At 39.2% G+C, this 135,904-nt stretch overlaps 1 protein-coding gene across 8 annotated transcripts; it reads right to left on the bottom strand.

Annotated features, from left to right (window-relative positions):
* Positions 1-42,161: 42,161 nt before the first annotated feature.
* On the bottom strand, positions 42,162-111,784 carry SNCA (synuclein alpha). Of its 8 annotated transcripts, XR_014584484.1 has the most exons (7): positions 111,528-111,783; positions 109,638-109,783; positions 103,075-103,116; positions 97,085-97,230; positions 89,019-89,080; positions 87,336-87,453; positions 46,232-63,626 (listed from the first exon to the last, which is right to left on the bottom strand). XR_014584484.1 is itself a non-coding variant. In XM_083836387.1 (6 exons), the coding sequence occupies exons 2-6, from the start codon at positions 109,756-109,758 to the stop codon at positions 42,755-42,757; spliced, it is 432 nt and encodes a 143-aa protein (XP_083692513.1). In that variant the 5' UTR covers positions 109,759-109,783; positions 111,528-111,784; the 3' UTR covers positions 42,162-42,754. The 8 variants fall into 8 exon arrangements, 5 of the variants coding, with proteins under 5 accessions (XP_083692513.1, XP_083692514.1, XP_083692517.1 ...); XM_083836387.1 differs by lacking the exons at positions 87,336-87,453; positions 89,019-89,080 and adding an exon at positions 42,162-42,787 and having other exon boundaries at positions 46,191-46,280; positions 111,528-111,784; XM_083836388.1 differs by lacking the exons at positions 87,336-87,453; positions 89,019-89,080; positions 111,528-111,783 and adding exons at positions 42,162-42,787; positions 110,684-110,828 and having other exon boundaries at positions 46,191-46,280.
* Positions 111,785-135,904: the final 24,120 nt, after the last annotated feature.

The raw sequence follows: 135,904 nt of genomic DNA, 5'->3' as shown, positions 1-135,904 counted from the left end.
GTCCTTATGTATTCCAGAAAGAGAAATGCATAACAATTTCATGGCCTTGAGAGCCAGTTACCAATAGCAATTCACTGTATCATCCCTTTCCTATTTCTGTTGTGCTGGCTAGCACAGGTGAGCCAGATTTAAGGACCAGATTTCTCTGTGCATTGTTAAACTCACAATGACTTTAACTCAATCAACACTGTTCATTGTGTGTCGCTCAATTTCTTTGTTTTTCCCCAGACTTTACTCAAGGTTACCTCCCACAGTAAGTATCCAGATGAGGGGAAACTGTCCAAATTTGTAAATCCCCAACAGCATGAACAATCTGAGCTGTCTTTTCCAAAGGAAAGGGAATCAATCCAGGTTGTACAGTGACTCAGACATTTTCATATGACTATCCTTTGGCTATACTTCAAAAAACACTTTCAGCCTACATAAACAAGCACAGCCATTGAAAGAAGCAGTGCTGCCCTTTTCCCTGATCATTTATTTTCACTCATTTCCTTCCTTGTGCTAGCACAAAGTTTTCTGAGAATATACTGGGGAATTATCTAGCTGAAAAATAAACCTCTTTTTTCGTTTTGGTCAGGTTATATTTTAGTTCCTCGGGTCTTGCCTTGTCACTTGATGGCACAACTAATTTGTTCTAGCTCAAAGGCAAGGTAGGTTTGAGGCCGGAGTAAATGACTGGAGGTGGGTAGCTTCATTTCTTTCTGTGGAAGCACTGATTCAGCTTCAATACAAGGGGAAACTACAGCCTTCCTACCTACGGTAAACTGTGCAGCTACTCCACCAGTTGTCCCCTGACAGAAATGATGTCCCTCCAAGTGAGGGTCACAGTCCAAGCTCCAAGTGCTCTGATACATGATGGCACACTTGTTCAATGATGCACATATGGTCTTCGCAAAAGAAAATGGGACTTCAAACCACCACTAGAAAATGATCTTCCAACAGCAAAATAGCAAGTGTCATTGGTCTATAAATGGCTTGAATGACAGGTTCCCATCCCATTAATATATATATATATTATTTTTTTTTTTCCAGAATAGCCCTAATTGTATTTGGGCTGGCACTTTTTTTGCACTTGAAACTTTGCCTCATAGGAGCCATTGTTGGGAGACAATTGAAAAAAACAGAAACAGAAAAAGGACTTTCTAGTCTCACTCCTGAATGACAATTTGGTTCTGGCTTTGATATGTCTTTTCCATTCCTTGGCATTCCAGCAGAAAGAGAGCAAAATACAATTACTCTTAATCTAAAGTTGTGGAATGGAAAAAGCTGAGAAGGAAACACAGCACAGCAAGCCATTTAGGCGAGCACTTTTGGCTCTTCCTGAGAAACACGAGTCCATTTATCTGTTAGGCTCATGATGAACAGCCTCAAGACTGGGCAATTGAGCAGCCTGACCACCTGAAAACAACAAGTTGTGTCTACCATTAGGGGCAGAAAGAGACTTTTTTTGGTGAAATCATTGTATGGATTCTCCTGGATGAGGTGGGATGTATATTTGCATGCTTGCTTCAGTCACAATATAAATAACAGTAAAACCAAAAAACAGGGAGGGCAGTGATAAAGGGGGACCCCAGCAGATGCTTTCAGAGTGGAGAACCAGCTCTTAGATGTTTTAGAGACCTGTCCTATGTGCTGCCTTAATACAAATACAAGATAGTACTAGATAGTGTCCAAGGATTATAATTGCAGACAGTTGTACTCTTGTAAATTTAAGCTGAATTAAGGGGAAGCAATACTGTTTTGCTGAGTATAATGATCAGCTCTTTAAATATACTAACTTACTGAGCAAATTACATGCAGGAGGTTCTTTTCTTTATGACTGACCTCAGCTACTAAACCTCCATATCATTTAAAGACAGATCTTGACAAAAGAGCCACAGCACAAGACAAGCTATGATGTGCTGGTGACCTTCACCCAGCTCACTGGTGTGAAGTGAACTCCCTAGAGCCTCCCTGAGCCTGTGGTCATCCATTCACTTAGCAAATTCACTGTTCATCATAGACAGTGTTCATCCCACTCACCCTTAGTCATCAAGGTGTCTTACAAAAGCCATTTTTCTCTGCTTCTTCACTAGGGGAAACAATATAGTCTTCAATCAGTTATAAAAAACAGGTTTGCAAACAGAAATACAGAAAAGCATGTCTGCAAATAATTCAAGTTCTATTTTCTAAATTCTGTTTTGCAGTTTCTTTGAAATGCAATGTGCTGATTACCTATTATTGATCAAACCATGTGTACTTGTGTTCAGCATATTTTAAACGCTTTCTGTATTGTCTGTAAGATTTGCAAGTTATGGAGTTACATATAACTTTGCTTTCTTTTGTATTTATATAAAATGTTGAACTTACTAATTGCCATTAACAAAATGCAGGACTTGCAAAATTAAGCATTATGTGTAGGAATTACATACTACATAGATTTCCTCACAGATCCATATGTAATTATTTTTACTTATATAACCAGCTTTTAGTTCTCTAACATTACTTGCTTATGCATCGAGGCAGTGAACAGATGTATCTGTTTTTCAAGCCAGAATAAATAATATTATTCATAGATTATAGTTTCTTCCTAGTTCATTCAAAATTAGAACTAATCTGTTCCAAGTATATTTTTCTCTGCATTGTTTCTTCACAATAGAGCCTTCTGCTGTATCGGTCTTGTGTTTATACAGTTAGTTAAAATGCGGGGGGTTCTTTTGTTCTGATTTCCCAAAGAGTGTATGAAACATTGACCATTATTTTAAGCCTGTTCAGCAATGGGTACACTGAACGTTGTACTAATAGGTGCTTATGGGAACTTTAGACAAGTTAAAATAGAGAAGATTTGCTAAAGTTATACTTCAAGAAATAATTCCAGATAAACATTAGAGTCATGTTTAACTATATAATATACAAAATTTGCTGGGTCTCAGATCAGTGTTTCATTTTTTTTTTTTTATGACGATACACTAGTTTTTAATGACTCATTATTCTGACTCTCTAATTAGTGTAATGTATGTGCTCAAAATTAAGTGCAGTTAACATAGGGAACTTTCATTCTACTCTTTGCTTAGATAAAACCATTATTAAATGTATAGATACCTCTTACAGTTATAGCTGTACTTTTTCTAACAGGTAGTAGTAATTCTTCAACCCTCAAAGTATTTTCCTTTCATTCTCACAGGTGGAAAGATACTTTTAGCAAAAATAACCAGTATACTCAGTTACTGTATTGAGTTCTTAATCTGTTTTCTGAATCTCCACCATCTGAAGACTATTTGCTGGTTCTAGTGGTTCATATAAACACCCCAAAGATTGACTTGTTTCTTAATTTCACCATATTCATCACCCCTGGGTTGGCTTTGTTTGTTTGTTTGCTTTGTTTTGCTTTCCTGATTCTGCACAGATCACAGATATTCTGAGTCATTTTGGTAGTTAGAAGGAGCCACCTGTAGTAGTTAGAAGGAGCTAAAGACTGAGCATTTTGATGTTAGATTTTGAAGTTAGATTTGAAGTTAGATCATTATTTTTTATTTCAAGTTAGATTTTTCATAATTTACGTAGCCTTTGTCTCTCTGTTGATGAAGTTTGCCATTATCTGTGATGCATGAACTAAACTGTACACTTTTTTTTTTGTTATTCACGTAATTTCTCATTTTATTTACTTTATGCTTTTTTATACAAATGAAAACATCACATAAATAAAAGTAAAGGAATCATTTTTCCAGCTTCACCAAGTCCTTCAGTGATGATCTGCTTATGTATCAGCTCCTCTTTTCCCTAGTTTTTAGAGGATATGGTGGCACAGAAGGAACGTGGAGATGACCATATCCAAGGATGAACAAGAGTCTGAAAAAAAAAAAAATCCTGAAATTAGGCAGACAAGACAGCAACTACAGCACCAGTGTTGAGCCCAAGATCTTCTACACTCTCTAGTCCAAAACCAGTACTTTAAATCCGTTTTGGAAAGTGATTATCAGCATTTCAATGACATTTAATAATGGTAAACGTCGGGTTTAAGGGAGCTTCTCCCCATCAAGTCACCAGGTGGCGATGTAATGTCGGCAAAACCAGCCGCTCCTGGAAGCTTGGAGATGTTCCTTGGAGATGTTCCCTGGTTGACTGGCATTATGAACACCGCCTTTCTGCGAGCAGCTTTAGCGGTTAAATACCTGATAATGTCAGAAATTCCCTTCATTAGGTCTCCCTCTCCCCACAAGCCCTATTCGGTGGGTAATTCTCTACTTACTGGTGTATGAGCTTGTTGCAAATGCTGTTCTGAAAGGTGCAAGATTTCTTCTTGACTCTCGCCCCAGCTTTATTTTCCCATTTGTGTTCTAAAACCTAACCAGAACTAAAGCATCTATTTTTCCTACACACTGTCTGACTGAGTTCTTGTATTGACTAGGTAGTCTTTTGGGCCATTTAAAGATGTGGCAGTAAGAACATCCAAGAAGGTGACAACGTATTTTTCTGATATTTAAAAGGAAATATTCTGTAAATCAGTTGTAATACTTTTTAATACATTCTGTAAGGCAGCATGGCTCTGAAGTACCATCATAATCATGAACTCCCTTTAAACCCGTGTGACTTGTGAAATGTCAGTGTCTCAGAATGAAATATTTTTGTTAAATTCATCTCATTTTTGCTTGATAAAGCTCTGTTTTACCGCCAACTGCAAAACCAAATTCACAAAAGCTTCACAATTTCTAAAGCCACACTGAAGTGATTTAGTATTGAGCACAATTCTTTGCAAAAAAAAATTGCCTGCCTTTAGGACACAGTTGATTGAAACAACATATACAACTTTTCCTGTCTTCCTGGACTCTCTTGCTTCTCAAGCCCTTCACTAAGTACTTCCTAATGCCAAAAGAAGAGAAAAGAAATGAAAAGGCATGAATTGTTCAAAGAAAGAAAGTTGGAGAGTGTTTCGGGCCCTTCTCAGACTTAATAACAAGAAAAATGTAGGTAGGTTTATTTTGGCAGGAAGAAGCAGTGACTAACCACGCACAAAAGAAGCTTCTTTAGAGTGGGAGTTTGAGTTGCAAGTGGGGGAAGAAATAAAAGGACGTCACCAGGAGAAAGAACATTAACATTATCAGGACAGAGAATTTATATTTTCTGTGTGTGGCTGGGATTCCCTTCATGACGTCTCAATCTGTGCTGGTGGTACTCATTAAAACCAGAAGCTGCCACAAAATGGTTTCAGCCAAACTCTGACTTATCTTGAAATCTTACAAAGTTAAAAGTAAAATGAGCAAAGAGCATTACATTACGTGCTGTGAGAGAAGGGACAGAAAGGAAGGGGAGAACTGAGCCCAGAGCTGCAGAGATCATACAAGACTCTCAGAATACAAACATTAGCCATAAAATGTGAGCCCAGTGAGTTTGCAATCAGTTTAACTGTGTCATCACACTGATAGCTGAGAAAACAAAAGGCAAAACACATCCCTTTGGCTTTTGCCACCTGCAGCCTGTATAATGTACAGTTTTTATGCAGCTGAAGAGGAGGAGGAGGAAACAAGCCCATTATCTGCTAAATCTGCAAACAGAACTGCATTCCGGATTACAGTTCTATTTTAAAAGAAAGTACAAACTGGTTTTTAAGTCAAAGTCAGAATAAGCTGCAAGAATTCAGTAGTATTCCTGAACTCCTGAAGTCTATCTATGCAAACATCTGGGAAACCAGCACAGAAATCCAGCTTGTGGGCACTGAAGATGCCATCATGGAGCTGTTACGAAGACACAGACAACCATTTACCTCCTCAAGTTGTGTCCTCTCGTTAGGTCTTTAAATGAGTTAGTTTCTGATTTGGAAGAGGACTTTTGTTTGCCTAACACGCTATGCTGTTATATGCTATGCACAGCAGGATCGAAATTGCCAAGGTAATTTACCTTAAACAAATGAGTTTCATATGCCTAAACAAAGGCAGGAATCACTAGCAAGATGCTTCCAGGGCCTGGAAATTCCATACGAGTGTAAAGAGAGCTTATTCTGTGAGCCCCATCTGCAGAAAATAATAAACACACATCACAACCTGCTCTCAGTGCAATGCATGAGCTGCCCCCAGATTTCCAGCATTCCCTTATCTGAAATGTAACAGAAATGGAAAAAGCAGATGGGGGTGGGGGGGGGGGGGCGGAAAGGAAAAATCACAGAATAGTTGAGGTTGGAAGACACCTCTGGAGGTCTTCTCATCCAAAATAGAAATTCACAAGTGTCAAATAACTATTGGGAAGTAGCTGGGTAAGAATTTCTGCCTTTCTTTTCTTTTCTTTTCTTTTCTTTTCTTTTTTTTTTTTAAACTGAACTAAACTTTCATGAACTGCCTGCAGGGATTTCTGTTCAAAGAAGCAGCTCAAAAAAACAAAGAATGGGTAGAAGTGTCCCAGAAGAGAGAAGAAAATACTCTGCCTTTTCAGAGCAAATGAAAGCAATCAACCTGGCAGTTGTTCCAAAGACAAAACCAGGTACTATGTGATGACCAGCAGACAAGAACACATCACTGAAATGGTAAAATGTTTATAATGAGCATAAAAGGGGAGGGGGGATGTGAGGGCAGAGTGGAAGCACCAGTCCAAACCCTCTAGATTATTGGTTAGTTGCCTGGGGATGTCCATGCAGTGTTGATAGCTTAGGCTTGGTTCTTTTATATGCTGGGTGCTGATGTGAGCAAGCACGGGGTGCACACACAGGTGAGCACATGAATGTCAGTCAGGACTATATATATCTAAATCCCTGCTTAGACTGTGTCAGGCTGATTAGATTTTCTACTGTAAGATTGTTGCTTCATCTGGGTCTGGAACAGAAAAAAACAAACTATTACAATATGAAAATAACAAATACTAACTAAACCTTAGCTATGAAATATTAAAGCGTCATCCGAAGAACAGAATATCCAGTAATGTGGCATCCGTAATTTTTGCCCTTCGGAATATGATTTTGCCTTGAGATTTCTGAAACTATATGAACACCCCCAAAATTACTCAGAATATAGAGCTTTGGCATTTGCAGGACTCTTCTTCTTATAAGCAGAGATCATTAGTGTTGTGTCTCAGAGTCTTATTGTATAATGGAAACTCAGTTTGGCTCTGTGGGCAAAAAAAAAGTAAATCCAGACACATGAATGTCTCCTGAGGTTTACATGCACATTCCTCAGCTATTCAAAGAATAGAGAGAAACTGAAACTGCAGTTCTGCTCATGCATTTGTTATTTTCAACAGAAAATTTGAATGGGGTTCATCCATCCCTGCTGGGCAATTTCTAAGAACGAATTGTGTAATTGTGTGCTTCTTACACTCTATATTGTATGCATATAAATTAAAGTAGGAAAACCTCTAAGTCATAATCCAAGCCAACTATTAGCATAATCAGTCTATCATGCTTCTTGTAAGTCAGTAATGAGAGGCTGGAAGGACTTCTCTTAGATGTACAGGAAGGTCTGGAAAAGATCCAGTCATTTTATAAACCTGAGAATGCCATCAGTAAGAGAGAAATTAAATGTACAATGTTATAAACAAATGTTCCCAAATTTCAAGCCCAATTTAATACTGCCTTTGCAACGGACCAGAGCAAGGGGTGATATATGACTTTACTGCTCTGTCATGTTGAACATTTTCAACTTCCCATTTCTTTCACTCTTCCTCTCTGTACCAGCCCAGCCATGATGCTTGACATGCAGTGGAAAAGGGAGCAGAGACCACGCTTACATCCTGTTTGCCAACCCATCTCCAGCATACACAGCTCCATGAAGACTTTTGGTTGCCTAATTCTGTCTGTTATCAATGGCATAATCTGCTTCTGCATCTTCCTTTATATGAACATACAATCACACTTCCACTTTTCCTTTTTTTTTCCTTTGCACATACATTTGTAACCGAGGCTCCTAGGCCATTTGTACATAAAGGGCGTACTGCAATGTTTGTGCTGAAAATCTTTTATGAACCGGTATGAACTATGTCTTCTTGGGATGTCTGGAAACCACCACACTACATGAGTGTTGTGCCAGTCTCAGGCAAACATATCTTGCCTTTCTCATGGGTCAGTTTGTGACATGGCACAATTTAATATCCTGGCCCACGCTGGGCATCAGCTACAAGATGTTTAACAGTATCTTCACCAGACAATATGGATTTGCTCCTGATTTTTTTTTCCTATCACTTTCTCCAGTGAATATTTTGAAAAGGGAACCTAAGGACCATGAATAGCAACATTTACTTTGGGAAGACTTTTGTCAAGCACCTGCAGTTTGGACACTGCAAAAGAAAACCAAAATCAAAAAATTTTCCAGAATTATCTTTAAAATCAGTCATCCCTGATAGGGCTGAGTTGGAATTATTCAGAGAAGAGGAATTCCCCTGTGACATGTTTAGAGGTAACTGGTTTGTTTTGTAAACCTCATTGGAAATAAAAAGCTATGCCTGGTATATCTAAGACTGTATAAACATTCCCAGTTGATAACATGCATATTCTGTTCTGAAATAAATAATTTAAAACGCTCTCCACAGAAAGCCCACAGCAAGTAATTCAGAAACATAAAAGAGTCTGACATTTCACTCTTGTCCAGCTATTTTAAGATTCTGATATTTTGAAGACATCACAGCGTTTCTGGGTACTCTATTAATGAATTAAAGACGCTCCAAAAAAACAAGCAATTCAGCAAGCCCAAAATATGTTACTAGAAGCCCTATGTGTTTAGAAAGCCAGGCCTGGAGGATTTTGCTTGAAGACTTTATTGTTTGACCACCTCAGGGCTGGGGCCCAGTGCAGGCAATGCACTTCCCAACACCCTTGCAGCCCCTGGGCTTGCTGGGGCTCCCGTCTCACCTCAGAAGTCCTCAATCCCTTCCCCTGCACCATGCTTTTGGTGGGACAACAGTCACAAGGCTCTCATGCAGCACCTGTCTCCCATCATGTAGCCAGAATCTGCCAACACTCTGCTCCAGCATCTAGAGGAATACACCAAAATCCCTAAACCAGAGCCAGACATGTGAGCGTCAGCGTTCCTGTAGGAGAGCTGGGCTGGAGGAGCTGGAAGTTTTGGGCTGCTTGTAAACTGTGTCCAGCAGGGGTACCCTAGGGGCTCCCTCACTGCTTCGTGGACCTCATTGCTGACATCGAGAATATTGCTGTCCCCTGGAGCAGCTGCTGAGTGAATGAAATATTTTGGTTCAAATGCACTGTGCTCAAGTGCTTCTGAAATCAGATTTTCTTTGATTTCTGTTTCACAGATTTCTGCTTGAAATAGAACAAATCAAATTAAAAGAATCAAATAATGTCTCATAAATGGTGGATGCTGTCTGTGTGGCACCGTTCTGTAGAATAAAAGCTAATTTGTGGACATTTCCCCTTGATTTCCTGCTGGTAGATAAAATAATAACATGGATGCTGGATTTAGCTGTATTGCAGCTTTTTTATTTACACAAATACCATGAGAACCACAGCCTTAACACCTGTGCATGCAACAACTATGCACAGTTTTGCCAACACCAATCAAGGCACGAATCTTTAAAACAATTATGTGAAGTGGAAGTAGGAAGCATTGCAGCTATGATCCATCACTGTGTTCACTCAAATAATATACTCATTTTGAAAACATCACCTGAAGCAACCTCTTGCAGAGCAAAGAAGGAGGGAGAGCAATGAATTTACATCTGTGGCTGTTAGTTTCCCCTTATGAAGTGGCCAATTTGGTAAACCTCTACAGGGATCACCAACAGGCATTCTGCTTTCCTTGTCTTCTTCTGAATCATGTCACACCCCTAAAGGATTTCAGTTTCATGCTCAGTAACAACTCAGTGAAATGATTTCTATGCAAGCAAGGTGACTGTGAAATTGTGTTCCAGCCGCTCACCTTCCTGCATCTCCTGAGCAGCGTGCCGCAACCTGCTGCTGCTCTGGCAACCTGCTGGCATGCATCCTCTTTAGCCAAATGATGTTTAAGACAGATATGTTTAAGATAAAGTTTCGTTTGTTGTTTGAAGTGCAGAGGGGTCAATCAGGCAACAAGAGCATGTGCTGTTTTGTATGTAATAGGATTTGGTATGGGGTAAGGTGAGAACTCAGTAATGGCTTGTTTTCACATATTGGCTTCTTATTTTAACAGGTATTTCTGCTCTAAACAGGAATAGAACTGTGCTCAGTCTCTCCTTACTAGGTGTAAACACGTGTAACCTAAGAAAGGATAACATACTCTTGCTCTGTAGGAAGAGATTTCTACTGCTTATGACAGACAACAGCAGTCCTGCCTGCCTGCCTTAAGTGCCTGGCCAGAGTCTGCTCTCTAAAGAGGGAGACTTTTGTCCATACAGAAGTCTCACACAAATGCAATACCAGGTGCCTAGAGAAGGTGCACAGTGCAACATGCAACACCCATGTGTATTGCTCAGGTCAGAGATAGAGGTGTGAGCAAGCGCTGCTGAGTTGTAGCACCCTTGTGATCAGCACAGCCCCCTAAACAAGGTGTTGATCCCAGGGTGAAGTTCTCCACATTGCCTTTGGTGGTGGCTCCGTATTTCCCTGACAATTTGGAAACGTTATTTTGAGTACTGATACAATAAAATATTAAACAAAATATTTGGCTCTAATTGCTTTGGAAAATTAGTTCCATAAGCATTTTTAAGTTGAATTACTAGATTCAATAAAACTATAATAAACATTCATTAAGTTATATAAATTAGAGATAAGGACATAATTTGCAAATATATTTTTGCTTCACTTTGCCTCACTGTTGGCACAGATGTCTGGGGACTATGATTCATGAATACTGCTTTCAGGTCAGATTTACTTTTAAACCCCAAAGTACACTTACATTAAATGAACAACTTTGTGATGCTTTTTTTCCAGATTTTCTGAGAAAAATGAAGCCTGCTAGTTCCGGGCTGTTAGAAAGCCTGCAAAATATTTGTCTCAAAAGCCTTTGCACAGCTTAAAGTCGTCTTTGGGCTTGTATACTTCATTATGAAAGGCAGAGAGGAAAACCAGTAATACCACCCTAATATTAAAATGTTTCCTATAAACAGTTAATATAATTTAAAGAAGAGGAGGCTGAGGGGAGGTCTCATGGCAGCCTGCAGCTCCCTCACAAGGGAGGAGCTCTGCTCTCTGGGGACAGCGACAGGACCAGCAGGAACTGCATGGAGCTGTGACAGGGGAGGGTCAGGCTGGGGGTTAGGGAAAGGTTCTGCACCCAGAGGGTGGTCAGGCACTGGGACAGCCCACCCCCCCCAGGGCAGTGGTCATGGCACTGACCCTGATGGAGTCCAAGAAGCATTTGGACAATACTCTCAGACATATGAGCTGATTTTTGAGTGGTGCTGTGCTGACTCAGGAGTTAGACATGATGATCTTTGTGGGCTCCTTCCAACTCAGGATATATACTATGATTCTATGATTCAACGTTTCTTTGGTTCTATGGTTCTACGATACTATGATTCTAATTTAAAGAGAATAATTCAAAAAAGACATAGCTTTCATACACTAATCCTCAGGCAATAGCTGATAGGCTAGAATTTACAAAAGAACATAAGCATTCTGCCTTTGTTTCAACTTGCTTGCTAAATCTTCAGTTAATAACATTGTGGGATTCAGAATAGTTTTTATTTTTCTTTCTTTTTTTTTTTTTCCCCATTTAAAGAGAGTGAACAAATTTGATTAAGGGTTCTATTAATAATTTAATTGAACATCTGTCTCCAATTAAATTGTAATAGTCTGTGCTAAGAAGTTTGTGATTTGTGATGTTTTGATGATACTTAATTAGTTGAATTCACTAGGTTATGTGTGTACATTACCTTGAAGATGAACGCACCTATTTAAGTGCTACGTAGTACCATAAACAAATTTGTAATAGTTTGGGAGACTAATTTAGAAAGGTATTCTGAATAGTTTGTTTTTAGACTTGTAGTAGAGTTCTGTTTATGTCATGCCTAGGTCCCACACTTCCCAATACATTCCAATAAACCTTATTGTCCCTTTCCTCCCTCTGGCTGGAGGCAGGGCCCCTCTAATCCTGGTCATAATATTCATCACTCTCTGGGGGACTGCCTGCTGGAAACAGGAGCGAGTTTCTCAGAAAACCCCCCTTTTGTGATCGTTTTTCGTTGCAACTCTCATACCCATGCCTCTAGGGTTGAGGTAGGTTTTCCATCCCATTTTCTCATGTCCTCTCCATGGTCACGTAGGTAAAACCAGAGTGGCACAGGGTGTGTACCCACTATATCTTCCTTGAACAGAAGGACGCTTGCCCCTGATAGCTGAGACACTGGTTTGTACAGGTGGGAAAGAAGGTGAATTCTCTCTAAGTTGGTTGGAAACTTCAGAAAGTTTCTCCAAAGTATTCTCTTTTAGTTGGTGGAACTCTTGAGAAAGTTTTTCCACAGCCAAGATGCAGGCCTGTAGGGAAGAGAAACTTTCTTTGTACCACTGGAGTTGTTTAGCCAATTCATCCAACGTGGGTGGAGACCTCATGGTCTTTCCAGGTCTTTACTGCCAATGAATTGGCATATGATGATGGTGCAAACTCCATACAAACTTCCACCCCGTGGGTCATATACACTTGACTTCATCTGGATCTTTGGATAGCTGGTCATTATCTAGGTCATCATAAATCACCTCCCGTACAATTAATTCCTTCAGGTACTGGATTCCCTTCTCCATGGTGGTCCATTTGCCTGGTTGACATACAAGATCTTCCTTGAAGGGATACCTTTCCTTCACACCTGACAGGAGATGCCTCCAGAGGGTGAAGACTTGTGCTCCATTTCCAATTGCTTTGTCAGTGCCTGTGTCCCCAGCTGCTTGGCTTCCCTGCCCTCTAATACCAGACTATTGGCTCCAGTGTCCCAGCACCGGGGCAGCCAGGTGACAAGGTGTTCACCTGGACAACGACCGAAATCCTTTTGCATATCTCATAGCTCATGCTGGGACAGGCCTTGGGTAGTTATTGATGCTTTTATGGTATCTTCCTCTTCATCTTCCTCTTCGTGTGATGGCCCAGCCACTGCGGAGTAGCCCATCTCGTTGTCGTCTTCCTCCCCAGTCTGAGTAGGAGTTCCTCTGCGTTCTAAACGACCTGACTTTCTCATCCATTTTTTCGTCTTGGTTATAGGGGCAACTTGCACTGCTACAGTCTGTTTCCCTGACCCAGCCACAGGGACTGTCACAGGGGTTGGAATGACCGCAGGGCCTGTCATAGGGGTTGGAAAAACTGCAGGGCCTGTCACAGGGGTTGTGAAACCGGGTATTTGGCTACCAGGTAGCCGAAACCAGGACACTGGGACAGAATCAGCTTTGAAGGTCTAATATCACCTACAAATCTGAAGAATCCGGAGTGACTCTGATGACGTCAGGGATATCACATTATTTGTTAAAGTGAATTTCCAAGGAGAGTGAGGTATCAAAGTTCATACTGAGCCAATACAAAATATAAAATACATTGCGTTTGCAGATGAAAAAAATGGCGTTGTTGTCATTTCAGCATGCTGAAAGCAAAACAGTAAGAATTGCACTTATGTTTAATTCCTTTCTTGAAGCTATTTAAGCAGTGGAATTCAGAAGGTTTACTGAGGAAATCCGCTTATAAAGCCATAAAAATGTAACAGTTTTCTAAGTGCAGTGAAACCATTCTTCTGTGCTGGGAAAGTGAACAAATGTAAAAATGCTAGAACAGAGAAATATGTAAATAAACTATATTAATTTGATTATTTCATCCCTTACTAGTATTGATAATGCAAAATGTCTCATAAGATTTTAATTTAAATATACAGGAAAAAAAGTAAATCTAAAGCAATTTAGTCTCTCTAAGAATGTTTGATGGCATCACAGAAGAGCCCATGGAGGGTGAGAAAGTTAGAAGAGCAAATTGGAGATGCGATGCTTGGGGCACAGGTGCAGTGCCAGGTATTTGCAAGTGAGAGTGTAAAAAAAGAGACCATTCAGCCTCTTATAGAGGAGCATAGTTTACAAAGCCCTGTATGTGGTGAACTCACTCATAGGTAAGGAAACAAAGAGCAATTTCTTGAGGACAAAGGGCAGCATTGTGAGGGGAAGAGAAAAATGATACTTTTTTTCTAATAAAGTTTTAGATTATATCAAATGAAAAGAGTTATGAAATGCAAGGCTGAAGAAGATAACTCATAGATTACAATCACTGGACAGTATATGATATATATCAAAGAGTGCTATGTTGGTCCTGTGGTTTCTGGATGATCTAGACTACACCTCACAGAATATATCCTCATTCCAGAGATTTGATGTAATGTAGAACCCACTGTATCAGTGGAGATATCTTTTTACATTAACCTTTTTACTGAAACACATAATCAGTTGAAAAATAATGGTAAATCATTGTCCTCCTCACACCTATAATAATTTCTTTTCTTCCATCCCCCAAAATGTTCTATTTTGAAAATGCCACTATGGTATCCCAAGACAGTAGTGGTTTAGATACTTCCATGTCTCACTTTTCTTTGTAAGCTAAAAGCTAAATTAATTAACCAGAACATGTCTCACATGGTACTTCATGCATCTTCAAAAAGAGAAGGGAAACACCTAGAAAAACTCTGTAGGTGTTTCCGGTAGCTCCTAAAATGTACCAGAAGTGTAGGATTTAGTTGTTAGTGGGTTCAGCAAAACAACAGATTTTCACAATAAGAAAAATCTTCCTGTAATAAGTATACTGTAAGCCTATTTTGCCTTTAATTAAAAATTAAAAATAAAATTAAAAAACAAAGTGACCACAGTTTCCTTCCGACCAGCTCAAACTGAAACTGCCTTTATTTTGGCTTTGTCTTCCAGCCTGTGTATTAGATTACACCTTTGTCTGAGAAGACCCCACCACTACCAATGATCTGCAGGACATTGGTGCTATTGGGCTGCAGCAGAGTACCCCCTTGGCCATTCTCTTTGTTGCAGTAGCTGAAGTGAAAAATTACCAGAGTACTTTTATGAGATCTAACCAAAACCAGAATTTGTAAGGAAAACTAAGAAACCTTAATATGACACCGATCTTATCAACCAGAACAAGTCAAATATTGCAGAGAACGTTATCAACTTGAGAAGGAAAGCTCTTGATTGGGAAAAATATATATATAAGAAATTCAGTATAAAAGAGAATGAACAACACTGCAGCAGACTTGTCACTATGAAAAAAGAGGAGTTTAATTTAAAATTCTGCTTTTTGATGTAGGATCATGTAGTCTGGGCTGTGTCAACATGTTATCTGCCTAACAAGAGTATACAAAAAGCTGGTAGCAGTGAGATAAAGTACAAACCAAGGCAACATGATTTATTTTTTTTTAAATTGCCTCCCTACCTCATATTCTTTTTTGTTGTTGTTGTTACTCCCTGCATTAAGCAGCCTCACAGTCTTTCTCAGATTTGTAGCAAATTGGATCATTTATTCAGGAACTGTAAAACAATAGGAGGTGAATCTGGAGGACAGAGAGTTTCCTCATGGTTAGACGCAAAAAGGTTTTGCAGTGCTATTGGTTCAAAACTCCATGAACTTTTTCCAGTTTATTGAGTCTTGCTGAAATGAAATTAGGTAAATGGCGTGAAAACTAAGTAAGGCTTTTGCATTGTAGGAGGTACACTGAACTTTGTTCCTGACCTGCAGGGCAAGAAAGAGGGAGAACTTCTACACTATATATCTAAAACTCTTACAGACCTTTAAAGCCCTTTTGAGGAAAACAGGGTTTTCTCCAGTTTTTCCAGGTTTTTCAGGTGTTGGAATTGACTTTGACAGCTTTTAGCTAGTGGTAAGAAAGTCCTCACTGTACAGAGAGTATTCAAACACTGAATCAGTCAGACGAGGGAAAAAAAGAAAAAGAAAAAAAAAGAAAAAGAAAAAGGAAAAGGAAAAGGAAAAGGAAAAGGAAAAGGAAAAGGAAAAGGAAAAGGAAAAGGAAAAGGAAAAGGAAAAGGAAAAGGAAAAGGAAAAGAGAAAAAGAAAAAGAAAAAGAAAAAGAAAAAGAAAAAGAAAAAGAAAAAGAAAAAGAAAAAGAAAAAGAAAAAGAAAAAGAAAAAGAAAAAGAAAAAGAAAAAGAAAAAGAAAAAGAAAAAGAAAAAGAAAAAGAAAAAGAAAAAGAAAAAGAAAAAGAAAAAGAAAAAAGAAAAAAGAAAAAGAAAAAGAAAAAGAAAGAGAAAAGAAAGAAAAAAAAGGAAAAGGAAAAAAGGAAAAGGAAAAGGAAAAAAAAGGGAAAGGGAAAGGGAAAGGGAAAGGGAAAGGGAAAGGGAAAGGGAAAGGGAAAGGGAAAGGAAAAGGAAAAGGAAAAGGAAAAGGAAAAGGAAAAGGAAAAGGAAAAGGAAAAGGAAAAGGAAAAGGAAAAGGAAAAGGAAAAGGAAAAGGAAAAAAAAGGAAAAGGTGGGTTAAATTCCAGAACCCAAATCTGCATTTCCAGCATATTTCAGCATACTTTCCAATCACATTAAAATTGTCCAAGGAAATTGAAGAGCATAAAAATCAGTCAAGCTCTATTCCCTCATTTAGTATCTTTTCTATTTCTATAATTGGTCTATTTGTATGCCACTGATGCTGAAGCCCGTATGTTTGTAGTTTCCAAGTTATAGTTACTGTAAGGTAGTAAAGATTTAGATTGTTTGCTGACTTTGTTGTAAACTTTAGGCTATGCATTTAAAATTATGATCTGGTTTCTTTTCTGCATGTACCATCTTGTTGGGAATAAGAAACTAAAATGGAAAGACATAATAATGCAAATATGAGTGACTTTATTCTCAAACACAATTACATCAACTCAATGCTGAAAAGCTGGAGCAAAACAAATTAAATGGTTTTAGTACTAATGCTTTTTTACAATTTATACACAAGACTAGAGGGAAAGAAGCTTTCTGACCTCTGTTCAGTCACCAGGGAACTAGAATCTGGTTATCCTCTATTTTTGGTATATTATGTGACCCCAAATCTGCAGTTGTCCAATGACAACAAGGTTAAGAAACTTCTGAGGGCAACAGAATCAGTAGGCAGTATAAAGCTATGTGTGTATTTATGTTATTAGCTTTTAAATAAATAAATATATATATAATAAAATAAAACAATAAATTATAATATATAAAATAAATTATATTTATATATAATATATTGTGTACATTTATATATTATATATATTTATTATATTGAATAAATTATATAATAAAATAAAAATAAAATGAAAAAAATAATCTTTTTGGTAAACAGATGGCAGGAAAAAACTGCTAAAATGTATATACTTTCTATATATTATTTATATTACACTATTTTGCAAAATATCTTTAATTCTAAGTGAGCAGAATGTTTTGTTTATTTTTTTTTCTGCAAAGAACAGATATTGCTAACCCTACTGTGTCCCCTTTTATTTTCTGCCAATATTTTCTTCCTGCTAATTTCTGTCTAAGAATTACTGAGAAAAAGGAATGTGAACACAAGAAAATGTGCCAGAACCAGGTGTTTAGCTGACGAATTTAATTTTCTTTCTGCTCCTAAATAGAATGGAGTGCACTTTCTCAGACAGATGTAGTTTATATATATATATAGCTATATATATATATATATAAATATATACACATAGACATATGTATATAGTTGGTCAAGAAACAATGGTTATTTATTTCTGTTTTCAGGAGAAGTGAGTCAACAATCATCCACTGCCTGTAACACTCACATGAATACTGTAATGAGTTATTTCTGTGGATGCCACTGCATAGAATGAAATATCAAAAGGTATATATATACTAATTTCAGCTTGCTCAACTAGTGATTTTTTTCAGGCCAAAATTCAAAAAGCAGGAGGAAGATTATCTAGATAACAACAGACCAATTAATTCAGCATCAGTGCCAAATAAAGTCACAGGAGAACTGCTACAAGGTTCAACTAATAGGTAGTTAAGGATGCAATTAATAACATCAACACATCTTTATGGAGAACATCCTTGAGGATCTATGGCTTGTTTAATGGAAAAAATTGCATGTGTACAGTGTAGCCTACATAGACCTTGTTCAAGTGCTCAGTTTAGCTTTGCAGCAGAGTAGGTAAAATGGATAAGAACTAGCTCACTGGATCTGACATGACAGGCTGACAGATTTCAAGAACACAATTGTATGAAAGAATTTTAATTGAAGTCACATTGTTTCTCGTGATATTTTTGCATGGACTATATTAGGTCTGATATTTTTTTCCGCCAGTAATCCAGAAGTACTATCAAAAATTTTGATGATCAAATTTTCAGGTGACGAAGATGGGTAGAATGAAAATATTGTGACAGACAAGCAGTTTTAGAGAGCAGCAGAAACAATCTGTAAGTTGGGCCTAGCTATGAAATTTTCATCTTAATAGGCTTCAGTGCAAAACACCACATTTAGATGCACTGATGACAGGACAAGCTTATAGGATGGTGGTCTCCACTCTTTTGTAGAAGCTCAGGGAAGGCTCTGCATGACGCCCAGAAATTTCAACCTGAGGTCACAGTGTCATAGTATAGCCAAAAAAAACAAAACAAACAAACAAACAACAACAACAACAAAAAACACAAACCCAAACCGTCTTGCAATGGGAAAAGGAGTGTATGCTAGTAGCATTGAGCTAGATGTTACAAATTCCTTTCCAAATATTTGGAGAAGGTGCAGAAAAGTTTCCACATTGACTCAGGAGACAAGGAATACACCTTGCACTTGAAAGGCTTGAGGAAGACAAAGTCTACTGCATATCAAAATGAAGAGTGAAAGGTGATGTGATTACGATATGCCAGTACATCCCTCGAGGGGAACAAGAATTTCCTGAAGTGCTTTTTAATCTAGCAAGGAAAAGCATAACTTAGATCACTTGATGCAAGCTGATGCAGAGAAACTCAAACTGAGAGTAAAGTACAACTCTTCATCATGACAGTCATTAATCATTGAAGCAAATTATGAACAAAAGCAATCGATTTTGCAGTGCTGGATATCTTCATCAAGACCAGGTGCTCTTCGGGAGCATACATGAATGCAGCAGAACTCAGTGTCTAAAATGGCTTCAGGGACCTGAACACCCTGCTATGTTGCCAGTGCTTCATAAACACATAACAAATGGTAGCATCCCTTACCTCTGGAAATTAAAGAGCATAGACACAATAGATGCCTATATACAGACAAGTGGAAACAAGCATTCCCATTTTTCTACAGTATTCACATGGATCTGCTGTAGATGCCAATAGAAAACAGCACATCAGCTAACAAGTTAAATGTGTCAGAATAATAAGGATAAACATTTCACAGGAAAAGGGGTAGACACAGCAGTGTAAGCCCTACTGCATTTCTCAAGGTGAACAAGAAAAGAGAAACTACATGGACACAGGTATCTGAAACAAAGCCCTGTGATTTGAGCCAGCTGAGGCTGTGTGATTCATGGCATTAATGATCCTGGCTTCTGAGAAAATCTGGCATCTTGTGCAACAGCTGCAACAGCCAACAGGACAAGGATCAACTCAGAGAGAGACAACGGCACATGCTACAGATGGAAATGGTTAATGCTGAGAGGAGATTCGAGGATGAAATATTAACCTGCACGGCACTGTTCCAGATTTCTGCCTCTCCAGCCCCTTGGCTAATCCCTTCTTGACGTGGTTTCCCTGCATTGTTCTCCAGGGGCATATCCAAAGGCTAGATCTGATCTTGAATGGTGCCTTAGCAGATGGCAAGGCAGTGAGAGTCTCAGGGGTCAGCTTTCAGCCACAGCAGCTCCAGTTCTGGCCCTGGCAGTAAGTCAGAGCACACAACCAATTAGGACAACCAAGGGACCAATGACCAGCAGAGATTTGGCATCTATACAAAACCCTCCTCTATCCCACTCTCATTCATCCTCCCAACAACATGCCGTTTGCCTTGGAGTCCTACAGTAAGAGGGAGATGCTGATGATCCAAAACACAGAGGGATCAGGCATGAATGTATTTTACTTTTTCAGAAAGTCTGCCTAAAGAGTCAAAGGCAGCAATGGCCTCTTTCCTCTTCCACAGACAGATTGAGCTGTGAAGGTTTGCCTGCCGCACAGGAGGAGATTAGGAATGCTTCCATCTCTGAAACACATAGCAGAGTTTTGCTTCTACAAATGTGGGTTGTGGTCAGCTGTTCTTTGCTATAGCAAATATTCTTGCTCTTGTGCAATGTTGTGGTTTAACTCGGCTGGCAGCTAAACACCACACAGCCGTTCGCTCACCCTCCTCCCTCCCTCTCTGGGACGGGGGAGAGAAATGGGAAAATGAAGCCTGTGAGTTGAGATAAAGACAGTTTATTAAGACAGGAAAATAATAATAACAATAATAATAATAATGATAATAGTATTACTACTAATAATGTGTACGAAACAAGTGATGTACAATGCAATTGCTCACCACCTGCTGACCGATGCCCAGCCTATCCCCGAGCAGCCGGCCCCCCACCCCGGCCAGCCACCCCTATATATTGTTTGGCATGACGTCAGATGGTATGGAATACCCCTTTGGCCAGTTTGGGTCAGCTGCCCTGGGTCTGTCCCCTCCCAGCTCCTGCTGCACCCCCAGCCTGCTCGCTGGCAGGGCAGAGCGAGAAGCTGAAAAGTCCTTGGCCTGGTGTAAGCACTGCTCTGCAACAATTAAAACATCAGCATGTTATCAGCGCTCTTCTCATCCTAATCCAAAACATAGCACCCTACCAGCTACTAGGAGGAAAATTAACTCTGTCCTAGCTGAAACCAGGACATGCAAGAATAATAATGGGAGTTGGTAGCCTGTGTATGTGAGCTGGAGAACAGGAAAAAAAATTCTCTTACCATCTTATTCTGAAAAAGCAACTAAATATAAGGTGGCAGCCAAATCTTTACCCTGGGTAGTAAGGTTCTTTGTAAATTCATGTTTAATCACTGTGTCCTTTTGCTTCATCTCTACTCTTTTGTTTCTACTTTTTTCTTTCCTGGATGTTATCTACTTCAGGCACAAATCCATAGAAGATATTCTGCTGACAGCAGAAGATAGTTGTGGCAATGTAAAAGGATGCCATGTAATGCCTATTAAGCACTTAGCTCAAGCCTTCATCCATGTCACTGAAGTCATCAGGGACAGCATTATGTCAAGTTCACCTGGAATAACACTTGAAGATGCCTTATGCCATCTCTCCCATCTGTGAAAGACACGTAGGGCAAGCATAAAGTTGTACACACTCACTCCTGGGACAAAACACAGGCCATGCAAGGTTGAAGGGATGCTCATGGTTCAAGCTGAACCATGAGCTCACTGCTTCCAGATCTCTTCAGGTGAACATCCCTGCTCCACAGGTTATATTTGATTCCTCAAGAGCCCCCAGGTATGACAGGTTAAGAACAGTCATGAGTGATATGGATAGCAGTCATTTATGTTTCATAACTACTGAACTTCTAAGCAGGTGACAGATTTAAGGATATTAGTATTGACATCTGATGTTTGCCAGGTTCACCAGTGCTGTGCTAAAGCCAAATCCAGGTCTTCCCCAGTACTGAGATGAAAAGCTGGTTTGAGGCCTTTACACATATGTCATATTGTCCCGTTTTTCACAAACTGAAGCATGAAAAATACTGACTAGGTAACCATTATCAGAAGCGACAGTGTCAGCAACAGTTCTGTAGGCAGACAGAGCCAAGGAAGTTGCTCTGTGCTGCTCAGATGCAGTACCCAAGGACCACCCCTCTAACTTAGCACAGTGATGTTAGGACCAGACCACAAGATGCAAAAAAACATTCTTGTTAACCCCATCCTGATCGCAGGCAAACAGAGACTGGCTTAAGGCCTAAAGCCTACGGTTTAATATCCTTTCTAACCCCTACTGTCATGTTCAATTTCAGTTGTGGTTTGTCTGACTGCTTTACAGGCTAAATCACACAGTATAACTGCACGAACACAGCTTTTGTGGCTCACCGGGGCTCAGGAGAGCTGGGGCTGTGATGCGTTTCAAAGCAGGATATCTGTTGGAAAACATCAGCCCACAGCAGCAAAGGGTGGGCTGGGAAGCATTCAAAGAAAGGCTGTTGTAATGCAGCACAGGCAGGCAGATCAGTGAATGCTGAACTGCCCCCAAAGCAAATGAGCTCTTTAGACTTTTCCATGGACCTGCTGCCTACCTGTTGAGCACCTGTAAGGGTGTCCTGAAGGCACACATGTATGCCCTCTTGAACAGCAGCCCATAGCTGGGAATAGTATAAAGGAAAGTAGCCAAAAATTAGTTACAAAAATAAATAGGACTTCTTAAAAAAAAAAAAAAAAAAGCCTTGCTTGGTCAGGCAGCAGGAAGTATAACTGCTGTAGTACTTGCATTGATCTTTACCTTGACTAATAACTTTTCCTGTGTAACTGTGAACAGGATTGGAAGAAGAAACATGAAGTGAAAAAAAAACCAGAATGTGGGTGAATACACTTGCTAATTTTAAATCTTTTAAATGCATGAACCTACTGCCTTGAGACAAACCACATCCCTGTCATCATTTCTGGTTAGAAAATGAAAGCTGTATGCTACATGAAGATAAATGATTTAAGGTCCCCCCAAAAAGTGCTGCCATTCATTGAAAATTTATATACTATGAAGGCAGAGATGCATCTGGGAGAGCAAGATGATCTGTGGACTTCCTTTTGTCACCACAACACCATCTGGATCAGAGCATGTGGCACTGTTCCTGACTCTGCCTATGCTGTACTGTTACCTAGGGGAAGGTGGCAGCTTCTACTAGGGCACCAGGCTTGTGAAACTCGGTGGCCGTCTCCAGCTTACTGAGGCACCAGTTGACCCAGAGCCAGCTGAAATCTAGGGGATTCTCAGCCCTGATTTCAATTGATTTTGAAGGAAAACAAGAAAAAAATACAAAAACCTCCAAGTTAAAGCAGTTTTAATCAGTTTAACTCACAATTTTTTTTTTATTTTTTTTTTTTCCCCAGTGGAAGTATCCAGGTTAACTGGAATGATCATGTCTGTAATTTCCAGGAGTATTAGCAGCAAAAAATCCGGAGGAACTTGCTTTGTGACATATGTTATTTGTCAGGCAGTCTGACATCCATCAGTCAGTCTTGAGAAGTCACAGTGATATTTTTGTCTGTATTTAATACAAATAGCACCATAGCAGCTGAGTGCTTTCAAACCTCCATTACAGTCTACAAAAAAAAAAAAAAAGGACAGAATAGGGGTAAAAGGAAATACAGTTTTGTGCAAGGCAACAGTATAGAGTTCACAAAAGGATTTTGCTCTTGGACAAGTGTAACAGGGGATCAGGCCCAGTCAACATGGGTTCACGAAAGGCAAGTCCTGCCTGACCAACCTCATCTCCTTCTGTGACCGGGTGACCTGCCTGGTGGATGAGGGAAAGGCTGTTGATGTAGTCTACCTAGACTTCAGCAAGGCCTTTGACACAGTCTCTCACAGTATTCTCCTGGAGAATCTGGCAGACCGTGCTTTGGACAGGCACACTCTGCTGGGTTAAAAACTGGCTGGACGGCCAGGCCCAGAGAGTGGTGGTGAACAGACTGAAATCCAGCTGGCGACTGGTCACCAGTGGTGTTCCCCAGGGGTCAGTATTGGGGCCCATCCTCTTTAATATTTTTATTGATGATTTGGATGAGGGAATTGAGTGCACCTCAGTAAGTTTGCAGATGACACGAAGCTGAGGGGAAGTGTTGATCTGCAGGTGGGTAAGAAGGCCCTGCAGAGGGACCTGGATAGGATGGGTTGATGGGCAGAGATCTTGAACCTGCTCTTCGCTTACAGCAGGAGGGACTTTGATCCCCCATCCCTCTTCAGGTTCAGGAGTAATACTTTTAAACTAATAAAAGGTAGATTTTGATTACATATAAGGAAGAAATTCTTTATTATGAGGGTGGTGAGGCACTGGAACAGGTTGCCCAGAGAAGCTCCACCCCTGGAAGTGTTTAAGGCCTAGCTGGCTGTGGCTTTGGGCAACCTGGTCTATTGGTAGGTGCACCTGCCCACGGCAGGGGGGTTGGAATTAGATGATCTTTAAGGTCCCTTCCAACCCAAACCATTCTATGATTCAGTGATTCTGGGGACAGACTTCCTGGTGACCCACTCCAGCCCCATGTCTCGTGGCACCCACACCTTCTCTCAGCCTGCCACAAACACACGGGCTGCTCCACATATGTCAAGCGATGTCTGGAAGTCTTAAAAGATGTCAGAGCCCTGCTGCTGTACATACTGAATCCTGAATGACAATCCTGTGCACTGAACAAGGCAGGAATAAACTGCTGTTATCCCCACTTCACCAGCAGCATTACTGAGAGGGGAGCTGGTGAGCTGTTGTGGAGAAGATATTTGAAGTCCTGTGCTTCAAACTGCAAGCATTTGCCCTTTCTTTTAGTGTTTTCCTTCCTCTAGGTACTGGCAGAGTAGGATCAAAACTATATCAATCTGTAAGGCAGGAGAATGTGAAGGTTTCATAGGGACTATCTTTCTGAATGAGATGGAGATCAGGCAGAAAATAAGATGCACATTTAACTGAAATATGAATGACTATGCATTAATGCAAAGGGGTCAAAACAATGCCAAATATTTCATTGGTTTTGAATGTTTGGTTTTGAAATATTTTTTATCCAGTTTGGTACATAGTCATACTTTTTGTTAACAGGCTTTCTAAATGTTTTTTGTTTCTTTATTATTTTTTGTCCCCTCAGGATCTGTGACCATCACCTTCTCAGCAGTTCCTGAGGTTTTAATGTGACTTTTCTATTATACTCAACCTGTTGATTAATTGCAGAGTCTTTCACTAGTTGAGTTGGCAGGGTATTTGAAAGTAGTCTTAGATAGTCTGCCTCTGTGAACTGGAGAAGGAGCAGAATCGAGCAATTTGCAGAAAAACTTAATAGAATGATGCTGGAGAGGCCCAGGAAATGATGGTGTTAGTTCAGAAAGGAAATGAGCTGAAGGGAATAGAAATGTTTTTGCTTTCCTTTCCACACAGAGCAGTTCATCTCCAGAGAGGAGGCTTGCTTTCATCTTCTGACAGAAACCTGTATCAGCAATTTCTCATGGGATTGCCTTCCTGACAGTCCTTCAGTTGCACTTGTACCTAAGAGACCTTTGCTGATTTCTGTTTGTATTAGTCTTGCAGCTACTGGAAATTTCCTCATGCGTACCAGGAGCTATCATCCAGCAGAAGTGATTAATGTTTAATACAGGAAACATTCTGGTGGTTTTGAAGGCATTAATTTTTTGTGCTCACATGCTCCTGTGTTGATTTTCCCTCAGAATTATGGCTGGGACTCTCATTCTATCATTTTTTTTCTGTCCTAGTATGTCACATCTTTTCACCAGAGTCATCGCTACAGTATTTAACTCCTAGGCAGAACCCTTTCTTTTGAAATACTTTGTGATTCTTTAAAGACATGCTTTTACAACATTTACACACCAGCTCTCAGTCTTATGATGTGCTGAAGCACAGTGCACACAGCCAAGAGCTGTGCTGTCCCCCACATGAGCAGCTGGATTTCTAAAGCAGATGCTTAATGAATTGCATGTCTCTCCATTCCCATCCCAGTTAACGGCTTATACTTTTCTTTCCCTGTGGACAGTACAGAGAAATATGTTAATATTAATTTAAACCCTATAGGTTATGGAAACTTTTCGGAAGAATAAAGTCTTATATAGCCCCAAAACCTCAGACTATATATCTAGAAAACCTTTGCAAAACAGACAGGGAAAAAAAAAAGTTATTAAAAGCTACATGTAGTTTTCCATTTAAAAACACCACCATCAGTAAAATCAATTCTTCTCCCTGTCTGCGAGCTCCCCTCGACGGAGACTTCAACATTTCACCTTGGGCTTCGAGTTATGCCTGAAATGTGAAGAGAAGATTGTAAGAGTGTGAACATTTAGATACTGGTGGGTATCTAAACCCCATAGGCTCCTTTGAAAAATCCCATGCTATATTAGAACAGTAGCTAGCAAGTCTTCTTCTTTTATTACTCTGAATTTTAAATGTATTTAAGGGTCATTGACTAGGAATATTTTTCATCCAGGACTAAACAACCAAGTACCCCTTGGTGGCCATTATTTAACACACAGCAAAACATTATCCTTGGTAATGAGAATACACTGAATCTTAAGTTAACAAGCAGAGGACATGGATATACTAAAACTAGACCGAAGGAATATAAATGTATTTTCACATAGTAATTTGCAGCTGTTTCTCGGCATAAGAATACTTCAGTACATGGGAATTACAATGACTATTTTATTTTATTTCAAGTGCTATGGATTCTAAGTCTCTATATATTTCCTGTAGTTTCAGCAGTAGATTTGCAGCCCATGGATACATGACATTCTACATGTAATGTATATATTAATATCTATCTATCTGTCTTTCTAAGTCTTGTCCAACAGACATGGGAGTATAGTTGGATAAATGGGTAGAGAAGATTGTAATTTAAGTCATCTTTTAACTATCAGGTCAGTGTATAAGAGTCATGCCATAACTTAAAGTGGTGCTTAATAATCATAATAGACTTGTTTAACAGGGAAGACTCATGTATTTGCAATGTAACTGAAGCTGAGCATCATAAAGAAAGAGCTAATAAATGACTGAGTCTTGATAAAAAAATACAAGAAAAAAGAAATAATAAAGAAATTCGTGTTTTTAAGAAAGAGTGTGAGTGGAAAAGAATGAAGAGCTTGACAGTGCCTCTATTTCAGCCATTTTGGTTGACTAAAATGTCTCTCATTGTTTTCTGGAAAACGGCAGAGAAAAACAGATCTGGAAAGAAGGAATACCAGCGACCAAGACAGAATTCTAACTCAGCTGAAGACAGAAGTAGAAAAGTCATGCCAGTGCTTTGAGCAACAAGCTATACTCAATACAGGCTTTGTTTGGAAAGCTAATTTACTATTTATAGGTGGTGGGCAGCCTTCCAGTAGCCAGGCTAATCATGTAACATTTTCTTTCTAATATTTTCAGTATGCCACACAGAGAGATTTAAGTCAGTAAGCAAGGCTGCCAGCACAGAAGCATGTCCTGTCACCACAACCTCATGTTCTCCAGATTATTCTGGGGTTTGGGACTCCCAGCCCTCCATTCGACCGGCTTGGCACTGTGGCAGGTATTGCAGCCCAGAACTGACAGTAGTTTCTCCTTTGCCCGTGTGCAGTGATGGAGAAACCTTAGGAAGTCTGAATGTTCTGTCTGAACAAGTACCCGACATATTTTACTTATTTTTTACTCCTTTTGGGAATTAAAATTTTGGTACAACTGCCTTAATGCACCAGACCTTGAAGACGCACCTTAAAGAACCAGACCAGGCTGGAAATATAATACAGCAACAGGAACTTGTGAAAGGGCTTAAACCTGAACTGAAGTAAGAGAAGCCTTTTTTTTTTTCCCATCTTTTCTCAACTAAGTTCCAACAAAGATGCATATGGGCCCTGTGTAACAGGAGAAATCTGCATTATATTGACAAGCCAAAAGGCAGAATTGAGTTCTATTACTGACCTGGAGCACTATTTAGACCTGACAAATCAAACGCCACATCAGAAACTCATCAGTTGTGCTAGGATTAACCACCTCCAACCCCCACCCCCACCCCTTATATTTTTTTGCTTTTATTACAACCCTCCAGTCCTCTTCTCTCTCCAGATAGAAATAAACTCATTAGCCAAAATTGGAAATGGTAATAAAAATTTATAATGGGGGAGGAAAATAATGGCACTCCCTTTAACAAAGTCTGTCTTCAGAAAGCAGCCATAAAATGCTAGGGAAAAAAATAATGATTTTATGGCGGCAATGAGAAAACAAAGATAATTAAAAACAAAACCAAAATTCTTTACCATCATGATACCAATGTAATTGCTTCCCTACAGGAAAATAAAGGAACTATCATCCATGTATGGGGGACGAAATTTTTATTTCTCTCAGGAGCAGAAATAAGTGACAAGTGTTATCTGCACTTCTATCCACCAAAGAGATTTAATCCAAGGTACTGCAAGGCTAGAAACATTCTGGTAGCATCAATCTCCATTCACTAGGCAAATATTATGGTGACTAGGCCCTGTATGGTGCTTCAGTAGTTTTTTTCCTCATCAGACTGAAAAGCGTAAGGAAATCATGGGTCTGTGGAAAAGGATTATTGCAGTTCTGCAGAAACTGTTTTTACTGAGCTGGTTTCTTCCTGTGGCTTTTGCAGAATGAGCTGCACGTTTTACAGTGCCAAGATCAGATGTAAGCGTCTGGCCAACTAGAGGGAAACAACTTCTGTGCACAAGTAAATGGATAACAAAACCTGCTCGCTTTTAATGGGCAGGCCCCTGAGCATCACAGAAGACCTCCCTGCCACAGAGCTTGAGCCCACAAGCTCTCAACAAAATTCCTGGCGAAGGCAGGGTCATCGTCACCTCTGCTGCTCCAGCAGCTTCTCTCCCACTGAGCTGCACAGCTACTGTCTGGGACGGCATGCTGAGCTCTCCAGAGTGGGGAATATTTGACTTGTCTATCTACTGCACTGAGACACTAGCTGTACCATCTGACTTCTCTTTTATTAATCCTTCCTTACAGGTGCTTTTAACTGGAAGCATTGCCTGTCCAAAGCAACCATTTTCTGCTCATGCTGCACTTCTTCAGCTCTTCTATCATCCCAGCTCCAGTACTTATTACTGCCTCAAAATTTCCCCTCAAATGTCATAACTGTATATAGTATATAGTGCAGAGACTGAGCTGCTTATTTTGAGAGCTAAAATGGCGATAACTGCCATTTGCTACACCTTTCTTCTTGTCCTTTAAGAAGATTTCCCATTCTCCAGGTCTCACATGTTTTTTAGCAGCAGTTAAGAACAATTTTCAGGTTTGAGTGGAGTAATACCACTCCATAGCCAAAGTGCTGGCAGAATGAAGTCCTGTGCTGGCCCGGTGGGCAGTGATGAACCTGCGCCTCTCCATCTCCAGAAACTTGGAGTCAGAGAGATGCAGACAGGTTCAACTTGGTGCCCTGCCACCTTGCAGAGAAAAACAGAAACGCAGCCCAAAGCATGGGCTGTGGGCATAACCACTGCAGCAGGGATACAGACAACCACATTTCAAGGCTAATCTAAGAAAAACCCCACTGAGCTGTGTACAGAAATCTGCTGGTGCTGAAAGAGTAGGAGGCTTCCTGGGAGGTGACTGAGCACGAAAGGGCAATTTCACAGAATGGGTGTGCATGCCAGGGTGTATTTAAAGATTGTTTGATTTTCCTTTATATTCACTTATTCTTAACAGTGCACCTAAGATTTAAATGCTGTACACAAGGTCTCTGGTGAGAAGCAAAGTCTTTGCAGATAAAACAGTTTAAGCTAACAGCTTCCCTTTCTGCAAGCATCTTCGAACTACCAGCTGTGTCTGCCAGAATGAGTGTTGCCTTAAATAACTCCCTCTCAAGACAGTTAAGGTGAAGCTGGCAACAAGACAGATCTTTTGGATGAAGTTAAAAAAAAAATCAGTCCATCAACAGCTCTCTAGAAGCAGTAAGTCTCACACCTGCCTTTTTAATTTTATTAGGCTTTAATTAATAGCACTTTTGGAAGGTGGGGCTTTACAACAAAACATTTCAGCTCTGTCCCTGTGTTGTGTACAACTTTGTGCTGGGGCCATCCCCTGCCGCTGCTTCCCCACTGTCCTGTCTTCTTGGAGCCCACCAGGCATTTGTCTGAACTCTCCTTCCTCCTTTCTGCCATTGATTTTCCTTGGTCGAGCATCTGTCCTCCCTGTTCTGCCAAAAGAGCTCTCAAAGCCTCTGTCACACTGGCCCTTGGCTCCTGTTGTGCTCATTTCTTTAAATATTTGTGTCACTGAAGAGAAACACCCCAAGCCCACCTTTTGTAGGATCTTTGCCAGGCTTCACCTTTGCCCCTTTCTTTGGCTTCTCCAATCTCACCTATGACCAGATCCCTGGAGCTTTTTTTTTTTTTTTTTTTTTTTGTATGGCTAGATCTGTTTTTAAGAAGCAATTTCTATGAATTTAGCAATGCAACTCAGCTAAAGGTACATACTCAAAAATACAAACACATTCAAAAATTTCCCAAGTTTGTTTCTGTTCCCTAAATGCATATTGCAGACCAAGGTAAACATTTCTGTTAGCAGCTCCAGCAGTCCAATAAGGACATGGAAAACAGTTCACTCTGACAATTCAACAGTTGAATCTGTTCAACTCCAGTAACTCACCTTGGCCTTTATAAGGGGTTTCCATGGTGGCATCAAATTAGACAGCAAGCTTACCTCCCCCCAACAAGTTATTAAAGCTACCAGATGAACACTGAATTTAAACATAACTCATTCTTCCTCTCTTGGATAGACTTGATCAAGTCTCTCAACATTGTTTGCATCTATATGCAAAGTTGAATATGTACCATTTTTTGTGTACCTTTTCCTTTCATTTAAGGAACAATCCAAGGCTGAGGAAGTGTCAGCAATTAAAGCATTGTGGAGTCCTTGTCACTGTCGACACTCAAACATTATTTGTACTGTTGGTTTTTTTAGCAAGTCCTGCTGAGATTCAGAAATATTTGCGTTCGAGGATTACTAATTAACTCTCATTCATCAACCTCTTATCAGTCCACAATGTAAAATACAATTGAAGTCTGAGTAGAAGACTGACTGGTTGTGTAAAATACCTATCATTCATCTATGGAGGATGAAGCACCAAACTGCACTTTCTACAGGAGGATTCCTGTTTTTTGCCCCTTCACACAGCTCTGTCCCAAGATCAAAGAACTACTCTGTTGACAGGAAGATGAGCAGGGTTTCTAACTCGAGAAGTGCCAAATCACACAGGCATGAGTCCCAAAGAAAATCCCAGCAAGTTTCAATAGCCTGCTCAAGCCTACTCATTGGGATAAGTGCTTGCCATTGGGATGTAAGGGATGCTTGACCTATTTTTAATACATAGCTGGGAATAAAGACACCTCAAAGTGCTGCCTTAATCTAAGTTTTTATATCGTGGCACTGAGAAAATACCCAAAAGTCCAATGAAACTGATCATGACATGGAAAAACTTGGGTAGTATAAATGTCTTTTCACAGACTGGATAGTTATCAGCCTACGGGATGTATTTTACCGTCCCCAAATACCTACTGTTAACATTCGTCTTCTGCTAACAATATCAAAGTATCACAAGACAGAAGAAAAACTCTGCTACGCCTTCGCACATTTAACAATGTTCAGGTTTAGGGTGGTTTCTTTTTTTTTTTTTTTTTTTTCCCAAAGCTTTTGTAGATAAGAACAGACTGAGTGAATATTGGTCTGTTCAGACTTTAAGAAGAGCACATCTGGAGCAGAGAGGGAGACAACACTTGCAGAAAGGAAAACCTCTAATAGATTGGTTGCATGTCAGAATCTGTCAGCAGCATGACTCATTTGTACTGTAATAAATTACTGCTTTTCTAGGCTTGAATTTTCTAACTTGCTGTTTCACTACAGCACTGCATGAAATAACCCAGTGCTGATCACAGCACTGTGGGAATGCCACATGCAGTTAATCATTAGCAATATAATTTTAGAAAAGAATGGAGAAGGGTGGTGCAATGTATGAATAAAGAAATATTAAACAAATAAATACAAACAAGCAGCAGGAGGATTAGAAATGAACGGCATGGCATAATTGCAGTGTGCTATCTTATGCTGAGTCATCAGTTTGAGCCCAGCTTGGTTTTGTTAGAGTTATTGCCATAAAACAGACACCTGTTTTTTTCTGTCATGGTAGTGGCCATATATGTGGCCCCTGGCCATGTCTTTCTGAACTGGAAGGGGCAGATTTTCAAGCACACAGAGCATGATCACCAGCAACTAAGTACAGAAAAAGAAGTGGAGCATACCTCCATCCGCATTCTTTCTTTCTTCACAACAGACATTTCTCTTGCCTTTTTAAAATTATTTATTTTTATTTTTACCATCTTCTGTGCACGTTTCCTTTGTCCTAGTCTTTGGTCAGTTGGTGCCACATCTGACCAGTCATTTTTTAGAAGCCACAGCTGGATGCTGTGAAGGATCAGTGAATTCTGTCATAGCCCCAAACAACTAAGATAGTGTCGTGCTTCAGTGTGGGTAAGAAGAGAAAGCAGGAGTGTGTGAAAACGGATGAAAAAAATAAAGGGGCCTTCTTCTGTGAAAAGGACAGACTGGAAGACTTGTCTTGCTGGACATTTCTACAGTACTTTTCCCTGAAACTGGAGGAGGAAGAACAGAATTTTTTTTTTCACTTCCCTTGAGGGATTTGTCACTGCTTTTTTTCTCTTTGAAAGAAGAAATTCAAAACTCAGATTTAAAATTAAAATCAGCACCCACCACCACCCCACACCATGTGTCTCCTCTAACATGACACTTGAGAGTCAAGTATCCAATGTGAGCGTGACATGGAAGAGACTTTGCTGAAAGTTAAGAACTGATGCAAGAAATATGAATCCACTAATATGAAATAAAAGACTTCTGACACACTTAATGCTGAGTTAAATGAGTGTTTTTAGAGCTGCTTAAACAGCACCTGGCTGTCTTCTTCCATTTTAGTAGATGTTCCTTTCCATCTGAGTTGCAGATGACATGTGACAAAAGGATCATGACTTCTAATCAATGGTAATATAAAAAATCAAGCACAGGCTCTTTAATGTGACTGTTTTCCCACAAGTACTGAGCAGGCTTCAAAGAGAGTAACATCCTCCCAGAAAAAAAGGGAAAAACAAGAAATTGTACTAGTCATCTTCATCATACTGGCTTGTGTCAGAGACAAAAAGTCATGAGATAGATAAGGTTTTTAAAAGTATCCACAAAAATATGCTACTTAAGTACATGTGAAGTGTTTTAGGTGGCAGCACAATAATCCTGACTTCACAGGAACATTTGATAGATGATAGTATCTGTCTGTAACCCTGTTATTTTTATTTCTTTGTCCACCAGCAAATGATCTAAGGCTTTGACCTGGAAATGCCTTTTATCAGGCTTTTCAAGGCTTCATCAGCTGTTGTGTGTGCACATGTAGCAAAAACAACAGGAAATGTGGGGCAGGAGAAGCAGCAATGAGTCAGGGTGAGCAGGCACGGCAGTTCAGATGCAGTGCTTTACCTGACCTACTGGGAATTAAATGTATACCATTTTATCGCTAGATATCACTAAAAAAGTAAACAGTGCATGATCATTTGATGAATTATTCATTCAAAAAAAATCTTATATTTAATCAGATTCTCTGCTCCTCAGCTCCTTGTCTGATGGCCTGAGTGGTAATTGATGTTTAATAAAAGATAAATAGGCATGTTGGCGCTATGAGTCAGATGATTTTAAGTTCTTCTTAAGAAGAACCTATTCAAAAACTGTATGTCTGGAGTAGGTAAATTTTAAGGTATTTTCATACATACTGCTGAAAGATGACACTGGTCTTCAAGATATCTCATAAGAGAATTAGTCTTAGAAGTTGGGGGGTCTTTATCTAAAATAATAGCAATGATAAATATACAGAGCCAGAATCTGTTGAGGACTAGAGCGCTGAGGGCAGGCCTAAGATATTACGGTATTTCAGTAGAAATCATGGCAAGATATTTTTAAAGTATGTGGTGCTAGAATATGAAAAACCTTACAAATTTCCACCCAAATTTAAATCCGTCATGGGACTGAGTGACTTTGCCAAAATCTCACTGAGCAGAAAAAAAAAACCCACACCTGAATTGCTAAACATTTTTGGAAATATGTGTGAATTTTATTTCTGTTCTGAAACCCTCCAGCTTAATAAACTTAAACTGTATTGTAAAATGAAATGTTTCCTCAGCTCTTTTATTTTAGAGGGTTGGCAAGTAGTTTATTCAGAACCAGTAGAACCACACTAGTTTTTAGTAATTTGCTCATAGATAACTCATACTGGTAGCTTGGAATTCATGCAGTTTTCTGCCGTATTCTCGAGCACCTGTAGAGAGCATAACAAACCTTTAATTAACTATCAGAAGTAATAGGATAGTCTTTAAAGTCAATCTGATTATTCAGGTTGTTTATAGTCAAACACAGCTGATCGTTAGCAGTCATACTGCTCATGCACCAAGCGTTGGGATAACAGGTGGAGAGATTACTGGTTCTCAGTCAATGCATCTACACCACTGAGAGGCCTCTGGGTTGCATCCCAGTTTGCTGTCTGCAGTGCAGGGTGAGCGTATGTTTTCCAGCAGCACTGCTTGAACAGTGAAGCACAGGTACCCTGTAGAGCATTCTTATTCCAGCATTCAAGAGGTAAGGTGTGTTCACAAAGCTCAGGATTGGTAACTCTCAGCCCAGACCTTGCTGCGACATCCTAACAAAAAGAGGAGCGCTCCAAGTGCTGGCTTGTCCTGTTACTTGCTGCTCAGTCACAAAAATTCCTCTCCAGTTTACCTGTTCTTTCATCAGAAAACACAATATAGATGAACGTGTGTGTCATAAATAGAGATAACGCAGGGCTACAAGAGTATTTTATGGAGGGCCAGTACTCAATCCCCAACAGGTCAGTCTGCAATGTATTTTTTTTCTAATTGATTCTGAAAAAACATCTCCCTCACCCTCACATGTCAGTAATTTCAGGCAAATGGGGTTACTGATGACATTTGAAACTTAAATATTTTGCAGTCTTTCCCTGCAATGTTGTTGTTTGTTTGCATGACACTGGGGATGTGCCAGATGTTCTAAGAAGTCACCGAAACTTCCTCTCCTCTTCAGCTTTGCAAATCCATTTATACTCTGTCAGCTCTGTTTCTTCAATCTGGTATTTTAAAGCTCCTGGCCCAGTCATGTCTAGGGCCCATCTAAGCACCTGGGATTTCATGGATATGTAACTGCTACAAAAGTGAGATCTGAAATAAGCTGCAGGCCTGCCCAGACAATTTACAGTCTCATCAGAAAACAGTGAAATGGCACCAGTGAGTTAGCCAATAAACTGTACGTGACAGTCACAAATACTATTTTCCTTTAAAATAATGTTATTAAAAATGGCAGTGAAATGACATCACTGTGTGAGTGCCAACGGGAAAGTGATAAGTCTCTCTGTGCTTAGGAATCTTTTCTCAAGCAATAGATAAAGCCTTGCACATCCACAAAAACTGTAGCAAGCTCCTTTGGGAAAAGTTAGATCTCATTTCTACCTGAGAGAGTAAGAAATGTGAAGCCAGGATGCTCTTGGTGGCAGTAAGAAGAAATGGCTTCTTTTAGGATTTTTGGGCACTTTAGCAGTAGTATCTGCATGACACAGGAGAGCCTGCTATCTCTTTTTTTGGTAGTTCAGTTCACTTGTCTTCTTGATATTGTGATATGTATTTCCCAAGTCAAGATAGCAATTTGGCTCTGGTAAAAGACCTAAAAATGTGTGACAGAAGACAAAGGAAAAAAAAACCAAAAACCAACAACACCAAACTGTGGTACCTAGAAATTAATTTCCAGTTGTTTGTCTTTTCATATTAGTCAAGGGCATCAGATTAGCTTTAGAGCTGGCAATAATAACACCTCTCAGATCTGTGAGCATTTTAGAAGCAGAGCTATTTCTGTTTTACAGTTAGGGTTGTAAATGCAGCCAGGGTGACTTTCATACAATGACACAATAAGCAATTAGCAGAATTTGAATTAAGATCTGCCTCTATATCTTACAATACCAGAGGATGTCCTTGCTGTGCTACAGTGTTGTAGGATGTGCAGTTGCCCGTTTGTTTTTTTCTAGTGGCAGGCCTTCATGCCCATCACAGACAGAAGAGGAGAAGGTATAGCCCTATGTTAGATACACTTCAGGGACTGGTGGCAAAGCAGTATTCCTCACCTACCTAGACACTTCAATTTATGTGGGCATAGTTCTGCACTGTTTGAGCAGTTGGTTTGGACAGATGACTTTCAGAGACCCTCCAGCCTAAACCATTCTCTGAAAATGACATCCCTGTTGGCCAGGTGGAGGAAGAGCTGCCTTTAAATACTCGGCAATGGGAGCTGGGCAAACACAGGTCAATCACTTTGGACAACACCAAAATTCTTCGCTATTGAGTAAATCAAAACTTTATTTTCCGTGGCAGCGCTGGTGTTTTCTGTAATTAGAAGGCTGATGAGAAGTCTGGCAACAGTTTATGACGAGCTGGAGTACCCTGTAGGGGACGAGAGCTGAACTCTGATCCAATGCCACCCACACCATTCTCCAGCAGTTCTCAAAAGGGTCTCCAGAGGCAACAGCTCGTGAACCTCCAGTTTAACAGTATTATCCTCACGCTTCATCTTTGATTCAGAAATATCTAGGGTCCCGTTGCACTAGGCGGTGAACAGTCATAGAACAGGCAATGACCTTTTCTCCAGCAATCTTGTAGCAAGAAAGACAAGACAAAGTAATTAAAGAGAGAAAATAGATGGGTGATTTATCAACACATTAAATGTCGTTTCTCCCCAAAGTGCAATCTTCTGACAGCCCATTCTCCTCACTCCAGCCTTCAGCCAATTCCCTTCAGTGTTTTATTAACCCAGGTTTCTTTCAGAACTACCCATGCTCCTGAGGGAACATGCACTTTTGATTTCATTTCCTCTAGATGACTTGCATTAGCCAGCTAATATCTGCTTAGAGCTGCCTTGCAATCAAGCCAGTCATTTCATAGGTGCCACAAGCATCACGAGAGGAAATTCTGGGAGGATTTCATGTGAATTGGGCCAAAAGCTGACAAACAAACAAGCTACTCCACGTCAGAGCTGCTCTGCTAACAATCATTTATTCACTCTTAGGATGATTCCCTTTATTCAAGCAGCATAGATTATCTCTTCGTGAGACAGAAACAGATGACCCTGCATTTAGCATGCTAGTTTGAGCATGGGTTCACCAGAGAACACTTGACATGAAGAGCTTGCTCATGGTCACAGAGGAGCCATCATCCTACTGGCAGCCAGTGGTTCAGAAAAAACACCGCTCCTAGAAGCACTTCAGAAGGCCAACTCCACATTAATAAAGGTTTGCCAAGAAATCCCTTGTGTAATTAAGCAGTGCCAGGGTTTCTGGGTAGGGTGCTTTTATTATCACGCTCAGTCAAGTGGAACTGGCACCGTAACAAGCGCTTCAGGCTCTGAAAGAGCACTGTACACAACAGGGGAAGAATAAATGTGATTCTCTTCTGATGTAGATGTACTATCAAGAACACCTAGTCCAGAAGCACAGAGGCAACTATGCTTTCTTTTTTTTATAAATATGGCACATTTCACTGTAGTGGGTGTATGGAACAAACAATGTTGGTAATCCTGCTCTGCAGCAAAGAAACCAAAACTAGGTTTGTATGGCTATGTGGCTTCACCAGCAAAACTCTGTTAATGCAGACTTGGCCTGTTCACTGTGAGGCTATGATTTTGAAGCTTTCAAATATTTTACCTAGTATTTACAATAAATGACTTAAAAATACATTCCTTGAATTTGTCATAATCCTTCCATCCTGCCCATATCTCTCCCTCCCAAGGAAGATCATTATTAGAATTGTAGCGCGTTACAGTATGTAATGGTAATGCCCATACATATTTACCTATGTATGTGCATGCACACATAGAATATACATTTATATATCTGTGTGTGTATTTGTATATATATTTGTAAGACAAACTCATAGAACACTTTTCTAAGGCAAGATACTTTGTAAAGCTTCCAAAGCAACATGGGCAAGCGAGAAAAAAAGGACATACACAATGTGATCTAAGATGGTGGTGTCCTTGTGAACATGTGTAAAATCACGTTCTACAAACACATATTAAAATACAAATACATGAAAATTGAAAAAAAAAAGAAAAAAAAAGAGGAAAATCTGGCTTCCAGAGATTCCTTTCCTTCCTTCAAACATTTTCTGAATAGCAGGTCTCCATCAGATGAAGGCTTTAAATTTTCATTTATTTCACACCTAAGAACATCCAATTATTCAAATGAAACATATCACTGTTTTGCTGCAAATCTGGGCCAGGAATGGAACTAGATTTTGGAGTGAGGAGGCTGAATAAATGGTAGAAGCTTTTACGAATAGTGAATTTTGTTTTAAGTATTTCTTGGGAGCTGTCATCACCTTTTCGTGTCAATGAAAGTTGTCACGTAGTGACACTTGGTGGCCTGAGATAAGATTTCCTATCTTTTTGGTCATATTATTTGTAAATTATTGTCCTTTATGTTTTCACTGCTAACAGATTTGTTCTCTTTCACTCAAAAACAGTGTCCTCTCTTCTTGTTAAGGTGGATTTTTTTTTTTTTTTTTAAAGACAGGTCTCCTCAAGCACAGATGTAAATCTCACATTCCCCTTTTCCACAGAAACATGCCAGTTAGGTGTGTCAGATGCTGATAGACTCTGACCTATTCAGAGATGCAAATATTAACAGAAAATGTTGAAAAAACACTTTTAGGCCTCCACTGGAGGAAGCATTTTCAAAGCATTTCTTCTAACATGGAAGAAATCTCATCTGACCTAATTTTCTACCCTGTTTGTTACCTCTCGGCTGTCTCATCTGAGGTTCCACCTGCTGTTTCTCCATCTGCCAGCCTTTTTTAGATCAGATGAACCTTCTGAGTTACACATTAAATGTCAGGCAGGCTTGAGAAAAATTGTTTATGTCTGCTTTTAAACAGATAATATTTTCCATTAAAAATGCAACATAGAGACACTAAAGGCTAAGATCTCACTTGCTTTTGGTTACCTTTACTCTCAAGCGTCTGCTTTTGTGCAAACTGATGCTATTGGTTCAGACCCATGGTCATCCAAGCAGAATGATACCCTGTGAAGACTATTATTAGTGTCTTTTCCAGTAATATTCAAAGCTTTGAGCTGGGGGCTAAAAAGAATAAGATAACTCAGCCAATGCTACTGTAAGCCTTTTGTGGACTGAAATCAAACCCAAATCCAGCATCAAGCAACCATCTATCTTCTCCCACTTACCTTCTAAGCAATTCCAGAGCAGAAGACAAAGATTTAGTTTGCATTAATAGGTCATTAAGTATCAATTAGCTGAAGGATGTGCAACTTTCGAGGTTGCAATACCTCAGGACAACTACTCCATACAAACGCAACATTTGAGGTATGCTTTACCATGCATCATTTACAGAATTCTGCCAATGTGTAAGATCACATCTGAGAAAACCTTGTGAGGGCTTGGCTGTGGGATTTTATGGTGATCTTTGTTTTTCTGCTACTTTTGCCGATCTTACATATTCTGCCAAGGGACTTATGATCATCTGTTCTCTTCTAATTGCTCTGCAGACTTAAGAGAGGTACCAGGAATCATTCACACCCATGAAAATCAATGGAAAAACTCCGTTTGTTTTCAGTGAGTTGGAGATCAGAGTTCTGGATTATCAACTCCACTGTGCACCATCTATCTGACAAAAAAAAAAAAAGATGCTGTGCCGTCAGTGTTCTGGGAAACCCTAGAAGTAAAGATTTCAGGAGATTTCTGCCTTCTGAGCATAGGAAGAAGAATGGGAAATTCATCACATCAGTATGCGCTGCCAAACCTCATTTTTGTGAGACAAGCAAACATATATTGGAGATATGGGTGTCCTAAAACAGCCATGTGAAGACAGTAGGGATCTTTCAAGCAACATTGCATAAAATCTTAGAGGTAATTAAGTAGTTCTATGTGGTATGTTAAGATTTTATGTGTAGGTAGCCATTTTCTGCCTGCCTACTGTTTTGCTCTTGGATGAATTTCAGTCACTAAAGGCACAGTCCTGCATGTCCAAGCTGATTGATCCTCCGTCCATGTCACATGCTTCCATATGAGAACACAGAGACCAGAGTGCCCAAGATAGGAAAGCTAGGATGAGCTGAATAGGTACTTACTGAAGAGATGCAGGCGTGTTACTTCTCCTCAAGTTCAAGACGTAACTTACCTTAATTCACCTACAACTGTGTTAAGGGAATAAAGGAAAGTCTCATTAGGGGGAAGAGGGCATTTCTTGCCTTATGCCTCAGACAAATACAATAGCTTGAAAGTCATTCAACCAAGGGCATGTAACACAAGCATTAACACTATGATTTACAGTAATAAAACCAATATTACAATGTGTCTAATTAGAAGCCATTATAAGACCAATTAAGGCTGTCAAAATAGAAAAAAAGCAACATGTGTTTTTTTCCCTGGAGGACTGGGATATGGTGAGACTCATTATTAACTCATAATTTGAGGACAGAAGATTGCTTTCAGTTTGAGTTGAAATCTAGGCTCTTAAAGAAAAGAGACCTCTGAGGTATATTCCTCTCTGGCAGACATTGCTTAAGCAAAGATTATCGCAACGTGGTAGAAACATTTTTTAATACCCAGAACACTTTTAAAAATGTGAATATAGCAAAAGCTATTTAGTTCAACTTCAGCATCCAGCACAATTCTGACATTTGCAATCCACATTTCAGCATTCATTTCACTGCAGGAAATAAGACAAAATGGCATTTATTGTACCTGGAAAGGGTGGCTGGACAGCCTTTAAGGAATCTAATTAAAATGCAGCTTGTTACCAGAGCTGTGCATCACACTGTGCTGCCATAGAAACCAGGGGTCCCATGGACCTTCAGGGCCATCTGAGGGCATGTTTGCAAGAGGCACGAGAACCACACCGATCGCTTATGATACATTTTAAATGAATGACCCTAAAAGTCTGAATGACTTGCTGATGTTAACCTACAAAAGAAATTAATTAACCCTTATATGATCAGACAATGGGTCTGTCTCAGGAGCCAATTTATTCTTAGTGCTGCTTTTTATGACATAATACTCCCGCAGCTTATTTAAGAAGTGTGCAACTTATTTGCAACATCTGAGTAACAAAACAGTTTAATTTGAGTTCCTAATAGAGAAACAATACAGCAGTTGAGACTTGTGGAAGAGAAGATGAACAACAGAGATTTGTACTACACTTAGGCTGCTATTTCCAGTGTTTCCTGCAGCATCACGCATTTGGCTGGTCACTAGGGAAGCAACTCTCAGTTATTGCTTTTGGTGGCTAAGTCTCTGCTAGCACACTAGGTAAAAAAATCACACTACAGCACTGTGCTTTTCTTCCCAATTCCTTCTGTTAGAAAAGAAAGATCTTTAAACAACATTAACAATTATAAATGTGTGATCTTACATTATATGCTGTCCTGATACCAATTTTCCATGGAAGCAATCAATAGATTTGCCACTGAGGCATTAAGAATTTAACAGTATGTCCAGGTCAAGAGATTCTCTTGACACATCACCTGTGAAGGAGACTGCAAATTGATAATGGTTTGTTGCAGATTACCATAAAAGAATTCTTCAAAAGAGCACAGGGCTTTAAGCTTCATTAAGCAATTTAACTATTGATGAAAATATCCACAAGTTGTTTGAATGATCAAGGGGATTTTTAACTGCTTTTGAAAAAGAGTTTGATAGCAATTCTTCTGAAATAAATGAATTTCTCTAGAAATATGGGGTTGGGACTTGAAGGTGACATTGGAAATTGAAACACCAGTTCTCAAAGCACCATGAAACCGTCATGTTCATGTGATTTTGGCTGACAGTACAACACTGTCAGCTCCCACGGTATACAAATGAGATGAGCACATACCTGCACATAATCTGTTCCACATTGGGCATGTCCCAGAACACTGGAAAGACTTTAAGGGAAGTTAAAAAGACTGCTTAGAGAATGTTAAATGAAAAAAAAATTGTACCGTTCAGGTTTAGAGGCAACATTTGATTCAGAATAGCTATCCGATAACAAAACATGAGAGAAGTAAAAACATTTTATGTTTATATCTTTTTAATGTATGGAAAAGTATCCAGGCAACATAATAAATAAAATTACCACCTACAAAAACAGACACTAGACTATACTTTTACTAAATGAGACTTTATACAAGACAACTTGATTGCAACTAATCCATCACTCTTCTGTACTCTTGTAGCCCAGTGTGTTAAAAACCTTGGAACGGTAATTCTTTAAAGAGCCTCACAATACCCTGATAGCCTTCTGTAACCCATTATTAATGGTTTCATTCACTCTTAGTTTCTCCTTAGAGTGGAAAGTTCATTAGCACTACAAATAAATCTCTTTTGTCAAACAATTTACTCCAGCTGAGGAACCGGCCCTGATACTCTCATCCTTCATCCTGATTTTGGTATAAACCAGATATCTGTTTGCTTGTTTTGTTCCTCCAGTTCCTTCACAGGAAGCAACACAGCCTGAATTTTTCAACATGTGCTCTTGGAGAGAAAATAAGGTGTTACAAATCATCACTAACTTGTAAGTTCATTTTTAATGGGTTATATTTTATTTGCTTCAGTTGAACACTATTATTTACAGACAAAGTTAACAGAACACATCACAAAACAATAAAATTTCAACAGCTAATATTTATAAGTGCATAGTTCATGCTCAGTTACTTTTTTCTATATATAATACATACACATATATATAAAGCTCTCACAATAAGTCATCTCTGCACAGAAAGAATAGTCATTGGAAACAAATAAAAACTGTATCATAAACAATATCAAATTACTGACAGCCTATCAACAAAACATGTACAGAGTTAAAAATAAGCAGTAGACACTTAGGTGTTTTTATTTAGTATTTTCTTTTTAATTTTTAAACTTGAAGCCACAATATCCACAGCACAACAATGACCTTGCCAACCAGCTTTCATTTCAGCAGGAGGGAAATGCTGAAACAAGGTGGATGCAGTCACAGATACTCCAATCATTGCTGATGGAAGACTTCAAAATACACTGTAAAAACTGTAAAAAAATTTTACGACTGGGCACATTGGGACTCAGCACTTGTACAGGATGTGACGTCTTTGTTAGTAGGTTTCAGGAGATACAAAGGAAGGAAAGGTCTCTCATGCTTCGGGTTCATAGTCTTGATACTCTTCCTAATGAGAAGAGCAGACATCAGTGCTACTATTTCAGATAAATACAACATAACATATAACCTAACTTTTACTGCTTGTCCTAGTCATACTAGATAAAGTGAAAAAATATTATGGATTTTCATGTGATAAGGATATTGCCTTTTGTTATTATTTTGTCACATCTTCCAGATACTCTGTCTTACAAGCCGTGGTGTTTACAGAATAGGCTTTCACAGTGGTTAACGTAAAATTCAATTACCAGAAAGACTCACAGCAATGAACTTGTGAGTAATTCTCAGCAGGCATAATGATCTAGGGAAGAAGGGGAACATTGGCTTTCTGTGTGTGAAGTCTACATATATAACTCTTTGGTAATTTTTTTTTAAATCCTGTTCATCTGAGTGGAAGCAAGCTGCTACACTTTATCTGGGATCCAGCAAAACACTTGGATGTGTGCTTCAACAACAAAGACCATGAATATCTAAATACATGCAACTGGGCTCTTATGTCTGCTTACAGTGAGTTACATGAACCTGTCACTGAAGAATCAGGACTGCAGGCTGTCTTACAAAGGGCCATTGTGAAACACTTCATGCCTTAAATGGTTTACTTAAACACCAGAGGCAGGTAAACCTTATCTCTGGCTGAACTGTTAACAGACATATTTCAGGCATGTTATCTCTACTGATACAGGACTTGACCCAGCACAGTCAGAATTACAGACGGATCTCTTCTGGTCCCCACTGATATTGCCTTGAGCTCATGAGGCCACTCACAGCAATTCACTTGCCACAGATGGGAAGAGAAGAACCTTCAGGCTGAACAACAAACCAGGTGCTGCACATACTGATAAGAGCCAGGAAATCATTTAAACATGTTTAACACCAGGTACTTGAGCAGCACCCATATTTTCAGTGATATTCATGGTGTTAAAGATCAAGCATGCTTTTAAATTTTATTCCATCTTGACCTAGATGTTTTATATTCCTAATTTTCAGACAAATCATAGAATCATTTAGATTGGAAAAGACTTCTAGGACAATCTAGCCCAACCTTTAACCTAGTACTGACAAGTCCACCACTAAACCATGTAACTAAATTCAAAATCTACACGTTTCTTGTTGACCACCAGGGATGGTGACTCAGCTGCTTCCCTGAAAGCCCATTCCAATGCTTCACAACCCTTTCAGTGAAGACATTTCTCCTAATATCCAACCTAAACCTCCCCTGGCACAACTTGAAGCCATTTCCCCTCGTCTTATCATTTGATGCTTGGGAGAAGAAACCAAACCCCACCTCGCTACAACCTCCTTTAAAGTAATTGTATAAGGTCTCCCCTGAGCCTTCTCTTTGCCAAGCTAAACAACCCCAGCTCCCTCAGCTGTTCTTCATAAGACTTTTTCTCTAGACCCTTTACCAACTTGATTGCCCTTCTTTGAACACGCTCCAGCACATCGATGTCTTTGTTGTAGCAAGGGGTCCAAAACTGAATGCAGTATTCTATGTGCAGCCTCACCAGAGCCAAGTACAGGGGAACAATCACTCCTCTGGTCCTGCTGGCCACACTATTTCTGACACAAGCCAGGATGTTGTTGGCCTTCTTGGCCACCTGAGCACACAGATGGCTCTTAGTCAGATGGCTATCAACCAATATCCTCAGGTCCTTTCCGCCAGGCAGCTTTCCAGATACTCTTCCCCCAACCTGTAGCATTCCATGGGGTTTCTGTACCCCAAGTGCAGGACCCGGCACCTCATACAGTTGGCCTTGGCCCATCGGTCCAGCCGATCCAGATCCTCCTCAGAGCCTTCCTACTCTTGAGCAGATCAACACTTGTGCCTAACTTGGTATCATGTGCAAATTTACTGAGGGTGCACTCGATACTCTAGTCCAGATTACTGATAAAGACATTGAAGAGAAGTGGCCCCAATACTGAGCCCTGGGGGACTCCACTAGTGACCGGCCTCCAACTGGATTTAACTCCATTCACCACCACTCTTTGGGCCCGGCCACCCAGACAGCTTTTAACCCAACAAAGCATACACCTATCCAGGCCTTGAGCTGCCAGCTTCTTCAGGAGAATGCTGGGAATGGGAAACAGTGTCAAAAGCCTTACTAAAGTCTAGGTAGACAAGATCCACAGCCTTTTGCTCAGCCACTGAATGCTTCACCTTGTCGTAGAAGGAGATCGGGTTCCTCAAGCAGGACCTGCCTCTGATAAAATCATGCTGACTGGGCCTGATCGCCTGGCTGTCCTGTAAGTGCTGTGAGATGGCAGTCAAGAGAATCTGCTCCATGGGCTTCCCTGGCACTGAAATCAGACTGACAGGCCTGCAGTTTCCCAGATTCCCATTCTGGCCCTTCCTGTAGATGGGAGTCACATTTGCTAGCCTCCACTCAGCTGGGACCTCCCCTGGTAGCCAGGACCACTAATAAATGATGGAAACCAGCTTGGTGAGCACTCCCACCAGCTCCCTCAGTACCCTCAGGTGGCCCCATACACTTGCATACATCTAAGTGGAGTAGCAGGTTGCTAACCACTTACTTGTGGATTATGAGGGCTTCATTCTGCTCCGCATTCCTATCTACCAGCTCAGGGGGATGAATACCTGGAGAACAAGTGGTCTTGCTGCTAAAGACTGAGGCAAAGAAGGCATTAAGTACCTCAGCCTTTTCCTCATCTCGTCACTATGTTTCCCACCACATTCAACACAGGATGGAGATTCTCCTTAGTCCACCTTTTCTTGTTTATATATTTATAAAATCATTTTTATTGTCTTTAATAGCAACACCCAGATTGAGCTCAAATTGGGCTTTGGCTTTTCTAATTTTCTCCCTGCACAGACTCATGACATCTTTGTAGTCCTCCTGAGTGGCCTGTCCCTTCTTCCAGAGGTTATAATTATCTGCACTACTATAAAACTGCCACTCCAACTACTGATGCATCACAGTGCCAGATACCATAGTAATGTTTTAGATAGCAGGATGGGGATTAGCTCAAGAAAAACAATAATTTACTCCCATAATTGAATTAACCCAAGAGTGTAATAATTAAAAATCATGTTTTACAAAGCATGATGTCAAGAAATATATTGTACCATCAAGAGTCTATGAAGACATAGAAGTTTTTCCCACATTCCCTGACAAACATAATAAAAATATACAAATTTACTGTGGATTACTCAGAAAGTGAGGCACAAGTATTCCAAAACACAGACAATGTTTTCCCATTAAACTTTAAGGAACGGACTTTCCATTTCCCAGCACTATACCTTGGAGAGATTTTGGCCAAAGAAATTATGTTTCTTCTGTGGCCCTGCAGTTCACAGCACCAGTGTGTGCCACAGTAATGCCACTCAAGCATGTGGCTCCCCACCCTTGCTTTTCTCCTATGTGCATGCACAGCAAATACCACAACAGATTTACCTCTGGAGGCATTTCATAAGCCTCATTCTCAGGATCCACAGGAACATCTGTATTATTCACCATTCCTTCCTGCAGGAAACCTTCTTCATTCTACATTTAAAACAGAGAAGAAGAGTGTCAGACAAACTGCTTGCTTCGTCATTTATTCCAAAGCATGTCCTCCCCAAGCAGTGACTACTGACTGTAAAGGGATTTTACAAAGTATAGACAAAATCTCAAGAAATATGCACAACAATAAAAACCCATAATGGATTTTGGATCCTAAGTGACCCCTCTGCTTGAGTCTGGACCTCTGTTCTGTAGCTCTGTTGTAAATTTTGCCTGCTTAAGTACCATCCTGATTTCCATTTAACTGAGTCAGTGCAGCTACTGTGGCTCAAGGATGTTGCCAGGGGTTGTGAAGAACTAGAGAACATCAACTCCAGAGAGATCTCCTCCAGTTTCCATGTGGGTGTCCATGTGAATGACTACCATTATCTTATCATATAGCTGAAGTGCTGCTATCCCACTTCTCTCCTTCCACGGACAAGCCAAGAAGTCAATCTAAACAAAAGAATGATACTACCACTAAGTTAAACCCATTGCAAATGTGTTGGAGAAGTCATAAAGCAAAACAAAACAAGCTTTTGCTCCTTAAGGGTGAATACAGTCCCACATAACTTGTTCAAGTTGGTTATCCCATTTATATCTGTTGGGGGAATTATTATCTAATTACTACTAATCTAATAATCTCTTATCTAATATTATATAATAATAATAATTATTATTATCTAGTTGGGGGAATAAAGTCACAGGTGTGCAAAAGTAATTGTAAGAGCAGGCAAAAAGAATTGGGTGGTATCAAGACAGAATGACAGTAATTATATTAGATATTTTGTTATATTATAGACAGATCAATCACTCTCATAAATCATTGCTTATTTTCTAGTTTTACCATTATTTCAAAGTGGCTAAAGGAGGTAGAAGTATTATAATTCAGACTTCTGCATGCTGTGTTGTTTTTTTTTTTTTCTTACAGTTTTAGAGCCTAGCCATATTGGGAAAAGTTTTTTCTTTTTTTTTCCTTAATGAGTCACATTTTTATAGGCTTTCTTACGTCAATTAGCATGTTACACTATGCAGTATTAGTATATGATATGAGGCACCACGTGATGCAAGACTTGTTACACTCTTCTCTAGGCATCTGTTATTGACCATTATAGAAGTGCTTCTACTTTCAATGGTAATTTTTACCAAAGCCTCTCAGAATTAATGGGATTACACAGGTGTAAGGACTAAATTGCTGAATAAAACTGTGTTTTCCTAGAACTGTATATACTATTTAACATCTAAACCAAACACAAATTCTGAAGGAAAACAAAACAAAACCAAACAAAAAACATGCCAATTGGGCCAATTCCTGTAGTAGCTGTTAATGCAAAAGGTCATGGAGAAGAAACATGAGTTTTGCCTAGCATAAAGACTGCTGGAGTTAGTACTAAACTGTAAGAAAATTGATATGAAAACCAGAAGACTAGCTCAATGGCAGTTTTGTGACTACACTGAATTATTCCATTTGCTAGACTAGACAGAAATGTACTAAAGAAAAACTATGAAACTTAGGAAGAAATTCACTGAAAAAAAACCTGCAGATGAGTACCATGGAAAGGAATATAAAATTAATGATCTTTAAGGTCCCTTCCAACCCAAACCACTCTATGATTCTATGATATTTCTATAAATTACTTGAAATAAGGGGACACCTTCATAAAATGCTACATGAGACATCCTCAATGATATACTGAGATTTCACACAACTAAACCCAATAATTCAGACTGAAGTTGAAAATGCTTAACACATGAACAAAATTTCTCCAAAATCATAGCTGAGTTCAATCAATCCCTCTTTGCTGTTTTTAATTCTTCCTCATCTTTATCTTTTCTTTTAGTTTTCTTTCTTTTATTAGCTTCTTTGTGTAAGAATTTGTACATCCTAATAATAAGTGTTCAGTAGTAACACCAACCGTACAATACCAACATTTTGCAAACACAGGAAAAGGAGATAGCCCTTGCACATTTCCATTTCAGATACTTAGTACTGAACACATTTTATCCTGCACATTGTTCATACTTCAGATGTGACTTTAATGATTACCTCTCTTTCACCCCCCCATCTTTTCCTTGCCCCCCTATATAGCTTTTAGCAATGACTTTCATGCTTATTCTGATGTTCTGCTCCCTCCTTTATCTGTTACTCCTTTCACTATTTCTTCTCAGTCTCACACTTCTGCTGTTCACTGTTTGCCACATATCAGCTCTTTCTGTGGTCTAACCAGGTAACCACAGTCATATTCCATTCCTCACTTGCTGTATCCTTCCATGCACTGACTGTGACTTTATCTGCCAGATAGAAATCCTGTTCTTCCTTAGATCAGTCATATATTCACTTTGGCACTCGTGCATGTGCATGCACACACTACTTTCACCCTCATCATATAAGCCTATGATGTGCAGAATTTATTTCTATAGTGTGAATTCTTCTCTCTTGCTCTTACTACAGACTACTGTTGTAATAGTGACACAGTATCAGTCAGCAGCTCTGCTGGAGTCTTATTTTCTTATCTGAGAAAAATTTCAATTGGTCGTGCCTGTTTTTTGGGATAGAAGTATACAGTCTTTTGGTGAATTCCTCAAGTATACCTAAGTGAAAAAGATTACACATAGGACAAGTCACCAGTGTAATATAAAAGGTCCGGTATGAAGACATACATTACTCCTAAATGGGACCAGACATCCTTTTTCCTTTAGAGGTAAACAGAATAGTCTGTGTGGAGTCAATACCTGGTATTCTGCTGAGCTCCCTCCACACAATGCCTGCTAATTAGTATTCTGCACTGCTCTGTGGCACAGTTAACATAGACAAATTCCACAATCGATGGGACGCTGATGAATAGAGCTGCTACTATCTTTATTTAGCCTTGTGTTTTCCAGGAGAACTAATATTTTTGGATGTTCACCATGACATGCAATTTCTCAGGCATAAAAATATCAGCAAAAAGAGGCCTGTTTACAATTCTACCCTGGCTTATCAAAATGCTCAAACTCCTGAGATTATTTGATGTGCAATATTTAATTATCCTAGCTTTTAAGCGCATTTTTAGACGTGTTTTTGCCTGGTTACTTCTCTGAGAAGTAGAATTAATCCTTATCAGCTCTGACTGAATTAGCTACATCATGTATGTGATGCAAATTTTAAAGCTGTTACAGTGCACCTCACCTAATGTATCAACTCTAACAGCCTACAGCTCCTGTCTAGTGCTCACTCTTTTATTCCAAAATACTATTTCTGCTTCTCCCTATCATTAAAGAACAGCTTTGGCTAAAAATCGGTACATCAAGTAAAACTGTGCTCAAAAATCAGCCTGAAGGTTGCATGAGGAAGAAAGAGTGAAGCTTAACGTTATCTGCAGCAGGAAAACAGGCAGCAAGTAAAACCACCAGGACCATTAGTAATGATGAAACAAAAGATTTGACAACAGAATTTCAAAAAAGAGCTTCAAAGCTCATATGCTATGTTTTTATTTATTTATTTATTTATTTATTTATTTAATTTTTATTTTGTTGTTGTTAGGAACCCCTGAGCTGCCCATCAGGGTTACAGAGACACAATGCCTAAAAAAGACAGAATTTATCATCTTCCCAACTTCTTTTAGCAAGTACCAATGGCAAGTTCAGGATGGAGAATCCTTTAAGACCTCAAATAAAAGAACCAACAGCACTAGTAAAATACAGTGATCACAACATCAGTATTTCTTTGAAATGAAGCAACTCACAAACTGTACCAAACCACCATGCTTTGGTGGCACCACTCTTTGCTTTAGAGTGGCTTGTTACCTTTGTCTAGTTGTAAACAGTAGCCCAAACACTACCCTTCATCTTGATGTCACTGCAGATCACACGAGAATGCTGTTACTCAACGTCACATTTGTTACATATAAAGTATAGCACAGATCACCACATCACAGTTTTAATGGCTGTTCTCTCTGCTTCTAACGTACAATTCCTCTGAAGTTAGAATATCATGAAGGTAAACAGCCACCCCTAGTAACACAGACCTATTTAAGGTACACGTTATATCATTATTTACTTCCATTAAAACAAAGAAATGCAATTTTACTTTCTCATGATCAATAATTCCATATCTTAATTTAGTTACAGAAGAGGAAAACCACCTTAGAGAACAATTTTTTTCTTATTATGAAAGATATTTTTCCCTTCAAGCTGCCACATCTTTTATTTTTTTTAAACCATATAGAAGGGTAATTCCAGAGGGAAAGTTTTTATTAGAAGATCTGAAAAGCTAAACATTAAATTTCTGAGAGATTAAGTCAGTTTTTAAACGGCGAGTTTGAGCTCTTTGGCAGGCAAAACACTTAAAAACGGAAAATTGCAAATCATGCAATAATTAAGGTGTTAAAAGGTGAAGTGAAGAGAGATGCTCGTCTCCTGAGGCTTCCCTGAAGAACAAGCAAGTGCCTGCCTGTATCTTGGTTTAAAACAAGGTCGCTCTGGGTGAGACTAGTACTTTTGCATTCTCTAGCCTTGTGGTTTCAGACCCTAAATTACGGAATTAAGGATTCCTACCTTGACAAAGCTTTGTGATTATCAGACTTGGACAGCCCAAGACCTGCACGCCATCAGGCAACCTAACCAGCCCTGTTTAAATTATAGGAGTATTTGACAACACTTCAGGCTTATCCTTTTTACCAGGAAAAAGAAAACAAATGGGTTTCTCTTATTTCATTGTTTTCAGTGAAAAATAGCAACCCATTCCTTCCTTTCACTCACTTTTTCACCTTATAAAACTCTTGGTAGAAGGGAAGAGACTGTTTAAGATGCTCTACTCATGCAAAACTGACCAAGCGATCTGCTTGTACTACTACACTTCGGTCAGCACAGGGTACCAAAATGGTTCCCTACTGGAGTATGCATTTGATCTTCTCAGTGAAATGTCTTTGAATGCTGAATTATTTAAATCAGAAATAAATTATTTCACCTCAAGCCACAGACAAAAGCAACTTTAAAAGGAAGCAGTGTAATTGTAACCTAGCAGTAGTTCTATGCAGTGTAATTTACTATCTCTCTGGTTAGTAACACATTTTTTCTTTCCAATATGAATGCTAAAAAAGTCTTACAATCATAAATATTCTCATGATTACTGCAAAGTAATTCCTTCTGGAGTGGTTCCATATTCTGAGATAAGTAAAGCAGAGTATTTAAGTGTTAGGTCTCCAACTCTTTATACCGGCAAGAGGAGATCACCTTGGAAGTCAGTTCTACTAATCACCGAGGTGGGAAGGCACCCCTGGAGATCATCTAGTCCAGCCCTCTGCTCTGCTCACAGCAGGGTTCCTTACAGCAGGCTGCTCAGGAACATGTCCAGTCAGGTTTTGACCATCCTCCCCGCAATCTCACTGGGTATTGCGGTCCAGCATTTGACTACTCTTGCAGTGAAGCAGCTTTCCCCTATGCAGTTTCCTGCATTTCAGTTAGTGCTGACTGTGCCCCCTGTCATTTCACTGGGCATTGCCTAAGAGTCTGGTTCAATCATCTTTACCACCACCCCCATCAGGTATAAATATACACTGTAAGCTTCCCACCCCACAATGTTCACGTTCATGTTATTTAACACATGCTGGTTTTCTGTCTGTTCTTATGAAACAGACTGTTCTTATATTCTTATGAAACTTCCCATGCAGATAACGTGGGAGGATTATTTCTCTAGCAGAAAGCTCTACTGTCCACAAACCTTTATATACATAAAAATAAGGCAAACAATAAGGAGTCTTCCCCAAACACCTAACAAATTAAAGTAAAATAAGAAATCATAATTATTTTAAAGAAAATAGAATATTATAAACTCATTAGCTCTGGTCACATCACATCACTTGCCAGTCTGTTATTGAGTATTTTATAAATAATGGTTAGTTGTGAACTAAAAGGCTCTATGGAGAAGGCAGTGAACAAGAATAGATAAGAAACTGTTTTACAAGGTAATTTTGGTATGGCTCTTTTGTAAAGGCCTTTAAAGTCCATTATGTAAAGATCTTTGAAAACCTCACTGAAACATCCCACGCAGAGCATTGTTGATGCAGTCCAGACATTTGTGCATATGGATCAGGTGCAAACTGGGAGGCTCAAAATAAAAATAAGACTGTAAAAAAATAAATAAATTACATCCAGTAGCATTATTACATTGCAAATTTCCTTGTAGTGCTAAATTGGTGTAAGGCTAGTATTGCCCTGTACTGTATTTCCAGAGCCTGTGCACATCAAGGACAGAACTGTCACAGAGGTGGGGTGGGATGATACTTGGTGGGCAAGGTTAACAGCTGTTAACTTGGTTAACAACTAAAGCTGTTAGTCTCGTGTCTGTTACCATATCCCAAACCTATAAATAGGCAGGGCTGCCTAAAGTCCTTACCACTGGTAACTGAATATCCCTCCCACCTGACTAAGCCCATTTCATTTTGATATTACGCACTCTGCAAGAACTTCCCTCATATAACCATCAACATATGGCTGAGCTTGCAGAAAAGTTTGGGGATTCCTGATTAAAAGATTATCTTTTGTACACCCTCAGTGCAGCTATTTTGCCTGCTGTCCAATTTAATTTCTTACTACAAGCTGAACTGCAATTTGCTCTGCCAGTGGGATTAAAATTCCCCTTTGAAATGAAAAATCATGTGTGCTCTTTCTTCTCTCCAAATGTCAAGATACTTTTGGGGCTAGATACTGGAGCTAAGAGAACAAGTAAGTTCCTTTTCCATGTGGCAACTTATCTTTTACAGGTATTTTGAACGTAAAGCCCAACTTACCCAAAAGGGAGAAAAATCCTCGAACAAAACAGAAAATCCCAAACAAAGTGCAAAAGAAAGAGGTGCCAAAATGGCCTTGATTTATTTGGTTTCCTAGTCCTAATGTATTCATTATGTGGGGCTGTTTGGTTATAACTCAGTTGTCAGGTCAGTTTAGGATGCCCTCAAGCTCCTGCTCACTCACTGAAACAGCCAGTGCCTCCCCTCCTGCCTGTGGCTGGAAGCCTCAGCTGGGAATGAAAAAGCACTAGCAGCAGTCTACTGATTTTATTCCAGTGATAGGGAGACACAGAGAGCAAACATACCTGTGCACTGCCTAGAAAAAAAAATGCTTTTAATTATCCCCACACTAAACACCTATGTAAATAAATTTTCAAGAAAGCACTATAGCTTACATGCAGCCTGAGTGTGAAGGAATCTAGCTGTCCTCGTTTATGACTCAGAATGTTAATAGTGAAATGGGGCTACTGTTTTCTTCCTTAAATAGAGAGTGTAAGTGAAGAAGAGGCATTTAATTAAACAAATAAATGTCAGAGCAACAGCAGAAGTCCAAGAAAATGCTATCATAGTGCCTGCAAGTGCTACAGGCTGCATTTAGATTCATGTTCTTATGCCCTCCAGTTGCTAATGACAAAGAAGTGAAAAGGACAAAGACTGAGACCTATGGACAGAGGAAGAAATGTGATGACTGTCTAAATGCCTGCAGTTACATGTCCATTGTGGTGTCTGCAAGTGAGTACAAATAGTTTCTGTTTACAAAAATTTATGAACTGTTGTAAATTTCTAAAAATAAAAAATAAAAAAAAAATTATTAATACAATACAGAATGTGTATATTTTTGTTGCCTTAAAAATTCCCCATTTAGCGTTACTTGTAAAGATGAGATCGAATTCGGTTCAGAGTACTACACAAACATTTTTGTGAGCAATCAACTTTCCTAAAACCCATATTCATGTTTTGCATTAGCCAGGCCAGTAAAATTACCTAGTTAGAGCTGCTGTTACTTTTGTTATTCATTGATAAATGTATGTAGTTTACAGGTCATACTAGCAAGTGGCATACATTTGAAAGTCACGGACACATGCATTAATTATTGGTGATGTGAAATAATAAATTGCATATGGGCTGGGTCGATGTGCCATCCATACTGCATGTAAATGCATCCAGAACACACAATCCTCCTACCTTCATCCTTTTCAGCTTTGAAACATTGAAAACTCCACTGAAAACATTGAACATTGACACTGAAAAACCCACAGCCAGGGAAAGAAAAAGCTAGGGCTCATCCCATCTAATTGTGAAGTACCAGTAACGATACATGCTAGCTAAACATCAAGTCAGGGGGCAGGCTGCCAAAAAGCTCCGAACTCTCCCAGCTGCAAGGCAAAACCAAAGTCTTTACTGAAGAGGGATGAGAGAATGAGAGACTTGAATTTTGGAAAAGAGCCAACTTGTGTTCATCCTCACAATGAAAAGAAAAAAGTGTGGAGCAGGAACACAGACCAGTCAGCTAAGTGCCCAAATAAATAAAATACCCAAATAAACACAAAACTTTTTGAACCCAGCTAGAGAAAACAGGGAAATGGATTCAAGCCAAAATCAAAACAAACCATAACAAACTATTTTTTTTTTCTCCTGGGTCAGTGCAACTCTCCTCATGGATGTCAGATAACTTTAATTTACTACAGGCTTTGCTGTGTCACACTTGACATTCTTCTGAACAAGGTAGAGAAGCACAGGTCAATAAAAACATTTTAGGGTGACTGTAAGTAGCCTTGTTGATACTGGACATTATTCAAGCAGATCATTCCCAAAATGGAAGTCTCTATCAAGTAAAATTTCACAGACACCAGACACACAGTTCAGTAACACCAATAACTTCATTAAGGATTTGGAAGAAGGACCAAAGACGGTATGTTTGTCCTTCAGCATAATAGAGGGAAAATTAATAGCCTGAACTTATTTTTGTTATTCTTACTACAATTCAAAGTGAACAGAACAAAACTGAATAAGTGACTGAAATAAATGAGATGCAGCTCAATGGGAAAAAAGTGTTAAGATACTGCATTTAGGCACTCAACAAATTGAAGAAGATGGGCAAATAGTGCACAGAAATGAATTACAACATCAAATAATAACATGAGCCAGTGATGTCGTGCTATTAAAAGAAATGCAGACCATTCTTTTACGTTTTAACAAGGTCTGTGAGGAAATTGGCTTGGTCAATTGCAAGCATGCCTTCTCTTGAATCCAGACTTCAGTCTACACAATGCATGTTAAAAAGGATGTTGGGAGATCCTAAAGGAGAACAGCAGGAATTATTATGTCCTAGGATAGAGAGGAGAGATGAAGAGACCTGTCAGGAATGTGAACTTATAGGCTCATATAATCCTAAAGCAATCACCTTAATTAGAAGTCTTTAAGAACAGACTGCCCCTACATCTTGCAGGAGCTCCATGGGATTATCCAAACACATCTGACCTCTACTGCAGTGAAGGAGTGTCTGATTCGTATGAACCTATCATCAAGAACGACCTCCCAGTATGATACGTGAACTTTGCCTTCATTAAATAAAAACAGAACATAATGGTAAATAACATTGATTGATCATGTTAAGTAAACCAATGACTTTGCAGTCAGCATAGAAATAAGCAATCATGTTCAGATGTGGCTTCACTGTTGATGTTAATAAAGACGATTTAAAATAGCATGGTCCCACTCAATGCTTCAAAATTATTATATTTTATTTAAGGCCGCATGAAGATCATAATCACATTCCAAAATAATATAAATTTTTAGTGTTGATAAATTCCAAAAGTCATTGTACAGGCTACTTAAGTATACATTCTCCTTCCTAACAGAAAAATTTAGATGAGGAAAATAAGTTCACTCTAAAAAAGTTCTCACCTCATGTAAAGAGTTCATCCAGTGCTGTATTACCTGAAAGAACAATCTCTAAAACATAATAATTTATCTTATTAGAAAAAAATCCCCTATACAGAGCTGCAGGAACAGCAACGCTCCAGCATCATGAACAGCACTAGTTCTGACACCGTTAGATGTAGCCCCAGAGACAGCACACATTTCAGTTCTGTATCACATATTATGTGAATGTAATCACCAAGCAATAAAATAACATGTAATCTTTGTAGGTCCCTTCCAAATGAAACTGTTGTATTTTATTCTAACTTCACTTGTTTCCAAACTGCCTACTAAAAAATGCAATTTAAACAACAAAATATAAATAAGTAGAAATGTACACACATACAGGCACACGCATGCACATGTATGTGCTCATGAGTGCAGGCAGAGAGATTAATAAAATCCCATTTGCTTTTCATCTAATCGAACCTTTCCAAAAAGCAAAACATTGTAAATATAGGGTCAGATTCTGATGTGTTTATGCATGTCACACGGTACTTCATTCCAGGAGAGTAGGGTATGGGTGGATAAACTAATGCAACAAGCATGCACTCATTTGCTTTTACTCTCCAGCATATTGAGCTGTGGGTTGACAGGAGAGTTAGTGGCAGCACGGTCACATTCAGAGGCTGTAACTGATGGGCAGGACGTGCTGCTAGTGAAGTAGTTAACTCTCAGCTATTAGCAGTGAGCATCTCTCTTCAAAGTGTTCCTTCAATTCCAACATATTACAGCACTTTACTAGCTGGGGAATTTTAAAATGCTTTATCTAAGGAAGAAATAAGCAATTGCTCTGAAAAATAGCTGCAGCAATTATTTGAACTATAAAGATTTTGGGTGTATTTCCTGCAATTGTGATCTATTCAGCTGCAGATCAAACACTACAAATGACTAGAAAGTCAGGATGCATTTTAAAATTTAGATTCCTGAAGTATCCCTCTTCATGTGGAAGCAAGCATGTAACTATTCAGATCTCTCACTTGCAATGGGAAAGATTACTTCTTAGTTCACTGGCATGAAACACAAACTTAACCTAAACTCTTAATTTTTCTCCTGTAAAAGGGGTGTAATTCCTTTTAGCTAAGTGGAAAGAATTATTTAATAAAGCCACAGAAGGCAAGGAGAATATTACAGGACTAGTTCCTAAATATATGATACTTGAGTATCTGTGGTTTCTTTCCCTCCTCCCTGGAATTTGGTACTGTTACCATTGCTTTTCCTTTTGGCTTAGAAGGAAAAATCAGACTGAAGTCTCCTGTCCTCTAGACTGTGTGAGAATGGAGTTCAAGGCAAAATTATGACCCTGTTTTCAGACATCTGCTGTTCTGAAAGTGATACATACCACACAAATCTTTACTACTTCTTCATATATAGAAAATCACCAGAGTGCAAGTTTGGAAGGGCCTTGAGTCACCTAAGTCTCTGCTTTAGGCAGGTTCAGCTTTCCCTAAATCATTCCCAGCAGATGTTTGGGAAAAGCTGACTTAAAAGCCTCCTGTGACAAAAGTTCCACAGCGTGGCCAGGCAGTCTATTCCTGCACTTAATTGCTGTTAGCATTAGTGTCTTAACTGGTGCCCAACCTCAATCTCCTTCACAGCCATTTAGTGTTAGTATTTCTAGTCCTATTCCCACTGGGCACAATCCCCTTTCTCTCTATAGCAGCTGTCTGATACAGGACAGACCATTATCCTGACTCCTTTCAGTCTCCTTTTCCCTGGACTAAACAACCTGTTTCTGTTCATACAAAACAGTTTGCTGATCTGTTGAGTATCCACTGCGCTGTATTTCCGTTGCTTGTTTCAGAGTCACATGTAAGGTACCTCTTGCTATAGTAAGGATGTGGCTGCTTGGTGTTTGGAGTGGAGTCAAGTAGGTCAGAGAGGCAGTCATTGGGCTGCTACAGGAAAAGGAGGCCAAGACCCGGTGGGGTATAAAGCAGGAAAGACACCTTAACTAACGTGGGCTGATGATCTCCTCAGCCACAGATGTAGCTTCATAGGGGAATTGTTACTGCACCATTTTTACCGCAAAGAGTCTTCTATTGATAAACTGTCAAACCATTTGAATTTAAAATGCAGACCTGCTCTTAAGGGATCAAAACAAACAAACAAACAAACAAACAAACAAAAAAACCTACCAACAAACAAACAAACAAACATGGAAAATCAGTTGTCAGAATTGTTTTTTTCCCTCTGGTCCTTCTTTATTATTAACCACAGTAGTTCACCAAAATTTTGCCTGTTAGGCAGAGGTCTGCTGTCTGCACTGGGAAGGAACTGGAGTCACAGTGTTGTGACACAGCAAAATGATCACCATAAACTGCCACAATTCACAAGTATGAGTTAGTACCACAGCCACAAGGAGCATAACAAAAGCGAAATACCCTCTTCTTCACAGATGACTTTATGGCTTGAGAGAGAGGACTCTAACTATGTTAGAGGCACTGCCCCACTAATATTTAAGCATACGAGAGGAAAAAATTGTGCATATTCACCGTACAGGTAATATTCAAAAAGCAGTTGAGGTGAAGTATTCATTCTGACCACTACATCCAGAAAAACAGAAAATAAACAAACAAACATTTATGTCTGGAAATTCTGAATGAAATATTACTAGCATAGCAATTGCACTCATTTTACCCTCAACTTTTGACTATTCATATATAGAAAAAAAAAATAAACCAGACTACTTTTCTTCAAATTGTAAGTCATTTACCAGTTATTTACAGAAGTTCAGTTGAAGTAGAGAAAGAACAATTTTATGTATGTCATGCCAATGAGAATAATTATCAAAGTTTACTCCGTTTTAATGAAGGGATTCAGTTAAAACACCAAGGAGGAGCTGAAAGAACATACAGTTCACAAGCAGCAAATTATAGTTGCTACGGTTCTTTCTCCTACAATTCACATTTGCAGTTCCTGCAATCAACATTGATATGCTGCCCAGAGCAATACAACATTTTCAGCATTTAGGTTCTCACTGTCACAGAGCTCTTTCGTATTTTACAGCTTTACAGAGATTTTCAGCACTGAGGATGATACAAAAAGGCTGCCTGGACTGGTCCATGCTTCAGAAAAAGTTGGTGTGTTTCTGACATGGCTCCTTGCAGTTTGAAAACAACACAAGAACCTATCTGCTACCACTTATAGAGACACTCCTCTATGCACACTCTTTTTGGTGAGCATTTAGATATGAACAAGAGCCAGATCTTGAGAATCACTCATGCAGAACTCAACATGAACAATGCACTTGCATGATTACCACAGCTGGATGCTGAAGCGTTTGCAAATGCTCAAGCTATATCATCAGTTAGATGCCCAGCTGGTCAATTTATGCACAAATGCCATTTTAAAAATGAGCCAAGTTAGAAAATAATTAGGTGGAATACAAAGCTAAAAGTAAATGTAGTTTGCCATGAACGAAAAAACTAAATAACATTTGGCAGTACGTTATATCATCTTTTAATCATGAATTCCAAATTATTCATCTCTATTTTGTTCCAGTTGTCTATGAAAAATGTTTGAGCTCTCCCCTCACGGAGATACTTCAACAGCTGTCAATAAAGTATGGTAATTTTTGCAGAGGTTTAGCACGAAGCTAGTTGATATGTTTACTATTTCATAAAAAAAATGTTTTTCAACAAGCAGATTCAACAAGAAACCATACCACTGAAAATAATGATGAATGGCATCTTGGCCTGCATCAGAAATAGTGGGGCCAACAGGACCAGGGAAGTGATTGTCCCCCTGTACTTGCCTCTGGTGGGGCTGCACCTAGAACACCAAATTCAGTTTTGGGCCCCTCACCACAAGGATATTGAATTGCTGAAGTGTGTCCGGAGAAGGGCAACAAAGCTGGTGAAGGGTCTAGAGAAAAAAATCTTAAGAGGAGTGGTTGAGGGAGCTGAGGTTGTTTTATTATTCAGTGTACTCTTCGCAACAATGACAACAAATGTATATTGTATTTTAGCATTCTGGTAAGTGAAGCCTAAAATAACGTTGGCAGTTAAAGCTTAAAAGCTGATCTACTTGAACTTGAATTATTTTTACTCATTTAAGTTCATATAAGCCCTGATTTAGCAAAAGACTTTTAAGCATATACTTAAGCAAATAGTGAGCTTCCATGAGAGTGAAAGATTTTATGCAGGTTTAATGCCAAAATAACTCCATAGTAAATCAAGAACTCACTGAAGAAACCTGAAGTATTTCATGTGCCAAAAATCATACCGCTTAATATAAGCTATGATTTCTTTGAAATCTGATGCCTGTCACTTTTATCCAGTGAGACAGACAGGCTCAGCATTTATCCATCCATCTGTAATTCCATAATTAAATCAGTGATAAGAGCGCTTTTCTGCTGCATCCTCTATACAATAGAAGCTTAAAGATTCACACATAAAGGGGCAGCACTCAAATAAAGTGTGTTCCTAAGACATGTTCCAAGGCACTTTGGAAACAAGATTTATACAAGTCAAAGTCTTTCAGAACAGGATTTCAAGACAATATTCCTCCAATTGCAGAAACAGAAAGCCTTGATCACTGAAGTTGTTTTTTATACTGCTGCTGATTACCTCGGGCAAAAGAAAAATGCTCCAGAGCTGTGTGTTGTGTGGGTGATACTCCCATTTCCCAATTGAGTTAGACCCAACGTTTATAGCAGAGGTAAAGTGTTCTAAATTGGCTTGTATCAGTACAATGACTCAGTGATCACTGCGTAAGTGGGAGGACTTCAAGCATTTGACATTGCTTTTCATATTCTTGCTGTCACAAATGCAAATGTTAGAGAATTTAAACTCATTTTTATCATGTTATTTTAAAATTGTAAAAGGGACTTTGATCGTTCAACAATCTGTTAAATATTTAGCAGTCGGGAAGAGAGGATTTTTTTTTTTCCTTCTGCAAGTGTTTAAGTGCTTCTAAATGTAATATTCCTTCACATGAATACCATGTATTACTGTTTCTGCTTTTTTTCCAGCACAAAATAAATCCATAAAATCCTCAATTTAAAAATCAATGTTTCTTTTCAACTTAAATGAAAAGAGAAGACAAAGTTAATATAAACAGGCAGAATATGGGGTTGTGAACCCCATAAACTATGCAATCTGTATGCAGAGAACGTGTGCATCTTGGGGCTTCCATGAAATACATTTTAATTGTTGTGTCTCTGTTCAAAACTAAGTGCTTTGCAAATAGTGGCTGGAGACATGCTCATTGAATGCAGAATTAATGCTACCTCTTCAAAGATGTAGGTTGCTGGTCCTGCTGGCACCGATACACTAAAGCACTTAAACGTGTTAATCCCATTGAAGTGGATGTGATTGTGTTTCATCATAATATTAATCAATCACTATTAGGATATCTGTCTCTTTAACCAATGAGCTGAAATTAACACCTGGGGGGACTGTGACCGAACCCACCCCGTTGCTCAGCCTCTCCTTCTAGCAAGGTAAGGAGAGGTGGATCCTTCACCTGCCCACACAAGTGCTTTCCCCTGCTTGCTATGTGCCTGCCAGGTTAACAACTCATCTACATTGCAGAGCACCAGTTCAGACACTTCTTTAATCACCTTAAGCATGCTGGGTTTCACAGTTCGCTCAAAGCCTGTTGGAATCCCTACTAAATGAGTAATTCATGTTTGAGTCTTACACACACAGGGAAGATTTGGGTACCTCAAAGTACTTCAGAATAGTACTTCAGCAACGACTACGTAAGTTCACAAAACAAAACAAAACAAATAAACAAAACCCCACCACCTTTTGGTCATAGTCCTTTTTTCCATTCCACTACTGGGTACATTCCTGGATATTTGTTATCAGCCAAAATACTGCTTTCAGAATGTGATTGTTAAATTGGGTGAATGGCCAGGCCATTCACCTCTGGTGACATGATTGTGCAGAGAATTAGCATGAATCACTGCCTAGCCTAAGCTTCTTGGAGAAATGTAACTGACTATAGCTTGTTCAACAGTGTGAAAAACCTAGCGTAAATAATAAATTCACTGTACTGTAAATGGATGAGAAAGAAAAAAATCTCCATCCAAATATACTGCAAGAGGCATTGTATGTTTTATGTGAATGAGAAAGGAACAGAAAAACATTGCAAGATGGGGGGAGGAGTGTTTACTTTTAATGGACTCTTGCACCCTTCTCCCACAATTATCATGATGCTACCACAACTGTGAAAGAAACTGGGCAGCTGCTTTGAAGAGACATTTTTTTCTTTCTGTTAATGAGTAGGATAAGCAAGATAGCAAACATCACCCCCATAAGCAAGTTAAAAATGTGGTTTACATAGACCTAAGGGTTTCTAGAAACAAGGCTTACAAGGCTAAGGTCTCTCCCTTGCAGTAGGCAGACTACTCTTAGTTTCAGGCTGTTGGAAAACAGGGGGAAGAAAGCCAGCCCACACGGTCTGCAGCAATCTCAGTTTCACAAGGGAAGTGGAGATGGCTCTGGCAGCAGCCAGGACACAGCCTATGGAGTCAGATACTGTCAATTCCAAACCAGAGCCTCCGGGGTCACTGTGACACCATGCCAGCTCCTCCACTGCTTCCTTCTGCCTGGTATAGCTGTAGTCTTCCAAGCCTTAGTCTGGTGCTGGCAATCATCCATAAAGGAGAAATACAAATGCTACTATGAAGAGAAGTCACACATGTAATATGATCTTTCTCCACAGCAGACAGATAGATCATATTAGACTAGATTAGATTCACAGCTTCTTTACATCTCTTTCAATTACAAATAACTGTTTCTTAATTATTTCTGAAACAACTTCATTTTATTCCATTTGAAAAATGTCTTCTTTTTATTACTGCTAATGATAAAATAACTTGGCATCATACTGTAGACTCAAACAGGTTTCACAGAAATAAACACTAGGGCAAAGTGCAGTGTTAGCAAAACATACATATAACTGATGCAAATTTATGTCCACCCATGAGTTAGGCCATCAATTTGTTTTCTGCTGAAACTTCAAAACTACTGTCAGTCATTTCAACATCCCGAGAGGCTTTATCACTGAGACTAACAGAATAATTCTCCCTTCTAACTTCCTACACTGATCAATGCACCATCTGATGTACAGATTTGAGCCAAGAACACACAGTAGCACAAGAAATTTTATAGGTATTTAAGTGATACATCAAGGCTGTACAACAACTTGACATACAGAGTTCTTAAAATATGTATTTTCTAGGTACTGAGAAACACACAGTCAGCAGGTGTATATCAGGGCACTTGCACTGACTTGACCACTGTTTATCTACCGTGATCAATCACTGCTTACCTATCAAGACTGTATGTACCCCAAATCATTGCAACTCTAAATGCAAAATTCGTTAAGGCTACAAAATCCTTTCAGGTAAGTTTTTACATAGTCCTAACTGAACAGTTGGATGTAAGGTTTAGTTAACTGGAGCACTGATACATTTTCAGAGAAGGTCTGGTCAATCATACAGGTATCATAGAAGTTCATGACAGAACAGGAAGTATTTTCTTAGTATTTTAAAGCTGATGAATCTCTACAATGTTGAAGGAAAAGTAACTTGTATCATGTAAAAGTACAATGATGACAGTGATCCTAGGAGAGGAAATATGCTCATTCTGTCCATCTGTGAGGGCTCATAACTTCAACTGTTCATCACTTTCTTGGCTTTACTCTGTGAAACAAAGATAATAATAATGTGGAAATCTCATATCTCCCTTCTCAGTAACCATGGCTGAAACTGTTATTTGCATTTTAGGTTTTGGCTGGTGTGGCATAGTAACCTTTCCTTAATTTTATCTTCTCGTGTCATTCCATCATAACTGCTTTTCAACGAGACAGTTTAAAATCTTACTTAAAACAATGGTTGTATTTTTATTTTTTAAAAAATGATGAGAAATTTCGACCTCCAAATTATTAAACTGAGTGCTTACAGTCCCAGTGTTTGTCTTAGAAGTTTCAGTGCATAAATTCAGAGGAAAAAAAAAGTCTATAACTAGGTGTATCTGTTTGGGAGGGATGTAGATTTCATAACCGTGGGGCAGAAAAATATAGATGTCATTGAACATCTGGTCTAAAGTACTGCAGAAAATTTGTCTTGACCCCACCAAGATATTCTCAGATATTTTTGGCCTTAGCTAATACTCAACACTTTTGCTTCCTTCATGCAGTCAAGCCAGAATGTTTGCAGCTTTATCTGAAAGTTTTACAACACCAACCAGTAACTCACTTGTCACTCTGCAACGAGCAACTAGCAAAGTTTAATTTCAGGAATATTTCCCAGTGGTGTGGCAAGCTTGGCAGATGGAAATAAATGACCTTCTGAGTATAAAATTACATGTATATTGACAAAGTAATGTGGACATAAGTGAAGAAGCTTGTTTGCATCTTTATGGGCACTAGCTCTCACAGAGTTTAGTTAACTTCAGCTCAAGCAGTTTGCTTCAGCCAAGTCAAAGGTATGGCTCCCTCTGCAAAGGAAAGGGGAATGCCTGTCTCCAGAATGTGGCTACTGGAATCAAGCCACAAAAACAGAATTAAGATTGGACGTATTAGGCTAAATGGGCAATTCCCTAACACTTGCATCTTTGAAACACTGCTCAGTTTCCTTCTAGAGAACAAGCACCTGCAGCTTTCCCAAAGGAAGCGTTCGTTCTTCCTCTTGTCTGCCTAAATAAATACCTTTCTGGCACAGAGGCGTCTGAGCACAGAAAACAACCTACTTTTACTAGTGTTGCATACAGATGATACACCTCACTGTCAGACGGTAGCCTCAGACCTGAGCTCATCACAGAGAGAGGCTGCCCACAGTTGACAAAACTCCCAGCCCATCTGCTGGACTCACTTCTCAAGGGGGTTTGTTTTTCTGCCTAAAATACATTTTGTTTTCCCTTCTGCATTTTTTTTTTTTTAGGACTGCAGACCACAAATCCAGCATCTATTTGTTGCCTGCCCCTCAAAGTCACGTCTCTTTTGGTGGGTGGCCCCTCAGTCCCAGTCCCAGTCCGCTCTTCAGTTTGGGTAACTGCTGTCCTCTAAGGCCAGTTCTCACTCCATGAGAACAGTGAAAACTACAACACTGACTGATACAATGAATGGTCCTGGTCCCATGCCATTACACAAGAAGATGTCCTGGCCCAAGGGGCAAGACCCTTGGAAGTGACTGGGCTTCTCTCCTCCATGTCCTGAGAGGAGCGCCTATCCTGGCAACCTGAATATCACTGCCTGATGTCTTGCAGGACAACTCCTCCAACATGCAGGTCTGGTAGCTGAAAACTAAGGAAGATAAGGAAGAAAAAATGCAGTATTGACCAAATAGTATTTGGTAAGCAGTACTGATAAAGAATAAAAAATGCAGTATTGACCAAATATGCAATACTCCTCAACACTCTTAATTCAGGGGACATTACTGTTTCTGCTCTGCCACTTAGATTCTACGTTTTAACTAACCCTCAGTCTTAAAATGTCAGTAAACTACCCATTAGGTGTTTAAGTACTCTTAACACACTGGTGTACTTATCAAAATACTAAAGGAGCTTTCCAGTTGAAATTAAACAATTTTTCCACGATACATTTCCTTGCTTTAGTCACGGCAAACTGACACCGCTCAATAGCCCGTATTCAACCATTTGCAGATTAAAAGTTGTATTTCTACACAGGAGTTTAACAAAGTAATTAACTCTAGATGCTGAGCTTGCCAAAATTCAGAGTGAAATCACCACAGAGAAAACCTAGACTGAATTTCCACTGGGAAGTTTTGCTGGAATAGTCGTATGTATGGGTATCACAAAACTAGTCTGTCTTTACTTATGTGGCCATGCCAGCAACAACTCCCATAACACTGTTCCTTTACTGGTATGGCATGCTCTGAGAAACTTCCTTATACTAATTTTTTGGTTTGTTTTTTTTAGCTATAAAAGCTGTGTTGACATTTGGGATGAAGTTCCTCAGAGCTATAGCAGTGCCTCTCTGCCCTAGAAATATAATCAGCTCCTCAGACATCTATCAGAACTTCTCATTGACACACTGAACTTGTTCGTGCTTTCCATACATTCAGTGACCAATTTAACCTTGCCTTTGCCAGATTTGGGTTGTATAGATCTACCAGCGCTTCTCTAACAACACTTTTTTTCTTTTCTGTCAATTATTAAAATGTGTGGTTAGTTTTTTCGTCCCAGTGCAACATGACTGCTGAGAATGAGCCTATTTCAAAGTCTGTACAGTTCATAAGCAAAAAATTGTGCTTTGATGCTTGCTCCTCTTCAGGAAGAACTACACAGCAAGAACCAGCTCCTAGTCCCTTCCCTGGACAACCTCTCAGTTTCACAGACTGCTTCTTGAGGTCCATTTGAAGTGTGGAGTGATGAGCTTTGCACCACTACAAAGCCAAATGGTCCCAGAGGCTACCATGGCTTTGAAGTCAGGAGCACGCCGTGTTTACTTTCAATTTCTGTTTCCTTCAGAAAGTTTTGGAGGGAAAAGTTAAAAATAAAACACTCACTGCTGATATAAAGCAGTGCCTTCCAAGTGCAAACACCAAGTACAAACAAATATTTGCATGCATGAAGAGATGCTTAAGGTGTCATGCTGTCATGCTGTGACATGATCAGATATGACCATAACTGAGCATAACAGTCTCTGCTTTGAAAACAATCTTTTTTTTTTTTTTTTTCTTTTTTCTGTGGGGAGGGGAAGGTTACACTTCAGGTAATATTCTTCAAAGGGCTATATTACAGATACTAAGATAAGCAAAGCACTCAGAAATCATGAAACACAATCTGTTCTGCTTTATCTCCTAATATGTACCATTATTACCAATATTGCCAACATTAGTCACCCTCCTCATGATACCGGGTGTTTTTCTTATGCTCTCAGCTCCCATAATCAAAATTACACAACTGCATTTTAATTTAAAATTTCCAGTCCACCTGCTGCCTGAGAAAACTAGTGCAAAAAGTAAAGCCAGAAGCTCAGAAAAGCAAGTTAAAAGCAAGTTATTTAGACAGATTTGGACTCAGGGATTTGTTATGATAATAAGTGTTCACCAGGGAGTATTTTTCAAAGTAGCCCAGCTTCCACCAGGGCACCAAAGGAATAACCAGACTTAAGATTCAGGGTACCGCAGCTTTCAAAAATCTGATTTTTTACTACGACCACAGAATATTTGAAAAATCCATTTCTAACCCCATTTTAATATTGGTTTAGATTGTGACAGAGAAATCAGTTGAACACCCTACCTCTGGAAGCCACAATGCTCAAGCGCAAAGCCACTCATCAATCACAGGTCTCACATCCTGCTCATCCAAGCACAGGCTGGGTTAGTGTCTGGGAGAGAGGAGTGAAAGCTCTGCCTTTCCTGCCAACTTTACACTATCAGGAATACGTGTGACTCAGCTGCCTCACACCATCTTTATTTTTATGCAAAGTGAAGAAGAGTTTTGCTATTCTTAAACAGAAAGTATGTCACAGGCACTGCCTGCTAATGCCAACGAGCGCTCTGGGCGCTGTGCTCCAGCAAGGTCTTAGCACATCCTTGGCTGTCAGGCAGGAGAGGGCAGCCCAAGCTGAGCTGCTCACACGTGCTTTTAGTCAGATGCAGAATGGACAAGACTGGAGAGATTTCGATTCCTTTTGGTGTAGAGTGCACCTCAAGCCAAGAGCTGCTCTGGCACCTGAGAAATACAGGTGGCACCCATGCCTTCCCCCATCTTCATCTCTTGGATAGTGTCAACCAAAACATCATCCCCGGCCTAGGCCTGCAGTAAGCGCCAAAGTCTTTAACCCTGTCATTCTGCTCATCTCTTTGAATTGGACAGTATAGGCTGAACTATGTAAAACCAGTTAGTGCTCTCCATGCTGAGTTACAGACATGTTTAATGGCTTTAAACTAAAAGAGGGGAGATTTATATTAGAGGTTAGGAGGAAATTCTTCACTCAGTGTTGGTGAGGCACTGGCAAAGGTTACCCAGAGAGGCTATGGATGCCCTATCCCTGGAGGTGTTCAAGACCAGGTTGGGCAAGGCCCTGGAAAACCTGGCCTAGTGGGTGGCATCCCTGCCTACGGCAGGGTGGTTGGAACAGGATGATCTTTAAGGTCCCTTGCAACCCAGACAAATCTATGATCTTTGGAAGAGTGCTGTGCTCTGTGACCAATAATCTGACTCACTGAAGGCCTGTGTCACTAACAGTATACACCACAGTCACAAAACAGGGTATTTTCCCTCAGTTTAGAAGCTATTTTGATGCTAAATGTGAGAAGGAAGAAACATTCACAAGCCCAGATAGCTTGGGATAGTGCAAGGGAGTCTTGAGAGAACGTGATGTTAACATGCTTCCCATGACTGTGGCCTAGACAAAGCACCAGAGTGTCCATGGGAGTTTGAGGAGCTTTCAACATCAGCACCCTGACGTCCTGATCCTACTCAGGATTTTACATACACATGCTTAAGTTTACATAGGCACACCCAAGAATAAACCCATGCATGCATCCTTTACATGAGCTAAAATGTTTCTTTCAGTGTGATTTTGGGGAGGCAATTCACAGAGTTGCTTATGTTTTTATTTCTATATTTTCCAATAGGAAATAGTGCACTTAGTAATTTCCTTACAACTGTTACAAGTTTTTTCCCCAGCTGAGCCAGGAGGAAAAACAGGATTTCAGTACATTTGAACATTTCTTATAAAGTTACCTCCCTCTCTTGCTCACTGCTGAGACACCAACCTTAATAAAACAAAGTAATTCCTCCCCCACACTTAAAACCACTGAGTTCATTAATTACTTAATGATTTTTGTGCTTTTCTGTTGCACAGCTGCAAGCCTCAGCCTATTTTCCAAGTATCAACTTTTTTGTCATTTTTATTACCAAATTTTGTGCATACAGATTTCCCAGGTGTCTTGTGGAGTGAGACATGTTTCTTCACAGTAGGAAAGGAAGAAAATGATAGAACGGCAGTATTAAAATTAATATTAAAACATTTATTTCATATGTCAAATCAAACCTACAGTACCAATCCCAGAAGCTGTTACGTTACACCAGAGTAAGAAAATATTGACAAAAGGCATATATACTGAAAATATATACTGGAAATGAAAAATTATTGATTGAATTTGATAGTGCTTTGAGATATTATCAGGTATATAACATTTTGCTATAGAAGCTGTGTGCCATAAAGCAGAATTGCCTAAACATTAGGCAATTACATCATTACTGTTTTTTTACTACATATAATTCTACTGGAGAAGGCAATAATTTATCATTGGCCTTTAAGGAATTATTTTAGAAGAATTTTCGGATGGTGTTTGGGTATTCAAACAAGACAGCTTTTACGAACCTATTTTTGAAGGAATATGAATTAGTCCTCTCTGAAAATCATGCCTTCTTGGATGTTAGGGCAGATTATCTGAAGAAATTATTTAAATTATGCTTACTTTTAAGCCATTAATTTTAAGAACTAGAAGGGATAGGACAGAACACAGGTTGATCTCCTTTGTTGACCTCCAACTGCTACTGCCATTACAGGTGTTGGGGGAGTGCAGACATTTAACACATACAGGAAGCCATCCTCTTGTTTACTACAAATCAGAGCAAATGACCACCCGAGCAGAATTTAATAGCTATTATACTCTACATCTGTAGCCACTACAATAGCAATGGTCACTAACACATGCTCAGAAGATGTCTTTGAACTAATCACTGAACTCCTAGACTGCAGTATCTTTCTAAGAATTAACCAAGCATCTATTATATTGGCATAATTTCAAGTTTATATTTTACCCAGTCAAAAACACATAAGGCCAAAGTACTTGGAATTAAGCAAAAGGCCTAGATCCCATGTCAGTGGCATTATTTACAAAAGCCCAGTCATTTTTTTCATCCTGCTTTGTGGCTGCAAGATTTTCAAGAATAGAGCTGTCATTCATCTCTTAGGTTTATACTGTTGGAATCTTAGCAATTACAATGAAAAGCAAAATGTGAGGCTGTCAGACATCACATCTTATCTAGATCACGTGGATCCCTTTAGCACTACAAAAATCCTTAAGTCATATGCCCACAAAAAGTGGAGGTGAAAGTAGTTAGCAAAAATTGCAGCGGTGTTGGAAAGCATCATCGTTTCAGCAAGCAGTACTGCAGCAACTGTTGACAGAGTCAGGAATATAAAGAAAACAACAGTGGCACCATCTATTTCCATGTTGCCAAGCCTTCAATTACCCTGCAGTTAATGGGGAAATTTCATCCTTGGTTCTGGGAGGTAGAGGAGAGGTGGGCAGACAGTGAAGATAAGTAGAGGAAATAGTTTTCAAGAGTAACCATGTAAGCATGTCTCTTTATAGTGGCCTTTCCTGAGGCCAAAGGCAAGCCAGGTGTCCAGCTCTTCTTGCCTGGGAATAATTAGGAATGCTATACACTATTTCTCAGCAACACTTTTATTATGGAGAAGAGTAAACTTCTTTTCTCCTACCCCCAACGTGCACCTGCTCCACCACCCCCCCTTTTTTTTTATTAGAAAATGTTGATTCTGGCATTCACATTTCTATAGCTTTATTCAGATCAGTACTGTGGATTTATTTTTCCTTTCCTACTTATAAAATGCAGGATGAATAAAACAATCTATAAAACCATGGATGATTTATTTAAACACAGAAAATAACTCTATTTATGTTATTTGGCATCTAAGAATTTTGTATAAAAATAAAGAACAAAACGAAACACTTCCAGACAAAATACACAAATACCAAGTGAGACGGTACCTTAAGATCCTACTGTGTAAAATCTGTATGAAAAAGGAATAAACCGGCAAAGCTGTCATTACTAAACCAACTTCCATGGTGTAATGAAAGGAAATGTCTCATGGCAGCTTTGGTGAAACTATTAAGTCCTTGTTTGTGATAGCTCTGTTCCTCTGCAGTTTCTGATGGGAAATGTGTGAACTAAATGAAGAAACAGATATCTCAACTACTCAAAAATCATTTCTAAACCCATTTTTTTTTTTTCCTAATGCTACCATTGTGGTAACAGCCATGTTACTTATGAGCTTCCATTATTGTGGGGACTTTGTCTTCACTTAATCACCTTCTAGCAAACGGAATATACAGAACAAAACATCCAGAATGAACCTGTCTTGCACAGGAATAATTTTTGGGAAGAGTAGTGCTTCAGGTTTGCAGTAGAATTAAAGTCTATATGTCAATGTCAACCGCATCCATTCATTTTCATGTTCTGAATGCTTTACACTATGCTGATGATATATTCACCTCTGCAAAAGCCTTCACCTTGCTTAAAACAACGGTGTCACAAACTCTTATGTTCTATATAGATAAAGCATAGATATATTACACCCTTTACAGGTAGGGAAAGAGGGCTTATCAGATCCTCAGTGATTCAATGCACAGTCACAGGAAGTTTATGACAGAGCAGAACCATTCTTCTTGCAGCAGCATCTGATCCAAATTTCAAAACCCTTCAAAATGCATCCCTGGCATTTTAAGCTCACGAGTTTGCCTAGGAATGTGCCCTTAAAGTAAATGAATTGAATCTGAGTCCTGAAAGTGTAGCTAAGCATATCACTTGCCATTTGTGAGCTCCTCCTTGGGAGATTTGGTAGGTATGTCACTAAAGTGAAGCTCTAGGACAAGGCTTCACCAGGTAGCCGATGCCAATATCATGTTGTTCAGAGCAGGATTTTGCTGACAGAACATGCAATCCCAGATTTTGGTGATGCTGTGAATAGTCCGTCAGTTTCTGGCAGGAGTCATAACTCCTGTTAGGATGTTCAGAGAAAAGTTATCTGATGGTGCATCATAGATGATTTTCATTTTCCTGTAATCCCCATTCTAACTCTCAGCTTGTCTTTTGATTCTTTCCTTCAGTCAGAATCCTTGGTATTTGTCAGGTCATTTAAAGAAATCAGAGAACTGTAATAGAACAGCTTTCTTGCAGAATTATGTATCAAAATATATTATAAGGGGGAATGAGTTAATTGAAACGTAAGAGGTGCTGAACACTCAGTACAGAAAATTTATTAAGCCAAAATAGCAAACAATACAATTCCCAGACTTCCCAAATAGGGGTCATTCCTTTTGCTTTAGCTACTATAGGTACAGACTTCAGCAAAACCTTATGGTTTAAAATTCTTTTTTCTGCTTTCTGTCTGTGCCATGTTCGTTTTCATAAAAACGGTATCTTTCTCAGGGGCTTAAAGGAGGGAAACACATGATCTTATTTAATTTCCTTTTCCTAAAAAGAGCACTAATTTCAGGGCTGCATTGTAGTTTATGGAATGGTGTGTCTTGCAAATTAAACAGTGAGAAATAGCTTTCCCAGCAACATACTGCATAATGCAAGATTCGGAGATTTATTATGTTTTTCATGAGTCTTAACATACTGTACTTGTCTATTCACATTGTACTGAATCCTTTTCAGAAGAGGTTCCTACACGCACCATGCTAACAAAGACGACATTTACGAGTTTTACCATGAGCCTTTTTTCTCCTCAACTGACTTTGTCATGGTAGGAGTATGTCAATTATTTATGGCATGCATTTGGGTGGAGTGTGGGGTTTTAATCACCAACTCGAGGAATTTTTGTTGTTGGACATTTTGACCAAGACTGCGATCATTTTAGAGTGGTTCAGACTTAGTAACACTGAAAAGCCCAGTGGGATGCACATTCGAAATACTTATTTTAGGGCACTTTTAATTAATCACATATTAGACACCTTAAACTTAGAAACCTAATTATGGGTCACTCAACAATTCCTGTGAAGGGTATCTTAATTTTGAGTTCAAAAATTACATAACTTATTTTATAGCTGCTTAGAAGGAAACAAAATAATTAGTTGTGGCCTTCTAACCAGCAACATATGTTTCCTTTTCACCTGGAAATATTCAAAACTGTACAGTTATCTGCAAATAAAGCTTCACTGAATTAATTTCTCCACTGCCATGGATAGGCTCCCATTGCACACAGTACAACACCAGGAGACAGAGGAGAACTGCATCAATAAAAAGCTAAAATGTGTTTATTGTTCCACTTTTTCAAACAAACGCTGCTTCTCCTCTTTCATAACATTAGAGTAAAAACATCACATCCAAAAGCAATATTCCTTCCAGTCATCTCAGAGAAAGGAGTAAAAGAACCAGGACAAGCCTACATTATCTCTTATGTGCTAGGTTTTGGGGAGCTTATTTTCATTTGTTTTTCTGGGGGAACTTACCATAGACAGGTGAATAATCTTAAGGAGTAAGTCAAGTCTGTCAGAAGAAACAGTTCTCTTTCCTGCCTATATTACCTTTATGAAATCTTGAGAAGCTGGAGTTGATTTTACTGCAAGATGAGGATTAGTACCTATACTAATTTTTTCCTTTGAAGAGTAACAGAATAACAAATGTTCCATGTTTCCTACAGAGATGCAAACAACAGGAAACAGCTTCTGTAACCTAGAAAACCCACAACCCTAAACAAATAAACAAACAAAAGCAAACCAAAAGACAACAAGAAGTGCAATGTTTCTTTTTTTTTTTTTTTTTTTTAATCTAGTTACCCTCCTACCAAATTTTCTAGCGAATACTTGACCAGACCAGGTGGTCTAAAATAAGGATCAGTGAATATCGATAGACAACCACAGACAGCAAATACTCTGGTAAATAAGTAGTCATCTAGGGTAGGCATTTGAGAACCACTCCATTCAGGCCTTAAAGCTGTTCTCACAGAAGAGAACAGTAAATCTCCAGCTGACTGCATGGGTAAAAGATGTAGGCCACCACTATGCACACCTGAAAATTCTAGGCCTGGAGGGAAGCAGAATCATGAGCAATAAAACACATAGACCTGTTAAGAGCAAATCTTGTCTGACAAGATTTCTTCTTTCGCAGAGAAATGCAAAATGTGGGGATTAAGGAGGAATTTGTATATTTAGATTTTAATGAAGCATTTAGTGTTGCAACTCAAAATTTTAATTAAAAGAATAATTGATTTGGATAAAACGAGGTCTTTTCAAGTAAAACTGAAAGCCTGAAAAGAAAGAATACTAAAAAATAACTATTTCAGTCTGAAAGTAGGTGCCTCACCAGTTACTAAAGGGTTCTTCTTAAACATGTTCATAGTGATCTGTGGCAGAAAAGACAGTATAGTATTCACAAATTTAGAAATGGTAATGAAGTGGAAGGAATTCTGAATACTGGCAATAGAACAGGAACACAAACATCTAGAAACAGAATCCCAAGAACAAAAACTGCATAATCCACCCTAGCAGCTGTATCTGTATTTGTTCAAGAGTGTTGTTCAAGACATGTATTTGTTCAAGTCACTTAAAACAAACAAACAAAAACTATTTCTAGCACTTGTTAGAAGGAAACCTTGACAACATAAGCCAAGTGTAACTGTTCCACAGAAGTGTGTTCAAAACAACATTAAGATCCAAATTATAGCTCAGAGATGGTACCTCTCCAATTCGCTTCAGGCTGTCAAGTCTGAAACCTAATAACAGTTTAAAGGTCAGCACAATTAACTATCTGAGTAAGTTTCACCACAAAAGAAGCATCCAGCTAATGCCCATATATACCCACAATGGCAGATTCCCTTTCCTACAAGGATTTCCAGTATCAGCTGTGATGATTATGTCCATATGGAGATACACTGTTAAGTATTTATTTTTTTTTAGTGAAGGACATCTCCAAATTTTTGCACTAGAGCATTCCTGAGATAATAGTAGTTGTGTACAATTTATCTTGGACTATGTGGTACTTTCACTTACAATTTTTTCCTTAATAAAGTATAGAATAACTAAAGATTAAAAAAAAAAAAAGAATTTCTATAGAAAAGAGAAATTTGAAGACAGTGTCCTTACAACATCCATCTTTAAAGTATCCAGGAGAATGCGTTAGAACGCTAATCCATCACAAAATATTCCAGAACACTTGTACAAATACAATTCTTATAACTGTTTCAATTGTGCTCACCTTTCATTTATTTACATTCTATTATCATACATATGAAAAACCACTGCAAATACACATGCAGTAATGTATTTGCCAGAGTATTTGCACAGTCTCTTCAGAAAGGCTTTGTGAGTTTGGAAGACAGCCAATCCAAAAGCAGAAACATTACTGCATAACCAGTGGCCAAATGCATAGTACAAATAACAAATTGAAAATAACAAAGACAGAGCAATCAACAGTCTGGAACAGCCAAATAATTTTGAATAATGGGCAAATTCATGGAAACTGAAGTCTGTTCATACACCATTTATGGACGCAACTGCTGAAAAATCTTTGTTTAAAAAAAAAAAAATTTGAACTAAGCATGGGAAAATGTACTGTATGAAAAAAGATCTCTACCAGGACCGAGATGGTTGGTTTTCCTTTTTTTTTTTTCCCAATTTTTTTATGATTATTCAGTCTTTCTATTACAACAAAACACACTTCTATTGATTAAGTTAGAGAAAAATGTAGGTTTTCCTCTTCTCTCCTATTTTATTACAATGTGAATATTTTTCAGTGAGCACAAATAAGAACAGAAGCCCAGTTAACATCAAAAAATATATCAGCATGAAGAGCAACTGAAAGAGCTCAGATTTGATTTTTTTTTGATCAACGTGACCTTTACATGATAAACAGCACAGGGATGATAGGGAATAATAGGTCAGCTATCTTCATAGATGAAAACTGAAAGACAATATAAAATCACCAGTGTCACGACCAAACAGACAAAAAGTACTTTCTCTCAGAGCATTTTAGTTAAGCTGTGGTACTCCCCTATGTAGGACAGTGTGGCTGAAGAGAGTCACATGCATTTAAAAGACTACTGGACAAATTGAGGGGTATCACATAGAAACATGGCACCCTTCATATAGCCTACTGGTACTTCTGAGTGTCAAAGTTTCTCAAATTTGAATCCCTGCTGGCAAAGGGGGAATACTGTGGAGCAATACCATGCTCCATGTGTCCTGCATCTTCAAGATGGGAGCCCATGCCACACCAATGTTTATAGCTCTTCTTATATCCTTCTGACTGATGCATTTATAAACAACAGGACTAAAACACCTAATGCTAATTTCCAAGGTGGGGAGGAAGGGTAACTGTTCCAGCAATTACTCATGCCCCGGAGGAATCAATGTGACACTGTATAGATGGGAAAGTTTTCTCAAAGTCAGCATGTACTGGGAAGGTTTAAAAAAAAAAAAAAAAAAAGCGGCCAGGAATGGCTCCCTTACACAATTGCAACATGTTCAAATAGGTGCGGAAGGGAAAGCACAAGTGGCTAGAGCCTCAGAAAGCATCAAAGGCCATTTCTGTCATCTGTGGCTATGAAAAGAGATATGATCATTTACAGCCTTACGGCTTTTACAAACATTTCTACCACAGGATTTACTCCAGTATGTTGGGTGTTGGAGGGAAATTCTCACAGACTGCTACGACTGCTTTGGCTGTTGTTTTTCCTGGTACTTACCATACTTCCCTGAGAGTGAATATTGCTGTAGGTGTGTGTCGTTAGGTGCTTTTCTAATTTTTGACTGCGGGATCAATGTCTACTCAAGCTGCTTGGCCAGTGGGGTGAACCCTCACTCTTCTGACATAGGTTTGGCCTCAATTCATGACAGCTTACTGAAGTCCAGACATGTATCTTTTGCTAATGTCTGGTGTCACAAATGGTTACACCTAATAACAACTGAAATCACAAATAGTGCCACCACCAAGTAAGAAAAATACCCTTGTTGGGTATAGAGAAGGGAGTTACAGGAAAACCTCACTCACCCACCCCACTTTTTTTTTTTTTCTCTCTCTCTCTCTCTTTTTTTTTTCCCCTTCAAATTCTCCTCTCTTCTCTGTGAGGTAGAAAATGATTCCTGCCCTCAATACTGAATGTTCATTATTGTTGTTCCCAGGAACTCTTTGGGTGTTTATAATCAGGAGTTAAATCATTTGCTCTTCTAGAGCAAACAGGATGATGTTGCCTACTGAGTATGAAACATCTCCACTGTTAAAAAATATAATTCTAGACAGAATGATTTCTCAGCCCGCTAGCACATCCCAAATCAAAACATACCTTCCCTCTGAGCTGGTTCATGAAGGCCAATAAAACAAACCAAACAAAACAAAAACCCTACAACAGCATCTATGCAGAATAGTTTATATACAGACAAACTACAAATTATATTCTCATACTTTCATTTTTAGACATTTCAGGACTGAGAAACAACCAAGGCTATGGCAGCAAATGTTAACTGAAGATCTAGCCACTTTAGTATCTTTTAATTCAAATATTTCATTTCAATTCAACAGTGTAGAAGGCCAAAAAATCCACCATTTTTTCCTTTCAAAATTCACTAAATATTTAATATCATAAGCAACATCAAAGAATTCAGTGACTTGTAATTTCAACAAGCACAATAAACAATTTAAATCTTACATTGTAGGTGTAATCCAACTCTGAACCCTCCAAAGCAGTAGTACCAAAAGATGCATTTCTGAATCTGAAGAAACCAGTGTCACGTCTGAATTTCACATTGCTCTGTGAGACTCCCCTTTGTCTTTATATTAAAAGCTATTAAATAGAAACATAGTCCAAAGAGATTGCTGTTGAGCTTTGTTTTCCTGTTACTGTAAGCAACTTAATCTTCGAAAAGCTTAAGACAAACAGTCATCACCCAAATAAAATTTTAATTAGTTTGAATTTGAGAGGACAAGTGATTCATGGGGGTTGGGCTGTGCATGAGTAGACAGCTGGTGTCAACATTTCTTTCAGCATTCAGACGCTGTTGACAGCATGGTTTCTAAAATGCTTTAGGAGTGCTGGCAAATTTTAATTAATACAAATAGTTTTTGTAGAGGAATATGACATTGATCATCCAACTCTGGCCTCCAAAATCAGCACTGTCTCCCTCTGGGACAGGCCTGCAACTTAATTTTCACATCATGAAGTCAAGCATCCTGCAGTGATGTTCCTAGGTTGTTCTGCACTCTCAGGAAGAGGGACAGATCTGCGGTAGTTTTCAGCACGAAAAAGATTTTTGATCCTTAGACTGGTGCCAAAGTCACAGAGGATGCTCTAATAAACCATCTGAACACTACCTGTAGGTGCCTAAATCGAAACTGAGGCAGTGAATCTGCACTTGCATATAGGTCTACATCTGGTAGACAACTGGCCACTTCAGGTTCCCACCTCTGACATCAGCATTACTAATTGGACTAAGTAGTAGAGTACCTTCTTCTGCCTCCCAGACAGTGAGAGGAATCTTAGCTTCCTGACTCAACTTTCCAACAGACTAGAAGCATCTGTTCTAAAGATGAAAAGCAACATTTGGCTCTTAAGTTTTTTTTTTTTTTGTTAATATTCTGCATGCTCATTGGAGTGTAAGAACAAATGATTTTTGTTAGTTTGAATGTTTGTGTCTCTTGTTCTAGTGGACTACACTTCTGCACTTTTCTGTATAAAACGTAAAAAAAAAAAATCCTAAAGCAAAAAAAGCAGTACACCTACAAAGTCTGGAGCACTGTATTACTCCATCCATCCAAATTATACACTCCTCAGGATACAGTTCAACTTCAGGCAACAGCATAGGACTCTTCACCCAAAGACTACTAAAAAAAAGCATGAAATGTTCTACTCACAAGCTTTTATTTCAATTTGTAATGGATTCGAGGGAGGCACTTAGCAGTCAATCCCTTGTGACTGGGGAGGTGTTTCTGGTGAGTATGGTCCAGTATTAGAAGTACAGAAAGAGAAGTATCAACATGATTAGCTTTGGGACAACACTGCCCTGTGCACAGGTTCCTCTCAATGACACCCATTAAGGCATAAGGAATCCTCTGCCCCAGCCACAGAAGAGGTAAACTAATTCATTTTCCACAAGTAGCGGTCTCAAAGCTACTGCAGTCAATGTGGAGAGACTGACCAGGACCTCATGTTGCTCACTGTCTTCTAGAATGGAGCTGGACCATGCAAATCCAGTTGTTTTTGCAACATCTATATCTATCATATCTGGACTGACCATAAGAAGTCACATATGAGCCCCCTGTTTTCAATTCAGGATGTCTGAATATGTACTTTTTAACTGCATCTTTAAATATTAGCCAGCACTGAACACTTGATTCAGTTTCTCAGCTCTTACCTCAAACAGAACTAGACATTTATATGCAAGATTTGAGACAGTCTTGTCTAAACAATATGACACAGAAGAAGAAAGTCAAGAAAAACACACATAAAACAATGCTGCTATCATAGTTCATCCTGCTGGATATGAGTTCCTGTAGGGAACATGTCAAATACAGTCCAAGTACTAGGCTAATACTTAAATCACAAGGATGAAAGAATTACTATGCATTGGAAGATATAGCAAAAGTAAGCAAGGCAAAATTCTCTCTCTGAAATTTAAAGTATAATCACTATGGTGCAAAATCTCACATACATCTCACTGAAATTTTAATAGCTGCAGCTCTATTCTTCTGAAATGTTTCCCTGGTGTAAACTTGGCTCCATCTGCGATCACTAACAGTAATAAGATTGGATAATTTTCAATGAATCCAAACTACAAAGGAGACATAAGCTCTGCTCCCTTTCTGCCTAAACACTTTTTGTTCCAGCGATGGACATGCAGTGAAGGAAAAAGGCTAGAATATACAGTATTCTACCACCCTGTCCTCACAAAATAACTGTTCAAGAACCGAATTGCATTGCAATTTGACCAGCCTTACAATTGCTCTATCTGGTATGCTCAGCAGCTATAGAAAGACTCCATCACCGTGCAAAAATTGTCTGCTTCTCTGGCAATTTGAAGAAGGGTCTGATAGCTTATTGTATTACCAAGAAAATGTTGCTGAAGACATAAAATGCATGAGCTGGGAAGAAAAAAAAAGGAGGAGTGGAAAGTGGAAAAAAAGATAGAATAATTCTAAAATTATTATCACTTACTACAGAATTCAAAGTTCTGTGTACAGAGGAGTAAATATGCTAGTAGGGGAAAATAAGCTAAAAGGCTATGTATGCTTGTCACTAACCAAAGCACAAATGATAAACTAACTATAGACTAACTGGATATTGATACAGTTCTACTTCAGGTAAACAAATATATGATAGTCTGGATGTACTGTCTAATAGAACTACTCACATCTGTGTTTATTTATTTTTTATTTATTTTTTAATTGTGAAGCAGTTCTGTGCAGTGCTTCACTGAACACTATTTCATATATTCACTGCTAAAGAACAAAATAGATGACAAGAGCATCCTACTCTCTGGCTTCTGCGCTTCTTCACCTTGTTACTATTATCACAATTACATCAGTACTGATGATCAAGAAGTGGAATATAGTATTCAGTTTGAAATTGGCCTTGTACCAAATTATCTCAGATTCTTAGATGTTTAGACTCTACACAGTCTAGAAGAACAAAACTGTTGATATGGCATATTTAGGGCCAGAGTAATCCTGAATAAAAAGCAAATGCCAAGTGAATGGAACACAAGTGTTTTAGGCTTAAGTAACAGCATCGTTCCTTCCTGTCTTTCCCCATCCTTCCCTTCTGAACTCACCCTCAACGAGTGTCAGTCCACGCTTGACATGGCTGAGGAAAAAATGAGATAAAGCTTACTGTCAAAGGAAGTGAACAAAACTGAACTGTCACCTTTGTCCAGTTGACACCATACTAGCCTTACCCTCTCATTCCTAATAAATTGTAGTTTCTTTAAAATCTTACCAATCTTCAAGACATACCAGGGTGATCAATGAAACAATGATACAAACTGAAATAACAGTCAACAGGCTTAAAACAATCCTTCTTCATGAGGCAAGGTCTCATATGAAATGGGATCAAGGGATGAATTTACCAGACCCCAATACCACTCTTCCATGGTACGAATGTTTCTTGCGGCTCTGTGCTATTTGGATGTTATTCACCTATTGCTTGATGTCTCTGGAATACAGCACCCACCCAGGTGAATAATGCTGATTCCCACATTAAAATAGAGACGAAGACAAAACATGCTGTGGAATACCACTACTAAGAACAAAATATCGACATGTCACTTTTAAATACTAGAAAAATTGTATATCCCAGTAATTTCCAGCTTCTAGAAACTTCTTCCTGATCACTATTCAGTAAAGCTTTGTGCCCGAGATTAACAAAAATCTGAATGCCTGTGACCCATGGCATGCATTACTCTGACAGTAAAAGACAAGCAGAAACATGTCACAACTGTTCTGAGCACAGAGTCCAGAAAACCAGAAAAAAAATCTTCATGGAAACATCCCAAGGACATACTTTGATTAATGAAACTATACACTCAGTGTAGCCAGTCTACTTAGAGACACAATTGAAAGCATACTATTAAGGAAAAAAAAATATTGTTCCACTTCATCAGTTACTCAAAACCTGTGTATGTAGTTAAGATTATTTTATACTATCAGTATGCCCATTCACTTTTGATTGTTTTCCCTGTCAAACGCTGGAACCCCTCCTTACTTCATGGCCAACACCACTGACTACAGTACAGTATGCCTCCTCACCAAAGCACTATTGAATGGCTGAAAAATAGAAGAACTTACTTGGAGTACTGCATCCAGGTCTAGGGCCTCTAGCACACGAAGGATGTTGATCTGTTAGAATGGGTCCAGAGAAGGGCCATGAAGTTAATCAGAGGGTTGGAGCACCTCTCCTATGAAGAAAGGCTGAGAGAGCTGGGGAAATTCAGACTGAAGAAAAGAAGGCTCTGGGGTGACCTCATTGCAGCTTTTCAGTTCTTACAGGGGGCTTATAGAAAGGATGGAGAACAACTTTTTGCTCAGGCAGACAATGACAGGACAAGGGAGGAATGGCTTTAAACTAAAAGAAGGGGAGATTTAGACTAGAAGCTAGGAGGGAATTCTTCACTCAGAGGGTTGGTGAGGCACTGGAACAGGTTGCACAGAGAAGCTGTGGATGCCCCATCCCTGGAGGTGTTCAAGACCAGGTTGGATGGGGGCTTGGCCAGCCTGATCTAGTGGGTGGCATCCCTGCCCATCACAGGGGGGTTGGAACTTGATGACCTTTAAGGCCCCTTCCAACCCAAAACATTCTATGATTCTATGATTGAATTTTACCCTTGACGCACTTCCAATTTTAATGTTAACATATTACAGTAATTAACCCTGTCTAGCACACCCAGACATAGCTGATAATGAGTAGCATGCAGTCAAGCACAAGCATATGTTTTCAGTGAATGCTTCTTTCTCACGCATAACTCACTGGCAAGTGTGTGCCGAGTCTCCCCCAGTGCTATTCCACAGAACACGCAATTGTTGAACTATTGTCTAGTCTTTTGAGTTTGGACTTGAAATTGTGTTTCTTCACATCCATAGTTCAATTCAAACATCAGCCAAAGGCTCCCTCACTCCTAAGATGTACTTGGTTCCTACTAGTAGACCTTTCAAACTCCTCTTCTGTTAGCTTCTCATCCCAAAACAAGTGAGAAAACTTTGTGCAATGCCTCATTGTGAGGAAGACGGCTCCTCTTAGGCAAAAGGAAACAGGACAGCTGTATTTCTTTGTCCCCACCTCTCTAATCAGTCTCAGACTGTGGCACATGCCAAATGGCATCTTGTCAGATGTTTACACATTCTGTTAACAAAAAGAGCCATCAATCAACAGATAGATATCCATCTACCCTGTTCCAAAGGACAGGCCACAATGTCTGGTGATGAGCCAGGCAAATTCCTTCTTCCCCCTCAGAAGAGACTTAAACAAACAAAACAATTCAATGTGTCTCAGATGTGAATCTGAAATTACATGACAGTCTTACAAAAAGGGACATAACAGACGAGACACTAACATAGTAGCTCTTCATTAGTATAATACATACTGTAGTTTGAAACTCAGTCATGATTTTAACAGCAATGTTGACATGATTTTTGCAAGCAAGGGACAGTTCATGTCACAATAAAAATTACAAGTTATTTCAAGTTTTCTTCCTTCTAAGGAATCTTTAGTAAACGCTATGACAGGTGTGTTTTTCTCTCTGAATACCAGATATGCTCATCTAAATGTAAAGAAAAGCCACAAAGTCAAGATAAGATCTTATTTCCCTTACATCATCACCACTTATAAAGATGTTTCCAGAAAAATTACATCTTCAGTTCCTCCTGCATAGACCCATAGAATAAAAATCCCATACCTATTTACATCTGGGCAAGCAAGTTAGTCTTCAGTTTAAATAACTGAAATTGAGCATAAGGGTAATAAAAAAATTGACTTGTAAGGTTATGATTCAGAAGAAAAGCAAGAACGCATCAATCCAGTTTGGATCTATCAGGCTACATGAGAGTTCAGGAGAAGGAAGTGGTTACAGCTGTGGTATATGCCCAACAAACATTTCTAAAACAGTAAATATGAATAAGAGGAGAGACAACATTTGGAACAAAATTCTTTATGCCTTGTTGAAATTCTCAGCACTTGCTTTGAGTGTCAGTGTCATGCCACGTACAATGGACAATCACTTCCCTTGCCATCCTGGTGAAGGGCAAACCAGTGTCTACCAACACAAGGTGGCTGAAGAAATAAAGAATCTAAGATGCAATGTCTTCTTCCCATAGGATTTATGTTAATGCCTAACACTGAAGAAAAAGGGAAGACATCAAGCTCAAATATTCAAATTCCAGGGCATCTAGACTTCAGAGCCACTATTTGCTAAGCAAAAAATAATGAGCTGGGTGTAAGAGAAAGATAGAAACCATTGCACACACAGTACCATTGGCTGAGCCCTCTTTCTTCCCTGTTCCCAGGACACTGGGAACAGCAGCAGCAGAGATTTAGGTGGAATTTGAAGCCAGCATCCCATATCCCAAAGTGAAACAGGAATAAGAGGTTGCCTCACAATGTTTGGAGCATTAAAGAAATAAGAGAGCTACCCTCTCTCATGCATGGTCATCCTCTTTTTCCTCTTACTCCCTGGCCATCAGATCTCCCTTCCCCAGCCTTTTCATATTTCCTGAACCCAACATGCCCCCACTGCAAGCTTTGTCTCCACAAAACAAAACTGACTTTTCCTACCAAGGGGATGCAGAGAAAAAACCTCAGAGCATTTCAGAGGAGATACCAATAACAGGTGAGAAAGAAACCTACAGTTGCATGTCCTAGAACATCAATGAATGCTTCTAGATCTAAGAGCTGCTTGACTTCTGCCTCTTCTTTCCCCAAAGGACATTTTTGTAGTAACTCTTCCCTTCCACTACAGGCTGAAAAGAATAAGGGGCGTCAGAGGTACTAAGACGCATATGATTGTGAATGCCAAACCCTGTGCACAGAGTTACTCTAAGAATTGTTGCACAGACTTGCTTTCATTCACCTAAATGATTTGGGTACTTTCACAACAAAGGAAAAACTTTCTTCCTCTCCAAAATAAATAAATAAATATTAAAAAATGTTTAAAACAAATCAGTGTTTGAAAAGCAGAAGACTTGAAGCATTATCATTCCACAGACAACTGTGACTAGTTCCTTATCCTTCTAACATCAAAAAAACCTTTGACAGACCATCCACAGATATGATCAATCTTTAGCTAAATGTGTATATGATTTCTAAAATGGTAGCAAAGTTCTGACATGGGATGCACATTACAGCCTGCAAACTTCACACAATACCTGATGTGTCATTTTCCTTCTGATTTCTCCCTGAAAAGGGTATCAACTAAATGGTTTTAATATACATACTTACAAAGCTTACCAGAGCCCAGAAACTAAGCTGCTGCCATCAGTGCAATCTTAGCTTTAAGCACCCACCTACTGCAGTAATTGTTACACGACCAGGCTTCATGCTGCCTTTGCAAAACTACAGTTGCTCTCACCTCTTCAGAGCTTTCAAAATTAAAGCCCCCTCAGACCTACAAGCAGGCATGGCTTCAATACCAGAGACCTTAGAGACCTCCAGATCTAAAATCTGCAACTTTTAATGGCCTAGTAGCTGATTTGAGCAATTGCCAAAGACCACAGTGGAGCTGATCATTGTGTTGCGTACAGCAGTAGCACACATTTCAGAGCTGCAGGGAGTAGCGGTGGCAGAGTTAAAGAGAAAACTTTACCTGCAAACTAACCTTGTTTTGCTTTCATGGGCACTGTTGTAATCCATCTGCAATAACACAGTTATGTACTTGGCTTTGTAATAATTACTGCAAAGAATACACTGCCAGGTCAACAAGATCTACCAGCACAAAGTGTGACAGCAACTCTCAACAGCATTTCGTCAATGGATGATGCCAGGATGGGTTTAGAGCTGTCTGTCCTGTTTAAAACAGCTACCTTCCTCTCAGGCAAATTATAAATACAAAGTGTTCCTTAGCACACACAAAACTTCAGGTACCAGAATGCTCTTAACAACCTGAGCTAGCAGAACAATGTATCTTGGAGGTGATTGCCATCGCTATAGATATCTTGACCAGTTACATTCGTCCACGTTATTTCAAGTATGACCTATAGTCCTCCATGCTCTCTTCTCATGGCCTGCATACTGACATGAACGGCCAAGTTTGATTCCCCTTCAAGAAGCCAGTGAAGGACTCTATACAGTTACTTCACTGCCTGTAATGTACCACACTTGAAATCTAGAGTAAAAAAATTGAGCTAAGGAACAAAGAACCCAGGAACATGATGAACAAACAAATCAACTACCCTCACCTAAGGTTTTTACCACTCCCAGACTCCAGAGGAAGACCTATGTTTTGCTTTTTATAGTGGTTTCATTAATTCTTCCCTTGTTTCCCCAGGTTGGAAAACAGCACGCATTTACAGAATTCCTACCAGCTGCATTATAAACACACCTCTGAAATGAAGCTTAGGGAAAAATCTGCAAAGAGAACTAAGACTTTGAATCCTTATTTCATAGATGTATAGATAGCGTGTAGGAGGTGGAAAGAAGCATTACTAAATCTGTTACCTTTCCTGTGAATGATGAGCACGCCACCCCTTCCAAAAATAGACTGTGAAGGAAACATTATTCTGATGACCATGAAAAGCAAATTCATTATACTGATTTAGACTGCCAGTCAGCTGTATTCAAACACATTTCCTCCTTCAAAGCTACGAGTTATTCCTTTTTACTTTATTTTTTTTTAAAGTAAAGCCATGAAATTTATTTGAAATAATGATATTTGGAAAAAGAACCTCGTCCTCGTTTCAAAAATCTGTTTTATAAATTCTAAGCTAACAAGAGGAACCAGCAACAGGGCAGTGCATAGGCTGTCTTGATGCTTCGTACAAGGACAAGCATTTAGCTGCTAAATGCGTTGGTCCAGCATGACCAAATACAGAAAATGCACTTCAGATAAATTTCTAAGAACATGGTGGGGATGAAGAGGAGGGGGAGAAATCTTTCTTCAATGTGAGTGCCAGCATGAAACACACTCAAATTGACATCACCTTTCCAGTGACTTTTCTCTTGACCTGTTTGAAGAACTATTTCCACAGAGGGAAATTAATTCAGCCTTCAACTCTGTTCAATCTCTGATCTTTCTCTACAAAATAATTTAAATACAGCATGTCTATCTGAACTCTGTAATTTATACCTTGAGGGACTTGTAAGATAAAATATTGTGAGCACAAAATTAAAAGCAACCCATCCCTTAAACCTGATACAACTAGGAACCTGAAAAGAAGCGTTTGTTCAGATCAATGACACAAAGCATTAGCAAAGTCAGATGGGTTAAACAAGCATCTTAGAATGTAATTCTTACACAGCTAATATATGCCAGGTGTTAAGTATTGAACTGAAATATTTGATAGCTTTTTCAGCTACCGGCACCTTCCCTTCTTCAGCAGGAATGGACCGTCCATGTTACAAAAGCTGTCACTATGGATAAGAACACATTTCTTATGAGTGACACTCATTTTGACACCCTAATTGATTTTTTCCCACCACTCTATGGTGGGAAACATATACCTTTGTTTAGACCAGAGTGCATCCTTTCAACACTTAACCCATCATGGTGAATTGGTAAAAGAAAAATCCCTGTATCTCCTTTACATATAATAGTGCATGAAGAAGGGATTACATTTCACAATGCCAAGTTATAAGAAAAAAAAAAAAAAGCCTGGAGCCTTTGCTTCGTCCCATAGCCCCTGAGAAGAAACAGGCATGGCTGAAATTATACTGGCAGTGTCAGCTGCTCTAGGTGATACCCTTTCTGCACAGGACAGACTAGGAGGTGGGGAAGAGGGCCTAAGCAGCCTCAAAGGTACAAATCCTATTTTATACATTTGTGAAGGAATTACATTTACAGACTGCTCCTCTTTCTGTTTGTGGCTGATCTACTAAGCAGGGCAAAAGAAGTTATTCTTTATTAGCTGGGTACGTTCTGACAAAGCATAAGCAAACAGCTCTGAAAGCAAACACCAAAACCTTAGAGGGCAATTAATATGTCCAGTACATTTCAAAACCCATATCTGGGTTTGCTTCAGTCTTGCAAAAATCAGTTCTTGGAGGACATCTTTAGCAGCTCACACCTCCAGTTTCCTCACAGGAAACACTTTGCATTAGACAAACCACTGTCAAAAAAAAAAAAAACAAAAAAACATTTCTGAGATATTAAATTTAGCTTTCTCCAGCAACAAATTCTGATCTCTAGACTAGAAGCTAGAAGCTTTTGAAACAAGTACTTAGAGACAAGTCATTTACAACTAAAATGGTTATCAATAATCCTTATACAGGCCTCTTAAATTCCTCTAAGGGGCAGATTTAACACAGCTGAAAGCAGGTGAAAGCTAGATGTTAGTTTAGTGTAGAAAAGATAGGTCATCATGGCTTCCTTTCTCTTTAGTAATAATCTAGCAGCTTTGGAGAAGCCGCAGACACATGTTGACTCTTTAGGAAGTTCCATCGGTGGTCAAAATAGCCATCAAAATGGGGTATATCATATGCCACTGACACTTGCTGATTATCACTACTCCTTATATAAACTCCCCTTCTGCTAATAGTAATAACTACAGCATTGCCAGTAAGTAGGTGATCCTAACCAAAGCATTCTGCCTTCTTTCTTCCTCCCTCCTCTCTTTTACAGGTGTTTTTTTTTTGTTTGTTTGACTTTTTAGATGATATTTTGAAAATACAGATCACCTTATTTCTCCACAGAGAGAAACTTCCTCTACACTTCAGTCCCGAGTCATTTTCAAGTTTCTATTACTCTCATCAGCATAGCAATCCAGGACCTCAATTTGCCACTCATACCTACCAAGCACCTCACTGCAGTGCTCTGCTGAAAAGAGACTGGCAGACATAAAAAAAAATGTAGCGGTGCTTTGCCAAAAATGTCACTTCAGCACCTGTCACAAACTTTTTGCTAGCTAAAATCTGTCAACTGCAATGTTTGACTTGTACTATATCAGCAAATGGCACCAGCTATCTTCACAAACCCTCTGAAGATGGCTTCCAGATAGGCACCAAATGAATCACATTTAAACTCCATGCCTTTCCAGGGTAACTGAATTATGCTTAAACACATGATATTGGCCAGCAGAGAAAAGAAAGACCAAAACACAGCAGAAGGAGACTTACAGGTTATCAAACCTGTACCTTAAGCTTTACAAAAATACCACTATTAGGTCTGCACAGCTATCATGGTTTACATAAAACTGTTTCCTATCTGAAACAGCAAAATCTTTTGTGCAACAGTGGGCACGAACAGGAATAGTTGGCATGAATATGAATCATCCCCAAACGAACTTAAACATATTGCTCTAAGTAAGCAGCACTTTCCTGAATATTTAACATGGGTTTGGCAACTATTTAGAACAGGGAAAAATATATGACTGTGAACACTGCATGAAATCCCACAGATGGATACATAGGAAAGACTGGAACACTGTGAAACAGAACTAGTGCCACATGAGCCTGGGGGACTTGCACAGCTAAGTCTCTGTGTACACAACCAACCAGGATCAGGAGAGAGAAACACAGCAGCCTGGAACATGCTATGAGGGCATATATTAGGTTAGAAAGAAAATTGGAAATGAAAGAGTTGGAATGGAGACGAGAGTAAAGAACACAACAGAGAGGAAAAAAAGCATAGACTTCAAACAAGCAAACCCTTACAATAAATGCAGACGTCACTCACCTGATGAAAGCATGGGAAAGGTCTTTTGTTTCTCCTTCACAAATTAAAGATGTATTTTGCTACTGTAGATAGATTTAGAAATGTTCATTACATATGAAAAATTCATTTTGCAGAATGCATTCATCCTTCTATTAGCTAGCAAAGAGTTTTTAGGATCGGGGTGAGGAGGGTAGTTTTTTTCTCTAGGGTCAAAGCTAAATCTGCAGTTGAGCAATTGCTAGAAAAGAAAGATCAGTATGAAGCCACCCAAAAGCTCCACAATCTAAATTCCTCTGCAGATAATTAGGAATACTTTATAGCCAGAAGGCAGCAGGTAGACTGGGAACATCAGTCTGCACTAAAATGTTATCCCACAGCAGGAAGCCAGGAAAACCCATGAGACCTTTACATTAAACTGATAGTTGCTTCTGAATTAATGAAGAGCAATAAACTCCAGGACATCTAGCTAATACCACACAAGTTATCCTGCTCTGCGACTCAGACAACTCCTGATCTGTTTGAGTCACATATGTCAATACATGAAAATGATGGAAATGCTTTAACACGGAGAACAGTCTGCCTTTAAACACTGCTCTTTTGCCCTCTGAGGAAAAACACTGACGATGAGCCCCACAACAGGAAAGGCATTTTCTCAGCTAACCAGGGAGGCTAGGAACAGGTCACAATTCAAAATCCTTCTAGCACTTCACCACTCTGATCAACAAACACTAAAACTCTAGCACTCCTAACTGGAGTCAGGCATCATCTGTTTTTCCAAAGTTTTTGTTATTTTCCTGTGCATATTCATCTGTATATTCCCCAGCCTCATAAATATTTCAAAAAGTGTCTCAATGTCTCAATGTTCAAATAGAGATTTGACTGTGTTCATAAAGCAGATTCAAAATCTTAACATTGTCTACCTGGAAGTGCCTTATTATTTAGAATAAATTAAAGTTTCCTGTGTTACTTGTTTCAGATATATGGATTAGATTTTCAGAAGTGTTTTGTTATACAATATACTGCTGGTAACTCTGAGACTTGAAGGGTTTAATCCCCTGTACAAAAGGCCCAGCCAGAATCAGTCCGGCTCTACTGTAATCAAAGACAGATCTCAGTTCGCTTGGCAATCGCATTTACTTTGTGAATTTGAAGAAAAAACTAACAAATGGTTTCTCTTAAGAGGGGTTTTCAGTGATTCAGCTTATGAATAATGTGGATCCCCTAATGGGGATTAATCTCTTCCCTTGTTCTTCCACTCTCAGTCCATCTACATACATTAAAAAAGGAAACAACACTAATTCCTGATAAATACCCTCTCGGTTTTACAGCATTTGTTCATACATTATGCACAGATAAAGAAATAAAATGGTAAGGGAAGAAGCAACCCTATCTCAAACTACATGCTCTTTGTTATAATTTAAATAGAAATTTGAGAGCAAGTATTGTCTGATGGATGCTCAGTTGTGACTACATAAGCAGGCCTGCTTCTATATGTCATCTATCACATTTTGGTTTCCCCAAAGACAACACTGTCTGGTAGTTTTTCTACTGCAAATCACCGATGAAAGCTTTCCAAAAGCACAGTCTACTGCTACAATTGCTTCCACAGGCAAAGCATGAGTGTCACCATCAGAACCACAGCTGGGCCATTTCTGAACAACCAAAAATTCCACCCTGTACATTGCACCACAAGGCAGAACTGGCATTGCTTGGTTCAAGTTCAGAGGGTGTCCTGATTTCAGCTGGGATAAAGTTCTTCCTAGCAGCTGGTATGGTGCTGTGTTTTGGATTTAGGATGAGAATAATGCTAATAACACACTGATGTTTTAGTTGTTGCAGAGCAGTGCTTACACTAAGCCAAGGACTTTTCAGCTTTGTTCTGACAGTGAGGAGGCTGGGGGTGTAGCAGGAGCTGGGAGGGGACAGAACCAGGTCAGATGACCCCAACTGGCCAAAGGGATATTCCATACCATATGGAATCACGATGAATGATAAAATGTGGGGGGGAGTTAGTGGGAGGGAAAAGGAGCGGAGGGGAGGACAGGGAAGTTGCTTCTGCTCAGGGACAGGCAGGGCATTGTTCAGCGGGTGATAAGCAACTGCATTATTCATCAATTATTTTGTATACTTTTATCATTATTGCTATTATTATTATTTCCCTTTCTTTTTTTTTGTCCTATTAAGCTGTCTTTATCTCAACCCATGAGTTTTACCTTTTTCCTCCAATTCTCTGCCCCATCCCATGGCAGGGCAGGGAGAGGAGTGAGCAAATGGCTGTGTGGTGCTTAGCTGCATGCCAGCTTGAACCACAGCAGAGGGTTAGACTTCTGGCTGCTTGTCAGGCTCAACAGGGATCTAGATTACATATACTTAATCACAAACGCATCCATTCTCTGATGTAGCCTTATATTAGAGCCAGAAATGGCAAGAAGTAATGGAGTGAAGTAGTTAAAGAAAGCAATTAGACAATACTGCATCCTCTTAGACTACTTGCTCTACGGTGTCTGTAGAAAAGCACCAGGTCTGGAAGTTAATAGGATATAAGTTATTTCTGCATTTGGCAATCTGAGATCTCACTACAGTTTCTTTCCTTAATTTATGACTTTATGTTTTAGCCATAATAAGCTCCAGGGGAAAGGAATAAACCTGCTCATTACAACAAGAGGACAGCAGCTTAAGTTTCATGTATCTCACGCTTACTGTCCTGCTGTTTGTTGGGGTCTAATAGTGTTTAGGGACATCAGCTGTTTAAAAGCATGAAATGTAATGGAAAGGTGGTAAAAAACAAACAAACAAACGAAAACCCTCCGTAATTCCATTTCTGAATGAGGGAATTCTATATCTATGCTCACTAGTTTTTCCTTTGTGTTTCCGAGCTAAACTTTTTCAGACTAAATGACTCACGTACAGACTGGTAGCAAGATATGGAACAGTGATCTTTCAATAAGACAAGCATTCTGCAGTGTACACTGCATGTAAAGGTGGTCAGAACCCTAGGAGATACTTATATACTATCAAAATGCAGATTTTAAAACCAAATTTTACAATGATTAGACCTATTTCTGGAATGTTACTCACAAAAAAAGTACATTAAAAATCAATTTTAACAGTTCCAAGCTTTTTACAAGTGTCATGTCAGTATTAACTCACAGAAGGAATTATGCACATTATATTTCAAAAGTTATAAATAGACAAAATGAGAAAATATCTGTTTGAACTTCCCAAGATAACTACTAAAATGCTTTTGGGTATTTCAGTATAAGATAATGCATAGAAGGACTTCTCCCCAGTTTGATACCAGCACCAGTGATAGATGCCCAGAGCCTGGACATGGTCATGGGTCAGCAGGAGAGCACCTGAAGAGCAGCACACAGGAATTCCAGCCACTATAACCAGTAAGTGAACTTCAGCAGGGGCCCAACTTAAATGTCTCTATGCTAATGCACCTAGCATGGTGAATAAACAAGAGGAGGTAGAGATGTGTGCACACCTGCAAGGCTACGAACTCATTGGCGTTACAGAGACGTGGTGGGATGACTCCCACGACTGGAGTGTTGGAGTGGAAGGATACATGCTCCTTAGGAAGGACAAGCAGGGGAGATGAAGAAGGGGCATTGCTCTTCTTCAGTGATCAGCTGGAGCAATCTGCTCACTCTTCCCTGCAAGCTTGGCAAATAAACCAATGAGCTATATCACCTGCTCTCTAACTATACTTTGTTTATATGATAACTATTATATTATCTGCTACTGTAATTTTGTTTTGACAAGTATAATTCAGAATGTAATATGTTAAATTAAAAGACACTTTATAAAAAGAAAAAGGATTTAGGGCATACAGATACCAAGCAAGATCTTTAGGATGAGGCCTGTTACTGTTTGCCTTAAATTTTCTGTGTTACACATCTTACCATCTAAATCTGCATTGTTCTCCAAGTAACTTGAGGTTTGAGCTTGACTGTTTTTTGTTGGTGGTGGTTGTTTTTTGTTTGTTTGTGTGTTTGCTTGTTTTGGTGCTATAGTAAATAAAATTATTTGTCATAGAAATCAGTGAACTTACAAACAGATTTATTTCCAAAACGTTAGAGAACCAAAACATGGAATGACATGAATTTTGTGAGGTTAAGAACTTCCATTATTTAATTACCCCTTTTAAAGTAAAAAACTTTGTAATCCATATTTTGTTTTCTATACTATAGCTAATCACTAGCTAGTACCCCTTCACATTAACTGGATCCATACATCCATGTTGAGCTGAAAATAGAGCACTCAAAGGATTTTACAGTTTTCTTGACTTAGGAAAAAGCATGTTTGTTTCTACAGCAAACGTAATCATTATTAATCTTCCATTTTTCTTTGACTTTTACATGATGAATTTAGAAGCATACTCACACTACACAGAAATAAATGATGCACAGGCACAGAATAAATGTAAAAATATAAAACACATCTTGTATCTGTATACTGCAGTATTTCTTTTTATTGTCTTCTCCTAACAGAAAGGAGGAAGCACGAAAAGGAGAAGTTCGTTTCTGATTCCAGGAGGAGTTAAAATGATTACAAATAAAAGTATTATTGCTGGTAGACTTTAAAATTAGGCTTGAATTTACAACTACTTTATAAGAGTTAATATGCTTTTAATAGATTCTGTGCTAAAAGCTAGTACAAGCTAGAAATAAAATCTGAGTTGATGCAGGCTGGCAAAGCATGAAAAAGTTTAGAATTCTAAATAATCTTAAGAATTGTTTTGCCATTTATTAAAACACTACTTGTAGTGCATTAGCCCTTTTAATGCTAATGCAAGCCTACTAACTGCAACCATACTGTGTTAAGTAGTGAGTTTCTGCCAACGTGTAAACCCCCTGGAGCACTTCTCTGAATGGCACTATGAAGTCATCCCTGTCACTCACTAGTCTCAGCTGTCATGTTGGCTGACAGCATGGTGTGACAGCAGCCCTCCAGGCTGGCCTCGGCTGGATGGCTATGCCTGCTCGTCATGGTCCACGTGCTGTGCAAAATGCCACACAGCCAGTATTAAAAGCTATAGGAGCCAACCTCATACAAATGTCTCTAGAAAGCATTTTACCAAAAATTTGCTCAGTATTTCCTTTGCACAAATACCATTTTATCCACAGGTAAATACTGTGACCGTTTTCAATGAGTTCAAAGTCAAAACCAGAGTTCCATCATGGCACAAGGAAAATGCCAGTCGCAATGCAAGATTACGGGCTTTCACACTCGCAAACAAATCACTAGTGGAAAATGCCAGCAACGACTGTTAGTTTATATGGGCTTCCAGACACATTGGGAAACAGCTGATCATATTTAATTCACAGTCCCTGACCCTGTAATTGAAGGCCTCCAGTTGCACGGAGGCTGAGTTTATCAGCCTTCTGAGTTCACAGTATAATTCAGGTTGGAAGAGGCCTCAGGAAATCATTGTTTCTCCAACTGAACCTTAGAATTTGGACCTGATTTTGCAGGCCCACATGAACTGGAAGAAATAATTCATCAGAAATTTAGAATCCAACTAAAACAGATTACTAGCTCATGCCTTTTAGTCGTCTGTGGAGAAAAATAATAAAAAAAAAAAGATCAGCCTGTAATGACGTTTCTATCCACTTTTGACAGATAATTTGCATTTTCCTGTCAAATCTCGTGACTTGCACTGTGTGAGCAAATGTTCTTCTTGCATGTGGGATACACAGTCATTTGCTTTAGGACAAACTCAAATAGATGTCCATAGGAAGAACAATCTGTAAAAGGCACTGGCTAACCACACTCAAGGAATCACACTCAAGCTCAAGGAATGAATTTGCAAGTCATAGTTGCATATTCCCAGTTCAGAGTAGACTAGGGATAACACAGCCTTAAGAGACATTATGTTATAGAGATATATAAACAAAGTTACATTAAGATTCACATTGTATGCTTCTTTTGTACCTTCTCTTATTTCAAGAAACCCCATCCTCTTTCCTCAAAGGGACCCACTTCCAGTGTGGATATAATCAGTGAAACAAAACCATCCCATATGCGTGACTGGTATTCTGAATGCCTACAACTGGTCCCCACCCAAACATCACTATACTTGAAAAACCAAATCAAAATGAATCTTATGTATCTCTGAACTGCACATGAATGCAAAAAATACTAGGTTTTATAATACCTTTACATGATTGAGTTTAGATGTCAATGTTTTTGAAATGGCTGTTCATCCCTTGCAAAAACAGTAAGACAGAAATGCAGAGTAGTCTCTTAAGAGCCATAGGTACTAATCAGCTAGGTGGCCATACTGCACACATGACTGAGAATCTCAGTCTAAAAATACCAGCATCAAAAATCAAATGTATGGTTTAGTGTATCTAAAGAACAAAGCATGGGCTCAAAATAATGATGCTGTTTATAGAACTATAAAATAATATGTATGCACATTATGGATGTTCTTTAATTTCACAGATGTGATTTTATTCTGTTATAACCATCACGACTCATATTTAAGCATTACAATATACAGAAGAGAACTAAACGAAAGTCTGTCGAGATTTGTATCATGTTTTATAAGACACTATAAGTATATACTAATATTAACACGAAAAAATCTTAGTTATGGTCAATACTAAAGTAGGCAATCGCATATTAAAACAATGATGATTCTTATGACACCCCACTAAAGGATTCAAAGAGCTATCAACAGAAAAGAATATTCTTGACATAAAACTACTGAAGGGCTATTGGTGAACATTAGATTACACTACTCTGGTCATTCCATACTCATGTGTCCCCTGGCATGTTCATTAGATACTCAAATCTATAAATCTTCAAAATAGCTTTTACAAAGGACTGTGAGCACATCAAAAGCAAGATTTTCTTTATATCTGAACAAAAAGAGACTAAAAGCACACCCCTCCCCTGAAAACTCCTTTGAAAAAGAACAAAACCATCGTATTTTCAAGACCAATCTACTGCAGCAGAGTGAATGCCTACCGCAATGTAATACCACTTTCTTCATCTGACTTAAGCACCAATAGATTTGTAAGATAGACAGAAATACAACAGATAAGGATAAAGAAGAGCATTTAAGGATTCAATTTTAACAGCACTTCTGGACTCTAAGTGGAAAAAAGATGCGCCATAGAACTTCTTCATTCTAAATCAATATGACACACATATTTCTGTGCAAATACTAGTATTCTTCATAACCCCAGTTTGCTATTATGAACACACAAATGTTCATACATAAAACAGTATGAAAGGAGATGTTTGTCTCTTCTGGGTTATTTTTGTCTCCAAACACAAATATACATGTTTTGGGAAGTATAATTCCCACCAGCTATAAGGGGCCACTTTTCATCTAGTGTAAGTGGAAGAATATGGCTGCAGTAGATCAACAATAAAATGTGAATCTTGGTATTGAGCAAATATATAATGTTCACCTCTGTGCTGAAATAAAAATACCTACAGTTTTTTTTGTTTGTTTGTTTGTTTGTTTTTTAATATGATAAGCTAGAGCAAATTTAATCTGATGAGTTCAGGATGGTTTGGAGGCATTCTTGAGTTCATGTCATTATAATCGTGGAAAATAGGGACTCTCCAGCTACATCTTGACCTAATGCAATGTATCAGTGAACTGGTACATGACCCCTTCTGCTTTTCATCTGCAGAGGATACAAATTGTGCTGTTAAACTTGAGATTCAGCTGTTTGACCTCTCAGCTCTAGCAGGTTCCTTTTCAGTCCTGAGTTATTTGGAAAAACAGTTATCTTCCCATTCAACTGAACAGCAGCAGTACAACTGCTGGGCCCTACTAGAAGCTACTGAGTTCAGAATCATCATTAGATCACACTTCAAATATATGAAGGTTTTAAAGTTAGATGCCCAATCCTCCTCAAGCTCCCAAATCCTGTGGGTCATTCAAAATACAAGCTACAAAATGCAGATATTTTCTTTGCTGTTTGTTTGTTTAGCCTAACACAAACCATCCTCTATTCATACTATCTACATATGCAAAAGGAATCACTCCATCTGCCCCTTGGTTCAGAAGCCACCCATCATTTACTTCATCATTTGGAAAAAAGCGTAAACAAACCAACCTGTTTAGCCAACTGATCCTTCTTCACCAAGCCAGTGGCTGCAGCAATGTTCCCTGCACCTTCCACTGTCTTCTGGGCCACTGCCGTCACTCCTGTCACCACAGCTCCCCCAACATTAGATACTTGCTCTTTGGTCTTCTCAGCCACTGAGGAGAAGCAGAAGATGGAAAACCACATTACAGCTCTGGGAATTTTAAGTTACTGACGTTTTCAGAGAGTCATATTTATGACTGACAGCTCATTGTCATGAAAAACCATTGGGCCATTACACTTTGTGTACCCCAAGTGGATCTTCAGAAATGAGACTCAATCTGATCATACTGGAGCAGCACAGGTAAAAATAAGCTTCATCTGTGGCTCAATTTCTTTCATGTGAAAGACATTCAACATATGCATTCACGTCTAGCCGTGCTTTAGGGAAGAAAAGTCATTACTTAAGGGCCCTGATTATGCCTCACTGTGCAATGTATAATAATCACATTCAATATAGTACAGTTTGGAAATGCATTCCAATTAGTCTATCAAACACACTTGCTGCATGTTACAGGGCATGGAAGACGATGTTTTTTACTTTGGACACAAAAGCTATTGATTATTCTTTTTACTTTTTTTTTTTTTTTAATATAAGCTTGATTAATAAGCAGAGCTACTATTACTTGGCCAAAGAATTTCTAATACAACATCTTATCTGATTTTCTGAGATTTCTGCCCAACAGCTGATGTTTCCATCCATAACATACTAATCTACAAAAAGATTGAATGCCAAAAATGCCAAAGCAAACCGGATTAATAGCTTACTTCAAAGCCCCAGGGAAACAACAACTCATTTAGCCTACATATACATCAGTGGTTGCCTTTCTACCTTTCAGAGTATTACTGAATTCTTTCTGCTCATTCATTCCCAAGTGTTCTTCCCTGACAGAAGCTTGTGCTATAGTGAAACCACTCTAAGAATAAAGAGAACAGATGACTTCATGCCTTCAAGTTACAGGGCCAGATTTTCAGGGAAAAAGGAAAAAACAAAAACCCCACAAACAAACAAACAAAAAAAAACTAATTTACTTATCTAAACAAGGGACTGTTCTTAAAAAAACATCCAGTATATAGCTTTGTAATTCCAACTAATCTTGTATTTTCCTCCAAACAAAATTCCATCTGAGCTATAAATTGTATTTATAGTCCTGAAACGTGGCAGTGAGAAGAAGGGACCTAATGCAAAATCCAGAGAGCATAATTTCTGAAATGAAACCGTATGGCTTGATAGTAAAAGAATAGAGGAATTGCTTGGACATATTTAAAAAAATATATAAATAAAGCAAATCTATGAGGAGTTGTTCTGGAGAGCAGAGAAGGTAAGTGAAGAGAGATTTGGGTTCACTGTAGTGATGCTCTGAGATATAATCTGTAAAGACACTCTGAGAAATGCTAGTGAAGTTGCCCTAGAAATCTAATCCATTTAAATAAATGCTTTTAAAGTTGCTGTGTTAACTGTCTTTTAGGATACTTATAAAGACCTACTTGTCTTTTTTTTCATAGGACTAAGAGTTTGCCAGTTCTGGTGATCTTATGATGCTCTAGGGTGTTGATATCATGTGAAACCTGAGGTGCAATAACACATTTTGTTACATGAAGAAAAATGATTCAAGAGGCTAGACACAGTCAGATGCGAACTAGAACCACAGATCCAAATAAATGTGTGTTCACACTTGTTCAATTAATCCTTTCTTACTGTTTGAGCTCTAAGGTCCTGCTAGTTTTGCTATTTTTGAATAGTTTCTGGTGTAAAACCCTTGGCTGGTAAGGGGACTGACACACCTCAAAGTGCTGAACAGCTAAATATGCTTTTCAGTTAGTGACTTTCCAAACACAGGAATACTAGACTGAGGATTTCCTTGTTTTAAGGTATGACCCGATTGCACCAGGTTTAGTTGCATCAAGACACTAAAATGAGGACTCCTGGCTGTGATTCACAGGAATACAGAGAGCATGCTATTTGTCAGGTTGCCCTTTCTCAGAACTTCTGTAGAGGAAGAAGTATTGCTTTTTGGTTTTACGAGGTGTTAGCTTGTGTATCTGACTTGCCTATCTAATTAACATGTCTACTGGCCTTTGACTGTAATAATTCATCCATTTTCTTTGACTGTGCATAATTCATCCATCTTGCTCATCTCCCAAGGATAAACAGCTAAAAATGTACAGTTTCAAAGATGGAATATTTACAGGGCATGTCCTGATAGTCAAAGAAAAGCACTGGTTTGTGGTAAGCTCAAGGTGAAAAAGCCATCTAACTCAGTACTTCAAGCAGATGTCAGTTTCCTGAAGTGAAATGAAGACATGGTCTCAACAGTTAAGAACCGTAGTCAATCTTTTTCTTAATTCTTTTATCTGATCATTCTTGTGTTTTTTTTGTTTTGTTTGTGTGTTTGCTTGTTTTCCTTAGTATTCTTAGTCATTGGTATTCCAGTTGCATTTGTTTTAACTTTACCAGGTGTCTTATAGTGAATGTATAAATTAAAGAACCCACAACATACTTATGGCTTCTTTGTAAATGAATTCTTCAAGTACCTAAGGCAATCTGATCATCTAAAATAAATATTCAAAAGTGTATTTAGTGCAGTCAGAATAATGTTATTAATCCAAAGAAAGCATGTAGTTTTCATCTACTTCTATTGCTCAAAATAGAAAGCAAAGTTCTCATTTTGAAATATTCCAAAATTTCATGTTAAAAGCTTGTATTACCCAGTTATATATGATAAGTAGGGACAAAGAAACCTTAAACGCCAATAATTTTTGCAGTATGCTATAGTCAGTATTAGAACTTCTATTTTCAATGTTAGCCTTGGCATGGCCTTAGTACACCATTCCAGATCACTTACTCCACAGGTGGACACAAGTAATCTGGCTATAGCACAGTCAAGCTTTACAGAAGCTGATTTACTGTTTCTCAGCACTGTGATGCAAAGCAGACATCAACTTTACAAAGACTTAATGGCTTAAGATCATTAAACAACCTAGTATTTAGATTAATTAGTTGGTATTAACTCCCTGCATTCTGAACTGATTTGTTTGTGTGCACTAAATGCTTTTCCCTTGATACTACTTAGTGTAATCAATAAAACACATAAGACTGGAAAACTATTTTGTTTTTCCTTCTCTTGTTATTAGGGTTACAGAGCTGAAGGCTTAAAAAGTTGGAGCTTATTTACAGAATCACTCTGGTAATAGAACTTTGATAATGTTTTTGTATTCCTCAGAAATAGGAACGTAGAGTTTCTCCTGCTAGTATTAGTGCCTTTGCAGATCTGTGCTATGTGTATAGTTTTCTGGATTTATCTTAATGACTCTGATTTCTGAAAGACAGTATCTTACTATCTGCCCTCTATCCGTTTTGAATTTTCATTCAACAGCTAAACTCCTTTCAACCAGTTTAATGGGCCAGAATTATTGAGGTTGTGGCACAATAAACATTATTCTCAAGCTTTGGGTATTTCACTTTGAGTCACCCTTTTCCTAAAGTGGAAGAGGAGCTTTTTGCCTAAAATGAAATTTGCTTAAAATTCTCAGTAACATTGTTACTATTCATAGTTGCAGCACAGAACAGATATGTTCTCCTTATGTTTTGTTTTGTAGTCTGTTTTATATCTTGCAGAACAAAATTTAACATCTTTTCAAAAATTTTGTTCTCCTACCTAAGATTTCCTGTCTTGCTGCACGTATTACAGCAGATCAAGATGGAAGGAAAGAACTTCCTCAGTATGCTAGCCTGCTACAGAAACCCACCTCTTCAGCAAGTTTCACACGTGTAAATGCCCTTGACTTTTATTCTAACACAAAGCCCAGCTTAGTCAACATCACCTCTATTAACTTGCTTGCTAGTGCTATCCACTGCTGTTCCCACATCTGTGATAATATGGGATATATATGCCTCAAATCTCATTCTACTGCAATCATCTACTGGTTACAGTAATGATCCCTCTGAGTATTTCTCTTAATTGAGGTTTACCATTATGAGATTTCAAACCTCGTAAAAAGAGCACAGATCTGTTTAGCCTGCGGCTAAGTTCTGAGGGCCTGTGAGGGATGTTCTGATCAGTTTTGTTACTAAAAATACTATTGGTTTATTTCTCAACTGATTATGTGCATTGTGATATTTTGTACTGCCAAGTTAAGTCCAACTACAGTTGTTTATCCTTGGTATTGGCCTGTGTGAGCACAGATGAATGACCCACTGGTTGTACCCAAATCAAAAGAAAGAAGAAATCCTTTTCTAATCCCACTCTCATTTGTTTTCTATTTTCTTACGGGAAAAACACCTTCAGTTTCTTGACCAAGCATCTTCTTCACATCTCTAGATGTCCCATAATCTATAGCAGAATATTTCACATTCGACTCTATGCACTGTGGTCAGCTCAGGTTTTCCTGCATTCTGTATAGATATAAGACTTCCATTAATTTTGCCACCCACTTATCACTCCAAATTATTGGTTAGTTGTTTCAGTTCATATCTAAAATGAACCCTGCAAATCAATTTGAAATGCAAATTTACTCTTTTTCAGTGTAGAAATACCAATGAACATATATGCCCAGCATTAATTTCAAAGTTTGAAAGTGTTGTTGCTACTGAGAAATTATGCAGTTCTAAGAAAATGTATAAAAAAATAAATGAAACCTTCATAACTGTGACAAATTCAAATTAGTTTATCAAAATTCTGAAATGTGTTTCTTTCCTGTAAGCTATTTCCCTCTTTTCTTCCCACCCAACCAGTTCCAGGGAGACATACTGATGAGTCACAAGAATCTTTTAGGAATGGAAGGAGCGATGGGGCATGTCCATACTGTCATTGTAGCATAACTTTATCTGAAACCACATTATTTGTAGATCTCAATCAAGGATGAAGAACCTCTAAGAATACCAATGATACTCAGGTATTAAGTTCATGTGGAATTCTCTGCTGCCACGGATACAGTCATAGTATAGTTATACTATACTATAGTTATACTTAGCTGTACTAGAGGCAGCCAGCTTAATGGTAGCTTGGGTACACTCATGCAGGCTGCAGATAACAGCAGTGATTACACTGCAGAGCTGTTAATGACTGCGGAGGTGAAACTCCATTTTGCATCACTGTTTCACTGTGGATAGTCAAAAAGACTTAGGCATGGACAAGCTGCTGACACTGCTGTTTGCCTTAACTGCAAACACTCCCAGTGATTTTTCCTTTCTACCCAGCTCTTACAATGCCGACTGTATAGAGGAGGTTCCTTCCACAATATTTTCCCTCCTTCATGTATTGCAGTAGTTCCTGTCTGTTCCACTAGCATCAATCCTGTCTGACTGGTTCTATGAAGTCCTAAAGCAAAAGATTAAAGTCCTCCCGACATATGTCCAAGTCCCTACACACTTTGCCTTCCACGTTCCTCCTTTAGTGGCACTCCTCCACTCCCACCTCCAGATACTGCTGTTCCTCCTCAGATCACAAGGAGACAGACTTGGGCATAGTCTGTCAGAAACCAGGCTTTCTGTTTCTACAGGAAGTTCTTCACAGGAAAAAAAAATATCATTATTTCATGCCAACTAGTTTATAACTTTCTGGCATCGAATATTTTACCTTTGGCAATAAACAAAGAACAGAAAAACCCTTGATTTTTCTACTTCTACAAACACACGCTATTTCCTTCTGTTAAGGAATCTGGCTTCATTAGCCTCCTGGTTCATCCTGGTATTGCTCGACTTCAATTCAGAATATTGCTCAGAAAACTCTCCTCATACATAAACAGCTATATTAAATTTACATTTTCAACGGTAAAACATAAAACTTTATACATTTTTGAGAAAACAAACATTGCTTTCTGCCCCTCATTTTGACTACATTTTTCCATTCTTCAAATATGAGAGTGCTGTCAAAGAAATACACCTAAATTTTTAACAGATAAATGGTTGGTTAAACAAAAGTAGGGAAGCAGTTGAAACTGAGAGATAATTATCTTACCTGTTGTGACACCATGAACAACTCCTTCCTTGGTCCTGGAACCTAAACAGAGAACAATATTAGGTTGAAAATACTTGTTCTTAAGTACTGGTAAAGACGAGAAGGATAATAAAGCAAAGTGAATAGACAGATTACATACAGTTGCATACAGCATTTGCTAAGTTGATTAAAATTAATTCAAGTTAAATTAATTCAAGAGATATTTAATCTAATGGAAAGACCAACACTATCAATGAAGAGCAATTGTGTGAATGTAGATTGACTATAGAAATGAGTAACACTGGAAACATTGCTGCAGCTTATTTCTTGTATATATTGACTTCATTGCCATTCTTTTAATAGTCACATTAATTAAGCCTGCCATTCTGCAAACTCACACGGACAACTCTGCACAGAAGTCATCTTACTGTTAACATCCTAATGAGACTCGTGCATGCATTTTTAGAAGATTAGAGCCAAAGTTCCCAGAAGATCCTTATTACTTCTTGTAATAACTCTTACTTAGATCTTGGTTTGCAGGGGTTAACAAGCATTACTGAGCCTGTGGAAAGACCCAGTGGTTAAAATCATGGGGAGCTTGTAGGATAGCCAGACTTAGACAGAAGGAATCTGAAAGGGACACATAAGGTAGTAGACAGTACTCAAATGTGAAAATGCCACTGGAGTCAAACCCAAGGTCTGCCTAATTCAGTTTGTTTCCTTGTCACAGACAAAACAATCAACATAAAGATTCTACAGACCAAAATCTAGAACTTGTGCTATACTGAGACATAACGTAAGACTTGTGTGAGCAATGTAATTTTGCCACACTGAAGCCAAAACACATTCTGGAATGCCTATGTGAAAATATCATGATAATATGACTTTTTTTTAAAAAACAAACAAACAAACAAAAAACTATCAAAAGTTACCTTATTTGTTATATAACTTTTAGTTTGTATGCCATTCAGTATTTCGGACATCATAATTTGTGGTTCTGACTTTACACTTCCAATCTCCATAAAATTTTAGCATTATCACTATGTATAAATATAAACATACACAACCTGCTATGAGCAGAAATATATTATAAGATAATAAAAAACCAACAGAAATGTATTAGAAGAAAAAGTACTTTTTCCACAATTCTATATAATACAATTAAACACTGAAATAGCATAGAAGCTCATTCATCAATGTGTCTTATTTGCTGCTAGTACCAATTTGCAGAGCTTAAGCCATGGCTCTATCAGATTGGTTACAGCATTGAAAAGGCTTTGTTATCTATGAGCAAGAGCATTATTCTGTTATAAAAAATAAAAAATTGTTGCATCAAGTAAAATGACTTCCTGTTCTTTAGCTAATGAAGAGGATAAACAGTTGAGAAATCTTCCTTCCTCCTTATTTTGATTTTCTCTTTAAAAAGCAGTAGCTTGTTTTCTCTCATTGAAAATATTTACCACTGAATGAGACATTAATTTTATTAAATACAAGGTGCTAATGTCTAAAGACTTCTTTTAGAATTTTGATTCTCAATCTGGCAGCACCATGAGATCTGAACAAACAAAGTACTTCAAACACATACTGAAATACAAGCAGATGACTAGTTCTACCGACTGCTAGAAAGAGACTAAACACCATTTTAGGCTTACAACATGTCTGCTGGAATGTATGACATTAAGGATGTACTTTTAACTTCATTGTTAAATCTGACCAAAATCTCATTTTTGTTGTTGAAGTTATTGCCTGCAATCCAAGCCATTAGCAAATCCAAACCTGTGAATAGCAAGTATGCAGTTCCCTAGGGCTGAGATAGTTAAGGTAAGAGACTGATGGTATGACAGAACTCCCTGGAGCCTTCTGCAATGCATGTATCTCCAAGGAACAGACACAATTGATTCCTATCTCATGTAAAACAGCTATAACCACAGCTAATCTAAAAACGCTAGTCTCTTTCCATTTGTAGGCTTTGTTTTAGTTAAAACACAACTAACAGACCTGTATAGGACATTATATATATATGTAAATAACCAGCTAAGCAGTGGTCCAGATCTCACAGCATATGTTAGAGCTAAGCATTATTTGTCCCATTACTGCACACTTACGTGGAAGTAGCTGTTTTTCCACTTAGAGCTACAATAGGACCTGTAAGTACATTGGGACTTGACAGAACAGGCCTATGAATGCAACAGCTGAATTTCGTAGGATGGCTTCTGGCCGGGAACAAATGAAAGCTGGTTATCCGCATAGTTTCTCATAGAAACTGTCTTTCATTCTGCCATTTCCAAAACATTGACAATCTTGCCCTTTATACCATGCATAAGAGGAAGATTGCCTACGGCAGGGGGTTTAGAACTAAATGATCTTTAAGGTCCCTTCCAATCCAAGTCACTCCATGATTCTGTGATTGGAAGAACTAGAATATGGGTAATATAAGGACAAAAAGGGCCTGACATGGACCAGCACTACTTGGGTGAATCAAGAGCAATAGCTGTACATGGCAATGCTACTTCTCCTTGTTATAATACACAATTGTGTGAGCTGGAGGGAACCAAATCCCCATTTTTTGCCTTTATGTAATTATCCAAAATACAACAGTCTCTCTTCACTTCATTATTTATCATGATCAGTATCATTATTCCAAAAAAGAAAGCATCTATCAGCAGTTTGGCAGTACACTCATTTCTGGGCCCTCTGAGAGATGACCAGAATATTCCAAGCAAGCCTTTACTGAGATTCAGGCCACTTAGTAAGAGCTGGATGAAGACAGGGAGACATAACCCAAATTAGGGGAAGGCGAAGTCATTGTCTAAGGAAAATACTTGTTCACAAGTACTGAAGCCCATTATTCCACCAGATGGACCTTGAGTCCCATTGACTACTCCGCCAGCTGCTATTACCAAAGGAAAATAAGAAACCTTAAGAAAACAAAGTGCAGCAGAGGAATTTGGATGGTCTTGCCAAACAGGTCATGACTGTACTTATCTACTCTAAGGGCAGTTAATACAGGATATAATAAATTCTTCTGTTACCCATTCCTCACCTGATAAGCTATTTCTCCATTCTGCTATGATTTATAACAACCAAAATGATCAGATTGGAAACTTTCATTCCTGAGAACTAAACATGCACTCGGGAGTCAACTGAGCACAAACTGTAGCTCCCAGTACCAACACAGAGCTCAAATGAATTCTTTAGCAGTATATCACTGATAGCATGCAAGAGATTATCCTCACTCACAGTTCCTGGTTTCAAAATAAGCGTGGGTAAGCATTGGCACTCTTTTCCTTACCACATCACACCAACAAGTTTTGAAAGATACATGGAGACCCAGTTCTGAATTTATGGCATTCATGATCCAGCACAAGACTGCTGAGTCGCTGTCCTCCTTTCTAATCAATGACAAGGTGCTTCTTTGACATAGAGAAAAGTCCTGGTGCTGCACTGGCCACTACAAAACCACTGCATTTCAGCTGGCCAATGCTCAAGTACATCAGCAGAGGAAATTAGGAAAAAGCTAACTGAAAGCATATAACCACACTGTAGACTGTATTGAACTGTCCGTATTGACTGTATTAGTTTTTTTTAGGTTATTAAAAAGCAGGACAAACATGGTAGAAGGGAAGAAAACAGACTTCTACATGAAAAGAGAAAGAATCCACAGTATATCCTTCAATAGACACCCTCAGAGTAATGAGTTTCCCCTTTGCCAAAGGGAACTTCCCCCTCCCCCCCCCAATGACCACATTTGATTCTAGTTTTTGTTAATAGACCTGTATTATGTAGAAGTATGTTTCAACCTTTTAGTGTAGCCATATAGCTAACCATAACCCAGAAAGAAAGGTCCAGATATTTTCATTATTTACTTAAATAACACTCTTAAATTCCTCAAATTCTACTAATAAAATTCTTCCCTTAAATGAGAGACCATCGCACCTCGGGGTGCCAGCAATTTTGTATTTTATTAATTCTTTAATCACAGTGGAAGACTGAGTGTCGTGGAGGTGACTGTCAAATCTGAAAATGATTAACAGGTCCCTCTTAGCCCGGTTTTGTCAGGCTCTTCTTTGCAAGACGTCAAGTAGCTTTCACAACAGAATCTGGCTGTGAAATTTGTATCTGAAAATCCACCTACAAAGGCAAGGAGAGAGAAACCTTTAGAAGCCCTAATGCAGTATCCTGTTCCTTCCTTGTGATTATAAAGGGTTTTCACCATTTTTCAGACTGCAACCATTATCAGCCTACAGAACCAAGAGATTATCACATCAGCCTTTGCTAATGCTGTTCAGGAGATGAGTTGCCCCTGCTGTGTGCTAGGGAAGCAGAAAGAGATAGACCCAGTTCAGAAATTGAAGGGTGTTCAGGGCAGCCTGAAAATGCTGTTTTGGCAGGGAGCATAGAGCTGTGACCTACTTTCAGCTGGCCTCTGCCAGACCCAAGCCCTCACAGAAGTCCCCTAACACCACTACAACACTTCAATGATTTCTGCTCTGATGTTTGCTCTCCTAGTTTTATTTCTGGCTTTTCCATTTACAGCTGGAAAACCTGAGGAAGCAATAACCCAGCGGGCTTATCACTGTGGTCCATACCCTATCACTGATTGTGTTGAAAATTCCTCTATGGAAGCTGGCTTGCTAGACCCAGGCACACACCCAGACAGATTACCTGCCAGAAATCTGGGGAAGAGCTTCTGATGTGATGAAAGAAAGGCTCTTTTGCCTGCATGACTGAAACTATGCATAAAGCTCTTTTCTCCTGAAAAGCAGTCATCTGCTTCAGGAAGGGTCCTTCACCATTACGGCAGTCATATGCACAGACCTCTATTATGGCTTAGGGCTCTGTTGTCTTATTATTTTTGAAATAAATAGCAAGCCTGCCCTCCAAAGTTCAACCTCATAAAAATAGGAAACCTTTTGCCTTTGGTAGGAGAACTAGGTTCAAACATTACTATGATCAGGAGAACATGTCAGGCACAAAGATTATTTCAGTACACAATGCAGGTTTTTAATACAAAGAAATCAATGACTCTAAAAGCATGTTCAGGAATGACAAGAAAATGAAATTAAAAAAAAGAAAGCCATACCCTGAAAACTAACTCCACTATCAAGCACAATGTGCAGTGAAAGAACAGCTATTTTGATACTGAAAATGAGCAGACGCTCATTTTAAAATAGACTCATCTTACAACTAGTTTTCAAAATGACTTCCATCTCTGTTGGCAAGAGCACGAAGCTTTGCTACAGCTCTGCAGGAGAAAAGTATATTCCAAATAAGTAGTCCAAACTATCTGGAGCAGAAATAATTTTTTACAGACTGACATTAGCCTGCAAGGGCAGAGGGAATCCTGGAAATACATAGGAATTGAAGAAACCCCAGTGCTCCCATTTAAAAGAAATGTCTCCAGTTTTCAACTCCATTCAACTTCTCTTTGATATCTGTGTGCATTTCCCTAGGTTCAAATAGCATCCATTACAGAACTGACCTGCTATAAAATCAGAGCATAAAGGACCTGCAGAAAACAGTATATTTTCCATTCTGTTACAATACAAATTAATTTGATGAACAGAGAAAGAGGTTCCATAATTTTTTTAAATGATCGTTTATTCATATGGTTTGGAAAATTCTTTTCCTGTGAATTTTTCATGGTGGCATTTGCAAGAGAGTCTTCAAAAACCTGATACTTGCTAAGCGAAGATGACAATCATGCAGTCAACGTACCAATCTGGGATTTGAAGATTATCTTATCCCTGGCTCTGTACAAAATTCTTGTGTGGCCTAGATAAGTCAATTAACAACTGCTTCCCATTTTCCTCATTGCTGCCTGGGGGGGCTACCTGCTCTACCTCACTGACTGTAAAGGTACTTCTTGGAGGAGCCATGGAAAATAACTGGTATAGATATGCAATATTAAGTACAGAACATTAATTTAAAAAATTTGACTTCAGAAGACAAGGAGCTGATACTTTGGTACACAAAACATTACCACTGAGGATCTGTATTTACGATTTGTAAAAGAAGAGAATAGGCTCCTTTCTATGGAGTGTACACCCTTCCACTTATCTTCATTTTATTCCAGGAAAAGGCATGGGCATGTCTTAGGTTCAGCTCCTGAATTAACCTCAAGTTTCTTCTCTCAAAACCCTGCTTAAAACCTATGAATTCTACATGATTGTTTTTTTACACTGTTTTTTACCTCTTCAGCCTTAACCTAGCAAATGTATTGGATACAGTGTCAGCTAGTCACCTGTATTGTAAGGCCCCTTCTACAGCACAATCTTGTCCTGGATGCTGCTACAAATATGGCTCCACAGTACAGTCATGCATGGCCAGCAAAACAGAGTGACATATGAACCATCAAGTCACATAAGACCCGGGTGACATAAGAACCAACAAGCAAATGTTTAAAAGACTTGGAGCTCAGGAAGGCTCAACTCTCATCTTGTTTACTTTGCAATAATCTCCTATGAGTGGTTACACATTTTTTTACAGAAGAATAGGTCTGATGAGAATCCAGATCTTTCTTTCAGATGAACGTGAAGGTCAGGGTATACCAACCAGCAGCATGAACTCTACTGTCCACCTACCTACATAGAGGACGCCTTCTTTCGTCTTTCCTGCTGCTTCTGCTACACCCTGCTTGGTTTTTTCTGCTGCTGCTACGACTCCCTCCTTCGCCTTGTTAAGTCCTTTCATGAACACATCCATGGCTGAAGAATTTCTTCACACAACACTAGAAAAAAGAGTACACTCTGAATAACAGTTTTTCAGCTTCTGGTTTTTTTTCTTCTCAGAAAAGGAAGATTTCATTCAAACTGATTGACATATCCATTATTTTAGAATATTAGTTATATCCATATACTATGTAGCTTTGATCTACATCTCTATTAGAGTTTAGAAATACACACACACCTCTCTATATCTAATGTTGCATTCAGTATTTCAAATAAACAGTTAAATAAATAGAAAACCAAGGAGTACAGTTACACAAATTGCCTTTATATTTTCTCACATGCTGCCATAGATAGCAAGTCAAACAGCACTGCAAGAATGGTCCAAGAAAGGCTTGGGAGTTTCCACAGAAACCTACAGTGAGGTTGCTGATAACAGTGCTGGTTGGATGATGGATTCATTGATATAAGTCCTTTCCTTGCCTACCACCATTTCCTCCAAAGGACAACAGTTCCGTGCACGTACTGACTGCAAGATTTAGTCCTGTGATTTGATGATACTCCATCTCATCCAGAGGCCAACTTAAACACTAGTAACTTTAAAAACATCCCTTCTAAATGACAAATGTTAATTTGCTATTGTTAAAAGAACCTTCTGCTATAACCCAAAAGGACTAGAGCAAATACAAAACGCTGCTTTTCCAGTAACCCAGCAAATTGTGCACAGTCCATGTCACGCTTCTGGAAACTGAGTTTTCCCAAATGGATTCTCCACTTGTATCAGGACTGAGAAAAAATTTTACTAAAAAGCAGAAGCAGGAATACACAATTTTAACAGTGCTGCACTAAAGCTAGCAAAGGAGTTCTGCAGCAGGTATACAACCCAGGACTGCATTTAAACTACTAGCTAACTAATAGTAATTAAACCCAACAAGTCAGGGTTCCTTCAACGAATCTATTACCAATAATCCTTTCTCTTCTTCCACCGACACAGAAAGATATGGTGCCTGCTATTTTCTTTCCTCTGCCGGAGTCCGAGTAGGAGGAATGGATGTCTAGGAAGGCATCTGCGCTGCCGCAGCTTTCTACTAACTTGTGACGAGCGTTTGAAGAAAGGCAGGATTAGTGCTCCAGGCACACTGCCCACAGTACCTGTCGCCCTGGGGCTGCGGGGCGCCTTGTGCACTCACATTTGGGGGCAGGCAGCCCCCAGCTCTGCCGACACTGAGGGGTCCCCGGGCCAGTCCCCGGGGCAGCGCCGCGGCCACATGCGGGGGCACCTGGAGGCAGCAAGGAGATAAGATATCTATACATAGCTATATATCCCTATGTAAATCAAATAACGGGCACCTGTGGAGGGAGGGAGGGAGGGAGGGAGGGAGGGAGAGGGCAGGGCGTCGCGACAATATATATGTATATAAATATATAGCTGCCTACCGAGGGGGAGGCAGGGCGACGTGACCAGATAGACACCCAGAGGCTCCGGCTGACCCGCCGTCGGCACAAGGTGGCCACAGCGCCCGGCTTCCCTCAAGGATAAATGTATATGGGATTCAAGGATTCACGTTCAAGGATAAATGTATATATGTATACCCACGTACACACACCTATATGCATGCGCGCACACCTTGTACCCACGCACACCTATGGCTGCCCAGCCACAAAAGCTCAGCCCCAGGCACTACCGAGAGGGAACAGCGAGGTAGGAGCGAAGGAAAGGCTCCGCTCGATCGCTCGCTCCCTCCCCGACCCGACCCGACCCAGCCCTGCCCTGCCTTGCCCCCGGGCGCCCTCCCCGCCGCTTACCGCCGGGCTCCACCGCCGCCGGCTCCGGGCCGCTGCGAGGAGGCTGTGGGCGGGGGGGAGGAGGAGGAGGAGGTGGTGGAGGAGGATGATGATGAGGAGGAGAGCGATGCGCGGAGAGGGCCCCTTCTCAGCACATCCCCGGGGCGGGGGAGCGCGGGCTGGGTCTCCTGGCGCCGCCCCGACGGCAGCGCAGCGGGGAGCGAGTGTGAGGGAGAGGCAGGGCGAGGGGAGGAGAGGAGGGAGGATGCGCCGCGGGGAGGCAGGCAGGGAGCGGGAAGGAGGAGCGGAGGAAGGTAGGGAGGCTCCCCCCCGCCTTCCCCCTGCCTCCAGCCCCGGCTGAACGAGGGTTGCCGGGGGGCGCGATGAGGTGGGAGCCCCCGTCCAGGCTCCGCAGACCGCGGGGGGCACGGGAGCAAAAGGGGGAGACAAGGCATCTTGCCCTCTCCCACCGCTCTCACCAAAGGCAGAAGCTCCGCGAGCTGTTGATGGCGATTTCAGCAGCACAGCCATGTTTCGCTTCACCGACGGCTCAGGAAATTTTCTTCAATCCCTTAGTTACTTTTTCTTTCTCTTCCAAATCATCAGGCCTAAATGCCTCGAGTTAAATGATGCTGTTCTCTCAAGACTTACAATCCCGGCACATTTTTAAGGATGGCAGGAGACGGTCTTGAAAACGTAATGTGTGTTAACACTACCACACACACTAAATAAATAAATCAATCTTCATCCCAGAGCAGGAAGAGAAACCCAACCTTACTCCTGCCAGATCCCTGCACCTCTCCTAGCATCCTCCACCTCATTCTGCACCTCTCCATCCATCCTCCTAGCCCCAGGGCCACTGCTGCTCCTTCCTCTCTTGATACCCTGAATTCACTTTTCCTCCAGAAAGGGAAAGCTATCAGACTTCTTCTCTATTTTGGTTTCAGAATTTAGTCATAAAAAGCCAAGATCAGTAGGAGACAAGGTATCAGAACAGATGGACTTGCAGCTTCAGTCCATCAGTTAGCATGCTGTATAAAATCCTGCAAGACCTGCGGAAACAGTTCATTTTTTATTGCATTCCAAAAGAGGAACAGAATATGGTATAGATAAGATACAAGGGTGGGAGTTGCACGGAACATCTTCCATCCATCATCCTGTGCAGGCAGCTAAAGCGCCCCTGGTTTTATTTCCATTCTGAACATGCAGCGCAGAGTTTTCAGCCTTTCAGGTTTCTTTATAAGCCTTAATATTTCTCTACTGTTTGGTAAAATTTCTTTTGTTTCATCCCACTACTAGTTTTAATCAAACAAGCATTTGGCAATATATTTTAATTCTTTGTGTAAGAAGATGCTGACTGAGAATACAAATCATTCCTTTGTAATTCTGCCCTCCAGAAATGCCTTAAAATTTATCCAGGAAGTGCATTGCATAAACTACCTCATCTCATTCATCATGTGCAGCACATTCACACTTAGTAGTGCAAAGACTAGATTTGGTTATTTCCTCCCAGTTTTGGGGAAGGAACATGAGTACAGTTTTAAACAGTAAATCCAAGTAAATCAAAATCATACGCCTTCTGCATGGAGGCAATGATTTTTCTTTCCACATGTCACAAGCAAAAGCATGCAATTTTACTTAATGCAAATTAACAGTTTTATTTTGTTTTTAATACTGGGTTCAATAATTAAAAGACAACATTAACAGTACTGCCTTTCCCCCATTCCTTCTTTCCACTCTCTTTCCTCCACACTAAGTTGAGTTCCTCTAATAAGGCCAGGAGACTTGCTGGAGTCAAAGCACCGTGGTTCCTTTTTGCTATACCTTGTTTCCTTATTCAACTTCTATGGCCCTTTGGCTCACCCTTGCCTTTAGGGGGCAGAAAAAGAAGAGCAACTCCATTTGAGATGATCTCCTATGGTAACAGGCTTAACTCAGGTTCTGTCGCTTGTTCTGCCACTAAAATAATAAAGTATTAACTATCAAATCCTTATTACAATAGGATTTTCTAGCTGTATTGCAAAAAGCCTCAAACACGCTGTAATAGACATTGTGTTACACCTCACCCTTTAGACTCATAGCATCATTTCAGTTGAAAAAGACCTCTAAGATCATCAAGTCCTTCCAACCCAGGCTGTTCTATGATTCTGTGATTCTATTCAGAACCCTTTAGGCCCAGCCACACAGGCAGTTCTTTACCCAGCAAAGCATATGCCCAACCAACCCATGAGCAGTCAGTTTCTCCAGAGGAATGGTTATGGGAGATGGTGTTAAAAGCTTTACTAAAGTCTGAGCACATAATATCCACAGCCTTTCTCTCATTCACTTAAGCATATCACCTTGTCATAGAAGAAGGACCTCAAGCAGGACCTGCCTTTTGTAAACCCACACTGACTGGGCCTGATCACCTGGTTCACCTGTAGATGCTGTATGATGGCACTCAAGATGATATGCTCCATAACCTTCCCTAACACTGAAATCAGACTGACAGGCCTGTAGTTTCCCAAATCCTCCTTCTGGCCCTCCCTCTATATGGGAGTCACATTTGCTAGCAGCCAGTCAGCTGGGATCTCACCTGATAGCCAAGACTGCTAATAAATGATGTAAAGCAGGTTGGTGAGCACTTTTGCCAGCCCCTTCATTACCCTTGGGTGGATCCCACCTGTCTCCATATACTTGCATACCACTAAGGCTTCATTCTGCTCTCTGTCCCTATCTACCAACCCAGGGAGCTGGGTACCTAGAGAACAACTGGTCTTGCTGCTAAAGAGTGAGGCAGAGAAGCTTCACATTTGGTGGAAAGCTAGCTTCTAAAAGCAGAGATGTTAGAAGAGCTCCAGGTTTGCTTAGATTTACTCAATGTACTACCTTTTATTGTAAGCAGGCCCAGCAATTCATATACCTTAGGGCTTAGGGAAAGCCAGTCACTCAAGCATTCTCTCATTACTAATGAAGCCAGAAAACTTGAATGAATTAGTATGCCCTTATAAAGAGTGAATATTACACTCCTTATGTGAGTATTATCCAAGTTTAAAGCAGCTTTCTGTTTCTCTAGCATTCAGGGGTTCTTTTTTCCATTGATTTATTAGAGGGAGGCATGATGCTCTGCTGTTTGACAAAGTAACAGCTTGTGGGTTAATAAAATCATGCAGCTAGATATAGAGGTAAAACAAGAGGTATTTGTTTCAAGAGCAGAAATAAAACTTAAAAATTCAGCTGTAGTGCTCAAAAAAGGCAGCTGTTAAGTTATAGATCAGAGGGTGAGAGGCAGAGAAGGTAAACAATAAATAAATCTGAAATTCATTCTGAAAATGGGTGGGACTTAGTGGAAAACAGAATTAACTATGGTAGGGAATTAGCACTGTATCTCCAAGGTAATACCTATTTAAATCACATTGTCTACAACAGCTGGCTTTTTTAGGTTGTCTCCTCAGTGCTATTACTATAAAAGTAAGTTCTCCCCTGAAGCCTTTCCTGTCTGAAGAGAGGATTGTAGCAAGCAGATTGCCCACTGATCACATTTAAAGCAAATCTTTATTTAATGGCACTGTTTACTTTGCATGATCATTTAGAGTAAAAATCAATTAAGTAGTAATAAAAGTTCCTTCAATCAATCTTGCATTGTGGGCTAACTTCTTGGTTTACCTGCTAGTGATCAAGTAAATCTACTTCATCACTATGAAAAGAACAGTTACAGAGTTATTGACAACTGACTGATATTGCAGAGTAAAATTTATCAGAATTTTCTCTCTTTAGGTAGAAAAATTTCAAATGTAAAACTCTTCAAGCAGAAACACTGGAAAGATGTCCCCCTTGAAGACTATATATTAAACTGAAAGCACTGTCCTGTTCATTCAAAGTGACTCACACAAATGTTCCCTGTTGCCACAGAACTGGTATATGATGTTACTCAGCAGAAGGGTACCTTTGAAAACCTGAAAAGCTGCAATATGAAAGGAAGCTGTCCTAGTCTACATAACACCGCAAAATGACAGGAAATGGGCAGGCGATTCACAGGTGACATTTATTATTCCACTGCAGGGTGTTTTTTTTTAATGATTGCAGATCATATGAAAACTGCTTTAATTTCACAAATTCATTAACTGTGTAAAAATGGGATTTTTATGCAAATGTATTTCAGTCTTAGGTTTCTTACAGGACAGCTTACTATCTGTATTGCTTTAAACTCCACTGAAAGTTCAGACCATTTTCATACTCTTACATCACGCCATTTGCATTTCTGTTCACACTCAGGTCCCTGTGTGGGACATTGCTGTTCTTGACCATGCTGTATGTGCATGAGCAATTTTTGAGAACTCAGAAACATGTTCAATTTCAAGAAAAGTTGAGTATGACCTCTCATTTGCTTACAAGTGAGCCTGAGTCTTAGTACATCATTTTCTTAATACTTAGCATGTTCCGGGGTGCTTTGGTTGTCAGTGCAGGTGGATTCATTAGAGATCTAACCAAGAAAAAGGTCTCTGCCTGGGCACATAAAACCTAGAAGGAGGGGTTTTTCCCTATGTCTTAACACTTGAACAAATTTCACTGGAACCAAAAGCATGTCTGAAAAAAAAATAAATACCCACACATATATCCCAGCAGTGATTGTTAACCCTCAAATTCCTTCTTTCAAACATGAACAGTATAAACATTCTCAAAACACAAGTTCATAGGTAAAACATAAGATTTGTCCCCATCAGCTCAGACTTAGATTACCCATTTTAGGCAATTACTTATTATTGTGTATATGTATATTTATATATATAAAAGAGAGAGGGAATATATATAAAGTGCATAAATTAGAATCTTTCAATTGAGACAGATAAATGTACAAAAATACCATGTTGGGTGTATGTATACACATATACGTGTGTGTGAGTAGGCATGTATATGTACATATATATATATTTAAAGAAGGCAGAGATGACCAGAGGTGACTCTCTGACTTAATAAATATCAGCTCAAATACACAATCCTGACGTATCTTTAGCCAATGGAAAGAGGGGCCTCACAGCTTTATACCATCTCTGTTACACACAAGAAGGTCTAGCAGGCTAGACCTTCATCTACTTTACTTGCAGTCAAGGCTGAAGTTACAGAGATACCACATTTTGCATAAGCAATGGTAACATTTTGTAAATTAATGAATTTGTCTGGGCTAGAGATTCAGTGCTTAAGAGGAAAGCAACTCTGTTTGTTCCACCTGTGACCTTAGGTGAAGCCGTACTCTGAAAAGCAACAGCTCAAGTGCCAAGGAGGCCATCTGGCAGCATGTTTCTACTCAGACACGCAGTACATCAGATCAAGCTGACCAGAGGGTGTCTGGCAAAGCCAATGCTGATTGTTCTTTAAGATGTTTCCCATTACATAGCACCAATGAGATGACTGTAAATGAGGGAAAGAATCATCTTCCTCCCTTGTGATGCAACATGCTAGCACTATCTGTTATAACTGACAAGCTAATACTAGAAAAGTGGGACTCGTCATGCAGGATCATGTCTGATGCCTGTGTAGTCCCAAATCCTGTTTCAGCTAGAGGTCAGCACCAGATGCATCCAAGGTCAACGATAATACTGTATGCTCTGAAGTAACCTGCCACAAACCTATGTATCCGAGCTGGTGGAGGCAAAACACATTAATTACCTGGCAGCATTTCTCAGGAGAAACACCAGGAAGGCAGCAGCTTTAATTAGATACTAATGTTAGGAACCAGCAAACTCTTTAAACAAGTGTAAAACCCAGGCAGGACCATCTATCCAACTGTCTTCTTTCTACAATTTTTAAGGGAAAGCAGACATCGCACAAAAGAAAAATGGCAAGTTTCAAACAGGTTGCAGTTTTGTCACCAGAGGTATTAACAGCCTAGAGGTGGTAAACATATAAGCAATCCAAGCACATGATTGCACCTTCACGCAGAAATTCCTGTTTTTCATGTTGCTTCTGAAAACGTTTCCTTTATTGCTACAAGTCTTTTATCTGACATATTTAATAAACAAAAGCACGCTATGTAACTGATGTTCACCAACAATTGTTATGCAGAAGGAAGATTTTGTTATTGAATATTCCATGTTTGAAAAAAAATATATATATATAAACAAAGATATAAAGAAAAAGTAGGTAAAGACTACATAGCTTGCTTTATTACGTTTTGCCTCATTAAGTCATAAGGAAAAGCTAAAGTCTTCTCTGGAAAAGGCAACACATCATTCCCTTCTCATTTCTTTGATTCCAACATGCAAGATCCCCAACCAGCTAGGTCCCTTAGATACATACTGTACTAGGACTGGTACAATCACCAAAACCTCATTACATGGTTATGAATTGCCAGCACTTTTTGTAACATTAACTGTGAGTCTAATTCAATTCTCATTTATTCTGAAACTAATCCAGAGATTTCCTCAGAGAGAATCAAGAAGAGCAAGAATATGAAGGAAAATATCTGTGTAAGAACTTATATTCCATTTTCTCTGCCTCCATTTTTTTTTAATGACATGGAATCAATTAGTGGGATCCTATCTCCATCCCACACTGTACCTTATGTCTATGTGTTTATTGCCACAAAACATTTAGGTACCTGTCTTGATTTAAAATCCTTATTTTTAAGGCAATACCTAGGGTATTAATATTTATCTATATGCAGCTCAGGGCACACAGTGGCTGCAGGCAGCAGTTTCACAGTTCTTCACAAAGGGATCTAGTCTTAAGCTTGAGCACTGGAGACAAATAATAATAAAAAAATTATTTTTCCTCATTTTCATGCACAAAATAAACGCACCTGTAAATTAAATTTAATTTAAATTACCATTCCAGGAACAGCCTCAAGCTTAGATCTTGAAAAAAATCTACACTAGCAACACTTAGTTTTTGTTAGGTTCTCCAATTTGTTTCAGTTCACAAGTAGTTTGAAGCATTCATATTTACAGTGATGCCCAGGAGGTAGGAGAAGAAGACTCAGAAGACCACTTAAGTATGGAATAAGTTGGTTAGGGAAGAGACAAAGGGAGAACAAGGCCACCCAGAACACAGGGGCACAAAGCAGCAATGTGGTGGCAACAAAAGTCCCAACAAAAAGGTCACAGTAGGCCTCAATTCAAGCTGTCAGTGGTATAAGTAGACGTGTCTGGGGAATGACTTCCCTTGCATGAAGGTTGATCGGGGAGAAGGAATGAAATATTTTCAAACAATCATTAGTGTTGGATGTCACAGACACCTGTCAGAAGAGAGACAAGAACCGATGTGTTGACAGCAAACAGGTGGCAGTAGGTTCTACAAGGACAGGCCACAAGGAACCTTCAGGTGTGCTGTCCAAGAAAAGCAAGGGACAGTGCAGAACTGTGAAAAGAGCGATGATATGGTAGAAGCAATGCCCTAGGAAAATGATTTCTGTAGCAGCTTATGAAGGTGATATGACTGGAAAAAGGAAATATTTGTCAAAGTCAGAGTAGAAGCTGTATTTGCCAAGGCCTAACCTACAAGCTGTCAGACAATCAGATCATCTTAAGTGCTCCAACCCAGCAAGTTACAGCAATCATGTTCGGCCTCTGCTAGGATAAAAGTTTGTCAGACCAGACTGTAAGAGCACTTGCTTTCCAGATCATTTGCACTATCGGTGACTGTAAGGTGACTCACTGTCAGATAGAGAAATACTCAGAATATAATGCTTGGGTGAGTGAGGTCAACCACCCAAAGCATCTAGACAAGGGTCCAGGTTTGCAAAATTTCTGCCTGTAACAGCCGAAACTCAGCTTTCTCCAGAACCAGCACTACTGTTTTATTTGTCTAAATAGACTTTTTCATTTAGACAATTAAGTCTAGGAATTTTGACATAATTTCATAATCTCTCTGTCACACAAAGGCCAGAGTAATGAAACCGTAGGACAGCTATACTGCTTGCTTTTTATTATTATTTTTTGTAAACCAAATTGTATACAACTTTCATCACTGTTAATGATAATATCACTACTAAACATTAAATATTAGTAAGATTCAGATTCAGATGATACTGATTTGGCAGACACTAACCTCCTAAAAGTACTGTTTTTCATTTTAGCCACTACAGATTCAGATTTGATTCAAATTTAAATTTAAATGTTCTTGCCTTAACTTGCTACCAAGACAAATATACACTTTCTTGGGGACTTTAGAAGGAAAAAGGAGTAACAGTGAGAGAAATCAGATACTGCCTGGACTATGGAGTGTGAAAATAACAAACACAAAATCCAAATCAAGGCTTTCTAAAAGTCTGAAGTTGTTTCAGATCCCTAGATTTTGTTCAGGTTATCACAAACACAGAAGCTGTAAGAAATAAATTGTTCTCAATGATTCACTTTGCTCTGTCCTTAGGGTGCATTCAACACTCATTGTTGCGACTCAGACTCATCAGTAGCCACTCCCCTGCTTTGTGCTCTGTGCAAGAAATCCAGACAATCTTGCCTGAAACAGCTGGATCTCGCTTTTTAAAACAAGTAGTCAGTTCCTTGATATTTGCACTCTATTTAAAGAGTGGTCTGCTTTCATACTGGGCATCAGTATCTTTCCCTGGGCCAAAATACAAATTTCCTTTTGTGTTTTGAAAGATACAGGACTTTTACAGAATCAGGGTGTCTCAGGAGGTCATCTGCATCTTATGATCCTTCTTTATATAAAATATTTAGAAAGACCAGAAAATATCCTTTTTTTTAAAAGAGCTTGTTTCGTGACAAGGTACAAACAGGCAAATAAAGCATAGATGAAGGATGTGAGAAGGACAAGTGAGAGTGAAACAGGTGAACCATTCACAGCAACCAATAATCACAGATCACTGCCTGCCTAGGTACTAATTGCCCTGCAAAATGAGAGTTTAACATCACTGTAGCTTTTATTTTTTTTTATTTTGTTTATTTTTTTCCCTGCCTCGGTGAACTTAGATTAGAGAATGGGTTGTTTCTCTCCAGCTTCCACTGTAATTTTCTCTGCTGTTTGCTGTCCACGTTTACATGTGTTCAACCCATGGCTAACACACCACAAGATGCTGCCTTTGTTGCTGTAATTTCAAGCTTCTCTGATAGAGATTGATCTGATTTGCTACACAATTAAAAGGTTCTTGCTTATGCAGTTGCTCAAAAATATCGATGTCAAGATGCATTGATCTTGATGCATCCTTTCACACACCACACACCCCCATTCAATATCTTCCTTTCCATGCTGTCAGGAACACTGCTGCTTTGGTTTTGTTAGGAACAACAGAGGATAGCAGCAGGGTTTATGGCCCTAATCAGGACCCTCTCATACATAAGACTGTTTTGGCTACAATCTATGCTAAGAATTTGTATGTAAACTGTTTATAAAAAGCTAATGTATTTTCAATGTTTGAATCAATTGTTAATAATAATTATTTACTGTTAAGATCTAACCAAGCAGTAAATTGTTCATACCTGTGGCATAAACTCATCAGTACTGTCTTCTGCTGGTGTCCTTATAACCACATTTCTAGGTACTTCTGAAACTCCCTTCAAATATTAAACTCTTTCAGAAGTACTTGAAAAGGGCATAAATCATAACTGTAAATAATTTCCCTTGCTATTCACGAGCCAAATTCATCTTTCTTTGTTCTATGACTAGCTTGAATGCTCTGCTGAAGGAAAGCATTCCCCATCATGAGCAAACTTGTGTTTCAATTTGAAATGTATCTGCTGACATACTTTTCAGCTCATTTGGGAAGCTGACTACAATTTGACTGATGTTCTTCACTTAAAATCAGTGTGCTGAACACCTTAAAGAAATGATGGGTATTATATTTCCATTTAGTGATTTTAGAAGATTGCATTTCAGTCATTGCTACTCTTGTCTACTGTGGATAATAATTCAGTCTGTGGGGGTCATCTGTGCTGTGAGATACTAACACCATCAATAAGAAAATGAGACGTTGACGCCTCATTAAGCCATCTCAGCCTGAGAACAGCATTTCCAGTGTCTTTACATTTTTTTTCACGAGTCAGTTATATTGCTCCCATCCAGAACCTTCTGAACAAACATAATGTTATAATTTTGTAGATTTGACATATTTTTGTCGTCCCAAACCACCTTTGGCTGCTTTTGACTTCAGTGATCCCGATTTGACTGTACTTGTCTGATTGGGGCTATCAGTTAGTCCAGCTACAGGAAGGAAGGAAGGAAGGAAGGAAGGAAGGAAGGAAGGAAGGAAGGAAGGAAGGAAGGAAGGAAGGAAGGAAGGAAGGAGGAAGGAAGGAAGGAAGGAAGGAAGGAAGGAAGGAAGGAAGGAAGGAAGGGAGGGAGGGAGGGAGGGAGGGAGGGAGGGAGGGAGGCAGGGAGGCAGGGAGGGAAGGAGGAAGAGCAAACCAACCAACCAAATGTTATACCAAATACAAATACAAATACATACCAACCATATGTATTTCAGATAAAGATATTCTAGGCTAGCTCTAATTTGTCCCATGGACAGAATACCCACTAGTGCAATGAACGCATCTTTTCGTTTACTTTCATCCAAGTGAAAAAGTTTGTGTACCCTGAGACAGGTCTATGATGCAAGTCAGTAAGTCAGGCAGAGTGGGAGCTCTGCTCCAGAAGTGCTCTCCTGATCTGATTTAGAACAGTAATGTAGATTCACTGAGGCAAATCTTCCCTAATGCAATTGTGAATAAAAGAAAAAAATGTATTGTCATATGGCCTAAACTAATTTGAATGCTGTTCTCCAGCAATGAAACAATGAATCCATCAATGTACTTTGTACAACTCACTTTCCTTTTCTTCTGAGTTGTACAAACGGGCACAGCTACAGAATGAGAAAAGGTTCATTTCTTATCACTTACCGAATGTCTCTCTATGGTCTATTTCGTTGGTAAAAATGTGGGATTGGGATTGTAGAAGATAATGTCCTTGTATTGCATGACAAATTCAGTACGGCTTTATTGTAGTATTTCCAATATTTGCAGAAAACATAACTATTGTATTATAATTCTGCAACAATAATACCTCTTCTTCCATGTCTGAGTTAACTTTACTACTACTAACAGAGGAAGTAGGGGTTAGTTTTAAAGATAACTGGCACTGCTAGCTTCAAGTATTTTGTAAAAGTCATACCAACGAATGTGAAGAAAAGACTTTCAGTGATGATAAAAGAATTCTGGTACTCCTAGTGTAGTATTAGTTGCTTTATTTCACAAAACAGAAGGACACTTTTTTCTTTTTCAATCTTTTTTTTTTTTTAAATCCAAGATGTTCAAAAACATTTTAAGAGTTTTGCTAAGTAAGCAGCAAACTGCATAGCTGAACCTGAACTAGCAGTTGTTTTGTTTAGAGAAACTACTTCATAAAGAAGAAAAAGAAAAATCTTAAGAAGAAATTGAGAGTTATTAATTCTGTTTTGGTTACTGGTTGCTTCTCAAGGAAGTTATTTTTGAAAAACACACCTGTCTTATGTAAAGCTTGTTGGAGAAAATGGAGAATTTCTCATTAATTTCATCCATTTTGCAATCTTGTCTTTGGTGTTAAATTTCTTAAACAGGAAGTTTTCCCTTTTTGATCTTTTTTTTGGGTAAATTCAAAAAAACCAACTTGGCAGGTAAACTGCTTGGTATCTGACATTATGAATTCCTATGGGAAAATAGGCACATACGAATTATGTCAATATTTGATATCTAGTATTATTCTTTGTGAATATTCAGAACGGAAATATATGTGGAACAGGGAGGCACTTCTGATGGAAATTTTAGTTGTGAGGTATATGTACTGGTTGTTAAGGTAACAGAATAAGGAGAGAATTTTTCATTTAAGTCTAATTCTCATTGAACTTGATGAATTTTGCTTGACTGAAGAGTTCATTATCTAAAAACTATAAAGAACATAGCAAGAGGTTGAACACTGAGAAGTGTTAATCCATTGGAGAAAACAGTTTGATGAGTCTGCTAAGTTACTGAACCACTTCTTCAGCCACAACATAATGACATATTCTTCATGTCCCTCTCTGCAAATTTTGTACATTGAAAAGAGAGAGACAAGGTTGTAACTGACAGAGTATAACAGAGGATAGGAAATGTAAGGACACTTCACAGCATCTCAGAGCTTAGAACCTGGTAAACAAATGTGGAGTCAAGTTCCTAATGTTAACTGCAGTTCGCACATCTAGAAAGAAGGCCAGAAAGGTTGCAAACTAGACTGAAGGATGATTCAGCCACAACTAAGTTAGAGCACGGAGACAGTAGCTTGGAGGAGGCAAGCAGGCTGTTGACCTACTCTGTAAATGAGACTCGCTAAGTGCCTCATATAGGCTGCATCAACATAGGCAAATGAAATTCTTCTTTAGCTAGGCCTGTCAGCGTGGAATAGCCCTGGTTGGAGAGGGCCCTTTTGTTTGCATGTACATTTATATCTGGAAGCTGTACATTACATTGAGCCTTTTAGCAGGGCTGAATTTTCTATCAGTTCAGCTATGCAGACTCCCAGACTGAGTTTCCTCTCTCCAACACATTCAAGTCTTTCTACGTGTGCCTATGCAGGCGTGTTGATAAAAACACGTTTGATCTTCATCAGTTTCTCAGATGGAAAGAATTGCCTTTGTGGACTTATACTAGCAGTTTTATTGCAAGAAATACCTTGTTCTCTCCTTACAATTACAAAAAAATACTGCAACTTGCTTAACCTTATTCTATTGTTTCTATCATGACTGCTAAATGCATTGCTCTCTCGAGTAGCCCTGGTCTCTCAAGCAGCTCTGGTTCTCCCAATTTTCTTTCTCTGCCATCAATAGGCTGTCTGTCTGAAATCTGTAATCACAACAGCAGATGAAAAAAGTCTTAAACCCTGCATTACAGGTTAGCCTGACTGCACCATTAGCACTCAGTTCAATGCTGCATGCTAGAATATGTAATTTTCTTTGTGTACACTCTAGCCATCACCATCTTCAGTATGCAATTTCATTTCGATATCTAAGCTCTGTAATACCCCCAGATTTACAAGGGTGCACAAGGCACAGCTGCTTCACCAGAATAAAGTTATTTCTGGGAAAAGGGAAAAAGACATCAAAATATCAAATTGGGGGCCCCTACTCACCTCCCAGCCTCTCCACCAGTTTGCTGGTGGCCCTAGGAAGGAGATCCAGTTCTCAGGCTAATGGATCCATGCATATACTCTGCCACGCCACACCTGATCCAGACAACAGCAGGACTGAATGCTGAGGCATGCTGCAGACAGTGCACACAGAGCCTGTCATTCCTCTAAATGTATTATACGCCTTCTACTGTGGGTTATTCAACATCATGATGCTCCTTCAGTCAGGCGTTCCCGTATTCTTTTATATAGCCTGCAGAGATTTCCTGAATGACTTCAGGAAGGCTGTTGCCTACTGCTTCAGGTAAGTATATTTTGTCGCACAGCAACAACTACCATCCTGAAGTACTGCTGTCTTTTCTACCCCTCTGTCTCACAAATTTATCAGTTAGGACCGACTGAAACTCAGCAAATGTGGCTGTGGCAAACCAACAGTGAAGCAGAACATGTAGAAATTGAAACAGGGCTCATAGGGAAAATTTTATTGTTGCAAGGGGTAAGCATGGCTCACACTCAATTGTAAGCAAATATCTTGGGGCCCCTCCTGCCACATGACAGTAAAATGTGCTGTTCAGTTCAAGCAGTTTGCAAAGCCAGTAATTAGCCATTGTCATTTCATTTTACTATGCCTCGTAAATTTGCCAAGCCTGCACTTCCCAGAAGACCTTGCAACCCATTCCATAAACCCAGAGCTTCCCAGGCAGCCAGGCATGGTGTCACCCGCTCTGTTCTGTTACATTTTCTTTGGGTTTTCATCCACAACTCATGTCATTAACAGAGAGTCCTTTTACAAGAAATGAGACTGCCCCTCCAGCAGTTGGAAACACCCCTGATTAACGACACTGGTTACTGGCAAGCCTTGTGCTGCGCTGCAGCACATACAGATTTATTTATTTTCTCCTGCTACTTCCAGTTTGCTACTAGCACTACAGACTCTGCTCCGCATGTTACCAGTGTGTTGCATCCAAATTAAAGACCAGATTACTTGAATTCTCCATCAGGTTGATATACTTCAAATCCTGTCATGAGCAGAAAGGGGAACACACCTTATGTGTAAAACCAATAACTGACCAGAGCTGAGCTGTTCACAGTCCTGGGGCCTCTGATATCCTGTGCCAATCCTTTAAATTTTCCACTCTAATCCCATGCCTGTTGTCCTTTATGCTGCATTTTATTTGAGGGCCACAGATAATTCATTCTATACATAATATCTACTTGCTGTTGCTGTGTGTTAATTACAGATAACAGTCAGTGTTACATCACACAATTTTACAAAGCTAGCAAACACTAAAATCAGGTTGGCTATAGTTACTTGGTCATTAGGCAATTGTTGCAACCAAACAATCTAAAACAAAGCTTCAGGGAAGCCAGAACAAGTCCAGACATTTCAGAAAGGCTGTTTGGTACAAATAGGGAAAGGAGAAGCATCTACATCACTCCCCTTCTTCTAAATAGAAAAGAGCTGGGCGAGATAAAAATAATCAGCCTCCAAAGGACTCAGAGCTCTGATATTCCCCAGGAGTGGAAAGTAACAAGCACATGCAGTGGGATCAGCTGGAGAAAGAAGTTCTGCAGATGTTGAAAGAGCAGAATTTCTCTCTCCATCAAAATTAGATTGGAAGAGCTTAAAGTCATGTAGAAATTTTACAGAGCCTTTCTCACCAGTGATATTCACTGCAATACAATATATGAAGTCAAGGTCAACTTCCTCCCAGGCCATGAAGCAGCTGGTCAAATTAGTGGCTGCTTTGTTGTTTCTAGGTCTCTGAAGGATCCTGGCATTATGGCCCAACAATGTGACTTCCAATGAAAACCCTGGGGTTTTCTATAATAGATGCTTCCTTTTCCCTTGAGAAATGGAAATGATGGATCAACCATTTAACTTCTTAAAGGGAAGGTGAAGCCTTGGTCAATCCTAATTCCTCTGGGTATTCATTCCCAAATGGGTTCACCTTGGGCACTCTAACAGGCCGTGTTCCCAAAGCCCTTTTGCTACGCCTGCACCAGGTTTGAATAATCCAATTGCTCAACACTTGGAAAACGTCTTTTCCTTTTCTTTTTCAATGTCTGAATATGATGTAGAGGGCTTGAGCAAATCTCAGTGCCTTCCTGCCAAGGATCAGGGAGGCTGCCTGATCTTTTCAGAAGGATTTAAAGGCACTCTTAGAATATAGATAAGACAGGCCCATATTGCTGTACCTCTTGTAGGAACACTGTGCTCTGTGTCACACTGAGATCTTACATTCCTCAGTTGCTAAAAGAGGTGGTAGCAGGTCTTACCTTTCAGCTACAAATGATAAAACATATTGGGTTCAATTCATCTCCAGTCTAGCTCTAAGCAGAGTTGATAGAAGAGAGAAAAAGGGTTTCACAAGAAGCTTTGAAATTTAAATTCCTTAGCAGATAAAGTGGAGAAATTTTACATTCACTTTTGTTTTATTCTGTGAGGGATTTTTATTTTGAAAGCCTTTTCTCAGTTACTCAATTTGTTTCTCTTCCTTCTATTTCTCTTTCATCTTTTCTCCACTGGTGACTGGTGTGGAAATGAAAAATACACAGTTATTAATTTGTGGATTTTCTAACATCAGAAAAGGAAAAGCATTTTGATGAAATGAGACATTATTATTTCTATTTTTTTAAAAATAAATACACCTTTTCTGCAGATTTACTGGCACGCTCCTGGTGATTCAATCTGAAAGTGTAAACAAAACCAAGAAGCCAGATCTGAAATTAGAAATCATGCTTATTCACTTAGTACAAGGTTTTCCAGCTCTTTCATTTGAAATTAGTAGCTGGTGGCCATTACTACTTGCTCCTATCTCCTTTGACTCTCTCTTAACCTCCCATTTTCCTCTTATTGATACAGCTAGAAAAGAGAGACCTTTGAAATCCAAGCACTCATGTACTTACTGTGTCATGGCTACTATACATGAGCATACATACATATATTTAGATATAACACTTACTCCCAAAGCTCATTATTTTCTAAATTAAGCTTATTCAGGCTCCAATCCAAATCTAAACTCCCAGCTGCAGCAACTGTTGCACAGTACATTAGTCACCCCTCCTTTGCTTTTTGGTTCCAGGGAAAAAATTAGGCACTATGACAGATCAACAATTGTTCAAATTGGAGATTACACACAGAGGTTCCTCTTGCCCTCTTTCATTTTTTCTCTCAGGGCATGTCAGGTCTGCTAGCTAATTTTCTAGGAATAGAGTTAATGGTATGGGCCAGGGAAAAGTCTCACAAATCTATTTTCCATATGATGGTGAAAGCTTCTCTGTAAATAACAGAGGGCTTGTTCCTAGGTCTTGGAACAGTAACCTTCTCCTTGAAAAAGCAGAGCGCTTTGAAAAGCCTTCAGCATACACAAGCTTCACACATAACTAAGGTTTCTGGAAAAACAAAGCACAGCCTTAAATAGTAGCAATGCACAGAGAGACAGAATGTAAGGTTTAAAATCTGGATACGAAGGATATTTTCAAAATCTTTCATCAAAGGCTACAATGAAGGGTAAGTTTCAGCTGGTTTGTCATCTCTTTTCTGACAAAATAAATCCAGGTTTTTAGGCTTTCCCCGTGGCCATAAACCATTTTCTGACTGGAAACTTAAAATATGATCTCACTGTACACATCCAGAGGTAATTTGCCTTATCCTCAAATGCCCAGTTGTAAGGAACATAGATCCCCAAGTATTTTTATAAGTAGAGAAAAATGGAGAAAAACATGATAAATTCTGTGAAAGAAACTAGGCAGCTTAAATCAAAACCAGTGTTGGAAACTGGCTCCAGCCAGTCATTTCAAATCATATTAATCTCTTGTGAAGACATTCAGCATCTTCATCTCTTCTACCAAGCTTATTCATATAAAAACCTGCTTACAGATCCAGCTAGACAAAACACCTCTCTGCCTCAGGACTGCTCTGATCTGGAGATAGCTCCTTTTACAGATTCCCCTGTAACGTGCAGATCAGGGATACTCAGCTTACCTGAGTCACAGGTGAGTGAAATTATGACACTACTATATCTTGACCTAATGTACTTCACAGGATCACAGAACCATAGGCGTTGGAAGGGACTTCTGGAGATACTTCAAGTCACAGAGATGCCAGTTGGGAAACACCAGGCAAATCAGTTCTTTCCCTACTGAACTACAATGTCATTATCAAACCAAAGCTCATTTCAAAAAATAGACACTGCCATGTTTATTCCTGTGCAGTTTGTACATGTAGTTTTGCTACGAGCAGCAACAAGCTTCAGCCATGTATCCAGCCAAAGCTGAGCAAACATCAGGCACAGCAGCGAAAATTAGGAGGCAGGATTATGGATAAACTTGGATTTAAATTTATGTAGACTGAAGGGCCCACAGCTGTATTCTCACTTTCCCTTTTAGAGGACTACTCCACTAATGCCCCAGGTAGTTTGGCACTGAGACACATGCATGATGGAGGGCCTTCACATCTATCTGCACTTCCATCTGCAAGACTGGGGCCTCAGTGCTGGAAAATGGAAACAGGTTGATTCTGTGCATAAAATAAAGAGAAGAAAATTGACCCATAGGTGAATCAAATAAGCAAAATGTAGAAAAATAAAACATAATGATCAGAACGCTTATGGTCTTAGGAAATCACACACAGATTTTCATAGAGCATTTTTCATTGATTGCATTCATTAAGACTTGCTCTTTGTGTATCTTGCACAACATGAATTATGCTTAAAAAAGCAAAGGGCCTTTCACTGTCCCTTTAAGTAGGTGAGACTCTCACTCCAGATTGAGGTGCTCAAGAGGGAGAAAAAAATCTATTTTTCCTTGAAATGCATATCTACAAGAGAAGTGATAAAAGAGTGTGCTTGTAGAAAGCCAAGACTGTATGTTTGTCATGGAAACAGCAGTTAAAAGAAACACAGTGATGGGAGGAATATCAACTATTGCTTCAATCTGATTATTCCAGCATGCAGGCATAAGCAACTGTAGGTTGCTCCTTACACAGTCTGACAGACCCACCAGTAACTTGGTAATTTTGGGTTGTTTCTGGCTGCAACTTTTGAAACGCCCTAGGTATCCTTTATTATATTCAGGAAATACAAAGAATTAAATGGAAAGGAGGAAACAAAGTTGGGAAGGCCTCTCACTGGACGCTGGACACTCTGCTCATATTTGCGAGGCTGGCAAAAGACCCAATGCACATTTCATTTATCAAGTTTCATTTGCCTGTTTCTATACATCCTGGCAGTGGCATGCAGTATAAGGAAAGAGAGGGACCTCTGTGGAGACCACCAGGAGACAAAGCAGTGTAGGGCTCATTCTGATGTTCTACTTGTTGAAATTTCTTGTTTCATCCTTGTCAGGAAAAGCTTGGAATTAAAATAAACTCTGAGGTCTAAGTCAGCCTAATCAAAGATGCAAATCCAAAATTTAGTAAAGGGTTCCCTTTCTAGGACTGTCCCTATCTCCTTAACTGTCACCTCTTTGTTCTTTGCTTCTTTCAGTTTCCTTTCTGCTTGATGCCTTGTTCCTCTTCAGTCACCTGTCCCTTAGCTGTTCCCTTCTTTTTGCAGCAAAAGCCATATGGAAGCATCCTGATCTCTCTTCTCATTTCCACCGATGTAAAGCAAAAATACAGCCAAACCAAGCGACCATTTTTGCCAAAGGGAAGAGAAACACATGCTGAATGCAACTTGCAAAACAGAGATAATTCATGTCCTGGAGGAATTAGCACCATTTGATGACCTGCCATTGTAAGAAAGGGGTTCAGTTACTTCTAGTTTTCAGGTGAACGTCATTCTTCCAGGCACCTGCAGCTCTAATGTTCATGAGGTTCCTAATGATCTTTCTTTGTGGTGCTATCCTCCACTGTGAGAAAGCAGCCCACTGTAGATTTAAATGGATGGTACCAACAGAGGAATTTCTTATTCCTCTTTTTTATTTTATTTTTTTGTCACATCCCTGGTTTCCACAGAATATTATTGATCAATATACTAGGAAATGAACTAGCATGGGAGCTTCTTGGTGCTTGTCTCTAGCAGCACGGTTTGTTTTTCACAGAGTGTTGCTAACGAAGCTTTCTCACTAGCAGATATGCGTGGGAATGTCACACCACCAGACAGATTAAAAGTGCATCCAGGAAATTTCTGTCCTTCAGAAATGATTACTTATTCCACAGCTTGCCACACTCTCCTGAATTAAATGCAAGTAAGGCAAAGCCTTGACACTGGGGGTTAGCCAAGCTTTTCTTAGTGTTGGTTCTGAAAGCTATAAAAGTAACTGTTGTTTTCCTTTGTCTTCACTGATTTCTAGGCCCATGCAAATGGTTTGATCTCCAGAATGTTGCAGGCATTTCCTAAGCTAAACTGACTTTTATCTGAATCTGGTGGAGGCTGCTAAAAGCGGCCATGGTGCTCACCAAAGATCACTGTCTCCATCATACTTGGGAAGTAATACAGGGAAGGAAATGGCCAAGATTAGAGCTCTGCAGCAAGTTATTTTATTTTGTTCTAGGAAATCCTAGTGCTTGTTTGCTTTATTTGCATATTAAAACCAATTTTGGAAAGAAAACTCTAGAAGCCAGACCACACCAATTCCTACTTGCTTGATGTCACCTTTGCCTTAAGGATAGGCTGAAGTTAGAGAGGGCAAAGCAGAGAGCAATCAGCTGCCACAGTTCCCACATAAAGATATTTTCAATATGAAAATATATATATTTATGCCTAAAAATGTGCCATTTTGGGCTAAAAACTTGCTCACAGTCAAAGAAGAAGAATGTATTGGAACCACTTTCAAATCACAGCTGTGACAGGATATTATAGGAAAGGTTTGCTGAGATACTATAGGCTATTGTTTAGTTTGATGAAGGATGATGCTAAAGACGGAATATGACTCTTTGCCTTAGCACCTAGATTGTAGCTGAGTCACCAAAACCACTAAGAACTCATGCAGTAACCATGCAAACTGCACATACTGACCTTTAATTTGAAAATCCCTGTGCTGTTATCTCCTTTCTACATAAGGTAATGATTTTTCCTGTTACTAATATTCTAAGCAAAGATTCAAAGGAGTTGTTTTTGAGAGGGATATAATGGTGTTTTGTAGTCAAAATAAACCTAAAGAAATCTTATTTATTCATTGAATCTTATTTTAGATTTACAATGTGAACATACAATGTTGATTTTTTCTGGAGAAATGTTCTAGACAATGCTTATATCAGTTATACAGGAGCACCTCTCCTACCAAGATAGGCTGAGAGAGCTGGGGATGTTCAGCCTGGAGAAGAGAAGGCTCTGGGGACATCACATGGTGGCCTTTCAATACATAAAGGGATCTTATAAAAAAGATGGAGAAGAATCTTTACTCAGGTAGATAATGATAGGACAAGGGAGAATGGTTTTAAACTAAAAGAGGGAAGATTTAGATTAGAGGTTAGAAGGAAATTTTTCACTCCGACGGTGGTGAGGCACTGGAACAGGTTGCCCAGAGAGGTCTTGGATGTCCCATTCCTGGAGGTGTTCAAGACCATGTTAGATGAGGCCCTGAGCAACCTGATCTAGTGGGTGGTGTCCCTGCCTATGGCAGGGGAGTTGGAACTGGATGATCTCTGAGGTCCCTTCCAGCCCAGGCCATTCTATGATTTCTATGATTCTATATGTAGCCACTTAGAGCATGATGGCATCTCTTATATCACGTCCTATCAATTCATGCTAACCAGCCATATACATTGGATACATGCTGTTAACTTTTAAAACAACGAATATGGGAATTCAGAACTGCTCAGAAGCCTAGTGCTTACTTTGGGAGCTGATAGGGAAAATACTATGAGAAGGAAAAGAGACTTCATTTTCTCTTCTTATATAGAGGAGGTTTAGAGCTTATATAAGTTGATGAGAACTTTTTCCACCATGGCAGTTACATAAGCTATTTCTTCTTCCTGATTCTATGTCTATTTTCATGATCTTAGTGCTGCCCTATCCTGTCTGTATACGAGAGAAGAAAGCAAAGTGGTTGTTCCACTGGACCAGGTACTGGAAGTAATGTGAAATACTATCTCAACACAAACATAATTTATCTGAGAGACAGGAAAGCTAAATTCTCCCAGCAGTAGCCATGCTAGTGGAATAAAATGCTACTAAATGGCAGGTTTCTCATATAGAAACTCATATTTTTTACCCATTTTGCTTTTGACACTGCATGCTAAGCAGACATACAGCCCATGGGCTGAGCAGTGTTTTACAGATGCTTTAGCTGCCGGCATAGTCGGAGAAAATGATCTGGCTGTGAAGTCCTTGACCTCACTCATTCTTGGCTGGCCAGCCCCTACGGATCCTGGCAGTTTCAGACTACTCTAAGGCTAAGGACAGCCTTACTACTAGTAAAACTTCAAGAGTGAGGATGATAAAAAGCAGTGAGACAGACCACAGCAGTGTAGCAGAGGTGAGCTTACAGAAGCTGTTTAATAATCTGAAGAATCAACAGTAGCTCTGCCGAAGTGAATGTGCCATCTAACCGCAGAACAGAGCAAACCTGATACTCCCTTCACTTTGCTTGGGGTGAGTTTAAAGTCCCCAGAGATGACTCAAATTATTCAACAAGATGAGCAAGGATTTGTCTAAAGTCACAGAACTGAGTGTGCACCATTAGCAGATGTTAAGTACAAAAGTGTTTCTAAAATCCCAGCTTTGCTCAGCTTACTCAGGCTTCTGTAAAGTGCTTGTCCCATCTGGAGAGCCACAGCTGAGACCCTGAAGACAAAGGCTGTTCTCTTTCTTCTAGAGAACCAAGAAGTGATAGCTCTTCTGTGAGGAGAAGGGTACTGCTCTTTAAAAGTAATGTAGACTGTTGATTTGAATGCCCACCCGGAGGTCAGCTACATCTTCAGACCGTATCTTCCACCTCCCAGCAAAGTGTTTTTTACCACCCTGTGTTCTCATAGGAGAACAAGCGACTCCTCCATCCCTCCTGCTCAATGTGGCAATATATATAATATATATTAAATTTAAGATTCATTGAATGGAAGAATATGTGTGCAACAGTAATGAATGTAGACTCCAGGAGGGGTCACTTAATAATCCATGGACTTGGAACCCAAGGTTCGGTTTCTGCTCCAATGCTAACATTTAAATTTTACAATAAAAATCCACGAGGCTAGCCCAATATTCAGGGATTTCAGTAACACTTTAATACAACTAGTGAAAAAACAGTAGCATCTGTGGATTTATGCATAAGGGAGTAAGCAGTGTGTTGAGTGGGAGTTTTCAGGATAATTTTGAACCTTTTTCTACCTAAGTTTTACCAAATGCGTCTAAGCGCTTATCTTCCCCTATCTTCAGTTTGCACTGAGACAAGCAGCACTTGGACGTGAACTAATGCTGAAATACTATTTATGATGAACTTGGGATTTAGATCCAGCATGCAGCAATCTGAAAACTGATACCCAGTGTTTCTTACAGTCCAAGGTTATTCTGCTAAATAAAAACAACTTCAACTAATTTTAACTTGTGATCAACAGCCCAGACATTTATTAGTAAAATTATATTAATAATCAACGTTCATTTAAGAGTATTCAAAGAGGGGAAAAACACTGTTGTAATGAAATTTTCCAGCCACCAAAAGCCAGATTCTTCTACATTGCTTTTCTCTGAACTGGTGGAAATCTGCAGTTGCTGCATTGACTGCAGAGGCATAATTAACACTTGCAGTGTGGTAATAGAAGGAAGAATACAAGCTTTTTTTTTGTTATTAGGCAAGTTGATTGTATAAATAAACACAGTATATACCAGCTGCAACTATTTTTTTTAAAGCCAGCTTGCATTTAATTTGCAAATGGTCAAGAGTAATTTACCTCCCTTTTTATCTTGGGATTTCTAAAAATGTAGAATGACAGATGCTAATTCAGGTAATGGTATTAATTCAAAAATCTCATAGGTAAAGCTCAGAAAGAGAAACACTCACATGAAATAGTTTATGTTAGCCTTTCAATGAGATTGCTCATTAGACTGTGGTCTACATAGAAAAGGTTTTACAGGCTTTTATTATGAATGAGAAGAAGAGGGAAATAAAGTCTCTGAAAGGGAGCACAGCTGCATTTCTTCTTTAACATGTTATATCACAAAATGGCAGGGGTTTCACTTGCACAGTAGAATCCTACACATTAAAGAAACAATAAAACAGTAAAATAAAATGATATCAAATGGAAAACCCAAACATTTGGCACACCTAAAAGGCCAGACTATCAACTGGAAACTGAAAGCAAGACACTGTTAACCCAAACACCACAAAACATGAGCCGCTATTACAGAAATTTAATTGATTTCAATAAGAACTAGTTGAGTTTTGAATATATCGAGGCACAGAGATCCCACAACTTCTCTGGGTAATCTGATTCAGTATTTGTTTACTTTTCTGGTGTAAAAAAAAATAAAATATATATATATATTTTCACTCTTTATATTGAACATCCACCATCTCCCTCTGATCATTTATGTAAAGTTCCCAATATCATGCTTAGGCTGCAATTAATGTTGGTTTAGAATAGCATCTTGTATTACTCAGACTCTGTTGTGAAAATAACTTCTTGCCCTGTGAGGTATTGAAAAAACTTACAAGTAAAAGATGTAGGAAAAAAGATACCAAAAGAACCTTAATTTTAAGATCAACCTTGAAAGTTTTATGAAAGAGGTTACAGGAATTTCAAGTGTGCAATAAAGGGAAGGAATTCCCTTTTATTCATTGATTCAGGATATTCATTTAAGTCTTGCCTGTATGTGGGATTGAGCTAGCAGAATTAGAAATATGGATTTAGATGTCCGTAAATACGAGTCTGCATTTGAACTAGGGGTCTAAACTCCAGTTCGTAAGCTTCTAAGACCATTTGAAATGCTCTCAAATATCCTGCCCCTGAAGGACACATATCTCCCATAGATTATACACCATCTCTGCCAGGACCATGTAGATGTCTTTTCCATCCAAGACGATCTGAAATGACACCAGACACAGAATCACAGAATCACAGAATGGCTGAGGTTGGAAGGGACCTTTGAAGATCATCTAGTCCAACCCCTCTGCAGAGCAGGATCACCTAGAGCACATTGTGCAGGGTGGCATCCAAGCTTAAACTTGTGTGTAAGCAGCAAAACAATCAAGCCCTAATCAAGACAGTCAATAAGCCAATGAGTCTAAGGAGTTCTTTTGATCATCCTAAAATAGGAGCCTCCATTTAGTCAGGTAGTACTATAAGGTCCATCTTCATTAATGACCTGGATAATGGGACAGAGTGTGACCTCAGCAAGTCTGCAGATGATAAAAAACTGGGAAGAGTCCCTGATACACCAGAGGATCATGCTGCTATCCACAGGGAA

This window comes from Anser anser, assembly GCF_964211835.1.
Source record: "Anser anser genome assembly, chromosome: 4".
Lineage (NCBI taxonomy): Eukaryota > Metazoa > Chordata > Aves > Anseriformes > Anatidae > Anser > Anser anser.
This window is presented reverse-complemented; position numbering and strand designations above follow the sequence as displayed.

Excerpts from the sequence above, each read along its gene's own strand:
- SNCA (XM_083836387.1), bottom strand. The coding sequence starts at position 109,758 with ATGGATGTGTTCATGAAAGGACTTAACAAGGCGAAGGAGGGAGTCGTA. Across the intron at positions 46,281-97,084 it reads AGGATCAGTTGGCTAAACAG|AATGAAGAAGGTTTCCTGCA; the intron begins GTTGGTTTGTTT and ends TTTTAAATGTAG. Across the intron at positions 42,788-46,190 it reads CTTATGAAATGCCTCCAGAG|GAAGAGTATCAAGACTATGA; the intron begins GTAAATCTGTTG and ends TCTTCTCATTAG.